Genomic DNA, 140,802 nt, shown 5'->3' with positions numbered 1-140,802 from the left:
GGAAGGAAAAGACTCCACTCTTCTCTCGACTCGCGACGGGTATGTCTTGGAGTCCACTGAGTGACCAAAAGGGAGTCAAGCCTACTGTGGAGTTTGGAGAGAGGACTCGGGATTGATCTCCAGGCCATGCTAGAAAAGAAGGCCGTCATGTCGCGAAAACGGGGGCGTCTCGTGGGTTTTCTCGAGCTGCGGCGCCAGTGTGGGGTTTCTCACGAGGTATGACGGGGAGTTCAGGGAGCCTCTCATGTGGCGCCAGGGAAGTCAGGGCTTCATGAGTGTAGCAGAGGGAGCGCGTCATTGCCCTCGAGTCATGGTAGGGGAATCAGGCCTCAAAATGCGTTGAAGAAGGACTCTTGAGTTCTTTCTATGGTGGCGGCAGTAAACCCTGGGTTCACACGAATTGTGCTGGTGACCTCAGGGAGCTTCTCAGGGTGCCTCTGAGAAGTCAACGATACTGTGGAGCTGGGACGCGTCTCTCGGGACTCCACTGGTTTTCGTGCAATGGAAGAGGTCCTAATCTCGAGTGGAGGCAGGAACCTCAGCGTTCTTCTCGTGACTTCACTGGCGCTGGTCTGATTCGGATCGCAAAGTCCCTGCAGAGTTGGGACAGGAGAGTCAGGCCTCGTCTTGTGTAGAGGAATGAAACCCCACTTGCCTCTCGAGTTCTTCAGGGGTGACAAGCCACTTGTTGAGCTGTATGTGGAACCTGCGGGTTTTTCCGGACGATGCACGAGGGTGTCAGTGCCCCTTTGTGTTGTGCCTTCATCCACAGGGTTGCCTTCGAAGAGGTGTCCAGGCATCGGGTTCTTATCAAGAGCGTACCGGGAAATCATAGTCTTTTGGCATGTGGCACCACCCGCGAGCTACGTCTCGAATTTCCTCGTGAGACCGGCCTCATCCTGAAGTGCCCCGTGAAGGTCGGGAACCCCTTACAAACAAAGCAGGGGAAGTGACCCTCCTATCACGAACAGGAGGGGAGAGGGGCTCAGATAAACTGGTGCCGGGAACCTCGGTGTTCACCTCGAGTGAGACCGATATTTCGGGGAACTTTTGGGGTCACATCAAGTATCGTTTTGCACTTCAAGACGGAACGTGGGACTTTTTTTGAGAAGCTGTAGCGGGCAAGGGCCTCATCTTGCGATGACGAGGGAACCAAGTGCTTTTTCTCGAGTTGCGGTGGGATTCTCGAGTTACGAAGGGGAATTCAGGCTTCCTCTTGTGTTGGCCCAGGGAAGTCCAATCTTCCATTCGAGTTGTCAGGGAGAGCGGGGGATTGCTCTCGAGTTACAGAAGGGCAAAAGAGACCTCATCTAGGCTTGTTTCCAGGACCTAATGTTCCTCTCCAGGGGAGACAGGGATCTCGGGGTTGCATTCCAGACCCACCTGGTGAGTCAGGCCTTGTCTCAAGGGGAAGCAAAGGACTCCATTCTCCTCTCGAGTCGCGACGGGTATCTCTTGGAGCCCACTAAGTGGCCTAAAGGGAGTCAAGCCTCCTGTGGAGTTTGAAAAGAGGATTCGGTATTCCTCTCCAGGCCATGCAGGAAAAGAAGGCCCTCATCTCGCGATGACAGGGGCGTATGGTGGGTTTTCTCAAGCTGCGACGTCAGTGTGGGGTTTCTCACGAGGTACAACAGGGAGCTCAGGGAGCCTCTCTTATGGCGCCAGGGAAGTCAGGTCTCCATGTGCGTGGTGAGGGGGTGCGTGTCATTTCTATAGAGCCATGGAAGCAGATTCGGGCTTCAAGACATGTTGAAGTAGGACTCTCGAGGTCTTTTTCGCATTGTGGCAGGAAACCCTGGGTTCCCTCGACATGTGCCGGTGACCTCATGGAGCTTCTCCGGGTGCCTCTGAGAAGTCAGGGGTACTGTGGAGTTGGGAGGAGCCTCTCTGGACTCCACTGGGTTTGGTGCAATGGATGAGAGCCTCATCTCGAGTGGAGGCAGGAACCTCATGTTTCCTCTCCTGGGTTTCCTTGCGCCGGTACTGACTCGGATCGCAGTTTCCCTGCAGAGTTGGTACAGAAAATCAGGTCTCGCCTTGTGTGGAGGAATGGAACTCCACTTGCCTCTCGAGTTGTTCATGGGGTGACAGACCACTTGTTGAACTGTGTTTGTAACCTGCGGGTTTTTCTGGATGATAAACGGGGGTGTCAGTGCCCCTTCGTGTTGTGCTTTCATCCACAGGTTTTCCTTCGTAAAGGTGTCAGGGCATCGCGTTCTTATCAAGAGTAGACCGGGAAATCGGGGTCTTTCGGCTTGTGGCACCACCCACGAGGCTATGTCTCGAATTTCCTCGTGAGACCTGCCTCATCCTTAGGCGCGCTGGAAAGGTCGGGAACGCCTTCCAGACATAGCAGAGTAATCGACACTCCTGTCGCGATCACGAGGGCAGAAGGAGCTCAAAGGAAGTGGTTCCGGGAACCTCGGTGTTCCTTTCGAGTGAGACCGGTATGTCGGGGAATTTTGAGATTGCATCAAGGGTGCCAAGTACCGTTTCGCACTTCAAGACAGAAAGTGGGACTTCTCTTGAGTCGCTGTAGCGGGCAAGGGCCTCATCTAGCGCTGATGGGGGAACCACGTGGATTTTCTCGAGTTTCGGCGGGATTCTCGAGTTACGATGTCGAATTCAGGCTTCCAATTGTATTGGCCCAGGGAAGTCCAATCTTCAATTCGATTTGCAAGGGAGAGCTGGCGATTGCTCTCTAGTAACTGCAGTGCAAAATAGACCTCATCTAGGCTTGTGTCCAGGACCGAGTTTTCCTCTCCAGGTGCGACAGGAACTCGGGGTTGCATTCCAGACTCACACGGGGAGTCAGGCCTCATCTCGAGGGGAAGCAAAGGACTCCTCTCTCCCTTCAAGTCCTGACAGGTATCTCTTGGAGCCAACTGAGAGGCCTAAAGAGAGTCAAGCCTCCTGTGGAGTCTGGAGAGAGGACTCGGTTTTGCTCTCCATGCCAGGCAGGAAAGAAGTCCCTCATCTCGTGATGACGGGGGCGTATCGTGGGTTTTCTCGAGCTGCGGTGCCTGAATGGGGTTTCCGAAGAGGTACGACGGGGAGCTCAGGGAGACTCTCTTCAGGCGTCAGGGAAGTCAGGTCTCCATGCGCATGGCGATGGGGAGCGGGTCTTTGCTCTCGAGTCATGGTAGGGGAATCGGGCCTCAAGACGCGCTGAAGGACTCTCAAGGTCTTTCTCGGGTCGCAGCAGGAAACCCTGGGTTCCCTTGACTTGTGCCGGTGACCTCAGGTAGATTCTCAAGGTGCCTCTGAGAATTCAGGGATACTGTGGAGTTGGGAGGGGCCTCTCGCGACTCATCTGGGTTTGGTGCAATGGAAGAGGGCCTCACCTCGAGTTGAGACAGGAACCTCAGGTTTCCTCTCCATTTCTAACTCGGATGGCAGGGTCCCTGAAGAGTTGGGACAGGAGAGTCAGGCCTCATCTTGTGTGGAGGAATCGAACTCCGCTTGCCTATAGAGTTGTTCACGGGGTGACATTCCACTTGTCGAGCTGTGTGTAGAACCTGTGGGTTTTTCTGGACGATGCACGGGAGTTTTAGTAACCCTTCTGTGGTGCCTTCATCCACAGGGTTGCCTTCGAAGTGGTGTCCGGGCATCGGGTTCTTATCCAGATTGGACCGCACCATCGGGGTCTTTCGGCATGTGGCACCACCCACGAGCTTACGTCTCGAATTTCCTCCTGAGAAAGGCCTCATCCTTAGGTGCGCCGGGATGGGCGGGAACTCCTTCCAGACAAAGCAGGGGAATATACCCTCCTGTCGTGATCAGGAGGGGAGAAAGTGATCAGATGAAGTGGTGCCGGGAACTTCAGTGTTCCCCTCAGTGAGAACGGTGTGTCGGGGAACTTTTGGGGTTACATCAAGGGTGAAAAGTAGCATTTCGCACTTCAAGACGGAACGTGGGACTTCACTTGAGACGCTGTAGCGGGCCAGGGCGTCATCTTGGGATGACGAGTGAACCACGTGCTTTTGCTCGCATTGCGGCGGGAGTCTCGAGTTTCGACGGGGAATTCAGATTTCCTCCTGTGTTGGCCCATGGAAGTCCAATTTTTCATTCGAGTTGCGAGGGTGAGCTGGGATCCCACTCAAGTCACTGCGGGGCAAAATAGACCATATCTAGGCTTGTGTCCAGGACCGAATATTCCTCTCCAGGGGTGACAGGGATCTCGGGGTGGCATTCCAGACTCACCCAGGAAGTCCGGCCTTGTTTCTAGGGGAAGCAAAGTATTCCGCTTTCCTCTGGAGTCGCGACGGGTACCTATTGAGCGCACTGGGTAGCCTTAGTGAGTCAAGCCTCCCGTGGAGTTTGGAGAGACGACTCGGGATTGCCCTCCAGGCCATGCAGTTAATGATGGCCCTCATCTCACGATAATGGGGGTGTCTCGTGGGTTTTCTCGAGCTGCGGCGCTAGTGTGGGGTTTCTCCCGAGGCACGACGGGGATCTCAGGTAGCCTCTTGTGCGGCGCCAGGGAAGTCAGGACTCCATGCGCGTGGCGAGGGGGAGCGCGTCATGGCTCTCGAGTCACGGGAGGGGACTAGGGCCTCGAGACGCGTTGAAGAAGGACTCTCGAGGTCTTTCTCGGGGGGCGGCGGGAAACCCTCGTTTCCCTCGCCTTCTGCCGGGGACCTTAGGGAACTTCCCAGGGTGCCTCTGAGAGGCTAGGGATCCTGAGGAATTGGCGGGGCCTCTCGGGACTGCACTGGGTCTGGCGCAACGGAAGAGGGCCTCACCTCGAGGGGAGGCAGGAGCCTCAGGCTTCCTCTCCGTTTCGGAGTCTGACCGCAGGGTCCCTGCAGAGTTGGGACAGGAGAGTCAGGCCTCGTCTTGTCTGAGGAAGGGAATCCCGCTGGCCTCTCGAGTTGCTCAGGGGGTCTCAGGTCCCTCGTCGAGCTGTGTGTGGAACCCGCGGGCCTCTGCAGACGATGCACGGGGGTGGCAGTGCACCTTCGTGTTGTGCCTTCACCCACAGGGTTGCCTTCGAAGAGGGGTCCGGGCCTCGGGTCCTTCTCAAGAGCGGACCCGGGAATTGGGGGCGTTCGGCATGTGGCACCACCCACGTAGCTCGTCTCGAATTTCCTCGTGAGGCCGGCCTCATCCTGAGGTGCGCCTGGAAGGCCGGGAACCCCTTCCAGACCACGCAGGGGAATCGACTCTCTTGTCGCGATCAGGAGGGGAGAAGGGGCTCAGAGGAAGCGGTGCCGGGACCCTCGGTGTTCCCCTCGAGGGAAACCGGCGTGTCGGGGAACTTTTGGGGGTCGCATGAAGGCTGGCAGGATCCTTTCCGCCCTTCAGGGCGGAAGAGGGGACTTCCCTTGAGACACCGTCGCGGGCAAGGGTCTCATCTTGCCAAGAGTTGGGAACCACGTGGTTTTTCTCGAGTTGCGGCGGGATTCTCGAGTTACAATAGGGATCTCAGCCTTCCTCTTGGGTTGGCCCTGGGAAGCCCAATCTTCCCCTCGAGTTGCAAGGGAAATCTGGGGGTTGCGCTCGAGTCACTGCAGGGCCAAAGAGACCTCACCTAGGCGTGTGTCCCGGACCTACTATTCTTCTCCAGGGAAAGCAGGCATCTCGGGGTTGCATTCCAGGCTCCCCCGGGGAGTCAGACCTCGTCTCGAGGGGAAGCCAAGGACTCCGCTGTCCTCTCGAGTCGCGACAAGGATCTGTTGGAGCCCCCTGAGCGGCCTCAACGGAGTCCAGCCTGCTCTTCAGTTTGGAGAGAGGACTCGTGATTGGTCTCCAGGCCATGCAGGAATATAAGGCCCTCATCTCGCGATGACCGGGGTGTCTCATGTGTTTCCTCGAGCTCCCGCGGCAGTGTGGGTTTCCTCACGAGGTACGATGAGGATCTCAGGGAGCCTCTCGTGCAGTGCCAGGTTAGTCAGGTCTCCATGCGCGGGAAGAGGGGGCGCGTGTCATGGCTCTCGAGTCATGGTAGGGGAATCGCGACTCAACACATTTTGAAGCACTCTCGAGGTCTTTCTCGAGTCATGGCAGAAAACCCAGGGTTCCCTCGACTTGTGCCTGTGACCTCAGGGAGCTTCTCATTGTGCCTCTGAGAACTCAGGGATACTGTGGAGTTGGTAGGGGCCTCTCGGGACTCCACTGGTTGTGGTGCAATGGAAGAGGGCCTCATCTCGAGTGGACGCAGGAACCTCAGGCTTCCTCTCCGTTTCTGACTCGGATCCCATGGTCCCTGCAGAGTAGGGACAAGAGAGTCACACCTAATCTTCTGTTGAGGAATGGACCTTCGTTTGCCTTTCGAGTTGTTTACAGGGTGACAGGCCACTTGTCGAAATGTCTGTGGGACCTGCGGGTTTTTCTGGATGATGCACGCGGGTGTCAGTGCCCCTTCGTGTTGTGCCTTCATCCACAGTTTTTCCTTCAAAGAGGTGTGCTGGCATCGGGTTCTTTTCAAGAGTGGACCGTGAAATTGGGGTCTTTCGGCATGTGGCACCACCCACGAGGCTACGTCTCGAACTTCCTCATGAGACCGGCCTCATCCTGAGGTGCGCCCGGAAGGTCGGGAAACCCTTGCAGACAGAGAAGGGGAGTCGACCCTCCTGTCGCAATCAGGAGAGGAGAAGGGGTCAGATGAAGTGGTGCCGGGAACCTCGGTGTTCCCCTTGAGTGAGTCTGGTATGTCGCGGAACTTTTGGGGTCGCATCAAGGGTGCCAAGTACCGTTTCGCACTTCAGGATGGAACGTGGGACTTCTCTTGAGATGCTGTAGCGGACAAAGGGCCTCATCTTGCGATGACGAGGGAAGCACGTGGATTTTCTCGAGTTGCGGTGGGATTCTCGAGTTACGACGGGGAATTCAGGCTTCCTCTTGTGTTGGCCCAGGAAGTCTAATCTTCCATTCGAGTTGCCAGGGAGAGCTCTGGATTGGGCTCCCTTCACTGAAGGGCAAACTAGACCTCATCTAGGCTTGTATCCAGGACTTAATGTTCCTCTCCATAGGCGACAGGGATTTGGGGTTGCATTCCATACTCACCCGGAGAGTCAGGCCTCATCTCGAGGGGAAGCAAAGGACTCCACTCTCTTCTCGAGCCGCGACAGGTATCTCTTGGAGCCCACTGAGTGGTCTTTGCTCTGTAGGAGAGCTCTAGTGTACATAAGCCTGTACATAAGTGAACACAGACATTCTGTGTGCATGTTGCTGCGTACCCAAAATAGGGCCACAAGGAGCCTCACGCTCTCCATGCAGCGCGGAAGCTGTGCAGCCACGCAGCAGCTGAAGAATCCAACCAATTGCTCTTTTCTTACCTCTGACAGAGCTCGCATTGCCGTAGCCCTTGGCAGTTTGGAAACACTGGACCCTAACCCCTCTCAAAGTAGGCCTGGGTTCTAGTTCGAATAGAAAGTCAATAGCGGAGCTGAGGACAGGAACGCGGCAGTCATTTATCACACGCTCCTGCAGCCTGCTACTACAGGGACACTAATGCTAGAAGCTAGGAATGTCTTTGCAAGGTGCGCAAAGGACAAGGGAGAACCTCGACCCTGACTCTAGTATTTCAGCACCCTGAGCAGATCTGAGGTTCTCCCGCTGTAGAAGCTAACCCATTCCTTTCAAATACAGGCTTCCTAACACAGGGCCAGTTGGCTGCTTGCTCTTCCACGAAGCAGGCTTCCTTAACTTGCAAACTGCGAATTCCGCTTAACAGCCTGGAGGAAAATCGCTTCTTGGAAGATTTTTTTCAGAGGCTGTATCCCCGGAGCTGGGGCCAAGCTAGGGGACCCATACTGGCAAGGGAAGGCAAAACCACATCCAATGTCTTTGCTCTGGAGGACAGCTTTGGTGAGCCTAAGTCTTTCAGGAATATTTCTGGATCCATCAGAGTCAAATTCTGTGTGTGAAGCTGCACAGCCAAAATAGGGGAACAGAGAGCCTGATTCTCTCTGTGTAGCTTTGAAGCTGTCATTCAAACAACAGCTTGAGAATCCATACAATGCTCTCCCTTACTGCTAAGAGAATTCTCATTGCTGTCGTCCTTGACAGTTTGTAGAAATCCGCACCCTAACCCTTCTCCAAGTAGGCCTGGGTCCTAGCTCGGAACAACAGGCAACGGCGGAGCTGAGGCCAGTAAGGCACAAGTGAGGTCTCACACACTCTTGCAGCCTGATCGTCCAGGAGCAGTAAGGCCTCTTTTTCCCTGCAGGAGGCTCGCTTGCCTTGCCTCCTGTGAACTGCGTTTCCCAGCCTGGGCGCAAAGCTGTTCCTGGAGACTTTTTCTCAGGGGCTGTTTCCCTGGAGCTGGGTCGGACCTCGGGGGCCCAACTCACAGGGGAAGACAAAACCACATGGACAGGTCTATGCTCTGTAGGAGAGCTCTAGTGAACCTCATCTCTCAGGAACATTCTTGGCTTCTACAGAGACACCTCTGTGCATGAAGCTACACACCCAACATAGTGGCAAAGGGAGTCTGATTCTCTCCGTGGGTGCTGATGCTTTGTGGCAAAGCACCTGCTAAGAATCCATCCGCATAGGCTTCCCTCACCTTGACAGAGGTCTCATTGCTGTAGTCCTTGGCAGTTTGGAAAGAAGCTGACCCTTACCCTTCACCAAGTAGGCCCTTGTCCTTGTTTGAATGGAAAGGCAGTAGCTGAGCTGAGGCCAGTAAGGCGCCAGTCAAGTCTGACATATTCCCGATGCCTGCTCCTTCATGGAAAATAACGTTAGAATCTGGGAATGTCTTTGCAAGGCTGGCAAAGGGCAGTCAGGAACCTCGACCCTGCCTCTGGAATTTCTATCTTCTCAGCACATCTGGCGGTCTCGGTCAGGAGAAACTAACCCATTCCTTGCAAATATAGGCTTCCAAACACAGGCCGGTTGGCTGTCTCTTCTTGACGAAGGAAGCTTGCTTATCCCACCTCCTGTGAACTCCACTTCCCAGCCTGGGGGATAAGAGGTTCTTGGAGATCTTTTCTCAGAGGCTGTTTCCACGGAGCAGGGGCTGATCCCAGAGACCCACACGCACAGGGGAAGGGAAAACCGCATGGATAAGTCTTTGCTCTCTAGGAGTGCTCTAGTGAACCTCAGTCTGTGGGGAATGTTCTTGGCTCCAACGGGGACATCTCTGTGTGGGAAGCTGCATTGCCAACATAGAGACACAGAGACCTGATTCTTTCTGTGCAGCTTTGACGCTGTCGTTCAAACAACAAATTGAGAATCCACACAATGCTCTCCCTTACCACTGAGAGAGTTATCATTGCTGTAGCCCTTCGCAGTTTCTGGAAATCGGCACACAAACACTTCTCCAAGTAGGCCTGGGTTCAAGTTCAGATGAACATGCAATAGCGGAGCTGAGGCCAGTAAGGCACCAGTCAGGTGTCACACACTCTGGCAGCCTGCTCCTCCAGGGACAGTAAGGCCTCTATTTCCCTTCAGGAGGCTCGCTTGCCTTACTTCCTGTGAACAGCGTTTCCCAGCCTGGGCGGAAAGCAGTTCCTGGAGATCTTTTCTCAGGGGCTGTTTCCCCGGAGTTGGGGCGGACCTCGGGGACCCAACTCACAGGGGAAGGCAAAACCAAATGGACAGGTCTATGCTCTGTAGGAGATCTCTAGTGAACTGCCGGGGTCCAGCCCCAGCTGATCCAGGGTATTCGAAGCAGAGACGGCGTAGGCGAGGGTCAGGGAACAACTGCTTAATTAAACGTTAATTAAGGATATAAAGAGTAATAAAATGAGGATAGCTCAGTAGGAAAATTCAGTGGAGAAAAGAGGCTGAGTAGCTTGGTTTACGCGGGGGACCAATAAAACTTCAAGACAAGAAGCTTGCACCACTTACGTAGGCCGCAGGCGTCCTTCCGTTCTCCCGAAGGAGAGGAGACACTGAGGCCTCCCCGGTCGGATCTTAGAAGCCCAGGCAAAATTAGTAAGCTTGGTGGGTTCCGCGCTCCAGATGGAGACTCAACCAGAGTGAGAGAGAGAGAGAGAGACATGGGGAGACCATTCTTTCGAGAAACTGATCCCAATTCTTTATTTCCCATGGTCTACTTTTATACACTGAGATGTTATGCAAAAGTCACGTGGGGTCAGCAGTCCTGACTTTTATCAAAGTCAGGTGCTTCATACAAAAGTATACAGAGGTCTTAGGGGTGTTACATCATCTTCTGGCCGGGGGGCCTGCTGACAATTTACGACCCTCTCCTTGTGACAGCGGTCAGTCAACCAGGACACTTATTTCTCCAGGGGTGATTATTCTTAAAACAGACGCCACCCAAATAAAGTTACATTCCTATAGGGTGAGGGTGTAGTGGGTTTTAGTTAAGGAAAGAATTTACTTAGCCTAAGGTCTAACGTGATTTATATCAAAGGTTAATACTTATTTCTTCTATATATTCATTAATGTGTATAAGGGCAGGGGATGTGGAGACTTAGCAGTAAACATCAGCTCAACAAATGAAAAACCCTTCACCAATATGATTTCTAATCAGCCCATTTTACTTATACTAATAATTTTCTAACTTTTCTAAGGAACCTGTTTTTAGAAGGTTTAAAGCATCTCGTGCCTCTCATGGTTGGGAGGCTGTGAGCAATCACATGTGGCCGGACAAGCCTGTCAGGCAGGCTAGAGAACCTTCAGAGGAGTTTGTAGGTTAAAACACTCTTGTCACACCCAGGGGTTTTTATCAACTTGAGCTCTAGGTTAACTCCTTCTCCGAAAGAGGTGGTGGGGGACAGCCCCCCGTAAAGTCAGAGGTGTAGGTGAGAGCACAAAATAGTAAGGTAGGCAGGCTCTGGTGATGGGGGTAGATGCTCGAGGATTTCCAGGGGGACTCCTGAGGCTCGATCCCTCCTTTGCGTATGTCGAGCCTCCTTCCTCATGACCTTTGCCATGGGCGGAGTGCCTCATTCTGGCCCCCAACAGTGAACCTCCTCTCTCAGGAACATTCTTGTCTCCTATCGAGACACCTCTGTGTGTGTAGCTACACACACAACGTAGGGGCAAAGGGAGCCAGATTCTTTCCGTGGGGTGCTGATGCTTTGTGGCAAAGCACCTGCTTGAGAATCCATCAGCTTACGCTTCCCTCGCCTTGACAGGGGTCTCATTGCTGTAGCCCTTGGCAGTTTGGAAAGAAGAGGACCCTTACCTTTCATAAAGTGGGCCCTTGTCCTAGTTTGAAAGGAAAGGCAAGAGCTGAGCTGAGGCCAATAAGGCGCCAGTCAAGTCTGACATATTCCCGAAGCCTGCTCCTTCATGGAAAATAACGCTGGAATCTAGGAATGTCTCTGCAAGGCTGGCAAAGGGCAGTCAGGAGCTTGCACCCTGCCTCTGGAATTACCGATTTCTGAGCAGATCTGGAGGTCTACTTTAGGAGAATCTAACTCATTCCTTCCATATGGAGACTTCCAAAAACAGGCCGGTCAGCTGCCTCTTCGTGCCCGAAGGAGGCTTGCTTTTCCTGCCTCCTATGAACCCAGCTTCCCAGGCTCTGGGAAAAGCGGATCTTGAAGATCTTTTCTCAGGGGTTGTTTCCACGGAGCTGGGGCTAAGCCTGGAGACCCAAACTCACAGGGGAAGAAAAACCACATGGACAAGTCTTTGCTCTCTAGGAGAGCTCTAGTGAACTTCACTCTGTCACGAACATTCTTGATTCATATGGAGACACCCCTATGTGCGAAGCTGCGTACCCAACATGGGGGCACAGAGAGCCTGATTCTCTCTGTGTAGCTTTAAAGATGTCGTTCAAAAAACACCTTGAAAATCCATACAATGCTCTTCCTTACCCGTGACAGAGTTCTCATTGCTGTAGCCCTTGGCAGTTTTTAGAAATCCGCACCCAAACCCTTCTCCAAGTAGTCCTGGGTCCTAGTTCGGAGGAACATGCAATGGCAGAGCTGAGGCCAGTAAGGCACCAGTCAGGTTTCACACACTCTGGCAGCCTGATCGTCCAGGGGCAGTAAGCCCTCTTTTTCCCTGCAGGAGGCTCACTTGACTTCCCTCCTGTGAGCTGCATTTCCCAGCCTGGGGGAAAAGGGGCCCCTGGAGATCTTTTCTCAGGGGCTCCTTCCCCGGAGCTGGGGAGGACCTCGAGGACCCAACTCACAGGGGAAGGCAAAAGCACATGGACAGGTCTATGCTCTGTAGGAGAGTTCTAGTGAATCTCATCTCTCAGGAACATTCTGGCCTCCTATAGAGACACCTCTCTGTGTGAAGCTACACACCCTACATAGGGGCAAATGGAGCCTGATTCTCTCCGTGGGGTGCTGATGCTTTGTGGCAAAGCACGTGCTTGAGAATCCATCCACTTAGGCTTCCCTCGCCTTGACAGAGGTCCCATTGCTGTAGCCCTTGGCAGTTTGGAAAGAAGAAGACCCTTACCCTTCATAAAGTAGGCCTTTGTCCTAGTTTGAATGGAAAGGTAATAGCTGAGCTGAGGCCAATAAGGTGCCTGCCAAGTCTGACATACTCCCGTAGCCTTCACCTTCATGGAAAATAACTCTAGAATCTGGGAATGTCTTTGCAAGGCTGGCAAAGGGCAGTCAGGAACCAGCACCCTGCCTCTGGAATTACCGACTTCTGAGCAGATCTGGAGGTCTCCTTTAGGAGAAGCTAACCCATTCTTTCCAAATAGAGGCTTCCAAACAGGCCGGTTGGCTGCCTCTTCGTGCCCGAAGGAGGCCTGCTTTTCTCGCATCCTATGAAGCCCTGTTCCCAGCCTCTGGGAAAAGCGGATCTTGAAGATATTTTCTCAGGGGTTGTTTCCATGGAGCTGGGGCCGAGACCAGAGACCCAATCGCACAGGGGAAGGAAAACCACATGGACAAGTCTTTGCTCTCCAGGAGACCTCTAAGTGAAACTTACTCTGTCAGGAACGTTCTTGACTCCTATGGAGACACCCCTGTGTGTGAAGCTGCGTACCCAACAAGGGGGCACAGAGAGACTGATTCTCTCTTTGCAGCTTTGAAGCTGTCGTTCAAACAAAAGCTTGAGAATCCATAGAATGCTCTCCCTTACCTCTGAGAGAGTTCTCATTGCTGTAGCCCTTGGCAGTTTTTTAGAAATCCGCACCCAAACCCTTCTCCTAGTAGGCCTGGGTCCTAGTTCGGAGGAACATGCAATGGCGGAGCTGAGGCCAGTAAGGCACCAGTCAGGTCTCACACACTCTTGCAGCCTGCTCCTCCAAGGGGCAGTAAGGCCTCTTTTTCTCTGCAGGAGGCTCGCTTGCCTTGCCTCCTGTGAACTGCGTTTCCCAGTCTGGACGAAAAGCAGTTCCTGGAGGTGTTTTCTCAGGGGTTTCTTCCTCGGAGCTGGGGCGAACATCGGGAACCCAACTCACAGGGGAAGGCAAAACCATATGGACAGGTCTATGCTCTGTAGCAGAGCTCTAGTGAACCTCATCTCCCAGGAACATTCTTTGCTCCTATAGAGACACCTCTGTGTTTGAAGCTACACACCCAACATAGGGGCAAATGCAGCCTGATTCTCTCCGTGGGGTGCAGATGCTTTGTGGCAAAGCACCTGTTTGAGAGTCCATCCGCTTCCACTTCCCTCTCTTTGACAGAGGTCTCTTTGCTGTAGCCTTTGGCAGTTTAGAAAGAAGCAGAGCCTTACCCTTCACCAAGTAGGCCCTTGTCCTAGTTTGAACGGAAAGGCGATAGCTGAGCTGAGGCCAGTAAGGCGCCAGTGAAGTCTGACATATTCCTGAAGCCTGCTCCTTCATGGAAAATAACGCTAGAATCTAGAAATGTCTTTGCAAGGCTGGCAAAGGACAGTCAGGAACCTCGATCCTGCCTCTGGAATTTCCGTCTTCTGAGCAGATGTGGAGGTCTTCTTTTGGAGAAGCTAACCATTCCTTCCAAAGAGAGGCTTCCAAACACAGGCTAGTTGGCTGCTTCTACTTGCCCGAAGGAGGCTTGCTTGTTCCGCTTCCTGTGAACTCCGTTTCCCGCCTGGGGGAAAAGTGGTTCTTGGAGATCTTTTTTCAGGGGCTATTTCAACGGAGTTGGAGCCGAGCCCGGAGACCCACATGCACAGAGGAAGGCAAAACCACATGGACAAGTCTTGCTCTGTAGGAGAACTTTAGTTAACCTCAGTATGTGAGGAAAGTCTTGGATTCTACGGGAATACCTCTGTGTGTGGAGCTGCGTACCCAACAAGGGGGCACACAGGGCCTGATTCTCTCTTTGCAGCTTTGAAGCTGTCGTTCAAACAACAGCTTGAGAATCCATACAATGCTCTCCCTTACCTCTGAGAGACTTCTCATTGCAGTAGCCCTTGGCAGTTTTTACAAATCCGCACCCAAACCCTTCTCCAAGTAGGCCTGGGTCCTGGTTTGGATGGCCATGCAATGGCGGAGCTGAGGTCAGTAAGGCACCAGTCAGGTGTCACACACTCTGGCAGCCTGCTCCTCCAGGGACAGTAAGGCCTATTTTTCCCTGCGGGAGGCTCGCTTGCCTTGCCTCCTGTGAACTGCGTTTCCCAGCCTGGGCAAAAAGCGGTTCCTGGAGATCTTTTCTCAGGGGCTCTATCCCCAGAGCTGGGGTGGACCTCGGGGACCCATCTCACAGGGGAAGGAAAAACCATATGGACAGGTCTATGCTCTGTAGGAGACGTTAGTGTGTCTCATCTCTTAGGAACATTCTTGGCTCGTACAGAGACACCTCTGTGTGTAAAGCTACACACCGAACATAGGGGCACAGGGAGCCTGATTCTCTCTGTGGGGTGCTGATGCTTTGTGGCAAAGCACTTGTTTGAGAATCCATCCGCTTACGCTTCCCTCGCCTTGACAGAGGTCTCATTGCTGTGTCTCTTGGCACTTTGGAAAGAAGCAGACCCTTACCCTTCACCAAGTAGGCCCTGATCCTAGTTTGAAAGGAAAGGCAATAGCTGAGCTGAGGCCAGTAAGGCACCTGTCAACTCTGACATATTCCCGATGCCTGCTCCTTCATGGAAAATATTGCTAGAATCTAGGAATGTCTTTGCAAGGCTGGCAAAGGGCAGTCAGGAACCTCGACCCTGCCTCTGGAATATCTATCTTCTGAGCAGATCTGGAGGTCTCCTTCTGGAGAAGCTAACCCATTCCTTGCAAATAGAGGCTTCCAAACACAGGCCGGTTGGCTGCCTCTTCTTGCCTGAAGGAGGCTTGCTTTTCCTGCCTCCTGTGATCCCTGGTTCCCAGCATGGGGGAAAAGCAGATTCTTGGAGATCTTTGCTCAGGGGTTGTTTCCACGGAGCTGGGGTTGTGCCCAGAGACCCACACATACAGGGGAAGGCAAAACCACATGAACAAGTCTTTGCTTTCTAATAGAGCTCTAGTGAACCTCAGTCTTTGACAAACGTTCTTGGCTCCTATGCGGACACCTCTGTGTGTGAAACTGCGTACCCAACATGGCGGCAGAGAGCCTGATTCTCTCTGTGCAGGTTTAATGCTGTCGTTCAGAAAACAGCTTGAGAATCCATACAATTCTCGCCCTTACCTCTGAGAGAGTTCTCATTGCAGTAGCCCTTGGAAGTTTGTAGAAATCTGCACCTAAACCCTTCTCCAAGTAGGCCTGAGTCCCAGTTCGGAGGAACAAGCAATGGCGGAGCTAAGACTAGTATGGCACCAGTCAGTTTTCACACACTCTGGCAGCCTGCTCCTCCAGGGACAGTAAGGCTTCTTTTTCTCTGCAGGAGGCTCACTTGCCTTACTTCCTGTGAACAGCTTTTCCCAGCCTGGGCGAAAAGCGGTTCCTGGAGATCTTTTCTCAGAGGCTGTTTTCTCGGAGCTGGGGCGGACCTCGGGGACCCAACTCACAGGGGAAGGCGAAACCACATGTACAGGTGAGCACTCTGTAGGAGAGCTCTTGTGAGCCTCATCTCTCAGGAACATTCTTGGCTCCTGTAGAGACACCACTGTGTGTGAATCTACACACCCCACATAGGGGCAAAGGGAGCCTGATTCTCTCCGTGGGGTGCTGATGCTTGGTGGCAAAGAACCTTCCTGATAATCCATCCGCTTATGCTTCCCTCGCATTTACGGAGGTCTCATTGCTGTAGCCCTCGGCAGTTTGGAAAGAAGAAGACCCTCACCCTTCATAAAGTAGGGACTTGTCCTACTTTGAATGGAAAGGCAATAGCTGAGCTGAGGCCAATAAGGCGCCAGTCAAGTCTGACATATTCCCAAAGCCTGCTTCTTCAGGAAGATAACTGTAGAATCTAGGAATGTCTTTGCAAGGCTGGCAAAGGGCAGTCAGGACCCTGCACACTGCCTCTGGAATTACCGACTTCTGAACAGATCTGGAGGTCTCCCTTAGGGGAAGCTAACCCATTCTTCCAAATAGAGGCTTCCAAACGCAGGCCGCTTGGCTGCCTCTTGCTCTCTGAAGGAGGCCTGCTTTTCCCGCCTCCTATGAACCCCACATCCCAGCCTCTGGGAAAAGCGGATCTTGAAGATCTTTTCTCAGGGGTTGTTTCCACGGAGCTGGGGCCGAGCCTGGAGCCCCAAACGCACAGGGGAAGAAAAACCACATGGACAAGTCTTTGCTCTCTAGGAGAGCTCTAGTGAACCTCACTCTGTCAGGAACGTTCTTGTTTCCTATGGAGACACCCCTGTCTGTGAAGCTGTGTACCGAACATGGAGACACAGAGTCTGATTCTCTCTGTGCAGCTTTGAAGCTGTCGTTCAAACAACAGCTTGAAAATCCATACAATGCTCTTCCTTACCCGTGACACAGTTCTCATTGCTATACCCCTTGGCAGTATTTAGAAATCCATACCCAAACCCTTCTCCTAGTAGGCCTGGGTCCTAGTTCGGAGGAACATGCAATGGCGGAGCTGAGGCCAGTAAGGCACCAGTCAGGTCTCACACACTCTGGCAGCCTGATAGTCCAGGGACACTAAGGCCTGTTGTGCCTTGCAGGAGGCTCGCTTGCGTTACCTCCTGTGAACTGCGTTTGCCAGCCTGCGGGAATAGCGGTCCCTGGAGATCTTTTCTCAGGGGCTCCTTCCCCTGAGCTGGGGCGGACCTCGGGGACCCAACTCACAGGGCAAGGCAAAACCATATGGACAGGTCTATGCTCTGTAGCAGACTTCTAGTGAACCTCATCTCTCAGGAACATTCTTGGCTCCTATAGAGACACTTCTGTGTGTGAAGCGGCGTACCTAACATAGGGGCACAGAGAGCCTGATTCTCTCAATTCATTTTGATGCTGTCGTTCAGATAACAGCTTGAGAATCCATAAAATGCTCTCCCTTACCGCTGAGAGAATTCTCACTGCTGTAGCCCTTGGCACTTTGTAGAAATCCGCACCCAAACGCTTCTCCAAATAGGCCTGGGTCCTAGTTCGGAGGAACAGGCAATGGTGGAACTGAGGCCAGCAAGGCAACAGTCAGGTTTCACACACTCTGGCAGCCTGCTCCTCCAGGGACAGTAAGGCCTCTTTTTCTCTGCAGGAGATTCGCTTGCCTTACTTCCTGTGAACAGCGTTTCCCAGCCTCAGCGAAGCAGTTCCTGGAGATCTTTTCTCAGGGACAGTTTCCCCGGAGGTGTGGCGGACTTTGGGGACCCAACTCACAGGGGAAGGAAAAACCACATGGACAGGTCTATGCTCTGTAGGAGAGGTTTAGTGAACCTAATCTCTCAGGAACATTCTTGGCTCCTATAGAGACAACTCTGTGTGTGAAGCTACACTCCCAACATTGGGGAACAGGGATCTTGGTTCTCTCCGTGGGGTGCTGATGCTTTGTAGTAAAGCACCTGCTTGAGAATCCGTCCTCTTAGGCTTCCCTCGCCTTGACAGAGGTCTCATTGCTGTAGCCCTTGGCAGTTTCAAAGAAGAAGACCCTTACCCTTCATAAAGTAGGCCCTTGTCCTAGTTTGGATGGAAAGGCAATAGCTGAGCTGAGGCCAATAAGGAGCCAGTCCCCTCTGACACATTCCCGAAGCCTGCTCCTTCATGGAATATAACTCTAGAATGTTGGAATGTCTTTGCAAGGCTGGCAAAGGGCAGTCAGGAATCAGCACCCTGCCTCTGGAATTACCGACTTCTGAGCAGATCTGGAGGTCTCCTTTAGGAGAAGCTAACCCATTCCTTCCAAATAGAGGCTTCAAAACACAGGCAGGTTGGCTGCATTTCGTGCCCGAAGGAGGCTTGCTTTTCTCTCCTCCTATGAACCCCAGTTCCCAGCCTCTGGGAAAAGCGTATCTTGAAGATATTTTCTCAGGGGTTGTTTCCACGGAGCTGGGGCCGAGCCCGGGGCCCAAAGGCACAGGGGAAGGCAAGACCACATGGACAGGTCTATGCTCTGTAGCAGACCTCTAGTGAACCTCATCTCTCAGGAGCATTCTTGGCTCCTATAGAGACACCTCTGTGTGTGAAGCTGCGTACCTAACATAGGGGCACAGAGAGCCTGATTCTCTCTGTTCATTTTGACGCTGTCATTCAGAAAACAGCTTGAGAATCCCTAAAATGCTCTCCCTTACCACTGAGAGAATTCTCACTGCTGTAGCCCTTGGCACTTTGTAGAAATCTGCACCCAAACGCTTTTCCAAGTAGGCCTGGGTGCTAGCTCGGATGAACAGGCAATGGCGGAGCTGAGGCCAGTAAGGCAACAGTCAGGTTTCACACACTCTGGCAGCCTGCTCCTCCAGGGACTGTAAGGCCTCTTTTACTCTGCAGGAGATTCGCTTGCCTTACTTCCTGTGAACAGCATTTCCCAGCCTCGGCGAAGCGGTTCCTGGAGATCTTTTCTCAGGGACAGTTTCCCTGGAGGTGTGGCGGACCTCGAGGACCCAACTCACAGGGGAAGGCAAAACCACATGGACAGGTCTATGCTCTGTAGGAGAGGTTTAGTGAACCTAATCTCTCAGGAACATTCTTGGCTCCTATAGAGACAACTCTGTGTGTGAAGCTACACTCCCAACATTGGTGCTCAGGGAGCTTGATTCTCTCCGTGGGGTGCTGATGATTTGTGGCAAAGCACCTGCTTGAGAATCCATCCTCTTAGGCTTCCCTCACCTTGACAGAGGTCTCATTGCTGTAGCCCTTGGCAGTTTGCAAAGAAGAAGACCCTTACCCTTCATAAAGTAGGGCCTTGCCCTAGTTTGAATGGAAAGGCAATAGCTGAACTGAGGTCAATAAGGAGCCAGTCCCGTTTGACACATTCCCGAAGCCTGCTCCTTCATGGAAAATAACTCTAGAATCTAGGAATATCTTTGCAAGGCTAGCAAAGGACAGTCAGGAACCAGTACCCTGCCTCTGGAATTACCGACTTCTGAGCAGATCTGGAGGCCTCCTTTAGGAGAAGCTAACCCATTCCTTCCAAATAGAGGCTTCAAAACACAGGCAGGTTGGCTGCCTTTTCGTTCCTGATGGAGGCGTGCTTTTCTCTCCTCCTACGAACCCCGGTTCCCAGACACTGGGAAAAGCGTATCTTGAAGATATTTTCTCAGGGGTTGTTTCCACGGAGCTGGGGCCAAGCCTGGAGACCCAAAGGCACAGGGGAAGGCAAGACCACATGGACAAGCCTTTGCTCTTTAGTATAGCTCTAATGAACCTCACTCTGTCAGGATCTTTCTTGATTCCTACGGTGACACACCTGTGTGTGAAGCTGCGGCCACAGATAGCCTGATTACCCCTGTGCAGCGCTGAGTCTGGGCGGCTAAACAACAGCTTGGGAATGCAGCCTGGGGCGCTTCCCTTCCCTCGGACAGAGCTCTCCTTTGGGCCCTAAGCCCTCTGCAAGGAGGCATGGATCATAGGTGCAAAAGGAAGGGAAGAGCGGAGCTGAGGCCAGTAAGGCGCCCGCCAGTCACGTCTCCCACACCTCCGCAGTCTGTTCCTTCCCCTGCGCGAAAGCTAGAAGCTGGGAAGGGCTTGGCGAGGCTCGCCCAGGCAGAGCAGCCTCTAGGCCGGGGCTCTGCGATATCGCGCCTGGGCGCAGATCTGGAGCTCCGCCGGAGTGGAAGCTCATTCGGTCCTTCCCAATACAGGCTTGCAAGCACCCGACGGCGGCCTGACTCTATTCTCCCGCGTGCTGGGAGTGGGCTTCCAATCCAGGGCACAGAGCACTGCCTGGAGCTCTCTGCTCAGGGGCTGGTTCCCCTGCGCTGGGACTGTGCTAGGGAGCCCAAAGGCACAGGGGAAGGCCCCAAACCACATGCACACGACTCTGCTCTGGAGCTGAGCTCCGGGGAAGCCCAGTCTGTAAGGCGGTTTCTGAACACAAACGGAGGAACACTCTGGCTGTGGAGCTCCCTCCCCATGACAGGGGCACTGGGACCCTGATTCCCTCCGTTCAGCGCTGAGTCTGGGCTACCAAGCAACAGCTTGGGAATGCAACCTGGGGCATTTCCCTTCCCTCAGACAGAGGTCTCCTTGCGGGAGGCTTTCGCAGTTTGCACACCCCCGTGCCCTAAGCCGTCTGCAAGGAGGCCTGGCTCCTAGGTCCAAAGGGAAGGCAAGAGCGGAGCTGAGGCCAGTCAGGAGCCAGTCATGTCGCCCACACTCCCGCAGCCTGCTCCTTTGCAGGCGCAAACGCTAGAAGCTGGGAAGGGCTTGGCGAGGCTCGCCCAGGCAGAGCAGCTTCTCGACAGGGGCTCTGTCCTATCGCACCTGGGCTCAGGTCTGCAGCTCCGCCGGTGTGGAAGCTCACTCGGTCCTTTCCAATACAGGCTTGCAAGGACCCGCCGGCAGCCTAACTCATCTCTCCCGCGTGCTGGGACTGGGCATCCAGGCCTGGGCACAAAGCACTGCCTGGAGCTCTTTGCTCAGGGGCTGGTTCCCCTACGCTGGGGCTGTGCTAGGGAGCCCAAACGCACATGTCAAGGCCCCAAAACACATCCACACGTCTCTGCTCTGCAACAGAGCTCCGGGGAAGCCCAGTCTGGCAGGCGCTTTCTGGGCACAAAGGGAGGAACACTCTGGCTGTGGAGCTTCCTCCCCAAGACAGGGGCACTAGGACCCTGATTCCCTCCATTTACCGCTGAGTCTGCATTGCCAAGCAACAGCTTGGGAACGCAGCCTGGGGCGCTTCCCTTCCCTCGGACAGAGCTCTCCTTGCGGTAGGCCTTGGTAGTTTGCATACAATGGGGCCCTAAGCCCTCTGCAAGTTGGCCTGGCTCCTAGGTCCAAAGGGCAGGCCAGAGCGGAGCTGAGGCTGTCAGGCTCCAGACACATCTCCCATACTCCTGCATCCTGATCCTACCCGGGCGTGAACGCTAGAAGCTGGGAAGGTACCTGGACCGTGCAGGGGCGGTGCGAACGCGGGCGGCGTGGGGCGGGGTTCGGCTTCTGGCGGGGGTGGGGGCGGGCTTCCCAGTTGTGCTCTCGGAGGTGGACACTGAGGCTGAAAACGCGCCGGGAGCGCACCTGGGACTGGGTAAACCCGGGCTGCGCGGGTCGAGATTCCGATGGCTTTAGGTGGGGGTCGGTCCCAATTGCGCTCTCGGGGGTTGCAACTGCGGCTGGGAACGCCCATTTCGTCCGCTCCTGGGTCCCCAAGGATCGCCATCCCGTGGGTGCAGCGGAGGGCTGCGGACCACAGGTAAGGGAACTGGGACTGCGTGGAGCAGGGAACCACGTATTCCGCCCTCTGTTGGCACATTCTCGGAGCTCCCCAACCTGGAGGGTGCAGAAAGGCCTCGCCCTTGGTGTCAAGGCCTTTACCGCTCCACCCCTTTGCTGAAGAATCTCAGTCTGCACGGTTTTCCCAAGCAGCCTAGTGTCCCCTGGAAGTCCAAGGGACAGAACCCTGAACTCTGGCCGGCTGGCCCAGCCCTGCTTCTGGCACTTTGTAGGCCAGCGGGCCCTGGAGCACCTGCTAGGATGAGAAAGGGAAGGGTCCGCGAATTGCACCCTAGAAAGTTAGTAGGGTGCATGGATTTCAAACCCTGGTGGCCGCCCAGGCAGCAAAGAAGGGGGGAGGGCACCTTGCTGCCCTTTCATGGCAGAATCTGTGGCTGTCCTGATGCGTGGGCCTTTTCATGGGGACCTTGTGCAATAAAAGTTTGGTGTTTTGGTACTGAATAATTAGAAATTGTAAAAAGTTTAAATTATGTGGTGGTGTAATTAAAAAACAAAACAAAACCAAGCCCCAAGTGTTTGGCACAGGGAGGTTTAAGTATTGAAGGCCTGTTTTCCTTGCACTGTGGCATTCTATCAAGAAGTGTGCAGGATTTTTTTTTTTTTTTAAGAAAAGTGTTCGAAGTGAGGGAAACAGGAAACCCAGAGGTGCCCCTGTATTTTGGGGAAGGCCTTAGGAGGTCACTTGGAAATGCTGCTGGCTGTGGGGGAGGGGGGCAGATGGGCTGTGCAGGCTTGTCCTTTGCATTCGTGTTCTTGTGTGTAGAAACCCAGCTCGGAGCCATCTCCTGATGTGTAAGAATTTCGCAGACAAACCTTGAGCTAAGCAATGCATTTGTTCCTGAGGAAATGTTTGTCTTAAGCGATGTAAATATCCTATGTATATCCGCTGGACTCTGGCTTCAGGTCGGTTCCCCCAGTAGGCTCAGAAGCGACTTGAACAAAACAGTATATTTTCCTCGTACCTTGTTCTCCTAATCTATGTTAAGGAAATGATATATTTGCCTGGAATACTGCCTTTCTTCCAGATTCATGTCAATCAGTTTTTGGCCCAGGAAGACTCACCTGCTGCCAATGTGACCTCAAGGCATGTCGTGGGGGAGGGGCCTGGTGCCATTCCCTGAGACAGTGCCTTTCTTTCCTTAGCTGACTGCTAGTGCCTGTAGAATATCTGGCTAGAGACCAGCAGGGCGCACACCCCGCCTCAAGTCTAAGTCAGCAGCTTTCTCTATCTCATTTATACTTTAATAACAATTGATGACACAAAAGCTCTGAGCAATCAAATCATATCAAATCTTCATTTCAGATTGAAGATGCATTCCATGGTATTGCCATCTTAAGTCTTTCCATTGTTATGGAATATCTGTCCATGTATTCAGGATAGTTTTCAGCCAGGGTGTATAATTTCCAGTGTGCCAGTCTTGTCATCCTCGTTACATCCATGGCAAAGTGTTGTATTCATGTTGACATTATTGAAAGGGAATTTTTTTAAATTCCTTTTCAGATTATTATCTGGTAATATATACAGAAAAAACTGTGTAATCTTTCGTTTTTATCAGTTTGGACAGCTTGATAATTGTCTTTAATTTCTTTCCTTTCTCATACTTTAAGATTTTCCGGGCACCGTACATGTACTGCCTCACCCCTAATCTCAGTCATGTGTTCAAAGAACTTCTGTCCTTTGTTTGTTTACTTATTTTTTGCAACATTGAATTCGTTTTGACTATGCTGGGTCTCTGCTGCAAGATGGAAGTTGCTAGGACCTCTGGACTGCAGTCCTCCATCTTTTATTGACCTCTTGTTGACCTCTGCAGAATCCTGGTTGGCGGGAGCTTGTTAGTTCCTTGTTCCTTACCAGGACCTCCTGTGGTAAGTGTTTTTCTCTTCTCTGTTGCCTGGTAAGGGTGGATGGTCATTGGCATCCCAAAGCTAGCGAGAAGGCAATGGCACCCCACTCCAGTACTCTTGCGTGGAAAATCCCATGGATGGAGGAGCCTGGTAGGCTGCAGTCCATGGGGTCGCTAAGACTCGGACACCACTGAGCGACTTCAAGTTCACTTTTCACTTTCATGCATGGGAGGAGGAAATGGCAACCCACTCCAGTGTTCTTGCCTAGAGAACCCCAGGGACTGCGGGGCCTGGTGGGCTGCCTTCTATGGGGTCGCACAGAGTCGGACACGACTGAAACGACTTAGCAGCAGCGGCAGCGGCAGCAGCAGCAGAAGCAGTGCATCGATATCAAAAGGGCTGCAAACAGTCAGGAAGGATCACATATGTCACCGTGAAACACTACTTCTCCACTTAGCCAAAGCTAACAAAAGATTTCTGTTCTAGGTCAACCTAGAAGAGATCACTTAAGAGGTAAAGAAACTTAAACTCCATTAGCAAAGGCAGTTCGACATCTCAAGAAAACTTGTGCTAGGCACAGAACTCTTTTCTGGGGGTCCACTTTCCCTACAACCTCCTTATCCCATTCTGTACCCATTCCCTTGCTTCTCCCATCCTGAAACGGCCACCTGTAAGACAGAACTACTTCGTTTTCCTTCCTCAAGTGCCATTGCATTCCACATACTTTCTTGTAATAACAAGTCATACATTTCCCTTCAGCAACCAAGAACTGACTTTTATATTGGCATTCGCTATAGCCCGCCCCCCTCCCCCACCCCCAAGAACAGAACAAAACAAAACAAAACAATTGCTTTCTTACATTTAACATGTCAGGATGGTGCCAGACACTATTCATGGAGAGTCAAAAATCTCTTTTGTTTCTGTGTAAAAGGGAGGTCCTTTCAAGTCGTGAATGTTTCAGAACTTTCATTTATTTGGAAATGACCTAGCTATTCAATACACTGTCGTCACAAGGATAGAAACTCGGGTAACCAAAACACCTGAAGAAACGTTTGTTAGTTCAGTTCAGTTCAGTTGCTCAGTCGTGTCTGACTCTTTGGGACCCCGTGGCCTGAAGGACGCCAGGCTTCCGTGTCCGTCACCAGCTCCAGGGGCTTACTCAAACTCATGTCCATCGAGTCAGTGATGCCATCCAACCATCTTATCCTCTGTCATCCCCTTCTCCTCTGCCTTCAATCAAGACTATGAGAGGCAGATATTTTAGAGTATAATTATTGTAAAGAGTTTGTCTAAAAGCTCATATCACATTTACATTTTTTACTTTAGTTGTTGTCGTTTCCAGGTAGTTTCTTGCTGACAAGCTTGTGACAGATATAACAATAGAGCAATTTTTACCTCAAAAGAAACCTAGGCACTATGAACATGTTCTGTTAGTGTTGTTGACTCTTAGACATGTCTATAATGGAGGAGCAAAACCAAAAATACTAGATATTTAATATTGACTAGTTCCCAGTTCACGGGACTCTGACATTCATTTAGGTCAATGTTTTCTTGTATTTCCAGCAGTTTGATTTGGAAGGGCTGCCTTGTCTTGAGACCACTGAAATCAGAACACAGAACTTGAGCAATATTATCAAAAAACACAAGGCTCACACTGACACATACCTTAATCCAAACAGACAGACAAGACATCTTCCAGGTTTCCGCCTGAGATTTAAAATATTCCTTGGAGCCAGTCTTCTGGGGAGTGGGGGGATGGGGGTGGCAGTGAGGCAGGCTTGGGTAACAAGCTAATTGTTGGTCATTGCATATGCAAAGAACCAGCTTTCCGGGTTCCAAGGAAAAAAGTTTCCTTGGTAACCAACTTTGTCTGGTTCTATAGAATATCATGGCCCTCCTAGGTCAGGTCATCTTGCCTTTCTGTAGTCCTCGTTTTATCCCTAAATCATAGACAGCTTGGATTGTCTCTGTGGGGTGTATGTATTGTCCTCATGTTTGACCTGGCGGCAGCAGCGAGGTCCGAGAGCCTCTCCTGGAACCGGGCGTGGGGACGGGGCTCACCGGGAGCCACTGGTGAAGGTGGGCAGCGCCCCTGGAGCGCGGCAGGGGCGGGGCGAACCCGGGCGGCGCAGGGCGGGTGTTGGCTCCTGGCGGGGGTGGGGGAGGGCTTCCCAGTTGTGCTCTCAGAGATGGCCACTGCAGCTGGAAACGCGCCGGGAGCGCACCCAGGGCGGGGTAAACCTGGACTGCACAGGTCGAGATTCCGCTCGCTGTGGGTGGGTGGTCGGTCCCTGTTGTGTTCCCGGGGGTCGCCAATGTGGCTGGGAACCCGCCGGGAGCCCGGCAGGGCCGGGGCGAAACCTGGCAGCGCGGGGCGGGGTGGGGGTCCGTTCGCAGCGGGGGTCGGCTCCTGGCGGGGGTGGGGGAGGGCTTTTCAGATGTGCTGTTGGGGGTCGCCATTGCGGCTGGGAATGCCCATTTCGTGAACTCCTGGATCCCCAAGGATCGGCATCCATTGGCCACAGCGGAGGGGTGCGGAACACAGGTAAGGGAACGGGGACTGCGTGGAGCAGGGAACCATGTATTCCGCCCTGTGTTGGCACAGTCTCAGAGCTCCCCAACCTGGTGGTCGCAGAAAGGCCTCGTCTTTGGGGTCAAGGCCTTTACCACTCCACCCCTCTGCTGAAAACCTCAGAGTTTGCGCGGTTTTCCCAAGCAGCCTAGTGTCCGCTGGAAGTCCAAGGGACAGAACCCTGAATTCTGGCCGGCTGGCCCAGCCCTGCTTCTGGCACTTTGTAGGCCAGCGGGCCCTGGAGCACCTGCTAAGATGGGAAAGGGAAGGGTACGCGAATTGCACCCTGGTGGCCGCCGAGGCAGCAAAGAAGGGGGGAGGGCACCTTACTGCCCTTTAATGGCAGACAGAATCTGTGGATGTCCTGCTGCGTGGGCCTTTTCATGGGGACCGTGTGCAATAAAAGTTTACCGGTGACCTTAGGGAACTTCCCAGTGTGCTTCTGACAGATGAGGGATGCCGAGGAGTTGGCGGGGCCTCTCAGGACTCCGCTGGGTTTGGCGCAATGGAAGAGGGCCTCATCTCCAGGGAAGGCAGGAACCTCAGGCTTCCTCTCCGTTTCGGACTCCGACAGCAGGGTCCATGCAGAGTTGGGACAGGAGAGTCAGGAATCGTCTTGTCTGAGGAAGGGAACTCCGCTTGCCTCTCGAGGTGCTCAGGGGGTCTCAGGCACCTCGTAGAGCTGTGTGTGGAAACCGCGGGGTATCCCGGATGATGCACGGGGGTGGCAGTGCCCCTTCGTGTTGTGCCTTCACCCACAGGGTTGCCTTCGAAGAGGGGTCCGGGCCTCGGGTCCTTCTAAAGAGCGGACCGGGGAATCAGGGGCGTTCGGCATGTGGCCCCACCCACGTGGCTCGCCTCGAATTTCATCGTGAGACCGGCCTCATCCTGAGGTGCGCCGGGAAGGCCGGGAACCCCTTCCAGACCACGCAGGGGAATCGCCTCTCCTGTCGCGATCAGGAGGGGAGAAGGGGCTCAGAGGAAGCGGTGCCGGGACCCTCGGTGTTCCCCTCGGGGGAACCCGGCGTGTCGGGGGACTTTTGGGGGTCGCAGGAAGGCTGTCAGGGACCGTTTCGCCCTTCAGGGCGGAACAGGGGACTTCCCTGAGACGCCGTGGCGGGCAAGGATCTCATCTTGCCAAGAAGTGGGAACCACGTGTTTTTTCTCGAGTTGCGGCGGGATTCTCGAGTTACGACGGGGATCTCAGCCTTCCCCTTGGGTTGGCCCTGGGAAGCCCAAACTTCCCCTCGGGTTGCGAGGGAAAGCTGGGGGTTGCGCTCGATTCACTGCAGGGCCGAAGAGACCTCACCTAGGCGTGTGTCCGGGACCTAATATTCCTCTCCAGAGAAGGCAGGGTTCTCGGGGTTGCATTCCAGGCTCCCCCGGGGAGTCAGGCCTCATCTCGAGGGGAAGCCAAGGACTCCGCTCTCCTCTCGAGTCGCGACGCGGTTCTCCTGGAGCCCCCTGAGCGGCCTCAAGGGAGTCCAGCCTCCTCTTCCGTTTGGAGAGAGGACCCGGGATTGCTCTCCAGGCCATGCAGGAAAAGAAGGCCCTCAGCTCGCGAGCACCGGTGCGTCTCTGGGGTTTCCTCGAGCTGCGGCGCCCGTGGGGGTTTTCTCCCGAGGCACGACGAGGATCTCAGGGAGCCTCTCGTGCGGCGCCAGGGAAGTCAGGTCTCCATGCGCGTGGCGAGGGGGAGCGCGTCCTGGCTCTCGAGTCACGGGAGGGAACTAGGGCCGCGAGACGCGTTGACGAAGGACTCTCGAGGTCTTTCTCGGGGGGCGGCGGGAAACCCTCGTTTCCCTCGCCTTCTGCCGGGGACCTTAGGGAACTTCCCAGGGTGCCTCTGAGAGGCGAGGGATCCTGTGGAGGTGGCAGGGCCCCTCGGGACTCCGCTGGGTCTGGTGCAACGGAAGAGGGCCTCACCTCGAGGGGAGGCAGGAACCTCAGGCTTCCTCTCCGTTTCGGACTCCGACCGCAGGGTCCCTGCAGAGTTGGGACAGGAGAGTCAGGCCTCGTCTTGTCTGAGGAAGGGAAACCTGCTGGCCTCTCGAGTTGCTCAGGGGATCTCAGGCCCCTCGTCGAGCTGTGTGTGGAACCCGCGGGTCTTTGGGGACGATGCACGGGGGTGGCAGTGCCCCTTCGTGTTGTGCCTTCACCCACAGGGTTGCCTTCGAAGAGGGGTCCGGAGCTCGGGTCCTTCTCAAGAGCGGACCGGGGAATCGGGGGCGTTCGGCATGTGGCACCACCCACGTGGCTCGTCTCGAATTTCCTCGTGAGACCGGCCTCATCCTGAGGTGCGCCGGGAAGGCCGGGAACCCCTTCCAGACCACGCAGGGGAATCACCTTTCCTGTCGCGATCAGGAGGGGAGAAGGGGCTCAGAGGAAGCGGTGCCGGGACTCTCGGTGTTCCCCTCGGGGGAACCCGGCGTATAGGGGGACTTTTGGGGGTCGCAGGAAGGCTGTCAGGGACCGTTTCGCCCTTCAGGGCGGAACAGGGGACTTCCCTTGAGACGCCTTCACGGGCAAGGGCCTCATCTTTCCAAGAGGTGGGAACCACGTGGTTTTTCTCGAGTTGCGGCGGCATTCTCGAGTTACGACGGGGATCTCATCCTTCCCCTTGGGTTGGCCCTGGGAAGCCCAATCTTCCCCTCGGGTTGAGAGGGGAAGCTGGGGGTTGCGCTCGAGTCACCGCAGGGCCGAAGAGACCTCACCTAGGCGTGTGTCCGGGACCTAATATTCCTCTCCAGGGAAGGCAGGGATCTCGGGGTTGCATTCCAGGCTCCCCCGGGGAGTCAGGCCTCGTCTCGAGGGGAAGCCAAGGACTCCGCTCTCCTCTCGAGTCGCGACGCGGGTCTCTTGGAGCCCCCTGAGCGGCCTCAAGGGAGTCCAGCCTCCTCTTGCGTTTGGAGAGAGGACCCGGGATTGCTCTCCAGGCCATGCAGGAAAAGAAGGCCCTCAGCTCGCGAGGACGGGGGCGTCTCAGGGGTTTCCTCGAGCTGCGGCGCCCGTGGGGGTTTTCTCCCGAGGCACGACGAGGATCTCAGGGAGCCTCTCGTGCGGCGCCAGGGAAGTCAGGTCTCCATGCGCGTGGCGAGGGGGAGCGCGTCCTGGCTCTCGAGTCACGGGAGGGGACTAGGGCCTCGAGACGCGTTGAAGAAGGACTCTCGAGGTCTTTGTCGGGGGGCGGCGGGAAACCCTCGTTTCCCTCGCCTTCTGCCGGGGACCTTAGGGAACTTCCCAGGGTGCCTCTGAGAGGCGAGGGATCCTGTGGAGTTGGCGGGGCCCCTCGGGACTCCGCTGGGTCTGGCACAACAGAAGAGGTCCTCATCTCATGGGGAGGCAAGAACCTCAGGCTTCCTCTTCGTTTCGGACACTGACCGCAGGGTCCCTGCAGAGTTGGGACAGGAGAGTCAGGCCTCGTCTTGTCTGAGGAAGGGAACCCCGCTTGACTCTCGAGTTGTTCAGGGGGCCACAGGCCCCTTCTCGAGCTGTGTGTGGAACCCGCGGGTCTTTCTGGACGATGCACGGGGATGTCAGTGCCGCTTAGGTCTGTGCCTTCTCCCACAGGGTTGCCTTCGAAGAGGGGTACGTCATCGGGTTCTTCTCAAGAGCGGACCGGGGAATCGGGGTCGTTCGACATGTGGCACCGCCCACGTGGCTCATTTCAAATGTCCTCGTGAGACCGGCCTCCTCCTGAGGTGCGCCTGGAAGGCCGGGAACCCCTTCCAGACCACGCAATGGAATCGACTCTCCTGTCGCGATCAGGAGGGGAGAAGGGGCTCAGAGGAAGCGGTGCCGGGACCCTAGTTTTTCCCCTCGAGGGAACCAGGCGTGTCGGGGAACTTTTGGGGTCGCATGAAGGCTGTCAGGTCCCGTTTCGCCCTTCAGGGCGGAACAGGGGACTTCCCTTGAGACGCCGTCTCAGGCAAGGGCCTCATCTTGCGAAGAGGTGGGAACCACGTGGTTTTTCTCGAGTTGCGGCGGGATTCTCGTGTTACGACGGGGGATTACAGGCTTCCTCTTGTGTAGGCCCTGGGTAGCCCAATCTTCTATTCTAGTGTTGAGGGAAAGCTGGGGGTTGCGCTCGAGTCACTGCAGGGCCAAAGAGACCTCATCTAGGCGTGTGTCCAGGACCTAATGCTCCTCTCCAGGGAAGACAAGGATCTCGGGGTTGCATCCCATGCTCCCCCGGGGAGTCAGGCCTCGCCTCGAGGGGAAGCAAAGGACTCCGCTCTCCTCCCGAATCGCGACGCGGATATCTTGGTGCCCCCTGAGTGGCCTCAAGGGAGTCCAGCCTCCTCTTCACTTTTGAGAGAGGACTCGTGATTACTCTCCAGGCCAGGCAGGAAAAGAAGGCCCTCACCTCGCGAGGACGGGGGCATCTCAGGGGTTTCCTCGAGCTGCGGCACCCGTGGGGGTTTTCTCCCGAGGCACGACGAGGATCTCAGGGAGCCTCTCGTGCGGCGCCAGGGAAGTCATGTCTCCATGCACGTGGTGAGAAGTAGCGCGTCATTGTTCTCGAGTCATGGGAGGGGACTAGGGCCTCAAGACGCATTGAAGAAGGACTCCCGATGTCTTTCTCGGGTTGCAGCGGGAAACCCTCGTTTCCCCCGACTTCTGCCGGGGACCTGAGGAAACTTCCCAGGGTGCCTCTGAGAGGTGAGCGACGCTGTGGATTTGGCGGGGCCTCTCGGGACTCCACTGGGTTTGTCGCAATGGAAGAGGGCCTCATCTGGAGTGGAGGCAGAAACCTCAGGCTTCCTCTCCAATTCTGACTCTGATCGTAGTGTCCCTGCAGAGTTGGGACAGAAGAGTCAGGCTATGTCTTTTCTGAGGAATGGAACTCCGCTTGCCTCTCGAGTTGTTCATGGGGTTTCAGGCCCCTTGTCAAACTGTGTGTGGAATCTGCAGGTTTTTCCAGACGATGCATGGGGGTGTCAGTGACCCTTCGTTTTGTGTCTTCATCCACAGGGCTGCCTTCGAAGAGTTGTCCGGGCATCGTGTTCTTATGAAGAGCGGACTGGGAAATCGGGGTCGTTCAGCATTTGGCACCACCCACGTGGCTAGTCTCGAATTTCCTCACGAAACCGGCCTCATCCTGAGGTGTGCCGCGAAGGTCATGAAACCCTTCCAGACAAAGCAGAGGATTCGACCCTCCTGTAGCGATCAGGAGGGGAGAAGTGGCTCAGATGAAGTGCTGCTGGGAACCTCGGTGTTTCCCTCAAGTGAGACAGGTATGTCGGGTAACTTTTGGGGTCGCATAACGCGTTCCAAGTACCGTTTCGCTCTTCAAATTGGAACGTGGGACTTCTCTTGGGGTGCTCCAGTGGGCAAGGGCCTCATCTTGGAATGACTGGGGAACCACTTGGTTTTTCTCTAGTTGCGGTGGGATATTTGAGTTACCACAGGGAATTCATGCTTCCTCTTGTGTTGGCCCACAAAAGTCTTATCTTCCATTCGAGATTCGAGGAAGAGCTGGAGGTGCGCTCTAGTCACTGAAGGCAAAAGAGACCCCACCAAGGCTTGTGTGCAGGACCTAATGTTCATGTCAAGGGGCGACAGGAATCTCGGGGTTGCATTCCAGACTCACCCTGGAGTCAGGCCTCGTCTCGAGGGGAAGCAAAGGACTCTGCTCTCCTCTCGAGTCTGATGGGTATGTCTTGGAGCCCACTGAGTGGCTTAAAGGGAGTCAAACCTCCTCTGGTGTTTGTAGGGAGGACACGGGATTGCTCTCCAGGCAATGCAGGAAATGAAGGCCCTCATCTCCCGATGACTGGGGCGTCTCGTAGGTTTTCTCGAGCTGTGGCGCTAGTGTGGGGTTTCTCACGAAGTAAGACTGGGAGCTCAGTGAGCCTCTCATGTGGTGCCAGGGCAGTCAGGTCTCTATGCACGTGGTGAGAGGGAGCCCGTCATTGTTCTCGAGTCATGGTAGGGGAATTGGGCCTGAAGACGGGTTAAAGAAGGACTCTCGAGGTCTTTCTTGGGTTGCAGCAGGAAACCCTGGGTTCCATCGACTTGTGCCAGTGACCTCAGGAAGCTTCTCAGCGTGCCTCTGAGAAGTCAGGGTCACTGTGGAGTTGGGAGGGGCCTCTCAGAACTCCACTGGGTTTGGTGCAATGGAAGAGGGCCTCATGACAAGTTGAGGCAGGAACCACAGGGTTCCTCTCCTGGCTTCGAATGCGCCGGATCTGACTCGGATCCCAGAGTCCCTGCAGAGTTGGGACAGGAGAGTCAGGCCTCGTCTTGTGTGGAGGAATGGAACTCCGCTTGACTCTCGCGTTGTTCATGGGGTGACAGGCCACTTGTCGATTTGTATGTGGAACTTGCGGGTTTTTCTGGACGATGCACTGGGGTGTCACTGTCCCTTCGTCTTGTGCCTTGTTCCACAGGATTGCCTTCGAGTTGGATTCTGCCATCGGGTTCTTATCAAGAGCGGACCAGGGAATCGGGGTCTTTTGGCATGCCACACCACCCACGAGGCTATGTCTCGAATTTCCTCGTGAGACTGGCCTCATCTTGATGTGCGCCAGGAAGGTCGGGAACGCCTTCCAGACAAAGCAGGGGTATCGAACCTCCTGTCGCGATCAAGAGGGGACAAGATTCTCAGATGAAGTGGTGCCGGGAACCTCGGTGTTCTCCTCAAGTGAGACTGGTATGTCGGGAACTTTTGGGGTCGCATCAAGGGTTCCAAGTAACTTTTCGCTCTTCAATACGGAACGTGGGACTTCTCTTGAGACGCTGTAGCGGGCAAGGGCCTCATCTTTCGATGACGGGGGAACCACGTGGTTTTTCTTGAGTTGGGGCGGGATTCTCGAGTTACAACTGGGAATTCAGGCTTCCTGTTCAACTGGCCCAGGGAAGTCCAGTTTTCATTCGAATTGTGAGTTAGAACTGGGGATTGCTCTCGAGACACTGCAGGGCCAAATAGACCTCATCTAGGCTTGTGTCCAGGACCTAATGTTCCTCTGCTGGGGCGAAAGCGATCTCAGCATTGCATTCTCGACTCACCCGGGGAGTCAGGCCTCGTCTCGAGGGGAAGCCAAGGACACCGCTCTCCTGTCAAGTCGCGACGGGTATATCTTGGAGCTCACTGTGTGGCCTAAAATGAGTCAAGCCTCCTGTGGAGTTTGGAGAGAGGACTCAGGATTGCTCTCCAGGCCATACAGCAAAAGAAGGCCCTCATCTCGTGAGGACTGGGGCGTCTCGTGGGTATTCTCGAGCTGTGGCTCCAGTGTGCTGTTGCTCACGAGGTATAATGGGGAGCTCAGGGAGCCTCTCCTGTGGCGCCAGGGAAGTCAGGTTTCTATGCGCGTGGCTAGGGGGAGCGCGTCATTGCTCTCGAGTCATGGTAGGGGAATCGCACCTCAAGACGCGTTGAAGAAGGACTCTCGAGGTCTTTTACGGGTTGGGGCAGGAAACCCTTGGTTCCCTCGACTTGTGCCGGCGATCTCAGGAAGGTCTAAGGGTGCCTCTGAGAAGTCAGGGATACTGTGCAGTTGGGAGGGGTCTCTCGGGACTCCACTGGGTTCGGTGCAATGGAAGAGGGCCTCATCTCGAGTGGAGGCAGGAAACTCATGTTTCCTCTCCTGACTTCCCCTGGGCCAGATCTGACTCGGATCGCAGTTTCGCTGCAGAGTTCGAACAGGAGAGTCAGGCCTCGTCTTGTGTGGAGGAATGGAACTCTGCTTGCCTCTCCAGTTGTTCACGGGGTGACAGGTCACTTCTCGAGCTGTGTGTGGTACCTGCGGGTTTCTCCGGACGATACCCAGGGGTGTCAGTGCCCCTAAGTGTTGTGCCTTCATCAAAAGGGTTATCTTCAAAGAGGTGTCCAGGCATCAGGATCTTATCAAGAGCGGACCAGGAAATCGGGGTCTTTCGGCATGTGTCACCATCCACGTGGCTATGTCTCGAATATCCTCGTGAGACCGGCCTCATCCTGAGATGCACCGGGAAAGGAGGGAACCCCTTCAAGACAAAACAGGGGAATCGACCCTCCTGTCGCGATCAGGAGGGGAGAAGGGGCCCAGATGTAGTGGTGCCAGGAACCTCGGTGTTCTCCTCGAGTCAGACCGGTGTGTCAAGGAACATTTGAGGTCGCATCAAGGGTGCCAATACCGTTTCGCACTTCAAGACGGAACGTGGGACTTCTCTTGAGACGCTGTAGGGGGCAAAGGCCTCATCTTGGGATGACGGGGGAACCACGTGGCGTTTCTCGAGTTGTGGCGGGATTCTCAAGTTTCGACGGGGAATACAGTCTTCCTCATGTGTTGGGCCAGGGAAGTCCTATCTTCCATTCGAGTTTAAAGGGAGAGCTGGGGATTGCTCTCGAGTCACTGCAGGGCAAAATAGACCTCATCTAGGCTTGTGTCCAGGACTTAATGCTCGTCCCTAGGGGCGACAGGGATCTTGAGGTTGCATACCAGACTCACCCGGGGAATCAGGCCTCGTCTCGAGGGGAAGCAAAGAACTCCGCTGTCCTTTTGAGTCGCGATGGGTATCTCTTGGAGCCCACTGTGTGCCCTAAAGGGAGTCAAGCCTCCTGTGGTGTTTGGATAGAGGACTCGGGATTCCTCTCCAGGCCATGCAGGAAAAGAAGGCCCTCATCTCGCGATGATGGCGGCGTCTCGTGGGTTTTCTAGACTGCCGCGCTAGTGCCGGGTTTCTGACGAGGTACGAGAGGGAGCTCAGGGAGCCTCTCGTGTGGCGCCAGGGAAGTCAGGTCCCCATGAGATGGCTAGGGGGAGCTCGTCATTGCTCTCGAGTCATGGTAGGGTAATCGGGCCTCAAGACGGGTTGAAGAAGGACTCTCGAGGTCTTTCTCGGGTCACTGCATAAAACCCAGGGTTCCCTTGACTTGTGCCTGCGACCTCAGGGAGCTTCTCAGAGTGCCTCTGAGAAGTCAGGGATACTGTGCAGTTTGGAGGGGCCTCTCGAGACTCCTCTGCATTTGGTGGAATGTAAGAGGGACTCATCTCGAGTTGAAGCAGGAACCTCAGTGTTCCTCTCCATTTCTGACTCAGATCGCAAGGTCCCTGCATGTTGGTACAGGAGAGTCAGGCCTCGTCTTTTCTGGAGGATGGGACTCCTCTTGCCTCTCGAGTTGTTCTCGAGGTGACAGGCCACTTGTCGAGCTGTGTGTGTAACCTGCCCGTTTTTCCGGATGATGCACAGGTGTGTTAGTGCCCCTTCGTGTTGTACCTTCATACTCAAGGCTGCCTTCCAAGAGGTGTCCGAGCATCGGATTCTTATCAAGAGCGGACCGGGAAATTGGAGTCTTTCAGCAAGTGGCACCACCCACAAAGCTACGTATCGAATTTCCCCATGAGACCGGCCTCATCCTGAGTTGTGCAGGGAAGGTCGGGCCCCCTTGCAGACAAAGCAGGGGAATCGACCCACCGGTCACGATCAGGAGGGGAGAAGGGGCTTAAATGAAGTGGTGCCGGGAACCTCGGTGTTCCCCTTGAGTGAGACCGGCGTGTTGGGGGACTTTTGGGGTCGCATCAAGGGTGCCAAGTACCGTTTCGCATTTCAAGACGGAACCTGGGACATCTTTTGAAACGCTGTAGCGGGCAAGGGCCTCATCTTGCGATGACGGGAGAACCACGTGGTTTTGCTCGAGTTGCGGCGGGATTCTCGAGTTATGACCGGGAATTTAGGCTTCCTCTTGTTGGCCTTGAAATCCAATCTTCCATTCGGGTTGCGAGGGGGAGCTGGGGATTGCTCTAGAGTCACTGCAGGGCAAAAGAGACCTAATCTAGGCTTGTGTCCAGGATCTAACGTTGCTCTCCAGGGGCGACAGGGATCTCGGGTTTGCATTCCAGACTCATCCGGGGAGTCAGTTCTCACCTCGAGGGTAAGCAAAGAATTCCGCTCTCGTCTCGAGTCGCGATGGGTATCTCTTGGAGCCCACTGTGTGTACTAAAGGGAGTCAAGCCTCCTGTGGAGTTTGGAGAGAGGACTCGGGATTGGACTCCAGGCCATGCAGGAAAAGAAGGCCCTCATCTCGAGATGACGGTGGCGTCTCGTGGGTTTTCTCGAGCTGCGGCGCCAGTGTGGGGTGTTTCATGAAGTACCACGGGGATCTCAGGGAGCCTCTTGTATGGCGCCAGGAAAATCCAGTATTCCATTCGAGTGCAAGTTAGAACTGGGGATTGCTCTCCAGTCACTGCAGGGCAAAATAGACCTCATCTACGCTTGTGTCCAGGACCTAGTGTTCCACTACTGGGCCAACAGGGATCTCAGGGTTGCATTCTCGACTCACCCGGAGAGTCAGGCCTCGTCTTGAGGGGAAAAAAAGGACTCCGCTCTCCTGTCGAGTCGCGACGGGTATCTCTTGGAGCCCACTGCGTGGCGTAAAGGGAGTGAAGCCTCCTATGGAGTTTGGAGAGATGACTCGGGATTGTTTTCCTGGCCATGCAGGAAAAAATGCCCTCATCTCGCGATGATGGGGGCATCTCGTGGGTTTTCTCCAGCTGCGGCACCAGTATCAGATTTCTCACGAGGTACAACGGGGAGCTCAGAGAGCCTCTCGTGTGGTGCTAGGGACGTCAGGTCTCCGTGCGTGTGGTGAAGGGGTGTGCGTGATTGCTCTCGAGTCATAGTAGGTGAATCGGGCCTCAAGACGCATTGAAGAAGGACTCTTGAGGTCTTTCTCGGGTTGCGGCAGGGAACCCTGGGTTCCCTTGATTTGTGTCGGTGACCTCAGGCAACTTCTAAGGGTGCCTCTGAGAAGTCAGGGACACTGTGGATTTGGGAGGGGCCTTTCATTACTCAACTGGGTTTGGTGCAATCGAAGAGGGCCTCATCTCGAATGGAGGCAGGAACCTCAGGGGTCCTCTCCATATCTGACTCGGGTCGCAGGGTACCTGCAGAGTATGGACAAGAGAGTCACGCCTCGTCTTCTGTGGAGGAATGGATTTCCCCTTGCCTTTCGAGTTGTTCACGGAGTGACAGGCCACTTGTTGAGCTGAGTGTGGAACCTGCGGGTTTTTCCGGACGATGCACGGGGGTGTCAGTGCCCCTTCGTGTTGTGCCTTCATCCACAGGGTTGCCTTCAAAGAGGTTTCCGGGCATCGGGTTCTTTTCAAGAGCGTACCGGAAAATTGTGGTCTTTCAGCATGTGGTACCACCCACGAGGCTACGTCTCGAATTTCCTCGGGAGACTGGCCTCATCCTGAGGTGCGCCGGGAAGCTCGGGAACCCCTTGCAGACAAAGCAGGGGAATCGACCCACCGGTCGCGATCAGAAGGGGAGAAGGGGCTTAGATGAAGTGGTGCCGGGAACCTCGGTGGTCCCCTCGAGTAAGACCGGTATGTCACGGCACTTTTGAGGTCGCATCAAGGGTGCCAATACAGTTTCGCACTTCAAGACGGAACGTGGGAATTCTCTGGAGATGCTGTAGCGGGCAAGGGCCTCATATTGCGATGACGAGGGAAACACGTGGTTTTTCTCGAGTTGAGGCGGGATTCTCGAGTTACAACGGGGAATTCAGGCTTCCTCTTGTGTTGGCCCAGGAAGTCCAATCTTCCATTCAACTTGTCAGAGAGAGCTGGGGGTTGCTCTCGAGTCACTTCAGGGCAAAGAGTCCTCATCTAGGCTTGGGTCCAGGACGTAATGTTCCTCTCCAGGGCCGACAGGGATATCGGGGTTGCATTCCAGTCTCACCCGGTGGGTCATGCCTCGTCTCGAGTGGAAGCAAAGGACTCCACTATCCTCTCGAGTCGGGACGGGTAACTCTTGGAGCCCAATGAGTGGCCTAAAGGGAGTCAAGCGTCCTGTGTAGCTTGGACAGAAGGTTCACGCTTGATCTGCATACAATGCAGTTAAAGATGGCCCTCCTCTCGTGATGACGGGGGCGTCTCATGGGTTTTCTCGAGCTGCGGCGCCAGTGTGGGGTTTCTCAGAGATATGATGGGGAGTTCAGGGAGCCTCTCGTGCGGCGCCAGAGAAGCCTGACTCCATGCGTGTGGCCAGGCAGATCGCGTCATTGCTCTCGAGTCATGGGAGGGACTAGGGACTCAAGACGCATTTAAGAAGGACTCTCAAGGTCTTTCTTGGGTTGGGGCGGGAAACACTCGTTTCCATCGACCTCTACAGGGGACCTTAGGGAACTTCCCAGGTGCCTCTGAGAGGTGAGGAATACTGAGGAGTTAGAGGGGCCTCTCGGGACTCCACTAGGTGTGACGAAATGAAAGAGGGCCTCATCTCGATTGGAGGCAGGAACCTCAGGCTTCCTCTCCATTTCTGACTCTGACCGCAGGGTCCCTGCAGAGTTGGGACAGGAGAGTCAGGCCTCGTCTTGTCTGAGTAACGGAACTCTGCTTGCCTCTCGAGTCGTTCAGGGGGTCTCAGGGCCCTTGACAAGCTGTGTGTGGAACCTGCGGGTGTTTCCAGAAGATGCATGGGGGTGTCAGTGCCCCTTCGTTTTGTTCCTTCCCCCACAGGGTTTCCTTCAAAGAGGTGTCCGGGCATCGGGTTCATTTGAAGAGCGGACCGGGAAATCGGGGTCATTCGGCATGTGGCACCACCCACGTGGCTCATCTCGAATTTCCTCGTGAGACCAGCATCATCCTGAGGTGCGCCGGGAAGGCCGGGAACACCTTCCACACAAAGTAGGGGAATCGATTCTCCTGTCGCGATCAGGAGGGGAGATGGGGCTCAGATGAAGTGGTGCCGGGACCCTCGGTGTTCCACTCGAGGGAACCCGGCGTTTCAGGGAACTTTAGGGGTCGCATCAAGGGAGCCAAGTACCGTTTCCCACTTCAGGACGGAACATGGGACTTCCCTGGAGACGCTGTAGCGGGCAAGGGCCTCATCCTGTGAAGACGTTGGAACCACGTCGTTTTTCTCGAGTTGCATCGGGATTCTCGAAAACGACAGGAATTTCAGGCTTCCTCTTGGGTTGGCCCTGGGAAGCCCAATCTTCAATTCGAGTTGCGATGGAAAGCTGGGGGTTCTGCTCGAGTCACTACAGGGCCAAAGAGACCTCATCGAGGCGTGTGTCCAGGACCTAATATTCCTCTCAAGGGAAGACAGGGATCACGGGTTTCCATTCCAGACTCCCCCGGGGGGTCAGGACTCGCCTGGAGGGGAAGCAAAGGACTCCGCTTTCCTCTCAAGTCGCGACACGGATCTCTTGGAGCCCACTGAGTGGACTCAAGGGTGTCGAGCCTCCTCTTCAGTTTGGAGAGAGGACCCGGGATTGCTCTCCAGGCCAGGCAGGAAAAGAAGGCCCTCATCTCGCGATGACGGGGGCGTCTCATGGGTTTCCTCAGGCTGCTACGCCCGTGGGGGTTTTCTCCCGAGGCACGACGAGGATCTCAGGGAGCCTCTCGTGCGGCGCCAGGGAAGTCAGGTCTCCATGCGCGTGGCGAGGGGGAGCGCGTCCTGGCTCTCGAGTCACGGGAGGGGCCTAGGGCCTCGAGACGCGTTGAAGAAGGACTCTCGAGGTCTTTGTCGGGGGGCGGCGGGAAACCCTCGTTTCCCTCGCCTTCTGCCGGGGACCTTAGGGAACTTCCCAGGGTGCCTCTGAGAGGCGAGGGATCCTGTGGAGGTGGCGGGGCCCCTCGGGACTCCGCTGGGTCTGGCGCAACGGAAGAGGGCCTCACCTCGAGGGGAGGCAGGAACCTCAGGCTTCCTCTCCGTTTCGGACTCCGACCGCAGGGTCCCTGCAGAGTTGGGACAGGAGAGTCAGGCCTCGTCTTGTCTGAGGAAGGGAACCCCGCTTGCCTCTCGAGTTGCTCAGGGGTCTCAGGCCCCTCGTCGAGCTGTGTGTGGAACCCGCGGGTCTTTGCGGACGATGCACGGGGGTGGCAGTGCCCCTTCGTGTTGTGCCTTCACTCACAGGTTTGCCTTCGAAGAGGGGTCTGGGCCTCGGGTCCTTCTCAAGAGTGGACCGGGTAATCGGGGGCGTTCGGCATGTGTCACCACCCACGTGGCTGGTCTCGAATTTCCTCGTGAGACCGGCCTCATCCTGAGGTGCGCCGGGAAGGCCGGGAACCCCATCCAGACCACGCAGGGGAATCGACTCTCCTGTCGCGATCAGGAGGGGAGAAGGGGCTCAGAGGAAGCGGTGCCGGGACCCTCGGTGTTCCCCTCGAGGGAACCCGGCGTGTCGGGGAACTTTTGGGGGTCGCATGAAGGCTGGCAGGATCCTTTCCGCCCTTCAGGGCGGAAGAGGGGACTTCCCTTGAGACGCCGTCGCGGGCAAGGGTCTCATCTTGCCAAGAGGTGGGAACCACGTGGTTTTTCTCGAGTTGCGGCGGGATTCTCGAGTTTCGACGGGGATCTCAGCCTTCCTCTTGGGTTGGCCCTGGGAAGCCCAAACTTCCCCTCGAGTTGCGAGGGAAAGCTGGGGGTTGCGCTCGAGTCACTGCAGGGGCCAAGAGACCTCACCTAGGCGTGTGTCCGGGACCTAATATTCCTCTCCAGGGAAGGCGGGGATCTCGGGGTTCCATTCCAGGCTCCCCCGGGGAGTCAGGCCTCGTCTCGAGGGGAAGCCAAGGACTCCGCTCTCCTCTCGAGTCGCGACGCGGATCTCTTGGAGCCCCCTGAGCGGCTTCAAGGGAGTCCAGCCTCCTCTTCAGTTTGGAGAGAGGACTCGTGATTGGTCTCCAGACCATGCAGGAAAATCAGGCCCTCATCTCGCGATGACCGGGGTGTCTCATGTGTTTCCTCGAGCTGCCGCGCCAGTGTGGGTTTCCTCACGAGGTACGATGAGGATCTCAGGGAGCCTCTCGTGCAGTGCCAGGTTAGTCAGGTCTCCATGCGCGTGGCGAGGGGGAGCGTGTCATGGCTCTCGAGTCATGGTAGGGGAATCGCGACTCAACACATTTTGAAGCACTCTCGAGGTCTTTCTCGAGTCACGGTAGAAAACCCAGGGTTCCCTCGACTTGTGCCTGTGACCTCAGGGAGCTTCTCATTGTGCCTCTGAGAACTCAGGGATACTGTGGAGTTGGTAGGTGCCTCTCGGGACTCCACTGGTTGTGATGCAATGGAAGAGGGCTTCATCTCGAGTGGACGCAGGAACCTCAGGCTTCCTCTCCGTTTCTGACTCGGATCCCATGGTCCCTGCAGAGTAGGGACAAGAGAGTCACACCTAGTCTTCTGTTGAGGAATGGACCTTCGTTTGCCTTTCGAGTTGTTTACAGGGTGACAGGCCACTTGTCGAAATGTCTGTGGGACCTGCGGGTTTTTCTGGACGATGCACGCGGGTGTCAGTGCCCCTTCGTGTTGTGCCTTCATCCACAGTTTTTCCTTCAAAGAGGTGTGCTGGCATCGGGTTCTTTTCAAGAGTGGACCGTGAAATTGGGGTCTTTCGGCATGTGGCACCACCCACGAGGCTACGTCTCGAACTTCCTCATGAGACCGGCCTCATCCTGAGGTGCGCCCGGAAGGTCGGGAACCCCTTGCAGACAGAGAAGGGGAGTCGACCCTCCTGTCGCAATCAGGAGAGGAGAAGGGGCTCAGATGAAGTGGTGCCGGGAACCTCGGTGTTCCCCTTGAGTGAGTCTGGTATGTCGTGGAACTTTTGGGGTCGCATCAAGGGTGCCAAGTACCGTTTCGCACTTCAGGATGGAACGTGGGACTTCTCTTGAGATGCTGTAGCGGACAAAGGGCCTCATCTTGCGATGACGAGGGAAGCACGTGGTTTTTCTCGAGTTGCGGTGGGATTCTCGAGTTACGACGGGGAATTCAGGCTTCCTCTTGTGTTGGCCCAGGAAGTCTAATCTTCCATTCGAGTTGCCAGGGAGAGCTGGGGATTGGGCTCCATTCACTGAATGGCAAACTAGACCTCATCTAGGCTTGTATCCAGGACTTAATGTTCCTCTCCATAGGCGACAGGGATTTGGGGTTGCATTCCATACTCACCCGGGGAGTCAGGCCTCATCTCGAGGGGAAGCAAAGGACTCCACTCTCTTCTCGAGTCGCGACAGGTATCTCTTGGAGCCCACTGAGTGGTCTTCGCTCTGTAGGAGAGCTCTAGTGTTCATAAGCCTGTACATAAGTGAACACAGACACTCTGTGTGCATGTTGCTGCATACCCAAAATAGGGCCACAAGGAGCCTCATGCTCTCCATGCGGCGCGGAAGCTGTGCAGCCACGCAGCAGCTGAAGAATCCAACCAATTGCTCTTTTCTTACCTCTGACAGAGCTCGCATTGCCGTAGCCCTTGGCAGTTTGAAAACACTGGACCCTAACCCCTCTCAAAGTAGGCCTGGGTTCTAGTTCGAATAGAAAGTCAATAGCGGAGCTGAGGACAGGAACGCGGCAGTCATTTATCACACGCTCCTGCAGCCTGCTACTACAGGGACACTAACGCTAGAAGCTAGGAATGTCTTTGCAAGGTGCGCAAAGGACAAGGGAGAACCTCGACCCTGACTCTAGTATTTCAGTCCCCTGAGCAGATCTGAGGTTCTCCCGCTGTAGAAGCTAACCCATTCCTTTCAAATACAGGCTTCCTAACACAGGGCCAGTTGGCTGCTTGCTCTTCCACGAAGCAGGCTTCCTTAACTTGCAAACTGCGAATTCCGCTTAACAGCCTGGAGGAAAATCGCTTCTTGGAAGATTTTTTTCAGAGGCTGTATCCCCGGAGCTGGGGCCAAGCTAGGGGACCCATACTGACAAGGGAAGGCAAAACCACATCCAATGTCTTTGCTCTGGAGGACAGCTTTGGTGAGCCTAAGTCTTTCAGGAATATTTCTGGCTCCAACAGAGTCAAATTCTGTGTGTGAAGCTGCACAGCCAAAATAGGGGAACAGAGAGCCTGATTCTCTCTGTGTAGCTTTGAAGCTGTCATTCAAACAACAGCTTGAGAATCCATACAATGCTCTCCCTTACTGCTAAGAGAATTCTCATTGCTGTCGTCCTTGACAGTTTGTAGAAATCCGCACCCTAACCCTTCTCCAAGTAGGCCTGGGTCCTAGCTCGGAACAACAGGCAACGGCGGAGCTGAGGCCAGTAAGGCACAAGTGAGGTCTCACACACTCTTGCAGCCTGATCGTCCAGGAGCAGTAAGGCCTCTTTTTCCCTGCAGGAGGCTCGCTTGCCTTGCCTCCTGTGAACTGCATTTCCCAGCCTGGGCGCAAAGCTGTTCCTGGAGATTTTTTCTCAGGGGCTGTTTCCCTGGAGCTGGGTCGGACCTCGGGGGCCCAACTCACAGGGGAAGACAAAACCACATGGACAGGTCTATGCTCTGTAGGAGAGCTCTAGTGAACCTCATCTCTCAGGAACATTCTTGGCTTCTACAGAGACACCTCTGTGCATGAAGCTACACACCCAACATAGTGGCAAAGGGAGTCTGATTCTCTCCGTGGGTGCTGATGCTTTGTGGCAAAGCACCTGCTAAGAATCCATCCGCATAGGCTTCCCTCACCTTGACAGAGGTCTCATTGCTGTAGTCCTTGGCAGTTTGGAAAGAAGCAGACCCTTACCCTTCACCAAGTAGGCCCTTGTCCTTGATGAATGGAAAGGCAGTAGCTGAGCTGAGGCCAGTAAGGCGCCAGTCAAGTCTGACATATTCCCGATGCCTGCTCCTTCATGGAAAATAACGTTAGAATCTGGGAATGTCTTTGCAAGGCTGGCAAAGGGCAGTCAGGAACCTCGACCCTGCCTCTGGAATTTCTATCTTCTCAGCACATCTGGCGGTCTCGGTCAGGAGAAACTAACCCATTCCTTGCAAATATAGGCTTCCAAACACAGGCCGGTTGGCTGTCTCTTCTTGCCGAAGGAAGCTTGCTTATCCCACCTCCTGCGAACTCCGCTTCCCAGCCTGGGGGATAAGAGGTTCTTGGAGATCTTTTCTCAGAGGCTGTTTCCACGGAGCAGGGGCCGATCCCGGAGACCCACATGCACAGGGGAAGGGAAAACCGCATGGATAAGTCTTTGCTCTCTAGGAGTGCTCTAGTGAGCCTCACTCTATGGGGAATGTTCTTGGCTCCAATGGGGACATCTCTGTGTGGGAAGCTGCATAGCCATCATAGAGACACAGATACCTGATTCTCTCTGTGCAGCTTTGATGCTGTCGTTCAAACAACAAATTGAGAATCCACACAATGCTCTCCCTTACCACTGAGAGAGTTATCATTGCTGTAGCCCTTCGCAGTTTCTGGAAATCGGCACACAAACACTTCTCCAAGTAGGCCTGGGTTCAAGTTCAGATGAACATGCAATAGCGGAGCTGAGGCCAGTAAGGCACCAGTCAGGTGTCACACACTCTGGCAGCCTGCTCCTCCAGGGACAGTAAGGCCTCTATTTCCCTTCAGGAGGCTCGCTTGCCTTACTTCCTGTGAACAGCGTTTCCCAGCCTGGGCGGAAAGCAGTTCCTGGAGATCTTTTCTCAGGGGCTGTTTCCCCGGAGTTGGGGCGGACCTCGGGGACCCAACTCACAGGGGAAGGCAAAACCAAATGGACAGGTCTATGCTCTGTAGGAGATCTCTAGTGAACTGCCGGGGTCCAGCCCCAGCTGATCCAGGGTATTCGAAGCAGAGACGGCATAGGCGAGGGTCAGGGAACAACTGCTTAATTAAACGTTAATTAAGGATATAAAGAGTAATAAAATGAGGATAGCTCAGTAGGAAAATTCAGTGGAGAAAAGAGGCTGAGTAGCTTGGTTTACGCGGGGGACCAATAAAACTTCAAGACAAGAAGCTTGCACCACTTACGTAGGCCGCAGGCGTCCTTCCGTTCTCCCGAAGGAGAGGAGACACTGAGGCCTCCCCGGTCGGATCTTAGAAGCCCAGGCAAAATTAGTAAGCTTGGTGGGTTCCGCGCTCCAGATGGAGACTCAACCAGAGTGAGAGAGAGAGAGAGAGACATGGGGAGACCAGTCTTTCGAGAAACTGATCCCAATTCTTTATTTCCCATGGTCTAATTTTATACACTGAGATGTTATGCAAAAGTCACGTGGGGTCAGCAGTCCTGACTTTTATCAAAGTCAGGTGCTTCATACAAAAGTATACAGAGGTCTTAGGGGTGTTACATCATCTTCTGGCCGGGGGGCCTGCTGACAATTTACGACCCTCTCCTTGTGACAGCGGTCAGTCAACCAGGACACTTATTTCTCCAGGGGTGATTTTTCTTAAAAGAGACGCCACCCAAATAAAGTTACATTCCTATAGGGTGAGGGTGTAGTGGGTTTTAGTTAAGGAAAGAATTTACTTAGCCTAAGGTCTAACGTGATTTATATCAAAGGTTAATACTTATTTCTTCTATATATTCATTAATGTGTATAAGGGCAGGGGATGTGGAGACTTAGCAGTAAACATCAGCTCAACAAATGAAAAACCCTTCACCAAAATGATTTCTAATCAGCCCATTATACTTATACTAATAATTTTCTAACTTTTCTAAGGAACCTGTTTTTAGAAGGTTTAAAGCATCTCGTGCCTCTCATGGTTGAGAGGCTGTGAGCAATCACATGTGGCCGGAGAAGCCTGTCAGGCAGGCTAGAGAACCTTCAGAGGAGTTTGTAGGTTAAAACACTCTTGTCACACCCAGGGGTTTTTATCAACTGGAGCTCTAGGTTAACTCCTTCTCCGAAAGAGGTGGTGGGGGACAGCCCCCCGTAAAGTCAGAGGTGTAGGTGAGAGCACAAAGTAGTAAGGTAGGCAGGCTCTGGTTATGGGGGTAGATGCTCGAGGATTTCCAGGGGGACTCCTGAGGCTCGATCCCACCTTTGCGTATGTCGAGCCTCCTTCCTCATGACCTTTGCCATGGGCGGAGTGCCTCACTCTGGCCCCCAACAGTGAACCTCCTCTCTCAGGAACATTCTTGGCTCCTATCGAGACACTTCTGTGCGTGTAGCTACACATGCAACGTAGGGGCAAAGGGAGCCAGATTCTTTCCGTGGGGTGCTGATGCTTTGTGGCAAAGCACCTGCTTGAGAATCCATCAGCTTACGCTTCCCTCGCCTTGACAGAGGTCTCATTGCTGTAGCCCTTGGCAGTTTGGAAAGAAGAGGACCGTTACCTTTCATAAAGTGGGCCCTTGTCCTAGTTTGAAAGGAAAGGCAAGAGCTGAGCTGAGGCCAATAAGGCGCCAGTCAAGTCTGATATATTCCCGAAGCCTGCTCCTTCATGGAAAATAACGCTGTAATCTAGGAATGTCTATGCAATGCTGGCAAAGGACAGTCAGCACCCTGCACACTGCCTCTGGAATTACCGACTTCTGAACAGATCTGGAGGTCTCCCTTAGGGGAAGCTAACCCATTCTTCCAAACAGAGGCTTCCAAACGCAGGCCGCTTGGCTGCCTCTTGCTCTCTGAAGGAGGCCTGCTTTTCCCGCCTCCTATGAACCCCACATCCCAGCCTCTGGGAAAAGCGGATCTTGAAGATCTTTTCTCAGGGTTTGTTTCCACGGAGCTGGGGCCGAGCCTGGAGCCCCAAACGCACAGGGCAAGAAAAACCACATGGACAAGTCTTTGCTCTCTAGGAGAGCTCTAGTGAACTTCACTCTGTCACGAACATTCTTGATTCATATGGAGACACCCCTATGTGTGAAGCTGCGTACCCAACATGGGGGCACAGAGAGCCTGATTCTCTCTGTGCAGCTTTAAAGATGTCGTTCAAAAAACACCTTGAAAATCCATACAATGCTCTTCCTTACCCGTGACAGAGTTCTCATTGCTGTAGCCCTTGGCAGTTTTTAGAAATCCGCACCCAAACCCTTCTCCAAGTAGTCCTGGGTCCTAGTTCGGAGGAACATGCAATGGCGGAGCTGAGGCCAGTAAGGCACCAGTCAGGTCTCACACACTCTGGCAGCCTGCTCCTCCAGGGGCAGTAAGGCCTCTTTTTCTCTGCAGGAGGCTCGCTTGCCTTGCCTTCTGTGAACTGCGTTTCCCAGTCTGGACGAAAAGCAGTTCCTGGAGGTGTTTTCTCAGGGGTTTCTTCCTCGGAGCTGGGGCGAACATCGGGAACCCAACTCACAGGGGAAGGCAAAACCATATGGACAGGTCTATGCTCCATAGCAGAGCTCTAGTGAACCTCATCTCCCAGGAACATTCTTGGCTCCTATAGAGACACCTCTGTGTTTGAAGCTACGCACCCAACATAGGGGCAAATGCAGCCTGATTCTCTCCGTGGGGTGCAGATGCTTTGTGGCAAAGCACATGATTGAGAATCCATCCGCTTCCACTTCCCTCTCTTTGACAGAGGTGTCTTTGCTGTAGCATTTGGCAGTTTGGAAAGAAGAGGACCCTTGCCCTTCACCAAGTAGGCCCTTGTCCTAGTTTGAACGGAAAGGCGATAGCTGAGCTGAGGCCAGTAAGGCACCAGTCAAGTCTGACATATTCCTGAAGCCTGCTCCTTCATGGAAAATAATGCTAGAATCTAGAAATGTCTTTGCAAGGCTGGCAAAGGACAGTCAGGAACCTCGACCCTGCCTCTGGAATTTCCATCTTCTGAGCAGATCTGGAGGTCTTCTTTTGGAGAAGCTAACCATTCCTTCCAAAGAGAGGCTTCCAAACACAGGCTAGTTGGCTGCCTCTACTTGCCCGAAGGAGGCTTGCTTGTTCCGCTTCCTGTGAACTCTGCTTCCCGCCTGGGGTAAAAGTGGTTCTTGGAGATCTTTTTTCAGGGGCTATTTCAACGGAGTTGGAGCTGAGCCCGGAGACCCACACGCACAGAGGAAGGCAAAACCACATGGACAAGTCTTTGCTCTGTAGGAGAACTCTAGTTAACCTCAGTATGTGAGGAAAGTCTTGGATTCTACGGGGATACCTCTGTGTGTGGAGCTGCATACCCAACAAGGGGGCACACAGGGCCTGATTCTCTCTTTGCAGCTTTGAAGCTGTCGTTCAAACAACAGCTTGAGAATCCATACAATGCTCTCCCTTACCTCTGAGAGACTTCTCATTGCAGTAGCCCTTGGCAGTTTTTACAAATCCGCACCCAAACCCTTCTCCAAGTAGGCCTGGGTCCTAGTTTGGATGGCCATGCAATGGCGGAGCTGAGGTCAGTAAGGCACCAGTCAGGTGCCACACACTCTGGCAGCCTGCTCCTCCAGGGACAGTAAGGCCTATTTTTCCCTGCGGGAGGCTCGCTTGCCTTGCCTCCTGTGAACTGCGTTTCCCAGCCTGGGCAAAAAGCGGTTCCTGGAGATCTTTTCTCAGGGGCTCTATCCCCAGAGCTGGGGTGGACCTCGGGGACCCATCTCACAGGGGAAGGAAAAACCACATGGACAGGTCTATGCACTGTAGGAGACGTTAGTGTGTCTCATCTCTTAGGAACATTCTTGGCTCGTACAGAGACACCTCTGTGTGTAAAGCTACACACCGAACATAGGGGCACAGGGAGCCTGATTCTCTCTGTGGGGTGCTGATGCTTTGTGGCAAAGCACCTGTTTGAGAATCCATCCGCTTACGCTTCCCTCGCCTTGACAGAGGTCTCATTGCTGTGTCTCTTGGCACTTTGGAAAGAAGCAGACCCTTACCCTTCACCAAGTAGGCCCTGATCCTAGTTTGAAAGGAAAGGGAATAGCTGAGCTGAGGCCAGTAAGGCACCTGTCAACTCTGACATATTCCCGATGCCTGCTCCTTCATGGAAAATATTGCTAGAATCTAGGAATGTCTTTGCAAGGCTGGCAAAGGGCAGTCAGGAACCTCGACCCTGCCTCTGGAATATCTATCTTCTGAGCAGATCTGGATGTCTCCTTCTGGAGAAGCTAACCCATTCCTTGCAAATAGAGGCTTCCAAACACAGGCCGGTTGGCTGCCTCTTCTTGCCTGAAGGAGGCTTGCTTTTCCTGCCTCCTATGATCCCAGGTTCCCAGCTTGGGGGAAAAGCAGATTCTTGGAGATCTTTGCTCAGGGGTTGTTTCCACGGAGCTGGGGTTGTGCCCAGAGACCCACACATACAGGGGAAGGCAAAACCACATGAACAAGTCTTTGCTTTCTAAGAGAGCTCTAGTGAACCTCAGTCTTTGACGAACGTTCTTGGCTCCTATGCGGACACCTCTGTGTGTGAAACTGCGTACCCAACATGGCGGCAGAGAGCCTGATTCTCTCTGTGCAGGTTTAATGCTGTCGTTCAGAAAACAGCTTGAGAATCCATACAATTCTCGCCCTTACCTATGAGAGAGTTCTCATTGCAGTAGCCCTTGGCAGTTTGTAGAAATCTGCACCTAAACCCTTCTCCAAGTAGGCCTGAGTCCCAGTTCGGAGGAACAAGCAATGGCGGAGCTAAGACCAGTATGGCACCAGTCAGTTTTCACACACTCTGGCAGCCTGCTCCTCCAGGGACAGTAAGGCTTCTTTTTCTCTGCAGGAGGCTCACTTGCCTTACTTCCTGTGAACAGCTTTTCCCAGCCTGGGCGAAAAGCGGTTCCTGGAGATCTTTTCTCAGAGGCTGTTTTCTCGGAGCTGGGGCGGACCTCGGGGACCCAACTCACAGGGGAAGGCGAAACCACATGTACAGGTGAGCACTCTGTAGGAGAGCTCTTGTGAGCCTCATCTCTCAGGAACATTCTTGGCTCCTGTAGAGACACCACTGTGTGTGAATCTACACACCCCACATAGGGGCAAAGGGAGCCTGATTCCCTCCGTGGGGTGCTGATGCTTGGTGGCAAAGAACCTTCCTGATAATCCATCCGCTTATGCTTCCCTCGCATTTACGGAGGTCTCATTGCTGTAGCCCTCGGCAGTTTGGAAAGAAGAAGACCCTTACCCTTCATAAAGTAGGGCATTGTCCTACTTTGAATGGAAAGGCAATAGCTGAGCTGAGGCCAATAAGGCGCCAGTCAAGTCTGACATATTCCCAAAGCCTGCTTCTTCAGGAAGGTAACTGTAGAATCTAGGAATGTCTTTGCAAGGCTGGCAAAGGACAGTCAGCACCCTGCACACTGCCTCTGGAATTACTGACTTCTGAACAGATCTGGAGGTCTCCCTTAGGGGAAGCTAACCCATTCTTCCAAATTGAGGCTTTCAAACGCAGGCCGCTTGGCTGCCTCTTGCTCTCTGAAGGAGGCCTGCTTTTCCCGCCTCCTATGAACCCCACATCCCAGCCTCTGGGAAAAGCGGATCTTGAAGATCTTTTCTCAGGGGTTGTTTCCACGGAGCTGGGGCCGAGCCTGGAGCCCCAAACGCACAGGGCAAAAAAACCACATGGACAAGTCTTTGCTCTCTAGGAGAGCTCTAGTGAACCTCACTCTGTCAGGAACGTTCTTGCTTCCTATGGAGACAGCCCTGTCTGTGAAGCTGTGTACCGAACATGGAGACACAGAGTCTGATTCTCTCTGTGCAGCTTTGAAGCTGTCGTTCAAACAACAGCTTGAAAATCCATACAATGCTCTTCCTTACCCGTGACACAGTTCTCATTGCTATACCCCTTGGCAGTATTTAGAAATCCATACCCAAACCCTTCTCCTAGTAGGCCTGGGTCCTAGTTCGGAGGAACATGCAATGGCGGAGCTGAGGCCAGTAAGGCACCAGTCAGGTCTCACACACTCTGGCAGCCTGATCGTCCAGGGACACTAAGGCCTGTTGTGCCTTGCAGGAGGCTGGCTTGCGTTACCTCCTGTGAACTGCGTTTTCCAGCCTGGGGGAATAGCGGTCCCTGGAGATCTTTTCTCAGGGGCTCCTTCCCCTGAGCTGGGGCGGGCCTCAGGGACCCAACTCACAGGGCAAGGCAAAACCATATGGACAGGTCTATGCTCTGTAGCAGACTTCTAGTGAACCTCATCTCTCAGGAACATTCTTGGCTCCTATAGAGACACTTCTGTGTGTGAAGCTGCGTACCTAACATAGGGGCACAGAGAGCCTGATTCTCTCAGTTCATTTTGACGCAGTCGTTCAGAAAACAGCTTGAGAATCCATAAAATGCTCTCCCTTACCGCTGAGAGAATTCTCACTGCTGTAGCCCTTGGCACTTTGTAGAAATCCACAGCCAAACGCTTCTCCAAATAGGCCTGGGTCCTAGTTCGGAGGAACAGGCAATGGTGGAACTGAGACCAGTAAGGCAACAGTCAGGTTTCACACACTCTGGCAGCCTGCTCCTCCAGGGACAGTAAGGCCTCTTTTTCTCTGCAGGAGATTCGCTTGCCTTACTTCCTGTGAACAGCGTTTCCCAGCCTCAGCGAAGTGGTTCCTGGAGATCTTTTCTCAGGGACAGTTTCCCCGGAGGTGTGGCGGACCTCGGGGACCCAACTCACAGGGGAAGGAAAAACCACATGGACAGGTCTATGCTCTGTAGGAGAGGTTTAGTGAACCTAATCTCTCAGGAACATTCTTGGCTCCTATAGAGACAACTCTGTGTGTAAAGCTACACTCCCAACATTGGGGAACAGAGATCTTGGTTCTCTCCGTGGGGTGCTGATGCTTTGTAGTAAAGCACCTGCTTGAGAATCCGTCCTCTTAGGCTTCCCTCGCCTTGACAGAGGTCTCATTGCTGTAGCCCTTGGCAGTTTCAAAGAAGAAGACCCTTACCCTTCATAAAGTAGGCCCTTGTCCTAGTTTGAATGGAAAGGCAATAGCTGAGCTGAGGCCAATAAGGAGCCAGTCCCCTCTGACACATTCCCGAAGCCTGCTCCTTCATGGAATATAACTCTAGAATCTTGGAATGTCTTTGCAAGGCTGGCAAAGGGCAGTAAGAAACCAGCACCCTGCCTCTGGAATTACCGACTTCTGAGCAGATCTGGAGGTCTCCTTTAGGAGAAGCTAACCCATTCCTTCGAAATAGAGGCTTCAAAACACAGGCAGGTTGGCTGCCTTTCGTGCCCGAAGGAGGCTTGCTTTTCTCTCCTCCTATGAACCCCAGTTCCCAGCCTCTGGGAAAAGCGTATCTTGAAGATATTTTCTCAGGGGTTGTTTCCACGGAGCTGGGGCCGAGCCCGGGGCCCAAAGGCACAGGGGAAGGCAAGACCACATGGACAGGTCTATGCTCTGTAGCAGACCTCTAGTGAACCTCATCTCTCAGGAGCATTCTTGGCTCCTATAGAGACACCTCTGTGTGTGAAGCTGCGTACCTAACATAGGGGCACAGAGAGCCTGATTCTCTCTGTTCATTTTGACGCTGTCGTTCAGAAAACAGCTTGAGAATCCATAAAATGCTCTCCCTTACCACTGAGAGAATTCTCACTGCTGTAGCCCTTGGCACTTTGTAGAAATCTGCACCCAAACGCTTTTCCAAGTAGGCCTGGGTGCTAGCTCGGATGAACAGGCAATGGCGGAGCTGAGGCCAGTAAGGCAACAGTCAGGTTTCACACACTCTGGCAGCCTGCTCCTCCAGGGACTGTAAGGCCTCTTTTACTCTGCAGGAGATTCGCTTGCCTTACTTCATGTGAACAGCATTTCCCAGCCTCGGCGAAGCGGTTCCTGGAGATCTTTTCTCAGGGACAGTTTCCCCGGAGGTGTGGTGGACCTCGAGGACCCAACTCACAGGGGAAGGCAAAACCACATGGACAGGTCTATGCTCTGTAGGAGAGGTTTAGTGAACCTAATCTCTCAGGAACATTCTTGGCTCCTATAGAGACAACTCTGTGTGTGAAGCTACACTCCCAACATTGGTGCACAGGGAGCTTGATTCTCTCTGTGGGGTGCTGATGCTTTGTGGCAAAGCACCTGCTTGAGAATCCATCCTCTTAGGCTTCCCTCACCTTGACAGAGGTCTCATTGCTGTAGCCCTTGGCAGTTTGCAAAGAAGAAGACCCTTAACCTTCATAAAGTAGGGCCTTGTCCTAGTTTGAATGGAAAGGCAATAGCTGAGCTGAGGTCAATAAGGAGCCAGTCCCGTCTGACACATTCCCGAAGCCTGCTCCTTCATGGAAAATAACTCTAGAATCTAGGAATATCTTTCAAGGCTAGCAAAGGACAGTCAGGAACCAGTACCCTGCCTCTGGAATTACCGACTTCTGAGCAGATCTGGAGGTCTACTTTAGGAGAAGCTAACCCATTCCTTCCAAATAGAGGCTTCAAAACACAGGCAGGTTGGCTGCCTTTCATGCCCGAAGGAGGCTTGCTTTTCTCTCCTCCTATGAACCCCAGTTCCCAGCCTCTGGGAAAATCGTATCTTGAAGATATTTTCTCAGGGGTTGTTCCACGGAGCTGGGGCCGAGCCTGGAGACCCAAAGGCACAGAGGAAGGCAAGACCACATGGACAAGCCTTTGCTCTTTAGTATAGCTCTAATGAACCTCACTCTGTCAGGATCTTTCTTGATTCCTACGGAGATACACCTGTGTGTGAAGCTGCGGCCACAGAGAGCCTGATTACCCCTGTGCAGCGCTGAGTCTGGGCGGCTAAACAACAGCTTGGGAATGCAGCCTGGGGCGCTTCCCTTCCCTCTGACAGAGCTCTCCTTCGGTCCCTAAGCCCTCTGCAAGTAGGCATGGATCATAGGTGCAAAGGGAAGGGAAGAGCGGAGCTGAGGCCAGTAAGGCGCCCGCCAGTCACGTCTCCCCCACTTCCGCAGTCTGTTCCTTCCCCTGCGCGAAAGCTAGAAGCTGGGAAGTGCTTGGCGAGGCTCGCCCAGGCAGAGCAGCCTCTAGGCCGGGGCTCTGCGATATCGCGCCTGGGCGCAGATCTGGAGCTCCGCCGGAGTGGAAGCTCATTCGGTCCTTCCCAATACAGGCTTGCAAGCACCCGACAGCGGCCTGACTCTATTCTCCCGCGTGCTGGGAGTGGGCTTCCAATCCAGGGCACAGAGCACTGCCTGGAGCTCTCTGCTCAGGGGCTGGTTCCCCTGCACTGGGACTGTGCTAGGGAGCCCAAAGGCACAGGGGAAGGCCCCAAACCACATGCACACGACTCTGCTCTGGAGCTGAGCTCCGGAGAAGCCCAGTCTGTAAGGCGGTTTCTGAACACAAACGGAGGAACACTCTGGCTGTGGAGCTCCCTCCCCATGACAGGGGCACTGGGACCCTGATTCCCTCCGTTCAGCGCTGAGTCTGGGCTACCAAGCAACAGCTTGGGAATGCAACCTGGGGCATTTCCCTTCCCTCAGACAGAGGTCTCCTTGCGGGAGGCTTTCGCAGTTTACACACCCCCGTGCCCTAAGCCGTCTGCAAGGAGGCCTGGCTCCTAGGTCCAAAGGGAAGGCAAGAGCGGAGCTGAGGCCAGTCAGGAGCCAGTCATGTCGCCCACACTCCCGCAGCCTGCTCCTTTGCAGGTGCAAACGCTAGAAGCTGGGAAGGGCTTGGCGAGGCTCGCCCAGGCAGAGCAGCTTCTCAACAGGGGCTCTGTCCTATCGCGCCTGGGCGCAGGTCTGCAGCTCCGCCGGTGTGGAAGCTCACTCGGTCCTTTCCAATACAGGCTTGCAAGGACCCGCCGGCAGCCTAACTCATCTCTCCCGCGTGCTGGGACTGGGCATCCAGGCCTGGGCACAAAGCACTGCCTGGAGCTCTTTGCTCAGGGGCTGGTTCCCCTACACTGGGGCTGTGCTAGGGAGCCCAAACGCACATGTCAAGGCCCCAAAACACATCCACACGTCTCTGCTCTGCAACAGAGCTCCGGGGAAGCCCAGTCTGGCAGGCGCTTTCTGGGCACAAAGGGAGGAACACTCTGGCTGTGGAGCTTCCTCCCCAAGACAGGGGCACTAGGACCCTGATTCCCTCCGTTTACCGCTGAGTCTGCATTGCCAAGCAACAGCTTGGGAACGCAGCCTGGGGCGCTTCCCTTCCCTCGGACAGAGCTCTCCTTGCGGTAGGCCTTGGTAGTTTGCATACAATGGAGCCCTAAGCCCTCTGCAAGTTGGCCTGGCTCCTAGGTCCAAAGGGCAGGCCAGAGCGGAGCTGAGGCTGTCAGGCTCCAGACACATCTCCCATACTCCTACATCCTGCTCCTACCCGGGCGTGAACGCTAGAACCTGGGAAGGTACCTGGACCGTGCAGGGGCGGGGCGAACGCGGGCGGCGTGGGGCGGGGTTCGGCTTCTGGCGGGGGTGGGGGCGGGCTTCCCAGTTGTGCTCTCGGAGGTGGACACTGAGGCTGAAAACGCCCCGGGAGCGCACCCGGGACTGGGTAAACCCGGGCTGCGCGGGTCGAGATTCCGATGGCTTTAGGTGGGGGTCGGTCCCAGTTGTGCTCCCGGGGGTCGCCACTGCGGCTGGGAACGCGCAGGGAGCGCGGCAGGGGCGGGGCTAACACTGGCGGCACGGGGCGGGGGTCGGCTCATGGGGGGGATGGGGAGGGGTTCCCAGTTGTGCTCTAGGGGGTTGCAACTGCGGCTGGGAACGCCCATTTCGTCCGCTCCTGGGTCCCCAAGGATCGCCATCCCGTGGGTGCAGCGGAGGGCTGCGGACCACAGGTAAGGGAACTGGGACTGCGTGGAGCAGGGAACCAAGTATTCCGCCGTCTGTTGGCACATTCTCGGAGCTCCCCAACCTGGCGGTCGCAGAAAAGCCTTGCCTTTGGGGTCAAGGCCTTTACCGCTCCACCCCTCTGCTGAAAAATCTCAGAGTCTGCGCGCTTCTTCCAAGCAGCCTAGTGTCCGCTGGAAGTCCAAGGGACAGAACACTGAACTCTGGCCGGCTGGCCCAGCCCTGCTTCTGGCACTTTGTAAGCCAGCGGGCCCTTGAGCACCTGCTGGGATGGGAAAGGGAAGGGTCCACGGATTGCACCCTAGAAACTTAGTAGGGTGCATGGATTTCAAACCCTGGTGGCCGCCCAGGCAGCAAAGAAGGGGGTGGGCACCTTGCTGTCCTTTCATGGCAGAATCTGTGGTTGTCCAGCTGCTTGGGCCTTTTCATGAGGACCCTGTGCAATAAAAGTTTGGTGTTTTGGAACTGAATAATTAGAACGTGTAAAAGCTTTAAATTATGTGGTGGTGTAATTAAAAAACAAAACAAAACAAAACCAAGCTCCAAGTGTTTTGAAAATGGAGGTTTAAATATTGAAGGACTGTATTCCTTGCACTGTGGCATTCTATCAAGAAGTGTGCAGGATTTTTTTTTTTTTAAGAAAAGTGTTCGAAGTGAGGGAAACAGGAAACCCAGAGGTGCCCCTGTATTTTGGGGAAGGCCTTAGGAGGTCACTTGGAAATGCTGCTGGCTGTGCGGGAGCAGGGCAGATGGGCTGTGCAGGCTTGTCCTTTGCATGGATGTTCTTGTGTGTGGAAACCCAGCTCGGAGCCATCTCCTGATGTGTAAGAATTTCGCAGACAAACCTTGAGCTAAGCAATGCATTTTTTCCTAAGAAAATGTTTGTCTTAAGCGATGTAAATATCCTATGTATTTCCGCTAGACTCTGGCTTCAGGTCGGTTCCCCCAAAAGGCTCAGAAGTGATTTGAACAAAACAGCATGTTTTCCTCCTAGCTTGTTCTCCTTATATATGTTAAGGAAATGATATATTTGCCTGCAATGCTGCCTTTCTTCAAGATTCATGTCAATCAAGTTTTGGCCCGGGATGACTCACCTGCTGCCAATATTATCTCAATGCATGTCGTGGGGGAGGGGCCTGGTGCCATTCCCTGAAACAGTTCCTTTCTTTCCTTAGCTGACTGCTAGTGCCTGTAGAATATCTGGCTAAAGACCAGCAGGGGGTACTCTTACTACCCCCCCCACCCCGCCTCGAGTCTAAGTCAGCAGCTTTCTCTATCTCTTTAATACTTTAATAACACTTGATGACACAAAAGCTCTGAGCGATCAAATCATATCAAATCTTCATTTCAGATTGAAGATGCATTCCATGGTATTGCCATCTTAAGTCTTTCCATCGTTATGGAATATCTGTCCATGTATTCAGGATAGTTTCAGCCAGGGTGTATAATTTCCAGTGTGCCAGTCTTGTCATCCTCGTTACATCCATGGCAAAGTGTTTTATTCATGTTGATATTATTGAAAGGGAATTTTTTAAAATTCCTTTTCAGATTATTATCTGCTAATGTATACAGATAAAACTGTGTAATCATTCATTTTTATCAGTTTGGACAGCTTGATAGTTGTCTTTAATTTCTTTACTTTCTGACACTTTAAGATTATCCTGGGACACATATGTAATGCCTCACCCCTAAATTCAGACATGTGTTCAAAGAACTTCTGTCCTTTTATTTATTTATTTATTCTTTAACATTGAAATCGTTTTGACTATGCTGGGTGTTTGTTGCTAGATGGAAGTAGCTAGGACCTCTGGACTGCAGTCTCTCATCTCTTGCTGACCTCTTGTTGACCTCTGCAGATTCCTGGTAGGTGGGAGCTTGTTAGTTCCTTGTTCCTTATCAGAACCTCCTGTGGTAAGTGTTTTTCTCTTCTCTGTTGCCTGGTAAGGGTGGGTGGTCATGGGCATCCCAAAGTTGGCTAGAAGTCAATTATTTAGGCAGGCTTGTGCATAGATATGGGAGAAGGCAATGGCACCCCACTCCTGGAAAATCCCAAGGACGGAGGAGCCTGGTAGGCTGCAGTCCATGGGGTGGCTAAGAGTCGGACACCACTGAGCGACTTCATTTTCACTTTTCACTTTCATGCATAGGAGGAGGAAATGGCAACCCACTCCAGTGTTCTTGCCTAGAGAACCCCAGGGACTGCGGGGCCTGGTGGGCTGCCATCTATGGCGTGGCACAGGGTCGGCCTCAACTGAACCACTTAGCAGCTGCAGCAGCAGCAGCAGCAGTGCATAGATATCAAAGGGGATGAGAACAGTCAGGTAGGATCACATATGTCACCGTGAAACAATACTTCTCCTCTTAGCCAAAGCTAACAAAAGATTTCTGTTCTAGGTCAACCTAGAAGAGATCACTTAAGAGGTAAAGAAACTTAAACTCCATTAGCAAAGGCAGTTCAACATCTCAAGAAAACTTGTGCTAGGCACAAAACTCTTTTCTGGGGGCCTACTTTCCCTACAACCTCCTTATCCCATTCTGTACCCATTCCTTTGCTTCTCCCATCCTGAAAATGCCACCTCTAAGACAGAACTACTTCGTTTTCCTTCTTAAAGTGTGATTGCATTCCATACATTCTTGTAATAACAAGTCATACATTTCCCTTCAGCAACCAAGAACTCACTCTTATATTGGCATTTGATAGATTGGTGAGCATACCTATCAGTGATAATAGCGCCCACCCCGCTTCCTGCAAGAACAGAACAAAACAAAACAAAACAAAAAAATTGCTTTCTTACATTTAATATGTTCGGATGGTGCCAGTCACTATTCATGCAGAGTCAAAAATCTCTTTTGTTTCTGTGTAAAAGGGAGGTCCTTTCAAGTCGTGAATGTTTAAGAAGTTTCATTTATTTGGAAGTGACCTAGCTATTCAATACACTGTCGTCACTTAGTTTAGCACCAGGATAGAAACTCAGGTAACCAAAACACCTGGAGGAACGATTGTAAGTTCAGTTCAGTTCAGTTGCTCAGTCGAGTCTGACTCTTTGTGACCCCGTGGCCTGCAGGACGCCAGGCTTCCGTGTCCATCACCAACTCCAGGGGCTTGCTCAAACTTATGTCCATCGAGTCACTGATGCCATCCAACCATCTTATCCTCTGTCATCCCCTTCTCCTCTGCCTTCAATCAAGACTACGAGAGGCGGATATTTTAGAGTATAATTATTGTTAAGAGTTTATCTAAAAGCTCATATCACATTTACATTTTTTACATTGGTTGTTGCTGTTTCCAGGTACTTTCTTGCTGACAAGCTTGTGACACATATAACAATAGAGCAATTTTTACCTTAGAATAAACCTAGGCACTATGAACATGTTGTGCTTAATGTTGTTGACTCTTAGACATGTCGATAATGGAGGAGCAAAACCAAAAATACTAGATATTTAATATTGACTAGTTCCCAGTTCACGGGACTCTGACATTCATTTAGGTCAATGTTTTCTTGTATTTCCAGCACTTTGATTTGGAAGGACTGACTTGTCTTGAGACCATTGATATCAGAACACAGAACTTTAGCAATATTATCAAAAAACACAAGGCTCACACTGACACATACCTTAATCCAAAGAGACAGACAAGACATCTTCCAGTTTTCCGCCTGAGATTTAAAATATTTCTTTGAGCCAGGCTTCTGGTGAGTGGGGGAATGGGGGTGGCAGTGAGGCAGGCTTGGGTAACAAGCTAATTGTTGGTCATTGCATATGCAAAGAACCAGCATTCCGGGTTCCAAGGAAAAAAGTTTCCTTGGTAACCAACTTTGTCTGGTTCTATAGAATATGATGGCCCTCCTAGGTCAGGTCATCTTGCCTTTCTGTAGTCCTCGTTTTATCCCTAAATCATAGACAGCTTGGATTGTCTCTGTGGGGTGTATGTATTGTCCTCATGTTTGACCTGGCGGCAGCAGCGAGGTCCGAGAGCCTCTCCTGGAACCGGGCGTGGGGACGGGGCTCACCAGGAGCCACTGGTGAAGTTGGGCAGCGGTCCTGGAGCGCGGCAGGGGCGGGGCGAACCCGGGCGGCGCAGGGCGGGTGTCGGCTCCTGGCGGGGGTGGGGGAGGGCTTCCCAGTTGTGCTCTCGGAGATGGCCACTGCGGCTGGAAACGCTCCGGGAGCGCACCCAGGGCGGGGTAAACCTGGGCTGCACAGGTCGAGATACCGCTCGCTGTGGGTGGGTGGTCGGTCCCTGTTGTGCTCCCGGGGGTCGCCAATGTGGCTGGGAACCCGCCGGTAGCCCCGCAGGGCCGGGGCGAAACCTGGCGGCGCGGGACGGGGTGGGGGGTCCGTTCGCAGCGGGGGTCGGCTCCTGGCGGAGGTGAGGGAGGGCTTTCCAGATGTGCTGTTGGGGGTCGCCATTGCGGCTGGGAATGCCCATTTCGTGAACTCCTGGATCCCCAAGGATGGGCATCCATTGGCCACAGCGCAGGGGTGCGGAACACAGGTAAGGGAATGGGGACTGTGTAGAGCAGGGAACCATGTATTCCGCCCTGTGTTGGCACAGTCTCAGAGCTCCCCAACCTGACGGTCGCAGAAAGGCCTCGTCTTTGGGGTCAAGGCCTTTACCGCTCCACCCCTCTGCTGAAAAACCTCAGAGTCTGCGCGGTTTTCCCAAGCAGCCTAGTGTCCGCTGGAAGTCCAAGGGACAGAACCCTGAATTCTGGCCGGCTGGCCCAGCCCTGCTTCTGGCACTTTGTAGGCCAGTGGGCCCTGGAGCACCTGCTAGGATGGGAAAGGGAAGGGTACGCGAATTGCACCCTGGTGGCCGCCGAGGCAGCAAAGAAGTGGGGAGGGCACCTTACTGCCCTTTAATGGCAGACAGAATCTGTGGATGTCCTGCTGCGTGGGCCTTTTCATGGGGACCTTGTGCAATAACAGTTTACCGGTGACTTTAGGGAACTTCCCAGGGTGCCTCTGAGAGGCGAGGGATCCTGTGGAGGTGGCGGGGCCCCTCGGGACTCCGCTGGGTCTGGCGCAACGGAAGAGGGCCTCACCTCGAGGGGACGCAGGAACCTCAGGCTTCCTCTCTGTTTCGGACTCCGACCGCAGGGTCCCTGCAGAGTTGGGACAGGAGAGTCAGGCCTCGTCTTGTCTGAGGAAGGGAACCCCGCTGGCCTCTCGAGTTGCTCAGGGGGTCTCAGGCCCCTCGTCGAGCTGTTTGTGGAACCCGCGGGTCTTTGCGGACGATGAACGGGGGTGGCAGTGCCCCTTCGTGTTGTGCCTTCACACACAGGGTTGCCTTCGAAGAGGGGTCCGGGCCTCGGGTCCTTCTCAAGAGTGGAACGGGGAATCGGGGCGTTCGGCCTGTGGCACCACCCACGTGGCTCGTCTCGAATTTCCTCGTGAGACCGGCCTCATCCTGAGGTGCGCCGGGAAGGCCGGGAACCCCTTCCAGACCACGCAGGGGAATCGCCTCTCCTGTCGCGATCAGGAGGGGAGAAGGGGCTCAGAGGAAGCGGTGCCGGGACCCTCGGTGTTCCCCTCGAGGGAAACCCGGCATGTCGGGGGACTTTTGGGGGTCGCAGGAAGGCTGTCAGGGACCGTTTCGCCCTTCAGGGCGGAACAGGGGACTTCCCTTGAGACGCCGTCGCGGGCAAGGGCCTCATATTGGCAAGAGGTGGGAACCACGTGGTTTTTCTCGAGTTGCGGCGGCATTCTCGAGTTACGACGGGGATCTCAGCCTTCCCCTGGGGTTGGCCCTGGGAAGCCCAATCTTCCCCTCGGGTTGCGAGGGAAAGCTGGGGGTTGTGCTCGAGTCACTGCAGGGCCGAAGAGACCTCACCTAGGCGTGTGTCCGGGACCTAATATTCCTCTCCAGGGAAGGCAGGGATCTCGGGGTTGCATTCCAGGCTCCCCCGAGGAGTCAGGCCTCGTCTCGAGGGGAAGCCAAGGACTCTGCTCTCCTCTCGAGTCGCGACGCGGGTCTCTTGGAGCCCCCTGAGCGGCCTCAAGGGAGTCCAGCCTCCTCTTCCGTTTGGAGAGAGGACCCGGGATTGCTCTCCAGGCCATGCAGGAAAAGAAGGCCCTCAGCTCGCGAGGATGGGGGCGTCTCAGGGGTTTCCTCGAGCTGCGGCGCCCGTGGGGGTTTTCTCCCGAGGCACGACGAGGATCTCAGGGAGCCTCTCGTGCGGCGCCAGGGAAGTCAGGTCTCCATGCGCGTGGCGAGGGGGAGCGCGTCCTGGCTCTCGAGTCACGGGAGGGGACTAGGGCCTCGAGACGCGTTGAAGAAGGACTCTCGAGGTCTTTGTCGGGGGGCGGCGGGAAACCCTCGTTTCCCTCGCCTTCTGCCGGGGACCTTAGGGAACTTCCCAGGGTGCTTCTGAGAGGTGAGGGATCCTCTGGAGGTGGCGGGGCCCCACGGGACTCCGCTGGGTCTGGCGCAACGGAAGAGGGCCTCACCTCGAGGGCAGGCAGGAACCTCAGGCTTCCTCTCCGTTTCGGACTCCGACCGCAGGGTCCCTGCAGAGTTGGGACAGGAGGGTTAGGCCTTGTGTTGTCTGAGGAAGGGAACCCCGCTTGCCTCTCGAGTTGCTCAGGGGGTCTCAGGCCCCTCGTCGAGCTGTGTGTCGAACCCGCGGGTCTTTGCGGACGATGCACGGGGGTGGCAGTGCCCCTTCGTGTTGTGCCTTCACCCACAGGGTTGCCTTCGAAGAGGGGTCCGGGCCTCAGGTCCTTCTCAAGAGCGGACCGGGGAATCGGGGGCGTTCGGCATGTGTCACCACCCACGTGGCTGGTCTCGAATTTCCTCGTGAGGACGGCCTCATCCTGAGGTGCGCCGGGAAGGCCGGGAACCCCTTCCAGACCAGGCAGGGGATTCGACTCTCCTGTCGCGTTCCGGAGGTGAGAAGGTTCTCAGATGAAGCAGTGCCGGGACACTCGGTGTTCCCCTCGAGGGAAGACGGCGTATCGGGGAACTTTTGGGGGTCTCAGGTAGGCTGTCAAAGACCGTCGCCATTCAGGGCGGAACAGGGGACTTCCCTTGAGATCCCGTCCCGGGCCAGGGCCTCATCTTGCCAATAGGTGGGAACCACGTGGTTTTTCTCGAGTTGCGGCGGGATTCTCGAGTTTCGACGGGGATCTCAGCCTTCCTCTTGGGTTGGCCCTGGGAAGCCCAATCTTCCCCTCGAGTTGCGAGGGAAAGCTGGGGTTTGCGCTCGAGTCACTGCAGGGGCCAAGAGACCTCACCTAGGCGTGTGTCCGGGACCTAATATTCCTCTCCAGGGAAGGCGGGGATATCGGGGTTCCATTCCAGGCTCCCCCGGGGAGTCAGGCCTTGTCTCAAGGGGAAGCCAAGGACTCCGCTCTCCTCTCGAGTCGCGACGCGGATCTCTTGGAGCCCCCTGAGCGGCTTCAAGGGAGTCCAGCCTCCCTTCAGTTTGGAGAGAGGACTCGTGATTGGTCTCCAGACCATGCAGGAAAATCATGCCCTCATCTCGCGATGACCGGGGTGTCTCATGTGTTTCCTCGAGCTGCCGCGCCAGTGTGGGTTTCCTCACAAGGTACGATGAGGAGCTCATGGAGCCTCTCGTGCAGTGCCAGGTTAGTCAGGTCTCCATGCGCATGGCGAGGGGGAGTGTGTCATGGCTCTCGAGTCATTGTAGGGGAATCGCGACTCAACACATTTTGAAGCCCTCTCGAGGTCTTTCTCGAGTCACGGTAGAAAACCCAGGGTTCCCTCGACTTGTGCCTGTGACCTCAGGGAGCTTCTCATTGTGCCTCTGAGAACTCAGGGATACTGTGGAGTTGGTAGGGGCCTCTCGGGACTCCACTGGTTGTGGTGCAATGGAAGAGGGCTTCATCTCGAGTGGACGCAGGAACCTCAGGCTTCCTCTCCGTTTCTGACTCGGATCCCATGGTCCCTGCAGAGTAGGGACAAGAGAGTCACACCTAGTCTTCTGTTGAGGAATGGACCTTCGTTTGCCTTTCGAGTTGTTTACAGGGCGACAGGCCACTTGTCGAAATGTCTGTGGGACCTGCGGGTTTTTCTGGACGATGCACGCGGGTGTCAGTGCCCCTTCGTGTTGTGCCTTCATCCACAGGTTTTCCTTCAAAGAGGTGTGCTGGCATCGGGTTCTTTTCAAGAGTGGACCGTGAAATTGGGGTCTTTTGACATGTGGCACCACCCACGAGGCTACGTCTCGAACTTCCTCATGAGACCGGCCTCATCCTGAGGTGCGCCCGGAAGGTCGGGAACCCCTTGCAGACAGAGAAGGGGAGTCGACCCTCCTGTCGCAATCAGGAGAGGAGAAGGGGCTCAGATGAAGTGGTGCCGGGAACCTCGGTGTTCCCCTTGAGTGAGTCTGGTATGTCACGGAACTTTTGGGGTCGCATCAAGGGTGCCAAGTACCGTTTCGCACTTCAGGATGGAACGTGGGACTTCTCTTGACATGCTGTTGCGGACAAAGGGCCTCATCTTGCGATGACGAGGGAAGCACGTGGTTTTCCTCGAGTTGCGGTGGGATTCTCGAGTTACGACGGGGAATTCAGGCTTCCTCTTGTGTTGGCCCAGGAAGTCTAATCTTCCATTCGAGTTGCCAGGGAGAGCTGGGGATTGGGCTCCATTCACTGAAGGGCAAACTAGACCTCATCTAGGCTTGTATCCAGGACTTAATGTTCCTCTCCATAGGCGACAGGGATTTGGGGTTGCATTCCATACTCACCCGGGGAGTCAGGCCTCATCTCGAGGGGAAGCAAAGGACTCCACTCTCTTCTCGAGTCGCGACAGGTATCTCTTGGAGCCCACTGAGTGGTCTTTGCTCTGTAGGAGAGCTCTAGTGTTCATAAGCCTGTATATAAGTGAACACAGACATTCTGTGTGCATGTTGCTGCATACCCAAAATAGGGCCACAAGGAGCCTCATGCTCTCCATGCGGCGCAGAAGCTGTGCAGCCACGCAGCAGCTGAAGAATCCAACCAATTGCTCTTTTCTTACCTCTGACAGAGCTCGCATTGCCGTAGCCCTTGGCAGTTTGAAAACACTGGACCCTAACCCCTCTCAAAGTAGGCCTGGGTTCTAGTTCGAATAGAAAGTCAATAGCGGAGCTGAGGACAGGAACGCGGCAGTCATTTATCACACGCTCCTGCAGCCTGCTACTACAGGGACACTAACGCTAGAAGCTAGGAATGTCTTTGCAAGGTGCGCAAAGGACAAGGGAGAACCTCGACCCTGACTCTAGTATTTCAGTCCCCTGAGCAGATCTGAGGTTCTCCCGCTGTAGAAGCTAACCCATTCCTTTCAAATACAGGCTTCCTAACACAGGGCCAGTTGGCTGCTTGCTCTTCCACGAAGCAGGCTTCCTTAACTTGCAAACTGCGAATTCCGCTTAACAGCCTGGAGGAAAATCGCTTCTTGGAAGATTTTTTTCAGAGGCTGTATCCCCGGAGCTGGGGCCAAGCTAGGGGACCCATACTGACACGGGAAGGCAAAACCACATCCAATGTCTTTGCTCTGGAGGACAGCTTTGGTGAGCCTAAGTCTTTCAGGAATATTTCTGGCTCCAACAGAGTCAAATTCTGTGTGTGAAGCTGCACAGCCAAAATAGGGGAACAGAGAGCCTGATTCTCTCTGTGTAGCTTTGAAGCTGTCATTCAAACAACAGCTTGAGAATCCATACAATGCTCTCCCTTTCTGCTAAGAGAATTCTCATTGCTGTCGTCCTTGACAGTTTGTAGAAATCCGCACCCTAACCCTTCTCCAAGTAGGCCTGGGTCCTAGCTCGGAACAACAGGCAACGGCGGAGCTGAGGCCAGTAAGGCACAAGTGAGGTCTCACACACTCTTGCAGCCTGATCGTCCAGGAGCAGTAAGGCCTCTTTTTCCCTGCAGGAGGCTCGCTTGCCTTGCCTCCTGTGAACTGCATTTCCCAGCCTGGGCGCAAAGCTGTTCCTGGAGATTTTTTCTCAGGGGCTGTTTCCCTGGAGCTGGGTCGGACCTCGGGGGCCCAACTCACAGGGGAAGACAAAACCACATGGACAGGTCTATGCTCTGTAGGAGAGCTCTAGTGAACCTCATCTCTCAGGAACATTCTTGGCTTCTACAGAGACACCTCTGTGCATGAAGCTACACACCCAACATAGTGGCAAAGGGAGTCTGATTCTCTCCGTGGGTGCTGATGCTTTGTGGCAAAGCACCTGCTAAGAATCCGTCCGCATAGGCTTCCCTCACCTTGACAGAGGTCTCATTGCTGTAGTCCTTGGCAGTTTGGAAAGAAGCAGACCCTTACCCTTCACCAAGTAGGCCCTTGTCCTTGTTTGAATGGAAAGGCAGTAGCTGAGCTGAGGCCAGTAAAGCGCCAGTCAAGTCTGACATATTCCCGATGCCTGCTCCTTCATGGAAAATAACGTTAGAATCTGGGAATGTCTTTGCAAGGCTGGCAAAGGGCAGTCAGGAACCTCGACCCTGCCTCTGGAATTTCTATCTTCTCAGCACATCTGGCGGTCTTGGTCAGGAGAAACTAACCCATTCCTTGCAAATATAGGCTTCCAAACACAGGCCGGTTGGCTGTCTCTTCTTGCCGAAGGAAGCTTGCTTATCCCACCTCCTGTGCACTCCACTTCCCAGCCTGGGTGATAAGAGGTTCTTGGAGATCTTTTCTCAGAGGCTGTTTCCAAGGAGCAGGGGCTGATCCCAGAGACCCACACGCACAGGGGAAGGGAAAACCGCATGGATAAGTCTTTGCTCTCTAGGAGTGCTCTAGTGAACCTCAGTCTATGGGGAATGTTCTTGGCTCCAACGGGGACATCTCTGTGTGGGAAGCTGCATTGCCAACATAGAGACACAGAGACCTGATTCTCTCTGTGCAGCTTTGACGCTGTCGTTCAAACAACAAATTGAGAATCCACACAATGCTCTCCCTTACCACTGAGAGAGTTATCATTGCTGTAGCCCTTCGCAGTTTCTGGAAATCGGCACACAAACACTTCTCCAAGTAGGCCTGGGTTCAAGTTCAGATGAACATGCAATAGCGGAGCTGAGGCCAGTAAGGCACCAGTCAGGTGTCACACACTCTGGCAGCCTGCTCCTCCAGGGACAGTAAGGCCTCTAGTTCCCTTCAGGAGGCTCGCTTGCCTTACTTCCTGTGAACAGCGTTTCCCAGCCTGGGCGGAAAGCAGTTCCTGGAGATCTTTTCTCAGGGGCTGTTTCCCCGGAGTTGGGGCGGACCTCGGGGACCCAACTCACAGGGGAAGGCAAAACCAAATGGACAGGTCTATGCTCTGTAGGAGATCTCTAGTGAACTGCCGGGGTCCAGCCCCAGCTGATCCAGGGTATTCGAAGCAGAGACGGCGTAGGCGAGGGTCAGGGAACAACTGCTTAATTAAACGTTAATTAAGGATATAAAGAGTAATAAAATGAGGATAGCTCAGTAGGAAAATTCAGTGGAGAAAAGAGGCTGAGTAGCTTGGTTTACGCGGGGGACTAATAAAACTTCAAGACAAGAAGCTTGCACCACTTACGTAGGCCGCAGGCGTCCTTCCGTTCTCCCGAAGGAGAGGAGACACTGAGGCCTCCCCGGTCGGATCTTAGAAGCCCAGGCAAAATTAGTAAGCTTGGTGGGTTCCGCGCTCCAGATGGAGACTCAACCAGAGTGAGAGAGAGAGAGAGACATGGGGAGACCAGTCTTTCGAGAAACTGATCCCAATTCTTTATTTTCCATGGTCTACTTTTATACACTGAGATGTTATGCAAAAGTCACGTGGGGTCAGCAGTCCTGACTTTTATCAAAGTCAGGTGCTTCATACAAAAGTATACAGAGGTCTTAGGGGTGTTACATCATCTTCTGGCCGGGGGGCCTGCTGACAATTTACGACCCTCTCCTTGTGACAGCGGTCAGTCAACCAGGACACTTATTTCTCCAGGGGTGATTATTCTTAAAACAGACGCCACCCAAATAAAGTTACATTCCTATAGGGTGAGGGTGTAGTGGGTTTTAGTTAAGGAAAGAATTTACTTAGCCTAAGGTCTAACGTGATTTATATCAAAGGTTAATACTTATTTCTTCTATATATTCATTAATGTGTATAAGGGCAGGGGATGTGGAGACTTAGCAGTAAACATCAGCTCAACAAATGAAAAACCCTTCACCAATATGATTTCTAATCAGCCCATTATACTTATACTAATAATTTTCTAACTTTTCTAAGGAACCTGTTTTTAGAAGGTTTAAAGCATCTCGTGCCTCTCATGGTTGGGAGGCTGTGAGCAATCACATGTGGCCGGACAAGCCTGTCAGGCAGGCTAGAGAACCTTCAGAGGAGTTTGTAGGTTAAAACACTCTTGTCACACCCAGGGGTTTTTATCAACTGGAGCTCTAGGTTAACTCCTTCTCCGAAAGAGGTGGTGGGGGACAGCCCCCCATAAAGTCAGAGGTGTAGGTGAGAGCACAAAGTAGTAAGGTAGGCAGGCTCTGGTTATGGGGGTAGATGCTCGAGGATTTCCAGGGGGACTCCTGAGGCTCCACCCGCCTTTGCATATGTCGAGCCTCCTTCCTCATGACCTTTGCCATGGGCGGAGTGCCTCACTCTGGCCCCCAACAGTGAACCTCCTCTCTCAGGAACATTCTTGGCTCCTATCGAGACACCTCTGTGCGTGTAGCTACACACGCAACGTAGGGGCAAAGGGAGCCAGATTCTTTCCGTGGGGTGCTGATGCTTTGTGGCAAAGCACCTGCTTGAGAATCCATCAGCTTACGCTTCCCTCGCCTTGACAGAGGTCTCATTGAAGTAGCCCTTGGCAGTTTGGAAAGAAGAGGACCCTTACCTTTCATAAAGTGGGCCCTTGTCCTAGTTTGAAAGGAAAGGCAAGAGCTGAGCTGAGGCCAATAAGGCGCCAGTCAAGTCTGACATATTCCCGAAGCCTGCTCCTTCATGGAAAATAACGCTGTAATCTAGGAATGTCTCTGCAAGGCTGGCAAAGGGCAGTCAGGATCCTGCACCCTGCCTCTGGAATTACCGACTTCTGAACAGATCTGGAGGTCTCCCTTAGGGGAAGCTAACCCATTCTTCCAAATAGAGGCTTCCAAACGCAGGCCGCTTGGCTGCCTCTTGCTCTCTGAAGGAGGCCTGCTTTTCCCGCCTCCTATGAACCCCACATCCCAGCCTCTGGGAAAAGCGGATCTTGAAGATCTTTTCTCAGGGGTTGTTTCCACGGAGCTGGGGCCGAGCCTGGAGCCCCAAACGCACAGGGGAAGAAAAACCACATGGACAAGTCTTTGCTCTCTAGGAGAGCTCTAGTGAACCTCACTCTGTCAGGAACGTTCTTGTTTCCTATGGAGACACCCCTATCTGTGAAGCTGTGTACCAAACATGGAGACACAGAGTCTGATTCTCTCTGTGCAGCTTTGAAGCTGTCGTTCAAACAACAGCTTGAAAATCCATTCAATGCTCTTCCTTACCCGTGACACAGTTCTCATTGCTATACCCCTTGGCAGTATTTAGAAATCCATACCCAAACACTTCTCCTAGTAGGCCTGGGTCCTAGTTTGGAGAAACACGCAATGGCGGAGCTGAGGCCAGTAAGGCACCAGTCAGGTCTCACACACTCTGGCAGCCTGATCGTCCAGGGAGACTAAGGCCTGTTGTGCCTTGCAGGAGGCTCGCTTGTGTTACCTCCTGTGAACTGCGTTTGCCAGCCTGGGGGAATAGCGGTCCCTGGAGATCTATTCTCAGTGGCTCCTTCCCCTGAGCTGGGGCGGACCTCAGGGACCCAACTCACAGGGCAAGGCAAAACCATATGGACAGGTCTATGCTCTGTAGCAGACTTCTAGTGAACCTCATCTCTCAGGAACATTCTTGGCTCCTATAGAGACACTTCTGTGTGTGAAGCTGCGTACCTAACATAGGGGCAGAGAGAGCCTGATTCTCTCAGTTCATTTTGACCCTGTCGTTCAGAAAACAGCTTGAGAATCCATAAAATGCTCTCCCTTACCGCTGAGAGAATTCTCACTGCTGTAGCCCTTGGCACTTTGTAGAAATCCGCAGCCAAACGCTTCTCCAAATAGGCCTGGGTCCTAGTTCAGAGGAACAGGCAATGGTGGAACTGAGACCAGTAAGGTAACAGTCAGGTTTCACACACTCTGGCAGCCTGCTCCTCCAGGGATAGTAAGGCCTCTTTTTGTCTGCAGGGGATTCGCTTGCCTTACTTCCTGTGAACAGCGTTTCCCAGCCTCAGCGAAGCGGTTCCTGGAGATCTTTTCTCAGGGACAGTTTCCCCGGAGGTGTGGTGGACCTCGGGGACCCAACTCACAGGGGAAGGAAAAACCACATGGACAGGTCTATGCTCTGTAGGAGAGGTTTAGTGAACCTAATCTCTCAGGAACATTCTTGGCTCCTATAGAGACAACTCTGTGTGTGAAGCTACACTCCAAACATTGGGAAACAGAGATCTTGGTTCTCTCCGTGGGGTGCTGATGCTTTGTAGTAAAGCACCTGCTTGAGAATCCATCCTCTTAGGCTTCCCTCGCCTTGACAGAGGTCTCATTGCTGTAGCCCTTGGCAGTTTCAAAGAAGAAGACCCTTACCCTTCATAAAGTAGGCCCTTGTCCTAGTTTGGATGGAAAGGCAATAGCTGAGCTGAGGCCAATAAGGAGCCAGTCCCCTCTGACACATTCCCGAAGCCTGCTCCTTCATGGAATATAACTCTAGAATCTTGGAATGTCTTTGCAAGGCTGGCAAAGGGCAGTCAGGAACCAGCACCCTGCCTCTGGAATTACCGACTTCTGAGCAGATCTGGAGGTCTCCTTTAGGAGAAGCTAACCCATTCCTTCCAAATAGAGGCTTCAAAACACAGGCAGGTTGGCTGCCTTTCGTGCCCGAAGGAGGCTTGCTTTTCTCTCCTCCTATGAACCCCAGTTCCCAGCCTCTGGGAAAAGCGTATCTTGAAGATATTTTCTCAGGGGTTGTTTCCACGGAGCTGGGGCCGAGCCCGGGGCCCAAAGGCACAGGGGAAGGCAAGACCACATGGACAGGTCTATGCTCTGTAGCAGACCTCTAGTGAACCTCATCTCTCAGGAGCATTCTTGGCTCCTATAGAGACACCTCTGTGTGTGAAGCTGCGTACCTAACATAGGGGCACAGAGAGCCTGATTCTCTCTGTTCATTTTGACGCTGTCGTTCAGAAAACAGCTTGAGAATCCATAAAATGCTCTCCCTTACCACTGAGAGAATTCTCACTGCTGTAGCCCTTGGCACTTTGTAGAAATCTGCACCCAAACGCTTTTCCAAGTAGGCCTGGGTGCTAGCTCGGATGAACAGGCAATGGCGGAGCTGAGGCCAGTAAGGCAACAGTCAGGTTTCACACATTCTGGCAGCCTGCTCCTCCAGGGACTGTAAGGCCTCTTTTTCTCTGCAGGGGGTTCGCTTGCCTTACTTCATGTGAACAGCATTTCCCAGCCTTGGCGAAGCGGTTCCTGGAGATCTTTTCTCAGGGATAGTTTCCCCGGAGGTGTGGCGGACCTTGAGGACCCAACTCACAGGGGAAGGCAAAACCACATGGACAGGTCTATGCTCTGTAGGAGAGGTTTAGTGAACCTAATCTCTCAGGAACATTCTTGGCTCCTATAGAGACAACTCTGTGTGTGAAGCTACACTCCCAACATTGGTGCACAGGGAGCTTGATTCTCTCCGTGGGGTGCTGATGCTTTGTGGCAAAGCACCTGCTTGAGAATCCATCCTCTTAGGCTTCCCTCACCTTGACAGAGGTCTCATTGCTGTAGCCCTTGGCAGTTTGCAAAGAAGAAGACCCTTAACCTTCATAAAGTAGGGCCTTGTCCTAGTTTGAATGGAAAGGCAATAGCTGAGCTGAGGTCAATAAGGAGCCAGTCCCGTCTGACACATTCCCAAAGCCTGCTCCTTCATGGAAAATAACTCTAGAATCTAGGAATATCTTTGCAAGGCTAGCAAAGGGCAGTCAGGAACCAGTACCCTGCCTCTGGAATTACCGACTTCTGAGCAGATCTGGAGGTCTCCTTTAGGACAAGCTAACCCATTCCTTCCAAATAGAGGCTTCAAAACACAGGCAGGTGGGCTGCCTTTTCGTTCCCTATGGAGGCGTGCTTTTCTCTCCTCCTACGAACCCCGGTTCCCAGACACTGGGAAAAGTGGATCTTGAAGGTATTTTCTCAGGGGTTTTTTCACGGAGCTGGGGCCGAGCCTGGAGACCCAAAGGCACAGGGGAAGGCAAGACCACATGGACAAGCCTTTGCTCTTTAGTATAGCTCTAATGAACCTCACTCTGTCAGGATCTTTCTTGATTCCTACGGAGACACACCTGTGTGTGAAGCTGCGGCCACAGAGATCCTGATTACCCCTGTGCAGCGCTGAGTCTGGGCGGCTAAACAACAGCTTGGGAATGCAGCCTGGGGCTCTTCCCTTCCTTCGGACAGAGCTCTCCTTGCTGTAGGCCTTGGTAGTTTGCATACAATGGGGCCCTAAGCCCTCTGCAAGTTGGCCTGGCTCCTAGGTCCAAAGGGCAGGCCAGAGCGGAGCTGAGGCTGTCAGGCTCCAGACACATCTCCCATACTCCTACATCCTGCTCCTACCCGGGCGTGAACGCTAGAAGCTGGGAAGGTACCTGGACCCTGCAGGGGCGGGGCGAACGCGGGCGGCGTGGGGCGGGGGTCGGCTTCTGGCGGGGGTGGGGGCGGGCTTCCCAGTTGTGCTCCCGGGGGTCGCCACTGCGGCTGGGAACGCGCCGGGAGCGAGGCAGGGGCGGGGCTAACCCTGGGGGCCCGGGGCGGGGGTCGGCTCATGGGGGGGATGGGGAGGGGTTCCCAGTTGCGCTCTCGGGGGTTGCAACTGCGGCTGGGAATGCCCATTTCGTCCGCTCCTGGGTCCCCAAGGATCGCCATCCCGTGGGTGCAGTGGAGGGCTGCGGACCACAGGTAAGGGAACTGGGACTGCGTGGAGCAGGGAACCAAGTATTCCGCCGTCTGTTGGCACATTCTCGGAGCTCCCCAACCTGGCGGTCGCAGAAAGGCCTTGCATTTGGGATCAAGGCCTTTACCGCTCCACCCCTCTGCTGAAAAATCTCAGAGTCTGCGCGGTTCTTCCAAGCAGCCTAGTGTCCGCTGGAAGTCCAAGGGACAGAACACTGAACTCTGGCCGGCTGGCCCAGCCCTGCTTCTGGCACTTTGTAAGCCAGCGGGCCCTTGAGCACCTGCTGGGATGGGAAAGGGAAGGGTCCACGGATTGCACCCTAGAAACTTAGTAGGGTGCATGGATTTCAAACCCTGGTGGCCGCCCAGGCAGCAAAGAAGGGGGGAGGGCACCTTGCTGCCCTTTCATGGCAGAATCTGTGGTTGTCCAGCTGCGTGGGCCTTTTCATGAGGACCCTGTGCAATAAAAGTTTGGTGTTTTGGAACTGAATAATTAGAACGTGTAAAAGCTTTAAATTATGTGGTGGTGTAATTAAAAAACAAAACAAAACAAAACCAAGCTCCAAGTGTTTTGCAAATGGAGGTTTAAATATTGAAGGACTGTATTCCTTGCACTGTGGCATTCTATCAAGAAGTGTGCAGAATTTTTTTTTTTTTTTAAGAAAAGTGTTCGAAGTGAGGGAAACAGGAAACCCAGAGGTGCCCCTGTATTTTGGGGAAGGCCTTAGGAGGTCACTTGGAAATGCTGCTGGCTGTGCGGGAGGGCGGCAGATGGGCTGTGCAGGCTTGTCCTTTGCATGGATGTTCTTGTGTGTGGAAACCCAGCTCAGAGCCATCTCCTGATGTGTAAGAATTTCGCAGACAAACCTTGAGCTAAGCAATGCATTTTTTTCCTAAGAAAATGTTTGTCTTAAGCGATGTAAATATCCTATGTATTTCCGCTAGACTCTGGCTTCAGGTCGGTTCCCCCAAAAGGCTCAGAAGCGATTTGAACAAAACAGCATATTTTCCTCCTAGCTTGTTCTCCTTATCTATGTTAAGGAAATGATATATTTGCCTGCAATACTGCCTTTCTTCAAGATTCATGTCAATCAAGTTTTGGCCCGGGATGACTCACCTGCTGCCAATATTATCTCAATGCATGTCGTGGGGGAAGGGCCTGGTGCCATTCCCTGAAACAGTTCCTTTCTTTCCTTAGCTGACTGCTAGTGCCTGTAGAATATCTGGCTAAAGACCAGCAGGGGGTACTCTTACTACCCCCCCACCCCGCCTCAAGTCTAAGTCAGCAGCTTTCTCTATCTCTTTAATACTTTAATAACACTTGATGACACAAAAGCTCTGAGCGATCAAATCATATCAAATCTTCATTTCAGATTGAAGATGCATTCCATGGTATTGCCATCTTAAGTCTTTCCATCGTTATGGAATATCTGTCCATGTATTCAGGATAGTTTTCAGCCAGGGTGTATAATTTCCAGTGTGCCAGTCTTGTCATCCTCGTTACATCCATGGCAAAGTGTTTTATTCATGTTGATATTATTGAAAGGGAATTTTTTAAAATTCCTTTTCAGATTATTATCTGCTAATGTATACAGATAAAACTGTGTAATCATTCATTTTTATCAGTTTGGACAGCTTGATAGTTGTCTTTAATTTCTTTACTTTCTGACACTTTAAGATTATCCTGGGACACATATGTAATGCCTCACCCCTAAATTCAGACATGTTTTCAAAGAACTTCTGTCCTTTTATTTATTTATTTATTTATTCTTTAACATTGAAATCGTTTTGACTATGCTGGGTGTTTGTTGCTAGATGGAAGTAGCTAGGACCTCTGGACTGCAGTCTCTCATCTCTTGCTGACCTCTTGTTGACCTCTGCAGATTCCTGGTAGGTGGGAGCTTGTTAGTTCCTTGTTCCTTATCAGAACCTCCTGTGGTAAGTGTTTTTCTCTTCTCTGTTGCCTGGTAAGGGTGGGTGGTCATGGGCATCCCAAAGTTGGCTAGAAGTCAATTATTTAGGCAGGCTTGTGCATAGATATGGGAGAAGGCAATGGCACCCCACTCCTGGAAAATCCCAAGGACGGAGGAGCCTGGTAGGCTGCAGTCCATGGGGTGGCTAAGAGTCGGACACCACTGAGCGACTTCATTTTCACTTTTCACTTTCATGCATAGGAGGAGGAAATGGCAACCCACTCCAGTGTTCTTGCCTAGAGAACCCCAGGGACTGCGGGGCCTGGTGGGCTGCCATCTATGGCGTGGCACAGGGTCGGCCTCAACTGAACCACTTAGCAGCTGCAGCAGCAGCAGCAGCAGTGCATAGATATCAAAGGGGATGAGAACAGTCAGGTAGGATCACATATGTCACCGTGAAACAATACTTCTCCTCTTAGCCAAAGCTAACAAAAGATTTCTGTTCTAGGTCAACCTAGAAGAGATCACTTAAGAGGTAAAGAAACTTAAACTCCATTAGCAAAGGCAGTTCAACATCTCAAGAAAACTTGTGCTAGGCACAAAACTCTTTTCTGGGGGCCTACTTTCCCTACAACCTCCTTATCCCATTCTGTACCCATTCCTTTGCTTCTCCCGTCCTGAAAATGCCACCTCTAAGACAGAACTACTTCGTTTTCCTTCTTAAAGTGTGATTGCATTCCATACATTCTTGTAATAACAAGTCATACATTTCCCTTCAGCAACCAAGAACTCACTCTTATATTGGCATTTGATAGATTGGTGAGCATACCTATCAGTGATAATAGCACCCACCCCGCTTCCTGCAAGAACAGAACAAAACAAAACAAAACAAAAAAATTGCTTTCTTACATTTAATGTGTTCGGATGGTGCCAGTCACTATTCATGCAGAGTCAAAAATCTCTTTTGTTTCTGTGTAAAAGGGAGGTCCTTTCAAGTCGTGAATGTTTAAGAAGTTTCATTTATTTGGAAGTGACCTAGCTATTCAATACACTGTCGTCACTTAGTTTAGCACCAGGATAGAAACTCAGGTAACCAAAACACCTGGAGGAACGATTGTAAGTTCAGTTCAGTTCAGTTGCTCAGTCGAGTCTGACTCTTTGTGACCCCGTGGCCTGCAGGACGCCAGGCTTCCGTGTCCATCACCAACTCCAGGGGCTTGCTCAAACTTATGTCCATCGAGTCAGTGATGCCATCCAACCATCTTATCCTCTGTCATCCCCTTCTCCTCTGCCTTCAATCAAGACTATGAGAGGCGGATATTTTAGAGTATAATTATTGTTAAGAGTTTATCTAAAAGCTCATATCACATTTACATTTTTTACATTGGTTGTTGCTGTTTCCAGGTACTTTCTTGCTGACAAGCTTGTGACACATATAACAATAGAGCAATTTTTACCTCAAAAGAAACCTAGGCACTATGAACATGTTGTGCTTAATGTTGTTGACTCTTAGACATGTCTATAGTGGAGGAGCAAAACCAAAAATACTAGATATTTAATATTGACTAGTTCCCAGTTCACGGGACTCTGACATTCATTTAGGTCAATGTTTTCTTGTATTTCCAGCAGTTTGATTTGGAAGGGCTGCCTTGTCTTGAGACCATTGAAATCAGAACTCAGAACTTGAGCAATATTATCAAAAAACACAAGGCTCACACTGACACATACCTTAATCCAGACAGACAGACAAGACATCTTCCAGTTTTCCGCCTGAGATTTAAAATATTTCTTTGAGCCGTTTTCCTGGGGAGTGGGGGGGGGGAGTGGGGGTGGCAGCGAGGCAGGCTTGGGTAACAAGCTAATTGTTGGTCATTGCATATGCAAAGAACCAGCTTTCCGGGTTCCAAGGAAAAAAGTTTCCTTGGTACCCAATTTTGTTTGGATCTATAGACTCTCATGGCCCTCCTAGGTCAGGACATCTTTCCTTTCTGTAGTCCTCGTTTTATCCCTAAATCATAGACAGCTTGGATTGTCTCTGTGGGGTGGATGTATTGTCCTCGTGTTTGACCTGGCGGCAGTAGCGAGGTCCGAGAGCCTCTCCTGGAACCGGGCGTGGGGACGGGGCTCACCAGGAGCCCCTGGTGGAAGTGGGCAACGCCCTGGGAGTGCGCCAGGTGCGGGGCGATCCCGGGCGGCGCAGGTCGGGGTTCCGGTCGGGAGGGGGTGGGGGGCGGTAACAGTTGTGCTCTCGGGGGTCCCCACTGCAGCTGGAAACGCGCTGGGAGTTCGGCAGGGGCGGGGTGAACCCGGTAGGCGCGGGGCGGGGTTCGGCTCCTGGCGGGGGTGGGGGAGGGCTTCCCAGTTGTGCTCTCGGTGGTGGCCACTGAGGCTGGAAACGCGCCGGGAGCGCACCCGGGGCAGGGTAAACCTGGGCTGCGCGGGTCGAGATTTAGATGGCTGTGGGTGGGGGTTCGGTCCCAGTTGTGCTCTCGGGGGTCGCCACTGCGGCTAGGAACGCCCATTTCCTACGCTCCTGTGTCCCCAAGGATCCACATCTAGTGGGTGCAGCGGAGGGCTGCGGGCCACAGGTCAGGGAACTGGGACTGCTTGGAGCAGGGAACCAAGTATTCCGCCCTCTGTTGGCACATTCTCGGAGCTCCCCAACCTGGCGGTTGCAGAAAGGCCTCGCCCTTGGTGTCAAGGCCTTTACCGCTCCACCCCTTTGCTGAAAAATCTCAGTCTGCACGGTTTTCCCAAGCAGCCTAGTGTCCCCTGGAAGTCCAAGGGACAGAACACTGAACTCTGGCCGGCTGGCCCAGCCCTGCTTCTGGCACTTTGTAAGCCAGCGGGCCCTTGAGCACCTGCTGGGATGGGAAAGGGAAGGGTCCACGGATTGCACCCTAGAAACTTAGTAGGGTGCATGGATTTCAAACCCTGGTGGCCGCCCAGGCAGCAAAGAAGGGGGGAGAGCACCTTGCTGCCCTTTCATGGCAGAATCTGTGGCTGTCCTGATGCGTGGGCCTTTTCATGGGGACCTTGTGCAATAAAAGTTTGGTGTTTTGGTACTGAATAATTAGAAATTGTAAAAAGTTTAAATTATGCGGTGGTGTAATTAAAAAACAAAACAAAACCAAGCCCCAAGTGTTTGGCACAGGGAGGTTTAAGTATTGAAGGCCTGTTTTCCTTGCACTGTGGCATTCTATCAAGAAGTGTGCAGGATTTTTTTTTTTTTTAAGAAAAGTGTTCGAAGTGAGGGAAACAGGAAACCCAGAGGTGCCCCTGTATTTTGGGGAAGGCCTTAGGAGGTCACTTGGAAATGCTGCTGGCTGTGGGGGAGGGGGGCAGATGGGCTGTGCAGGCTTGTCCTTTGCATTCATGTTCTTGTGTGTAGAAACCCAGCTCGGAGCCATCTCCTGATGTGTAAGAATTTCGCAGACAAACCTTGAGCTAAGCAATGCATTTGTTCCTGAGGAAATGTTTGTCTTAAGCGATGTAAATATCCTATGTATATCTGCTGGACTCTGGCTTCAGGTCGGTTCCCCCAATAGGCTCAGAAGCGACTTGAACAAAACAGTATGTTTTCCTCGTACCTTGTTCTCCTCATCTATGTTAAGGAAATGATATATTTGCCTGGAATACTGCCTTTCTTCAAGATTCATGTCAATCAGTTTTTGGCCCAGGATGACTCACCTGCTGCCAATGTGACCTCAAGGCATGTCGTGGGGGAGGGGCCTGGTGCCATTCCCTGAGACAGTGCCTTTCTTTCCTTAGCTGACTGCTAGTGCCTGTAGAATATCTGGCTAGAGACCAGCAGGGCGTACACCCCGCCTCAAGTCTAAGTCAGCAGCTTTCTCTATCTCATTTATACTTTAATAACAATTGATGACACAAAAGCTCTGAGCGATCAAATCATATCAAATCTTCATTTCAGATTGAAGATGCATTCCATGGTATTGCCATCTTAAGTCTTTCCATTGTTATGGAATACCTGTCCATGTATTCAGGATAGTTTTCAGCCAGGGTGTATAAGTTCCAGTGTGCCAGTCTTGTCATCCTCGTTACATCCATGGCAAAGTGTTGTATTCATGTTGACATTATTGAAAGGGAATTTTTTTTAATTCCTTTTCAGATTATTATCTGGTAATATATACAGGAAAAACTGTGTAATCTTTCGTTTTTATCAGTTTGGACAGCTTGATAGTTGTCTTTAATTTCTTTCCTTTCTCATACTTTAAGATTTTCCGGGCACCGTACATGTACTGCCTCACCCCTAATCTCAGTCATGTGTTCAAAGAACTTCTGTCCTTTATTTGTTTACTTATTTTTTGCAACATTGAATTCGTTTTGACTATGCTGGGTCTCTGCTGCAAGATGGAAGTTGCTAGGACCTCTGGACTGCAGTCTTCCATCTCTTACTGACCTCTTGTTGACCTCTGCAGAATCCTGGTTGGCGGGAACTTGTTAGTTCCTCGTCCCTTACCAGGACCTCCTGTGGTAAGTGTTTTTCTCTTCTCTGTTGCCTTGTAAGGGTGGATGGTCATTGGCATCCCAAAGCTAGCTAGAAGTCAATTATTTAGGCAGGCTTGTGCATAGATATGGGAGAAGGCAATGCCACCCCACTCCAGTACTCTTGCATGGAAAATCCCATGGATGGAGGAGCCTGGCAGGCTGCAGTCCATGGGGTCGCTAAGAGTCGGACACCACTGAGCGACTTCACGTTCACTTTTCACTTTCATGCATGGGAGGAGGAAATGGCAACCCACTCCAGTGTTCTTGCCTAGAGAACCCCAGGGACTGCGGGGCCTCGTGGGCTGCCGTCTATGGGGTCGCACAGAGTCGGACACGACTGAAACGACTTAGCAGCAGCAGCAGCGGCGGCAGCAGCAGCAGAAGCAGTGCATCGATATCAAAAGGGCTGCAAACAGTCAGGAAGGATCACATATGTCACCGTGAAACACTACTTCTCCACTTAGCCAAAGCTAACAAAAGATTTCTGTTCTAGGTCAACCTAGAAGAGATCACTTAAGAGGTAAAGAAACTTAAACTCCATTAGCAAAGGCAGTTCGACATCTCAAGAAAACTTGTGCTAGGCACAGAACTCTTTTCTGGGGGTCCACTTTCCCTACAACCTCCTTATCCCATTCTGTACCCATTCCTTTGCTTCTCCCATCCTGAAACGGCCACCTGTAAGACAGAACTACTTTGTTTTCCTTCCTCAAGTGCCATTGCATTCCACATACTTTCTTGTAATAACAAGTCATACATTTCCCTTCAGCAACCAAGAACTGACTTTTATATTGGCATTCGCTATAGCCCGACCCCTCCCCCCACCCCCAAGAACAGAACAAAACAAAACAAAACAATTGCTTTCGTACATTTAACATGTCAGGATGGTGCCAGACACTATTCATGGAGAGTCAAAAATCTCTTTTTTTTCTGTGTAAAAGGGAGGTCCTTTCAAGTCGTGAATGTTTCAGAACTTGCATTTATTTGGAAATGACCTAGCTATTCAATACACTGTCGTCACAAGGATAGAAACTCGGGTAACCAAAACTCCTCGAGAAACGTTTGTTAGTTCAGTTCAGTTCAGTTGCTCAGTCGTGTCTGACTCTTTGGGACCCCGTGGCCTGAAGGACGCCAGGCTTCCGTGTCCGTCACCAGCTCCAGGGGCTTGCTCAAACTCATGTCCATCGAGTCAGTGATGCCATCCAACCATCTTATCCTCTGTCATCCCCTTCTCCTCTGCCTTCAATCAAGACTATGAGAGGCAGATATTTTAGAGTATAATTATTGTAAAGAGTTTGTCTAAAAGCTCATATCACATTTACATTTTTTACTTTTGTTGTTGTCGTTTCCAGGTAGTTTCTTGCTGACAAGCTTGTGACAGATATAACAATAGAGCAATTTTTACCTCAAAAGAAACCTAGGCACTATGAACATGTTGTGCTTAATATTGTTGACTCTTAGACATGTCTATAATGGAGGAGCAAAACCAAAAATACTAGATATTTAATATTGACCAGTTCCCAGTTCACGGGACTCTGACATTCATTTAGGTCAATGTTTTCTTGTATTTCCAGCAGTTTGATTTGGAAGGGCTGCCTTGTCTTGAGACCATTGAAATCAGAACACAGAACTTGAGCAATATTATCAAAAAACACAGGGCTCACACTGACACATACCTTAATCCAAACAGACAGACCAGACATCTTCCAGGTTTCCGCCTGAGATTTAAAATATTTCTTTGAGCCAGTCTTCTGGGGAGTTGGGGGATGGGGGTGGCAGTAAGGCAGGCTTGGGTAACAAGCTAATTGTTGGTCATTGCATATGCAAAGAACCAGCTTTCCGGGTTCCAAGGAAAAAAGTTTCCTTGGTAACCAACTTTGTCTGGTTCTATAGAATATCATGGCCCTCCTAGGTCAGGTCATCTTGCCTTTCTGTAGTCCTCGTTTTATCCCTAAATCATAGACAGCTTGGATTGTCTCTGTGGGGTGTATGTATTGTCCTCATGTTTGACCTGGCGGCAGCAGCGAGGTCCGAGAGCCTCTCCTGGAACCGGGCGTGGGGACGGGGCTCACCGAGAGCCACTGGTGAAGGTGGGCAGCGCCCCTGGAGCGCGGCAGGGGCGGGGCGAACCCGGGCGGCGCAGGGCAGGTGTCGGCTCCTGGCGGGGGTAGGGGAGGGCTTCCCAGTTGTGCTCTCGGAGATGGCCACTGCAGCTGGAAACGCGCCTGGAGCGCAGCCAGGGTGGGGTAAACCTGGGCTGCACAGGTCGAGATTCCGCTCGCTGTGGGTGGGCGGTCGGTCCCTGTTGTGCTCCCGGGGGTCGCCAATATGGCTGGGAACCCGCCGGGAGCCCGGCAGGGCCGGGCCGAAACCTGGCGGCGCGGGGCGGGGTGGGGTTCCGTTCGCAGTGGGGGTCGGCTCCTGGCGGGGGTGGGGGAGGGCTTTCCAGATGTGCTGTTGGGGGTCGCCATTGCGGCTGGGAATGCCCATTTCGTGAACTACTGGATCCCCAAGGATCGGCATCCATTGTCCACAGCGGAGGTGTGCGGAACACAGGTAAGGGAACGGGGACTGCGTGGAGCAGGGAACCATGTATTCCGCCCTGTGTTGGCACAGTCTCAGAGCTCCCCAACCTGGCGGTCGCAGAAAGGCCTCGTCTTTTGGGTCAAGGCCTTTACCGCTCCACCCCTCTGCTGAAAAACCTCAGAGTCTGCGCGGTTTTCCCAAGCAGCCTAGTGTCCGCTGGAAGTCCAAGGGACAGAACCCTGAATTCTGGCCGGCTGGCCCAGCCCTGCTTCTGGCACTTTGTAGGCCAGCGGGCCCTGGAGCACCTGCTAGGATGGGAAAGGGAAGGGTACGCGAATTGCCCCCTGGTGCCCGCCGAGGCAGCAAAGAAGTGGGGAGGGCACCTTACTGCCCTTTAATGGCAGACAGAATCTGTGGCTGTCCTGCTGCATGGGCCTTTTCATGGGGACCTTGTGCAATAAAAGTTTACCGGTGACCTTAGGGAACTTCCCAGTGTGCTTCTGACAGATGAGGGATGCTGTGGAGTTGGTGGGGCCTCTCAGGACTCCGCTGGGTTTGGCGCAATGGAAGAGGGCCTCATCTCCAGGGAAGGCAGGAACCTCAGGCTTCCTCTCCGTTTCGGACTCCGACCGCAGGGTCCCTGCAGAGTTGGGACAGGAGAGTCAGGAATCGTCTTGTGTGAGGAAGGGAACTCCGCTTGCCTCTCGAGGTGTTCAGGGGGTCTCAGGCCCCTTGTTGAGCTGTGTGTGGAACCTGCGGGTGTTTCCGGAAATGCACGACGGTGACAGTGCCCCTTCGTGTTGTGCCTTCACCCACTGGGTTGCCTTCGAAGAGGTGTCCGGGCCTCGGGTTCTTTTCAAGAGCGGGCAGGGAAATCGGGGTCTTTCGGCATGTGGGACCACCCACGGGGCTAGTCTCAAATTTCCTAGTGAGGCCGGCTTCATCCTGAGGTGTGCTGGGAAGGCCGGGGACCCTTCCAGACAACGCAGGGGGATCGACTCTCCTGTCGCCATCAGGAGGGGAGAAGGGGCTCAGATGAAGTGGGGACGGAACCCTCGGTGTTACCCTCGAGGGAAACCGGCGTGTGGGGGACTTTTGGGGGTTGCATGAAAGGAGTCAGGTACCGTTTCGCACTTCAGGACAGAACCTGGGACTTCCCTTGAGACGCCGTAGCGGGCAAGGGCCTCATCTTGCGAAGACGTTGGGACCATGTGGATTTTCTCGAGTTGCGGCGGGATTCTAGAGTTACGACGGGGATTTCAGGCTTCCTCTTGTGTTGGCCCCGGGAAGCCTAATCTTCCATTTGAGTTGCGAGGGAAAGCTGAGGGTTGCACTCGAGTCACTGCAGGGCCAAAGAGACCTCATCTAGGCCTGTGTCCGGGACTTAACGTTCCTCTCAAGGGAAGACAGGGATCTCAGGGTGGCGTTCCAGACTCCCCCGGGGAGTCAGGCCTCGCCTCGAGGGCAAGCCAAGGATGCTGCTCTCCTCTCAAGTCGCGACGCAGATCTCTTGGAGCCCACTGAGTGGCCTCAAGGGAGTCAGGCCTTCTCTTCAGTTTGGAGAGAGGACTCGGGATTGTGCTCTGGGTCAGGCAGGAAAAGAAGGCCCTCACCTCGTGAGGATGGGGGCTTCTCAGGGGTTTCCTCGAGCTGCGGCGCCCGTGGGGGTTTTCTCACGAGGCAAGACGAGGATCTCAGGGAGCCTCTCGTGCGGTGCCAGGGAAGTCAGGTCTCTGTGCACGTGGTGAGGGGGAGCGCGTCATGGCTCTCCAGTCATGGGAGAGGACTAGGGCCTCCAGACGCATTGAAGAAGGACACTCGAGGTCTTTCTGGGGTTGCGGCGGGAAAGCTTCGTTTCCCTCGACTTCTGCCGGGGACCTGAGGGAACTTCCCATGGTGCCTCTGATAGGTGAGGGATGCTGTGGAGTTGGCGGGGCCTCTCGGGACTCCGCTGGGCTTGGCGCAATGGAAGAGGGCCTCATCTCGAGGGGAGACAGGAAACTTAGGCTTCCTCTCCTTTTCGGACTCCAGCCACAGGGTCCCTGCAGAGTTGGGACAGGAGAGTCAGGCCTCGTCTTGTCTGAGGAAGGGAACTCCGCTTGCCTCTCGAATTGCTCAGGGTGTCTCACGCACCTCGTCGAGCTGTGTGTGGAAACCGCGGGTTTTTCCGGACGACGCACGGGGGTGTCAGTGCCCCTTCGAATGGTAACTTCACCCACAGGGTTGCCTTCAAAGAGGTGTCTGGGCATCGGGTTCTTATCCAGAGCGGACTGGGAAATCGGGGTCGTTCGGCATGTGGCACAACCCACGGGGCTCGTCTCGAATTTCCTCGGGAGGCCGGCCTCATCCTGAGGTGTGCCGGGAAAGCCGGGAACCCCTTCCAGAATACGCAGGGGAATCGACTCTCCTGTCGTGATGAGGAGGGGAGAAGGGGCTCAGATGAAGGGGTGCCAGGACCCTCGGTGTTCCCCTCGAGGGAACCCGGCGTGTCTGGGAAATTTTGGAGGTCACATGAAGGGTGTCAGGTACCGTTTCGCAACTCAGGACGGAACTTGAGACTTCCCTTGAGACGCCCTAGCGGGCAAGGGCCCCATCTTGAGAAGACGTTGGGACCACGTGGTTTTTCTCGAGTTGCGGCGGGATTCTCGAGTTACGACGGGGATTTCAGGCTTCCTCTTGGGTTGGCCCTGGGAAGCCCCATCTTCCATTCGAGTTGCGAGGGAAAGCTGGGGGTTGCGCTCGAGTCACTGCAGGGCCCAAGAGACCTCATCTAGGCGTGTGTCCAGGACCTAGTAGTACTCTCAAGGGAAGAGAGGGATCCCGGGGTTGCACTCCAGAGTCCCCCGTGGAGTCAGGCCTCGCCTCGAGGGGAAGCAAAGGACTCCGCTCTTCTCTTGAGCCACGACGCGGATCTCTTGGAGCCCTCTGACTGGCCTCAAGGGAGTCAAGCTTAATCTTCAGTTTGGAGAGAGGACTCGGGATTGCTCTCCAGGAAAGGCAGGAAAAGAAGGCCCTCACCTCGCGAGGACGGGGGCGTCTCAGGGGTTTCCTCGAGCTGCGGCGTCCGTGGGGCTTTTCTCACGAGGCACGACGAGGTTCTCACGGAGCCTCTCATGCGGCGCCAGGGAAGTCAGGTCTCCATGAGCGTGGCGAGGGGGAGCGCGTCATTGTTCTCGAGTCCTGGGAGGGGAGTAGGGCATCAAGGCGTGTAGAAGAAGGACTCTTGAGGTCTTTCTCGGCTTGCGGCGGGAAACCCTCGTTTCCCTCGACTTCTCCCGGTGACCTGAGGGAACTTCCCAGGGTTCCTCTTAGAGGTGAGGGATGCTGTGGAGTTGGTGGGCCATCTCGGGACTCCTCTGGGTTTGGTGCAATCGAAGAGGGCCTCATCTCGAGGGGAGACAGGACCTCAGGCTTCCTCTCCGTTTCGTACTCCGACAGCAGTGTCCCTGCAGCGTTGGGGCAGGAGAGTCAGGCCTCGTCTTGTCTGAGGAAGGGAACCCCGCTGGCCTCTCGAGTTGCTCAGGGGGTCTCAGGCCCCTCGTCGAGCTGTTTGTGGAACCCGCGGGTCTTTGCGGACGATGAACGGGGGTGTCAGTGCCCCTTCGTGTTGTTCCTTCACTCACAGGGTGGCCTTCGAAGAGGTGTCCGGGCATTGGGTTCTCCTCAACTGCGGACCGGGAAATCAGGGTCGTTCAACATGGGGCACCAGCCACGGGGCTTGTCTCCAATTTCCTCGCGAGGCCGGCCTCATCCTGAGGGGCGCCGTGCAGGCCGGGAACCCCTTCCAGACCACGCAGGGGAATCAACTCTCCTGTCGCGAACAGGAGAGGAGTAGGAGCTCAGAGGAAGTGGTTCCGGGTCGCTCGGTGTTCCCCTCAAGGGAACCCGGCATGTTGGGGAACTTTTGGATGTCGCATGAAGGGTGTCAGGTACCGTGTCTCACTTCACGACGGAACATGGGACTTCCCTTGAGACGCCGTACCGGGCAAGGGCCTCATCTTGCGAAGACGTTGAAACCACGTGGTTTTTCTCGAGTTGCGGCAGGATTCTCGAGTTTCGACGAGGATTTCAGGCTTCATCTTGGGTTGGCCTTGGGAAGCCCCATCTCCCATTCAAGTAGCGAGGGAAATCTGGGGGTAGCGCTCGAGTCACTGCAGGGCCAAAGAGACCTCACCAAGGCGTGTGTCCGGGAACTAATATTCCTCTCCAGGGAAGGCAGGGATCTCGGGGTTGCATTTCAGGCTCCCTCGGGGAGTCAGGCCTCGTCTCGAGGGGAAGCCAAGGACTCCGCTCTCCTCTCGAGTGGCGACACGGATCTCTTGGAGCCCACTGAGTGGCCTCAAGGGAGTCCAGCCTCCTCTTCAGTTTGGAGAGAGGACCCGGGATTGCTCTCCAGGCCATGCAGGAATAGAAGGCCCTCAGCTCGCCAGGACGGGGGCGTCTCAGGGGTTTCCTCGAGCTGCGGCGCCCTTGGGGGTTTTCTCCCGAGGCACGACGAGGATCTCAGGGAGCCTCTCGTGCGGCGCCAGGGAAGTCAGGTCTCCATGCGCATGGCGAGGGGGAGCGCGTCATGGCTCTCGAGTCACGGGAGGGGAATAGGGCCTCGACACGCATTGAAGAAGGACTCTCGAGGTCTTTCTCGGGGGGCGGCGGGAAACCCTCGTTTCCCTCGCCTTCTGACGGGGATCTTAGGGAACTTCCCAGGGTGCCTCTGAGAGGCGAGGGATCCTGTGGAGTTGGCGGGGCCTCTCGGGACTCCGCTGGGTCTGGCGCAAGGGAAGAGGGCCTCACCTCGAGGGGAGGCAGGAACCTCAGGCTTCCTCTCCGTTTCGGCTCCGACACAGGGTCCCTGCAGAGTTGGGACAGGAGAGTCATGCCTCGTCTTGTCTGAGGAAGGGAACCCCGCTTGCCTCTCGAGTTGTCAGGGGTTTTCAGGCCCCTGGTCGAGCTGTGTGTGGAACCCGCGGGTCTTTCTGGATGATGCACGAGGGTGTCAGTGCCCCTTCGTGTTGTGCTTTAACCCACAGGGTTGCCTTCGAAGAGGGGTCCGGGCCTCGGGTCCTTCTCAAAAGCGGACCGGGGAATCGGGGGCATTTGGCATGTGGCACCACACACGTGGCTCGTCTCGAATTTCCCTGTGAGACCGTCCTCATCCTGAGGTGCACCGGGAAGGCTGGGAACCCCTTCTGAACCACGCAGGGGAATCGACTCTCCTGTCGTGATCAGGAGGGGAGAACGGGCTCAGATGAAGCTGTGCCGGGACTCTCGGTGTTCCCTCGAGGGAACCCGATGTGTGGGGGAGCTTTTGGGGGTCGCACGAAGGGTGTCAGGTACTGTTTCGCACTTCAGGGCGGAACATGGGACTTCCCCTGAGACGCTGTAGTGGGCAAGGGCCTAATCTTGCGAAGACGTTGGAACCACGTGTTTTTTCTCGAGTTGCGGCGGGATTCTCGAGTGACGATGGGGATTACAGGCTTCCTTCTCTGTTGGCCCTGGGAAGCCCAGTCTTCCATTCGATTGGCGAGGGAAAGCTGGGGGTTGCGCTCGAGTCACTGCAGGGCCAAAGAGACCTCATCTAGGCTTGTGTCCAGGACCTAATGTTCCTCTCCAGGGAAGGCAGGGATCTCGGGGTTGCATTCCAGGATCCCCCTGGGTCTCAGGCCTCGTCTCGAGGGGAAGCAAAGGACTCCGCTGTCCTCCCGAGTGGCGACGCGGATCTCTTGGAGCCCCCTAGTGGCGTCAATGGAGTCAAGCCTCCTCCTCATTTTGGAGAGAGGGCTAGGGATTGTTCTCCAGGCCATGCAGGAAAAGAAGGCCCTCAGCTCGCGAGGACGGGGGCGTCTCAGGGGTTTCCTCGAGCTGCGGCGCCCGTGGGGGTTTTCTCGCGAGGCACGGCGAGGATCTCAGGGAGCCTCTCGTGCGGCGCCAGGGAAGTCAGGTCTCCCTGCGCGTAGCGAGGAGGAGCGTGTTGTGGCTCTCGAGTAATGGGAGGGGACTAGGGTCTCAAGACGCGTTGAAGAGGGACTCTCGAGGTCTTTCTCGGGTTGTGGCGGGAAAAAGTCGTTTCCCTCGACTTCTGCCGGGGACCTTAGGGAACTTCCCAGGGTGTCTCTGAGAGTTGAGGGATACTGTGGAGTTGGCGGTGCCTCTCGGGGCTCCGCTGCGTTTGTCGCAATGGAAGAGGGGCTCATCTCCAGGGGAGGCAGGAACCTCAGACTTCCTCTCTGTTTTGGACTCCGACATCAGGGTCCCTGCAGAGTTGGGACAGGAGAGTCAGGCTACGTCTTTTCTGAGGAATGGAACTCCGCTTGCCTCTCGAGTTGTTCATGGGGTTTCAGGCCCCTTGTCAAACTGTGTGTGGAATCTGCAGGTTTTTCCAGACGATGCTCGGGGGTGTCAGTGACCCTTCGTTTTTTGTCTTCATCCACAGGGTTGCCTTCGAAGAGGTGTCCGGGCATCGGGTTCTTATGAAGAGCGTACCGGGATATCGGGGTCGTTCATCATTTGGCACCACCCACGTGGGTTGTCTCGAATTTCCTCATGAAACCGGCCTCATCCTGAGGTGTGCCGCGAAGGTCATGAAACTCTTCCAGAGAAAGCAGAGGAATCGACCCTCCTGTGGCGATCAGGAGGGGAGAAGTGGCTCAGATGAAGTGCTGCTGGGAACCTCGGTGTTTCCCTCAAGTGAGACAGGTATGTCGGGTAACTTTTGGGGTCACATAACGCGTTCCAAGTACCTTTTCGCTCTTCAAAATGGAAGGTTGGACTTCTCTTGGGGTGCTCCAGCGGGCATGGGCCTCATCTTGGAATGACTGCGGAACCACTTGGTTTTTCTCGAGTTGCGGTGGGATATTTGAGTTACCACAGGGAATTCATGCTTCCTCTTGTGTTGGCCCACAAAAGTCTTATCTTCCATTCGAGATTCGAGGAAGAGCTGGAGGTGCGCTCTAGTCACTGAAGGCAAAAGAGACCCCACCAAGGCTTGTGTGCAGGACCTAATGTTCATGTCAAGGCTCGACAGAAATCTCGGGGTTGCATTCCAGACTCACCTTGGAGTCAGGCCTCGTCTCGAGGGGAAGCAAAGGACTCTGCTCTCCTCTCGAGTCGGACGGGTATGTCTTGGAGCCCACTGAGTGGCTTAAAGGGAGTCAAACCTCCTCTGGTGTTTGGAGGGAGGACACGGGATTGCTCTCCAGGCAATGCAGGAAATGAAGGCCCTCATCTCCCAATGACTGGGGCGTTTCGTAGGTTTTCTCGAGCTGTGGCGCTAGTGTGGGGTTTCTCACGAAGTAAGACTGGGAGCTCAGTGAGCCTCTCACGTGGTGCCAGGGCAGTCAGGTCTCTATGCACGTGGTGAGAGGGAGCCCGTCATTGTTCTCGAGTCATGGTAGGGGAATTGGGCCTGAAGACGTGTTAAAGAAGGACTCTCGAGGTCTTTCCTGGGTTGCAGCAGGAAACCCTGGGTTCCATCGACTTGTGCCAGTGACCTCAGGAAGCTTCTCAGCGTGCCTCTGAGAAGTCAGGGTCACTGTGGAGTTGGGAGGGGCCTCTCGGAACTCCACTGGGTTCGGTGCAATGGAAGAGGGCCTGACAAGTTGAGGCAGGAACCTCAGGGTTCCTCTCCTGGCTTCGAATGCGCCGGATCTGACTCGGATCGCAGAGTCCCTGCAGAGTTGGGACAGGAGAGTCAGGCCTCGTCTTGTAGGGAGGAATGGAACTCTGCTTGACTCTCGCGTTGTTCATGGGGTGACAGGCCACTTGTCGATTTGTATGTGGAACTTGCGGGTTTTTCTGGACGATGCACCGGGGTGTCACTGCCCCTTCGTGTTGTGCCTTGATCCACAGGATTGCCTTCGAGTTGGGTTCTGCCATCGGGTTCTTATCAAGAGCGGACCAGGGGATTGGGGTCTTTTGGCATGCCGCACCACCCACGAGGCTATGTCTCAAATTTCCTCGTGAGACTGGCCTCATCTTGATGTGCGCCAGGAAGGTCGGGAATGCCTTCCAGACAAAGCAGGGGAATCGAACCTCCTGTCGCGATCAAGAGGGGAGAAGAGTCTCAGATGAAGTGGTGCCGGGAACCTCGGTGTTCTCCTCAAGTGAGACTGGTATGTCGGGGAACTTTTGGGGTCGCAACAAGGGTTCCAAGTAACTTTTCGCTCTTCAATACGGAACGTGGGACTTCTCTTGAGACGCTGTAGCGGGCAAGGGCCTCATCTTTCGATGACGGGGGAACCACGTGGTTTTTCTTGAGTTGCGGCGGGATTCTCGAGTTACAACCGGGAATTCAGGCTTCCTCTTCAACTGGCCAAGGGAAGTCCAGTTTTCATTCGAATTGCGAGTTAGAACTGGGGATTGCTCTCGAGACACTGCAGGGCCAAATAGACCTCATCTAGGCTTGTGTCCAGGACCTAATGTTCCTCTGCTGGGGCGACAGCGATCTCGGCATTGCATTCTCGACTCACCCGGGGAGTCAGGCCTCGTCTCGAGGGGAAGCCAAGGACACCGCTCTCCTGTCAAGTCGCGACGGGTATATCTTGGAGCTCACTGTGTGGCCTAAAATGAGTCAAGCCTCCTGTGGAGTTTGGAGAGAGGACTCAGGATTGCTCTCCAGGCCATACAGCAAAAGAAGGCCCTCATCTCGTGAGGACTGGAGCGTCTCGTGGGTATTCTCGAGCTGCGGCTCCAGTGTGGTGTTGCTCACGAGGTATAATGGGGAGCTCAGGGAGCCTCTCCTGTGGCGCCAGGGAAGTCAGGTTTCTATGCGCCTGGCTAGGGGGAGCGCGTCATTGCTCTCGAGTCATGGTAGGGGAATCGCACCTCAAGACGCGTTGAAGAAGGACTCTCGAGGTCTTTTACGGGTTGGGGCAGGAAACCCTTGGTTCCCTCGACTTGTGCCAGTGATCTCAGGAAGGTCTAAGGGTGCCTCTGAGAAGTCAGGGATACTGTGCAGTTGGGAGGGGCCTCTCGGGACTCCACTGGGTTCGGTGCAATGGAAGAGGGCCTCATCTCGAGTGGAGGCAGGAAACTCATGTTTCCTCTCCTGACTTCCCCTGGGCCAGATCTGACTCGGATCGCAGTTTCGCTGCAGAGTTCGAACAGGAGAGTCAGGCCTCGTCTTGTGTGGAGGAATGGAACTCTGCTTGCCTCTCCAGTTGTTCACGGGGTGACAGGTCACTTCTCGAGCTGTGTGTGGTACCTGCGGGTTTCTCCGGACGATACCCGGGGGTGTCAGTGCCCCTTCGTGTTGTGCCTTCATCAAAAGGGTTATCTTCAAAGAGGTGTCCGGGCATTGGGATCTTATCAAGAGCAAACCGGGAAATCGGGGTCTTTCGGCATGTGTTACCATCCACGAGGCTATGTCTCGAATATCCTCGTGAGACCGGCCTCATCCTGAGATGCACCAGGAAAGGCGGGAACCCCTTCAAGACAAAACAGGGGAATCGACCCTCCTGTCGCGATCAGGAGTGGAGAAGGGGCCCAGATGTAGTGGTGCCGGGAACCTCGGTGTTCTCCTCGAGTCAGACCAGTGTGTCGAGGAACTTTTGAGGTCGCATCAAGGGTGCCAATACCGTTTCGCACTTCAAGACGGAACGTGGGACTTCTCTTGAGACGCTGTAGGGGGCAAGGGCCTCATCTTGCGATGACGGGGGAACCACGTAGCGTTTCTCGAGTTGTGGCGGGATTCTCGAGTTTCGACGGGGAATACAGTCTTCCTCATGTGTTGGCCCAGGGAAGTCCTATCTTCCATTCGAGTTTCAAGGGAGAGCTGGGGATTGCCCTCGAGTCACTGCAGGGCAAAATAGACCTCATCTAGGCTTGTGTCCAGGACTTAATGTTCATCCCTAGGGGCGACAGGGATCTCGGGCTTGCATACCAGACTCACCCGGGGAATCAGGCCTCGTCTCGAGGGGAAGCAAAGAACTCAGCTGTCCTTTTGAGTCGCGATGGGTATCTCTTGGAGCCCACTGTGTGCCCTCAAGGGAGTCAAGCCTCCTGTGCTGTTTGGATAGAGGACTCGGGATTCCTCTCCAGGCCATGCAGGAAAAGAAGGCCCTCATCTCGCGATGACGGCGGCGTCTTGTGGGTTTTCTAGACTGCCGCGCTAGTGCCGGGTTTCTGACGAGGTACGAGAGGGAGCTCAGGGAGCCTCTCGTGTGGCGCCAGGGAAGTCAGGTCCCCATGAGATGGCTAGGGGGAGCTCGTCATTGCTCTCAAGTCATGGTAGGGTAATCGGGCCTCAAGACGGGTTGAAGAAGGACTCTCGAGGTCTTTCTCGGGTCACTGCATAAAACCCAGGGTTCCCTTGACTTGTGCCTGCGACCTCAGGGAGCTTCTCAGAGTGCCTCTGAGAAGTCAGGGATACTGTGCAGTTTGGAGGGGCCTCTCGAGACTCCTCTGCATTTGGTGGAATGTAAGAGGGACTCATCTCGAGTTGAAGCAGGAACCTCAGTGTTCCTCTCCATTTCTGACTCAGATCGCAAGGTCCCTGCATGTTGGTACAGGAGAGTCAGGCCTCGTCTTTTCTGGAGGATGGGACTCCTCTTGCCTCTCGAGTTGTTCTCGAGGTGACAGGCCACTTGTCGAGCTGTGTATGTAACCTGCCCGTTTTTCCGGATGATGCACAGGTGTGTTAGTGCCCCTTCGTGTTGTACCTTCATACTCAAGGCTGCCTTCCAAGAGGTGTCCGAGCATCGGACTCTTATCAAGAGCGGACCGGGAAATTGGAGTCTTTCAGCAAGTGGCACCACCCACAAAGCTACGTATCGAATTTCCCCATGAGACCGGCCTCATCCTGAGTTGTGCAGGGAAGGTCAGGCCCCCTTGCAGACAAAGCAGGGGAATCGACCCACCGGTCACGATCAGGAGGGGAGAAGGGGCTTAAATGAAGTGGTGCCGGGAACCTCGGTGTTCCCCTTGAGTGAGACCGGCGTGTTGGGGGACTTTTGGGGTCGCATCAAGGGTGCCAAGTACCGTTTCGCATTTCAAGACGGAACCTGGGACATCTTTTGAAACGCTGTAGCGGGCAAGGGCCTCATCTTGCGATGACGGGAGAACCACGTGGTTTTGCTCGAATTGCGGCGGGATTCTCGAGTTATGACCGGGAATTTAGGCTTCCTCTTGTTGGTCTTGAAATCCAATCTTCCATTCGGGTTGCGAGGGGGAGCTGGGGATTGCGCTAGAGTCACTGCAGGGCAAAAGAGACCTAATCTAGGCTTGTGTCCAGGATCTAATGTTGCTCTCCAGGGGCGACAGGGATCTCGGGTTTGCATTCCAGACTCATCCGGGGAGTCAGTTCTCACCTCGAGGGTAAGCAAAGAATTCCGCTCTCGTCTCGAGTCGCGATGGGTATCTCTTGGAGCCCACTGTGTGTACTAAAGGGAGTCAAGCCTCCTGTGGAGTTTGGAGAGAGGACTCAGGATTGGACTCCAGGCCATGCAGGAAAAGAAGGCCCTCATCTCGAGATGACGGTGGCGTCTCGTGAGTTTTCTCGAGCTGCGGCGCCAGTGTGGGGTGTCTCATGAAGTACCACGGGGATTTCAGGGAGCCTCTTGTGTGGCGTCAGGAAAATCCAGTATTCCATTCGAGTTGCAAGTTAGAACTGGGGATTGCTCTCCAGTCACTGCAGGGCAAAATAGACCTCATCTACGCTTGTGTCCAGGACCTAGTGTTCCACTACTGGGCCGACAGGGATCTCAGGGTTGCATTCTCGACTCACCCGGAGAGTCAGGCCTCGTCTTGAGGGGAAAAAAAGGACTCCGCTCTCCTGTCGAGTCGCGACGGGTATCTCTTGGAGCCCACTGTGTGGCGTAAAGGGAGTGAAGCCTCCTATGGAGTTTGGAGAGATGACTCGGGATTGTTTTCCTGGCCATGCAGGAAAAAAGGCCCTCATCTCGCGATGACGGGGGCGTCTCGTGGGTTTTCTCCAGCTGCGGCGCCAGTATCAGATTTCTCACGAGGTATGACGGGGAGCTCAGAGAGCCTCTCGTGTTGTGCTAGGGACGTCACGTCTCCGTGCGTGTGGTGAAGGGGAGTGCGTGATTGCTCTCGAGTCATAGTAGGCGAATTGGGCCTCAAGACGCATTGAAGAAGGACTCTCGAGGTCTTTCTCGGGTTGCGGCAGGGAACCCTGGGTTCCCTCGACTTGTGTCGGTGACCTCAGGCAACTTCTCAGGGTGCCTCTGAGAAGTCAGGGACACTGTGGATTTGGGAGGGGCCCTTCGTTACTCAACTGGGTTTGGTGCAATCGAAGAGGGCCTCATCTTGAATGGAGGCAGGAACCTCAGGGGTCCTCTCCATTTCTGACTCGGGTCGCAGAGTACCTGCCGAGTATGGACAAGAGAGTCACGCCTCGTCTTCCGTGGAGGAATGGATCTCCGCTTGCCTTTCGAGTTGTCCACGGAGTGACAGGCCACTTGTTGAGCTGTGTGTGGAACCTGCGGGTTTTTCCGGACGATGCACGGGGGTGTCAGTGCCCCTTCGTGTTGTGCCTTCATCCACAGGGTTGCCTTCAAAGAGGTGTCCGGGCATCGGGTTCTTTTCAAGAGCGTACCAGAAAATTGGGGTCTTTCAGCATGTGGTACCACCCACGAGGCTACGTCTCGAATTTCCTCGGGAGACCGGCCTCATCCTGAGGTTCGCCGGGAAGGTAGGGAACCCTTGCAGACAAAGCAGGGGAATCGACGCACCGGTCGCGATCAGAAGGGGAGAAGGGGCTCAGATGAAGTGGTGCCGGGAACCTCGGTGGTCCCCTCGAGTGAGACCGGTATGTCACGGCACTTTTGAGGTCGCATCAAGGGTGCCAAGTACAGTTTCGCACTTCAAGACGGAACGTGGGACTTCTCTGGAGATGCTCTAGCGGGCAAGGGCCTCATATTGCGATGACGAGGGAAACACGGGGTTTTTCTCGAATTGCGGCGGGATTCTCGAGTTACGACGGGGAATTCAGGCTTCCTCTTGTGTTGGCCCAGGAAGTCCAATCTTCCATTCAACTTGTCAGAGAGAGCTGGGGGTTGCTCTCGAGTCACTTCAGGGCAAAGTGTCCTCATCTAGGCTTCGGTCCAGGACGTAGTGTTCCTCTACAGGGGCGACAGGGATATCGGGGTCGCATTCCAGTCTCACCCGGTGGGTCACGCCTCGTCTCGAGTGGAAGCAAAGGACTCCACTATCCTCTCGAGTCGCGACGTGTAACTCTTGGAGCCCAATGAGTGGTCTAAAGGGAGTCAAGCGTCCTGTGTAGCTTGGACAGAAGGTTCACGCTTGATCTGCATACCATTCAGTTAAAGATGGCCCTCCTCTCGTGATGACGGGAGCGTCTCATGGGTTTTCTCGAGCTGCGGCGCCAGTGTGGGGTTTCTCACGAGATATGATGGGGAGCTCAGGGAGCCTCTTGTGCGGCGCCAGAGAAGTCCGGCCTCCATGCGTGTGGCCAGGCAGATCGCGTCATTGCTCTGGAGTCATGGGAAGGACTAGGGCCTCAAGACGCATTTAAGAAGGACTCTCGAGGTCTTTCTTGGTTTGGGGCGGGAAACACTCGTTTCCCTCGACCTCTACCGGGGACCTTAGGGAACTTCCCAGGTGCCTCTGAGAGGTGAGGGATACTGAGGAGTTAGAGGGGCCTCTCGGGACTCCACTAGGTTTGACGAAATGAAAGAGGGCCTCATCTCGATTGGAGGCAGGAACCTCAGGCTTCCTCTCCATTTCTGACTCCGACCGCAGGGTAACTGCAGGGTTGGGACAGGAGAGTCAGGCCTCGTCTTGTCTGAATAATGGAACTCTGCTTGCCTCTCGAGTCGTTCAGTGGGTCTCAGGCCCCTTGTCGAGCTGTGTGTGGAACCTGCGGGTGTTTCCAGAAGATGCACGGGGGTGTCATTGCCCCTTCATTTGGTGCCTTCCCCCACAGGGTTGCCTTCAAAGAGGTGTCTGGGCATCAGGTTCATTTCAAGATCGGACCGGGAAATCGGGGTCGTTCGACATGTGGCACCACCCACGTGGCTCATCTCGAATTTCCTCGTGAGACCAGCATCATCCTGAGGTGCGCCGGGAAGGCCGGGAACACCTTCCACACAAAGAAGGGGAATCGACTCTCCTGTCGCGATCAGGAGGGGAGATGGGGCTCAGATGAAGTGGGGCCGGGACTCTAGGTGTTCCACTCGAGGGAACCCGGCGTTTCAGGGAACTTTAGGGGTCGCATCAAGGGAGCCAATTACCGTTTCCCACTTCAGGACGGAACATGGGACTTCCCTGGAGACGCTGTAGCGGGCAAGGGCCTCATCCTGTGAAGACGTTGGAACCACGTCGTTTTTCTCGAGTTGCGTCTGGATTCTCGAAAACGACGGGGATTTCAGGCTTCCTCTTGGGTTGGCCCTGGGAAGTCCAATCTTCCCCTGGAGTTGCGAGGGAAAGCTGGGGGTTCTGCTCGAGTCACTACAGGGCCAAAGAGACCTCATCGAGGCGTGTGTCCAGGACCTAATATTCCTCTCAAGGGAAGACAGAGATCTCGGGTTTCCATTCCAGACTCCCCCGGGGAGTCAGGCGTCGCCTCGAGGGGAAGCAGAGGACTCCACTTTCCTCTCAAGTCGCGACACGGATCTCTTGGAGCCCTATGAGTGGACTCAAGGGTGTCGAGCCTCCTCTTCAGTTTGGAGAGAGGACTCGGGATTGCTCTCCAGGCCAGGCAGGAAAAGAAGGCCCTCATCTCGCGATGATGGGGGCATCTCATGGGTTTCCTCAGGCTGCGGCGCCCGTGGGGGTTTTCTCACGAGGCACGACGAGGATCTCAGGGAGCCTTTCGTGCGGCGCCAGGGAACTCATGTCTCCATGCGCATGGCGAGGAGGAGCTGGTCATCACTCTCGAGTCATGGGAAGTGACTAGGGCCTCAAGACGCGTTGAAGAAGGACTCTCGAGGTCTTTCTCGGGTGGCGGCGGGAAACCCTCGTTTCCCTCGACTTCTGCAGGGGACTATAGGGAACTTCCCAGGGTGCCTCTGAGAGGTGAGGGATACTGTGGAGTTGGCAGGGCCTCTCGGGACTCTGCTGGGTTCAGCGCAATGCAAGAGTGCCTCATCTCGAGGGGAGGCAGGAACCTCAGGTTTCCTCTCCGATTCTGACTCCGACTGCACGGTCCGTTCAGTGTTGGGACAGGAGAGTCATGCCACGTCTTGTCTGAGGAATGGAATTCTGGTTGCCTCTCGAGTTGTTCCGGGAGTCTCAGGCCCCTTGTCGAGCTGTGTGTAGACCCTGCGGGTTTTTCTGGATGATGCACGAGGGTGTCAGTGCCCCTTCGTGTTGTGCCTTCACTCACAGGGTTGCCTTTGAAGAGGTGTCCGGGCATCGGGTTCTTATCAAGAGCGGACCGGAAAATCAGGGTCGTTCGGCACGTGGCACCTCACACATGGCTAGTCAAGAATTTCCTCCTGAGACCGGCCTCATCCTGAGGTGCACCAGGAAGGCCGGGAACCCCTTCCAGAGAAAGCAGGGGAATCGACTCTGCTGTCACGATCAGGAAGGGAGAAGGGGCTCAGATGAAGTGGTGCCTGGACCCTCGGTGTTCCCCTCGAGGGAACCCAGCGTGTCGGGGAACTTTTGCGGTCGCATCAAGGGTGTCAAGTACCGTTTCGCACTTAAGGACGGAACATGGGACTTCCCTGGAGACGCCCGGAACTTCGGTGTTCCCCTGGAGTGAGACCGGTATGTTGGGGAACTTTGGGGTCGCATCAAGGGTGCCAAGTAGCATTTCGAACTTTAAGATGGAATGTGGGACTTCTGTTGAGACTCTAGCTGGCAAGGGCCTCATATTGCGATGAAGGGGGAACCACATGGTTTTTAAGACTTGAGGCTGAATTCTCGAATTACGATGGGAAATTCAGACTTCCTCTTGTGTTGACCGTGGGAAGACCAATCTTCCATTCAAATTGTGAGGGAGAGATGGAGGTTGCTCTCGAGTCACTGTAGGGCAAAATAGACCTCATCTAGGCTTGTGTCTAGGACATAATGTTCCACTCCAGGGGCGACAGGGATCTCGGGGTTGCATTCCAAACTCACCCGGGGAGTCAGGCCTCGTCTCCAGGGAAGCAAAGGACTCCGCTCTCCTCTCGAGTCGCACCGGGTATTTCTTGGACCCAACTGAGTGGCCTAAAGGGAGTCAATACTCCTGTGAAGTTTGGAGAGAGGACCAGGGATTGCTCTCCAGGTCAGGCAGGAAAAGAAGGCCCCCATCTCTCCTTGACGGGGGCATCTTGTGGCTTTTCTCGAACTGCGGCGCCACTGTGGGTTTTCTCACGAGGTATGATGGGGTACTCAGGGAGCCTCTTGTGTGGTACTAAGGAAGTCAGTTTTCCTGCTTGTGGCGAGGGGAGCGTGTCCTTGCTCTGGAGTCATGGTAGGGGAATCGGGCATCAAGAAACATTGAAAAAGGACTCTCCAAGTCTTTCTCGGGTTACTTCAGGAAACTCTGGGTTCCCTCGACTTGTGCCAGTGACCTCAGGTAGCTTCTCAGGGAGCCTCTGAGAATTCAGGGATACTGTGGTGTTGGGAGGGGCCTCTCGGGACACCACTGAGTTTGGTTCAATGGAAGAGAGCCTCTTCTCTAGTTGAGGCAGGAACCTCAGGGTTCCTCTCCATTTCTGACTCCGATCGCAGGGTCCCTGAAGAGTTGGGACAGGAGAGTAAGGCCTCGTCTTGTGTGAAGGAATGCAACTTCACTTGCCTCTCGAGTTGTTCACGGGGTGACAGTCCACATTTGGAGCTGTGAGTGGAATCGGCGGGTTTTTCCAGACGATGCATGGGGATGTCAATGTCCCTTCCTGTTGTGCCTTCATCCAAAGGGTTGCCTTCGAAGAGATGTCCGGGCGTCAGGTTCTTATCTAGAGTGGACCGGGAATTCGGGATCTTTCAACATGTGGCACCAACCATGAGGCTACTTTTCGAATTTCCTCATGAGACCGGCCTCATCCGGAGGTTCATGGGGAACGTCGGGAACCCTTGCAGAAAAAGCATGGGAATCGACCCTCCTGTCGCGATCAGGAGGGGTGAAGGGGCTCACAGGAAGTGGTGCCGTGAACTTTGGTGTTTCCCTCGAGTGAGACCGGTATGTCAGGGAACTTTGGGGGTCGCATCAAGGGTGCCAAGTACCGTTTTGTACTTCAGGATGGAACGTGGGACTTCTCTTGATACGCTGTAGTGGCCAAGGGCCTCATCTTGTGATGACGGGGGAGCCACGTGGTTTTTCTCAAGCTGCGGCGGGATTCTCGAGTTACAACGGGGAATTCAGGCTTCCTCTTGTGTTGGCCCAGGGAAGTCCAATCTTCCATTCGATTTGCAAGGGAGAGCTGGCGATTGCTCTCTAGTAACTGCAGTGCAAAATAGACCTCATCTAGGCTTGTGTCCAGGACCGAGTTTTCCTCTCCAGGTGCGACAGGAACTCGGGGTTGCATTCCAGACTCACACGGGGAGTCAGGCCTCGTCTCGAGGGGAAGCAAAGGACTCCGCTCTCCCTTCAAGTCCTGACAGGTATCTCTTGGAGCCAACTGAGAGGCCTAAAGAGAGTCAAGCCTCCTGTGGAGTCTGGAGAGAGGACTCGGTTTTGCTATCCATGCCAGGCAGGAAAGAAGTCCCTCATCTCGTGATGACGGGGGCGTATCGTGGGTTTTCTCGAGCTGCGGTGCCTGAATGGGGTTTCCAAAGACGTACGACGGGGAGCTCAGGGAGACTCTCTTCAGGCGTCAGGGAAGTCAGGTCTCCATGCGCATGGCGATGGGGAGCGGGTCTTTGCTCTCGAGTCATGGTAGGGGAATCGGGCCTCAAGACGCGCCGAAGGACTCTCAAGGTCTTTCTCGGGTCGCAGCAGGAAACCCTAGGTTCCCTCGACTTGTGCCGGTGACCTCAGGTAGATTCTCAAGGTGCCTCTGAGAATTCAGGGATACTGTGGAGTTGGGAGGGGCCTCTCGCGACTCATCTGGGTTTGGTGCAATGCAAGAGGGCCTCATCTCGAGTTGAGGCAGGAACCTCAGGTTTCCTCTCCATTTCTGACTCGGATGGCAGGGTCCCTGAAGAGTTGGGACAGGAGAGTCAGGCCTCGTCTTGTGTGGAGGAAACGAACTCTGCTTGCCTATCGAGTTGTTCACGGGGTGACATTCCACTTGTCGAGCTGTGTGTAGAACCTGTGGGTTTTTCTGGACGATGCACGGGAGTTTTAGTAACCCTTCTGTTGTGCCTTCATCCACAGGGTTGCCTTCGAAGTGGTGTCCGGGCATCGGGTTCTTATATAGAGCGGACCACACAATCGGGGTCTTTCGGCATGTGGCACCACCCACGAGGCTACGTCTCGAATTTCCTCCTGAGAAAGGCCTCATCCTTAGGTGCGCCGGGATGGGCGGGAACTCCTTCCAGACAAAGCAGGGGAATTTACCCTCCTGTCGTTATCAGGAGGGGAGAAAGTGATCAGATGAAGTGGTGCCGGGAACTTCGGTGTTCCCCTCGGTGAGAACGGTGTGTCGGGGAACTTTTGGGGTTACATCAAGGGTGAAAAGTAGCATTTCGCACTTCAAGACGGAACGTGGGACTTCACTTGAGACGCTGTAGCGGGCCAGGGCCTCATCTTGGGATGACGAGTGAACCACGTGGTTTTTCTCGCATTGCGGCGGGAGTCTCGAGTTTCGACGGGGAATTCAGATTTCCTCCTGTGTTGGCCCATGGAAGTCCAATCTTTCATTCGAGTTGCGAGGGTGAGCTGGGATCCCACTCGAGTCACTGCAGGGCAAAATAGACCATATCTAGGCTTGTGTCCAGGACCGAATATTCCTCTCCATGGGTGACAGGGATCTCGGGGTGGCATTCCAGACTCACCCGGGAAGTCCGGCCTTGTTTCTAGAGGAAGCAAAGTACTCCGCTTTCCTCTCGAGTCGCGACGGGTACCTATTGAGCGCACTGGGTAGCCTTAGTGAGTCAAGCCTCCCGTGGAGTTTGGAGAGACGACTCGGGATTGCCCTCCAGGCCATGCAGTTAATGATGGCCCTCATCTCACGATAACGGGGGCGTCTCGTGGGTTTTCTCGAGCTGCGGCGCCAGTGTGGGGTTTCTCACGAGGTACGACGGGGACCTCAGGGAGCCTCTCGTGAGGTGCCAGGGAAGTTAAGCCTCCATGCGCATGGGTACTGGGAGTGCTTCATTGCTCTTGAGACATGGTAGGGGAATCGGGCCTCAAGACGCATCAAAGAAGGACTGTCCAATCTTTCTCGGGTTGCGGCAGGAAACCCTGGGTTCCATCGACTTGTGCCGGAGATCTCAGGGAGCTTGTCAGGGTGCCTCTGAGAAGTCAGGGACACTGTGGGTTGGAGGGACCTCTCGGGACTCCAGTGGTTTTGGTGCTATGGAAGAGGGCCTCATCTTGAGTTGAGGCAGGAACCTCAGGGTTCCTCTCCATTTCTGATTCGGATTGCAGGGTCCCAGCAGATTTGGGACAGGAGAGTCAGGCCTCGTCCTGTGTGGAGAATGGAACTCAGCTTGCCTCTCGAGTTGTGCACGGGTTGACAGACCACGTGTCGAGCTGTGTGTGGAACCTGTAGGTTTTTCCAGACGATGCACGGGTGTGTCTGTGCCCCTTCGTGTTGTGCCTTCATCCACAGGGTTGCCTTCTAAGGGGTGTCCAGGCATCAGGTTCTTATCAAGAGCGGACCGGGCAATCGGAGTCTTTCGGCATGTGGCACCACCCACGAGGCTACGTCTCGAACTTCCTCGTGAGACCGGCATCATCCTGAGGTGCGCAGTTAAGGTCGGGAAACCCTTGCAGACAAAGCAGGGGAATCGACCCTCCTGTCGTGATCAGGAGGGGAGAAGGCGCTCAAAAGAAATGGTGCCGGGAACTTCGGTGTTCCCCTCAAGTGAGACCGGTATGTTGGGGAACTTTTGGGGTCGCATCAAGGGTGCCAAGTACTGTTTCGCACTTCAAGATGGAACGTGGGACTACTCTTGAGACGCTGTAGCGGGAAAGTGCCTCATATTGCGATGATGGGGCAATCACTTGGTTTTTCTCCAGTTACGGCGGGATTCTCGAGTTACGACGGGGATTTCAGGCTTCCTCTTGTGTTGGCCCAGGGAAGTCCAATCTTCAATTCGAGTTGCGAGGGAGAGCTGGGGATTGCGCACAAGTCACTGTAGGGAAAAAGAGACCTCATCTTGGCTTGTGTCCAGGATCTAATGTTCCTCTCCAGGGGCGACAGGGATCTCGGGGTTGCATTCCAGACTCACCCGGGGAGTCAGGCCTCGTCTCGAGGGGAAGCAAATGACTCCACTCTCCTCTCGAGTCGCGACGGATATCTCTTGGAGCCCACTGAGTGGCCTACAGGGAGCCAAGCTTCCTGTGGATTTTGGAGAGAGGACTCGGTATTGCTCTCCAGGCCATGCAGAAAAAGAAGGCCCTCATCTCGCGATGACAGGGGCATCTCGTTGGTTTTCTCGAGCTGAGGCACAAGTGTGGTGTTTCCCTCGTGGTAAGGCTGGGAGCTCAGGGAGCATCTTGTGCGGTGCCAGGGAAGTCAGGTCTCCATGCGCGTGGCGAGGGGGAGTGCGTCATTGCTCTCTTGTCATGATAGGGGATTTTGACCTCAAGACGCATTGAAGAAGGACTCTCAAGGTCTTTCTCAGGTTGTGGCAGGAAACCATGGGTTCCCTCGACTCATGCATGTTACGTCAGGGAGCTTCTCAGGTGCCTATGTGAAATCAGGGATACTGTGGAGTTGGGAGTGACCTCTCGGAACTCCACTGGGTTTGGTGAAATGGAAAAAGGCATCATCTTTAGATAAAGCAGGAACATCAGGTTTCCTCTTCATTTCTGCCTTGGATCGCGTGTTCCTGCAGAGTTGGGAGAGGAGAGTCAGGACTCATCTTGTGTGGAGGAATGGAAATCCGCTTGCATCTCGAGTTGTTCACGGGGTGACAGGCCTCTTGTAGAGCTGTATGTGGAACCTGCGGGTTTTTCCAGACGATGCACAGGGGTGTCAGTGCCCCTTTTGTTGTACCTTCATCCACAGGGTTGTCTTCAAAGAGGTGTCTGGTCATCGGGTTCTTCTCAAGAGTGTACTGGGAAATCGGGGTCTTTCGGCATGTGGCACCCCCCCACGAGGCCACGTCTCGAAATTTCCCATGAGTCCGGCTTCATCCTGAGGTGCGCCGTGAATGTCGGGAACTCCTTTAAGTCAAAGGAGGGGAATCGACCCTCTTGTCGCTATCAGGAGGGGAGAAGGGGCTCAAAAGAAGTGGTGCCGGGAACCTCGGTGTTCCCCTCAAATGAAACCGGTGTGTCGGGGAACATTTGGGGTCGCATTAAGGGTGCCAAGTAACGTTTTGCACTTCAACACAGAATGTGGGACTTCTCTTGAGACACCGTAGTGAGCACGGGCCCCATCTTGTGATGACGGGGGAACCACGTGGTTTTTCTCGAGTTGCAGCAGGGAATTCAGGCTTCCTCTTGTGTTGGCCCAGGGAAGTCCAAATTTCCATACGAGTTGAGAGCTAGAGCTGGGGGTTGGCTCGAGTTATTGCAGGGCAAAAGAGACCTCATCTAGGCTTGTGTCTAGGACCTAATGTTCCTTTCAAGGGGCAACAGGGATCTCGGAGTTGCATTCCAGATCCTCCCGAGGAGTCAGGCCTCTTCAAGAGGGTAATGAATGGACTCCCCTCTCCTCTTGAGTCGCGACGGGTATCTCTTAGAGCCCATTGTGTGGCCTAAAGGGAGTCAAGCCTCCTGTGGAGATTGGAGAGAGGACTCGGGATTGCTCTCCAGGCCATGCAGGAAAAGAAGGCCCTCATAACGTGATGACGGGGGCGTCTTGTGCATTTTCTCGAGGTGCGGTGCAAGGATGGGGTTTCTCACAAGATACGATGGGGAGCTCAGGGAGTCTCTCGTATGGTGACAGGAAAGACAGGTCTCCATGCACGTGTGGAGGGGGAGCGCGTCATTGCTCTCGAGTCATGGTAGGGGAATCGGGCCTCAAGAGGCGTTGAAGAACGACTCTCAAGGTCTTTTTCCGGTTGCGGCAGGAAACCCTGGTTTTTCTCGACTTGTGCTGGTGACCTCAGGGAGCTTAACATGGTGCCTCTGAGAAGTCAGGGATTCTGTGGAGTTGGGAGGGGCCACTCGGGACACCACTGGGTGTGGTATAATGCAAGAGGGCCTCATCTCGTGTTGAGGAAGGAACCTCAGGGTTCCTCTCCATTTCAGACTCCGATCTCAGGATTCCTGCAGAGTTGGGACAGGAGAGTCAGGCCTCGTATTCTGTGGAGAAATGAAACTTAGCTTGCCTCTCGAGTTGTTCACGAGGTAACAGGTCACTTGTCGAGCTGTATGTGGAACCTGCAGAATTTTCCAAAAGATGCACGGGTGTGCAGGGCCCCTCCTTGTTGTGCCTTCATCCAACGGGATGCATTCGAAGAAGTGTACGGGCATCGGGTTCTTATTAATAGCGGACCAGGAAATGGGGTCTTTCCGTATGTGGCACCACCCACGAGGCTACATCTCCAATTTCCTCGTGAGACCGGCCTCATCCTGAGGTGCGCTGGGAAGATTGGTAACGCCTTCCAGACAAAGCAGGAGAATCGACACTCCTGTTGCAATCAGGAGGGGAGAAGGGGCTCAAATGATGTGGTGTGGGGAACATGGGTGTTCCCCTCGAGTGAGGCATGTAAGTTGGGGAACTTTGGGGGTGCCATCATGGGTGCCAAGTACTGTTTTGCACTTCAGTGGGAACGTGGACATCTTTTGAGACGCTGTGGAGGGCAAGGGGCTCATGCTGCGAAGACGATGGAACCACGTGGTTTTTCTCGAGTTGTGGCGGGATTCTCGAGTTATGATGGGGATTTCAGGCTTCCTCTTGTGTTGGCCCTGGGAAGCGCAAACTTCCCTTCGAGTTGTGAGCGAAAGCTGGGGGTTGTGCTCGAGTCACTGCAGGGCCAAAGAGACCTCATCTAGGCATGTGTCCAGGACCTAATAGTCCTCTCATGGAAAGACAAGGATCTCGGGATCGCACTCCAGACTCCCCCGGGGAGTCAGGCCTCGCCTCGAAGGGAAGCAAAGGACTGGGCTCTCCTCTCGAGCCACGACGCGGATCTCTTGGAGCCCACTGAGTGGCCTCAAGGGAGTCAAGCCTCCTCTTCAGTTTGGAGAGAGGACTCGGAATTGCTCTCCAGGCCAGACAGGAAAAGAAGGCCCTCACCTCGAGAGGACGGGTGCGTCTCAGGGGTTTCCTCGATCTGCGGCGCACGTGGGGGTTTTCTCACAAGGCACGACGAGGATCTCAGGAGCCTCTCGTGCGGCGCTAGGGAAGCCAGGTCTCCATGGGGGAGGCGAGGGGGAGCGCGTCTTTGCTTTCTACTCCAGGGAGGGGACTAGGGCCTCAAGACACGTTGAAGAAGGACTCTCGAGGTCTTTCTCGGGTGGCGACGGGAAACCCTCGATTCCCTCGACTTCTGCCGGAGACCTGAGGGAACTTCCCAGGGAGCCTCTGAGAGGTGAGGGATGCTGTGGAGTTGGCGGGGCCTCTGGGGACTAAGCTGGGTTTGGCGCACTGGAAGAGGGCCTCATCTCGAGGGGAGGCAGGAACCTCAGGCTTCCTCTCCGTTACGGACTCCAACTTCAGGGTCCCTGCAGAGTTGGGACAGGAGAGTCAGGCCTCGTCTTGTCTGAGGAAGGGAACCCCGCTTGCCTCTCGAGTTGCTCAGGGGGTCTCAGGCCGCTCGTCGAGCTGTGTGTGGAACCGCGGGTGATTGCCGACGATGCACGGGGTTGGCAGTGCCCCTACGTGTTGTGCCTTCACCCACAGGGTTGCCTTCGAAGAGGGGTCCGGGCCTCGGGTCCTTCTCAAGAGCGGACCGGGGAATCGGGGGCGTTCAGCATGTGGCCCCACCCACGTGGCTCGTCTCGAATTTCCTCGTGAGACCGGCCTCATCCTGAGGTGCGCCGGGAAGGCCGGGAACCCCTTCCAGACCACGCAGGGGAATCGCCTCTCCTGTCGCGATCAGGAGGGGAGAAGGGGCTTAGAGGAAGCGGTGCCGGGAACCTCGGTGTTCCGCTCGGGGGACCCCGGCGGGTTGGGGGACTTTTGGGGGTCGCAGGAAGGCTGTCAGGGACCGTTTCGCCCTTCAGGGCGGAACAGGGGACTTCCCTTGAGACGCCGTCGCGGGCAAGGGGCTCATCTTGCCAAGAGGTGGGAACCACGTGGTTTTTCTCGAGTTGCGGCGGCATTCTCGAGTTACGACGGGGATCTCAGCCTTCCCCTTGGGTTGGCCCTGGGAAGCCCAATCTTCCCCTCGGGTTGCGAGGGAAAGCTGGGGATTGCGCTCGAGTCACTGCAGGGCCGAAGAGACCTCACCTAGGCGTGTGTCCGGGACCTAATATTCCTCTCCAGAGAATGCAGGGATCTCGGGGTTGCATTCCAGGCTCCCCCGGGGAGTCAGGCCTCGTCTCGAGGGGAAGCCAAGGACACCGCTCTCCTCTCGAGTCGCGACGCGGGTCTCTTGGAGCCCCCTGAGCGGCCTCAAGGGAGTCCAGCCTCCTCTTCCGTTTGGAGAGAGGACCCGGGATTGCTCTCCAGGCCATGCAGGAAAAGAAGGCCCTCAGCTCGCGAGGACGGGGGCGTCTCAGGGGTTTCCTCGAGCTGCGGCGCCCGTGGGGGTTTTCTACCGAGGCACGACGAGGATCTCAGGGAGCTTCTCGTGCGGCGCCAGGGAAGTCAGGTCTCCATGCACGTGGCGAGGGGGAGCGCGTCCTGGCTCTCGAGTCACGGGAGGGGACTAGGGCCTCGAGACGCGTTGAAGAAGGACTCTCGAGGTCTTTCTCGGGGGGCGGCGGGAAACCCTCGTTTCCCTCGCCTTCTGCCGGGGACCTTAGGGAACTTCCCAGGGTGCCTCTGAGAGGCGAGGGATCCTGTGGAGGTGGCGGGGCCCCTCGGGACTCCGCTGGGTCTGGCGCAACGGAAGAGGGCCTCACCTCGAGGGGAGGCAGGAACCTCAGGCTTCGTCTCCGTTTCGGACTCCGACCGCAGGGTCCCTGCAGAGTTGGGACAGGAGAGTCAGGCCTCGTCTTGTCTGAGGAAGGGAACCCCGCTGGCCTCTCGAGTTGCTCAGGAGGTCTCAGTCCCCTCGTCGAGCTGTGTGTGGAACCCGCGGGATATTGCGTACGATGCCCGGGGGTGGCAGTGCCCCTTCGTGTTGTGCCTTCACCCACAGGGTTGCCTTCGAAGAGGGGTCCGGGCCTCGGGTCCTTCTCAAGAGCGGACCGGGGAATCGGGGGCGTTCGGCATGTGGCCCCACCCACGTGGCTCGTCTCGAATTTCCTCGTGAGACCGGCCTCATCCTGAGGTGCGCCTGGAAGGCCGGGAACGCCTTCCAGACCACGCAGGGGAATCGCCTCTCCTGTCGCGATCAGGAGGGGAGAAGGGGCTCAGAGGAAGCGGTGCCGGGACCCTCGGTGTTCCCCTCGGGGGACCCCGGCGTGTCGGGGGACTTTTGGGGGTCGCAGGAAGGCTGTCAGGGACCGTCTCGCCCTTCAGGGCGGAACAGGGGACTTCCCTTGAGACGCCGTCGCGGGCAAGGGCCTCATCTTGCCAAGCGGTGGGAACCACGTGGTTTTTCTCGAGTTGCGGCGGCATTCTCGAGCTATGACGGGGATCTCAGCCTTCCCCTTGGGTTGGCCCTGGGAAGCCCAATCTTTCCCTCGGGTTGCGAGGGAAAGCTGGGGGTTGCGCTCGAGTCACTGCAGGGCCGAAGAGACCTCACCTAAGCGTGTGTCCGGGACCTAATGTTCCTCTCCAGGGAAGGCAGGGATCTCGGGGTTGCATTCCAGGCTCCCCCGGGGAGTCAGGCCTCGTCTCGAGGGGAAGCCAAGGACTCCGCTCTCCTCTCGAGTCGCAACGCGGGTCTCTTGGAGCCCCCTGAGCGGCCTCAAGGGAGTTCAGCCTCCTCTTCCGTTTGGAGAGAGGACCCGGGATTGCTCTCCAGGCCATGCAGGAAAAGAAGGCCCTCAGCTCGCGAGGACGGGGGCGTCTCAGGGGTTTCCTCGAGCTGTGGCGCCCGTGGGGGTTTTCTCCCGAGGCACGACGAGGATCTCAGGGAGCCTCTCGTGCGGCGCCAGGGAAGTCAGGTCTCCATGCGCGTGGCGAGGGGGAGCGCGTCCTGGCTCTCGAGTCAAGGGAGGGGACTAGGGCCTCGAGACACGTTGAAGAAGGACTCTCGAGGTCTTTGTCGGGGGGCGGCGGGAAACCCTCATTTCCCTCGCCTTCTGCCGGGGATCATAGGGAACTTCCCAGGGTGCCTCTGAGAGGCGAGGGATCCTGTGGAGTTGGCGGGGCCCCTCGGGACTCCGCTGGGTCTGGCGCAACGGAAGACGGCCTCACCTCGAGGGGAGGCAGGAACCTCGGGCTTCCTCTCCGTTTCGGACTCCGACCGCAGGGTCCCTGCAGAGTTGGGACAGGAGAGTCAGGCCTCGTCTTGTCTGAGGAAGGGAACCCCGCTGGCCTCTCGAGTTGCTCAGGGGGTCTCAGGCCCCTCATCGAGCTGTGTGTGGAACTCTCGGGTCTTTGCGGACGATGCACGGGGGTGGCAGTGCCCCTTCGTGTTGTGCCTTCACCCACAGGGTTGCCTTCGAAGAGGGGTCCGGGCCTCGGGTCCTTTTCAAGAGCGGACCGGGGAATCGGGGGCGTTCGGCATGTGGCCTCACCCACGTGTCTCGTCTCGAATTTCCTCGTGAGACCGGCCTCATCCTGAGGTGCGCCGGGAAGGCCGGGAATCCCTTCCAGACCACGCAGGGGAATCGCAATCCTGTCGCGATCAGGAGGGGAGAAGGGGCTCAGAGGAAGCGGTGCCGGGGCCCTCGGTGTTCCCCTCGGGGGACCCCGGCGTGTCGGGGGACTTTTGGGGGTCGCAGAAAGGCTGTCAGGGACCGTCTCGCCCTGCAGGGCGGAACAGGGGACTTCCCTTGAGACGCTGTCGCGGGCAAGGGCCTCATCTTGCCAAGCGGTGGGAACCACGTGGTTTTTCTCGAGTTGCGGCGGCATTCTCGAGTTACGACGGGGATCTCAGCCTTCCCCTTGGGTTGGCCCTGGGAAGCCCAATCTTCCCCTCGGGTTGCGAGGGAAAGATGGGGGTTGCGCTCGAGTCACTGTGGGGCCGAAGAGACCTCACCTAAGCGTGTGTCCGGGACCTAATGTTCCTCTCCAGGGAAGGCAGGGATCTCGGGGTTGCATTCCAGGCTCCCCCGGGGAGTCAGGCCTCGTCTCGAGGGGAAGCCAAGGACTCCGCTCTCCTCTCGAGTCGCGACGCGGGTCCCTTGGAGCCCCCTGAGCGGCCTCAAGGGAGTCCAGCCTCCTCTTCCGTTTGGAGAGAGGACCCGGGATTGCTCTCCAGGCCATGCAGGAAAAGAAGGCCCTCAGCTCGCGAGGACGGGGGCGTCTCAGGGGTTTCCTCGAGCTGCGGCGCCCGTGGGGGTTTTCTCCCGAGGCACGACGAGGATCTCAGGGAGCCTCTCGTGCGGCGCCAGGGAAGTCAGGTCTCCATGCGCGTGGCGAGGGGGATCGCGTCCGGGCTCTCGAGTCACGGGAGGGGACTAGGGCCTCGAGACGCGTTGAAGAAGGACTCTCGAGGTCTTTCTCGGGGGGCGGCGGGAAACCCTCGTTTCCCTCGCCTTCTGCCGGGGACCTTAGGGAACTTCCCAGGGTGCCTCTGAGAGGCGAGGGATCCTGTGGAGGTGGCGGGGCCCCTCGGGACTCCGCTGGGTCTGGCGCAACGGAAGAGGGCCTCACCTCGATGGGAGGCAGGAACCTCAGGCTTCCTCTCCGTTTCGGACTCCGACCGCAGGGTCCCTGCAGAGTTGGGACAGGAGAGTCAGGCCTCGTCTTGTCTGAGGAAGGGAACCCCGCTGGCCTCTCGAGTTGCTCAGGGGGTCTCAGGCCCCTCGTCGAGCTGTGTGTGAAACCCGCGGGTCTTTGCGGACGATGCACGTGGGTGGCAGTGCCCCTTCGTGTTGTGCCTTCACCCACAGGGTTGCCTTCGAAGAGGGGTCCGGGCCTCGGGTCCTTCTCAAGAGCGGACCGGGGAATCGGGGGCGTTCGGCATGTGGCCCCACCCACGTGGCTCGTCTCGAATTTCCTCGTGAGACCGGCCTCATCCTGAGGTGCGCCCGGAAGGCCGGGAACCCCTTCCAGACCACGCAGGGGAATCGCCTCTCCTGTCGCGATCAGGAGGGGAGAAGGGGCTCAGAGAAAGCGGTGCCGGGACCCTCGGTGTTCCCCTCGGGGGACCCCGGCGTGTCGGGGGACTTTTGGGGGTCGCAGGAAGGCTGTCAGGGACCCTCTCGCCCTGCAGGGCGGAACAGGGGACTTCCCTTGAGACGCCGTCGCGGGCAAGGGCCTCATCTTGCCAAGCGGTGGGAACCACGTGGTTTTTCTCGAGTTGCGGCGGCATTCTCGAGTTCCGACGGGGATCTCAGCCTTCCCCTTGGGTTGGCCCTGGGAAGCCCAATCTTCCCCTCGGGTTGCGATGGAAAGCTGGGGGTTGCGCTCGAGTCACTGCAGGTCCGAAGAGACCTCACCTAAGCGTGTGTCCGGGACCTAATGTTCCTGTCCAGGGAAGGCAGGGATCTCGGGGTTGCATTCCAGGCTCCCCCGGGGAGTCAGGCCTCGTCTCGAGGGGAAGCCAAGGACTCCGCTCTCCTCTCGAGTCGCGACGCGGGTCTCTTGGAGCCCCCTGAGCGGCCTCAAGGGAGTCCAGCCTCCTCTTCCGTTTGGAGAGAGGACCCGGGATTGCTCTCCAGGCCATGCAGGAAAAGAAGGCCCTCAGCTCGCGAGGACGGGGGCGTCTCAGGGGTTTCCTCGAGCTGCGGCGCCCGTGGGGGTTTTCTCCCGAGGCACGACGAGGATCTCAGGGAGCCTCTCGTGCGGCGCCAGGGAAGTCAGGTCTCCATGCGCGTGGCGAGGGGGATCGCGTCCGGGCTCTCGAGTCACGGGAGGGGACTAGGGCCTCGAGACGCGTTGAAGAAGGACTCTCGAGGTCTTTGTCGGGGGGCGGCGGGAAACCCTCGTTTCCCTCGCCTTCTGCCGGGGACCTTAGGGAACTTCCCAGGGTGCCTCTGAGAGGCGAGGGATCCAGTGGAGGTGGCGGGGCCCCTCGGGACTCCGCTGGGTCTGGCGCAACGGAAGAGGGCCTCACCTCGAGGGGAGGCAGGAACCTCAGGCTTCCTCTCCGTTTCGGACTCCGACCGCAGGGTCCCTGCAGAGTTGGGACAGGAGAGTCAGGCCTCGTCTTGTCTGAGGAAGGGAACCCCGCTGGCCTCTCGAGTTGCTCAGGGGGTCTCAGGCCCCTCGTCGAGCTGTGTGTGGAACCCGCGGGTCTTTGCGGACGATGCACGGGGGTGGCAGTGCCCCTTCGTGTTGTGCCTTCACCCACAGGGTTGCCTTCGAAGAGGGGTCTGGGCCTCGGGTCCTTCTCAAGAGCGGACCGGGGAATCGGGGGCGTTCGGCATGTGGCCCCACCCACGTGGCTCGTCTCGAATTTCCTCGTGAGACCGGCCTCATCCTGAGGTGCGCCGGGAAGGCCGGGAACACCTTCCAGACCACGCAGGGGAATCACCTCTCCTGTCGCGATCAGGAGGGGAGAAGGGGCTCAGAGGAAGCGGTGCCGGGACCCTCGGTGTTCCCCTCGGGGGAACCCGGCGTGTCGGGGGACTTTTGGGGGTCGCAGGAAGGCTGTCAGGGACCATCTCGCCCTTCAGGGCGGAACAGGGGACTTCCCTTGAGACGCCGTCGCGGGCAAGGGCCTCATCTTGCCAAGAGGTGGGAACCACGTGGTTTTTCTCGAGTTGCGGCGGCATTCTCGAGTTGCGACGGGGATCTCAGCCTTCCCCTTGGGTTGGCCCTGGGAAGCCCAATCTTCCCCTCGGGTTGCGAGGGAAAGCTGGGGGTTGCGCTCGAGTCACTGCGGGGCCGAAAAGACCTCACCTAAGCGTGTGTCCGGGACCTAATGTTCCTCTCCAGGGAAGGCAGGGATCTCGGGGTTGCATTCCAGGCTCCCCCGGCGAGTCAGGCCTCGTCTCGAGGGGAAGCCAAGGACTCCGCTCTCCTCTCGAGTCGCGACGCGGGTCTCTTGGAGCCCCCTGAGCGGCCTCAAGGGAGTCCAGCCTCCTCTTCCGTTTGGAGAGAGGAGCCGGGATTGCTCTCCATGCCATGCAGGAAAAGAAGGCCCTCAGCTCGCGAGGACGGGGGCGTCTCAGGGGTTTCCTCGAGCTGCGGCGCCCGTGGGGGTTTTCTCCCGAGGCACGACGAGGATCTCAGGGAGCCTCTCGTGCGGCGCCAGGGAAGTCAGGTCTCCATGCGCGTGGCGAGGGGGAGCGCGTCCTGGCTCTCGAGTCACGGGAGGGGACTAGGGCCTCGAGACGCGTTGAAGAAGGACTCTCGAGGTCTTCTCGGGGGGCGGCGGGAAACCCTCGTTTCCCTCGCCTTCTGCCGGGGACCTTAGGGAACTTCCCAGGGTGCCTCTGAGAGGCGAGGGATCCTGTGGAGGTGGCGGGGCCCCTCGGGACTCCGCTGGGTCTGGCGCAACGGAAGAGGGCCTCACCTCGAGGGGAGGCAGGAACCTCAGGCTTCCTCTCCGTTTCGGACTCCGACCGCAGGGTCCCTGCAGAGTTGGGACAGGAGAGTCAGGCCTCGTCTTGTCTGAGGAAGGGAACCCCGCTGGCCTCTCGAGTTGCTCAGGGGGTCTCAGGCCCCTCGTCGAGCTGTGTGTGGAACCCGCGGGCCGTTGCGTACGATGCACGGGGGTGGCAGTGCCCCTTCGTGTTGTGCTTTCACCCACAGGGTTGCCTTCGAAGAGGGGTCCGGGCCTCGGGTCCTTCTCAAGAGTGGACCGGGGAATCGGGGGCGTTCGGCATGTGGCCCCACCCACGTGGCTCGTCTCGAATTTCCTCGTGAGACCGGCCTCATCCTGAGGTGCGCCGGGAAGGCCGGGAACACCTTCCACACAAATTAGGGGAATCGATTCTCCTGTCTCGATCAGGAGGGGAGATGGGGCTCAGATGATGTGGTGCCGGGACACTCGGTGTTCCACTCGAGGGAACCCGGCGTTTCAGGGAACTTTAGGGGTGGCACCAAGGGAGCCAAGTACCGTTTCCCACTTCAGGACGCAACATGGGACTTCCCTGGAGACGCTGTAGCGGGCAAGGGCCTCATCCTTTGAAGACGTTGGAACCACGTCGTTTTTCTCCAGTTGCATCGGGATTCTCGAAAACGACAGGAATTTCAGGCTTCCTCTTGGGTTGGCCCTGGGAAGCCCAATCTTCAATTCGGGTTGCGATGGAAAGCTGGGGGTTCTGCTCGAGTCACTACAGGGCCAAAGAGACCTCATCGAGGCCTGTGTCCAGGACCTAATATTCCTCTCAAGGGAAGACAGGGATCACGGGTTTCCATTCCAGACTCCCCCGGTGGGTCAGGACTCGCCTGGAGGGGAAGCAAAGGACTCCGCTTTCCTCTCAAGTCGCGACACGGATCTCTTGGAGCCCACTGAGTGGACTCAAGGGTGTCGAGCCTCCTCTTCAGTTTGGAGAGAGGACTAGGGATTGCTCTCCAGGCCAGGCAGGAAAGAAGGCCCTCATCTCGCGATGAAGGGGGCGTCTCATGGGTTTCCTCAGGCTGCTGCGCCCATGGGGGTTTTCTCACGAGGCACGACGAGGACCTCAGGGAGCCTCTCGTGCGGCGCCAGGGAAGTCAGGTCTCCATGCGCATGGCGAGGGGGAGCTGGTCATCACTCTCGAGTCATGGGAAACGGCTAGGTCCTCAAGAGGCGTTGAAGAAGGACTCTCGAGGTCTTTCTCGGGTTGCGGCGGGAAACCCTCGTTTCACTCGACTTTTGCAGGGGACCTTAGGGAACTTCCCAAGGTGCCTCTGAGAGGCGAGGGATGCTGTGTAGTTGGCAGGGCCTCTCGGGACTCTGCTGGGTTCGGTGCAATGGAAGAGGGCCTCATCTCGAGGGGAGGCAGGAACCTCAGGCTTCCTCTCGGTTTCAGACTCCGACTGCACGGTCCCTGCAGTGTTGGGACAGGAGCGTCATGCCTCGTCTTGTCTGAGGAATGGAATTCTGGTTGCCTCTCGAGTTGTTCCGGGAGTCTCAGGCCCCTTGTCGAGCTGTGTGTAGACCCTGCGGGTTTTTCCGGATGATGCACAGGGGTGTCAGTGCCCCTTCGTGTTGTGCCTTCACCCACAGGGTTGCCTTCGAAGAGGTGTCCGGGCATCGGGTTCTTATCAAGAGCGGACCGGAAAATCGGAGTCGTTCGGCACGTGGCACCTCACATGTGGCTAGTCTTGAATTTCCTCCTGAGACCGGCCTCATCCTGAGGTGCGCCAGGAAGCCCGGGAACCCCTTCCAGACAAAGCAGGGGAATCAACTCTCCTGTCGCGATCAGGAGGGGAGAAGGGGCTCAGATGAAGTGGTGCCGGGACCCTCGGTGTTCCCCTCGAGGGAACCCAGCATGTCAGGGAACTTTTGCGGTCGCATCAAGGGTGTCAAGTACCGTTTCGCCCTTCAGGGCGGAACATGGGACTTCCCTGGAGACACCGGGAACTTCGGTGTTCCCCTGCAGTGAGACCGGTATGTTGGGGAACTTTGGGGTCGCATCAAGGGTGCCAAGTAGCATTTCGAACTTTAAGATGGAACGTGGGACTTCTCTTGAGACTCTAGGTGGCAAGGGCCTCATATTGCGATGAAGGGGGAACCACATGGTTTTTAAGACTTGAGGCTGAATTCTCGAATTACGATGGGAAATTTAGACTTCCTCTTGTGTTGACCGTGGGAAGACCAATCTTCCATTCAAATTGTGAGGGAGAGATGGAGGTTGCTCTCGAGTCACTGCAGGGCAAAATAGACCTCATCTAGGCTTGTGTCTAGGACATAATGTTCCACTCCAGGGGCGACAGGAATCTCGGGATTGCATTCCAAACTCACCCGGGGAGTCAGGCCTCGTCTCCAGGGAAGCAAAGGACTCCGCTCTCCTCTCGAGTCGCACCGGGTATTTCTTGGACCCAACTGAGTGGCCTAAAGGGAGTCAATACTCCTGTGAAGTTTGGAGAGAGGACCAGGAATTGCTCTCCAGGTCAGGCAGGAAAAGAAGGCCCCCATCTCTCCTTGACGGGGGCATCTTGTGGTTTTTCTCGAACTGCGGCGCCAGTGTGGGTTTTCTCACGAGGTACGATGGGGTACTCAGGGAGCCTCTTGTATGGTACTAGGGAAGTCAGTTTTCCTGCTTGTGGCGAGGGGAGCGTGTCCTTGCTCTGGAGTCATGGTAGGGGAGTCGGGCATCAAGAGACGTTGAAAAAGGACTCTCCAAGTCTTTCTCGGGTTACTTCAGAAAACTCTGGGTTCCCTCGACTTGTGCCAGTGACCTCAGGTAGCTTCTCAGGGAGCCTCTGAGAATTCAGGGATACTGTGGTGTTGGGAGGGGCCTCTCGGGACACCACTGAGTTTGGTTCAATGGAAGAGGGCCTCTTCTCTAGTTGAGGCAGGAACCTCAAGGTTCCTCTCCATTTCTGACTCCAATTGCAGGGTCCCTGAAGAGTTGGGACAGGAGAGTAAGGCCTCGTCTTGTGTGAAGGAATGCAACTTCACTTGCCTCTCGAGTTGTTCATGAGGTGACAGTCCACATTTGGAGCTGTGAGTGGAATCTGCAGGTTTTTCCAGACGATGCATGGGGATGTCAGTGTCCCTTCGTGTTGTGTCTTCATCCACAGGGTTGCCTTCGAAGAGATGTCCGGGCGTCAGGTTCTTATCTAGAGTGGACCGGGAATTCGGGATCTTTCAGCATATGGCACCAACCATGAGGCTACTTTTCGAATTTCCTCATGAGACCGGCCTCATCCGGAGGTTCGCGGGGAACGTCGGGAACCCCTTGCAGACAAAACATGGGAATCGACCCTTCTGTCGCGATCAGGAGGGGTGAAGGGGCTCACAGGAAGTGGTGCCGTGAACTTTGGTGTTTCCCTCGAGTGAGACCGGTATGTCAGGGAACTTTGGGGGTCGCATCCAGGGTGCCAAGTACCGTTTTGTACTTCAGGATGGAACGTGGGACTTCTCTTGATACACTGTAGCGGCCAAGGGTCTCATCTTGCGATGACGGGGGAGCCACGTGGTTTTTCTCGAGTTGCGGCGGGATTCTCGAGTTACGACGGGGATTTCAGGCTTCCTCTTGTGTTGGGCCAGGGAAGTCCAATCATCCATTCGAGTTGCGAGGGAGAGCTGGGGGTTGCGCTCGAGTCACTGCAGGGCAAAGGAGACCTCATCTAGGCTTGTGTCCAGGACCTAATGTTCCTCTCCAAGGGCCACAGGGATCTCAGGTTTGCATTCCAGACTCACCCAGGGAGTCAGGCCTCATGTCAAAGGGAAGCAAAGGACTCCGCTCTCCTTTCGAGTCACGACGGGCACCTCTTGGAGCCCACTTTGTGGCCTAAAGGGAGTCAAGCCTCCTGTGAAGTTTGGAGAGAGGACTTGGGACTGCTCTCCAGGCCATGCAGGAAAAGATGGCCCTCATCTCGCGATGACGGAGGGATCTTGTGTGTTTTCTCGAGCTGCGGCACCAGTGTGGGGTTTCACACGAGGTACGACGGGGAGCTCAGGGAGCCTCTCGTGTGGCTCCAGGGAAGTCAGGTCTCAATGTGCGTGGCGAGTGGGAGCGCATTATTGCTCTCGAGCTATGGTAGGGGAATCTGACCTCAAGACACATTGAAGAAGGACTCTCGAGGTCTTTCTTCGGTTGTGGCAGGAAACCCTTATTTCCCTCGACTTTTGCCGGTGGCCTCAAGGAGCTTCTCAGAATGCCTATGAGAAGTCAGGGATACTGTGGAGATGGGAGGGGCCTCTCGGGACTCCACTGGGTTTGTTTTAATGGAAGAGGGCCTCATCTCGGGTTGAGGCAGGAACCTCAGGTTTCCTCTCCATTTCTGACTCAGATCGAAGCGTGCCTGCAGAGTTGGGATTGGATACTCAGGCCTTGTCTTGTCTGAGGAAGGGAACTCCGCTTTCCTCTCTCATTGTTTAAGGGGTGACAGGCCAGTTGTGGAGCTGTATGTGGATCCTGCGGGGTTTTCCGGACGATGAACAGGGTTGCCAGTGCCCCCTCGTGTAGTGCCTTCATCCACAGGGTTGCCTTAGAAGAGGTGTCCGGGCATCGGGTTCTTATCAAGAGCAAGACCGAGAAATCGGGGTCTTTTGGCACGTGGCACCAACACGAGGCTACGTCTCGAATTTCTTCGTGAGACTGGCCTCATCCTGAGGTGCGCCATGAAGGTCGGGAACCCCTTCTAGACAAAGCAGGGGGATCGACCTTCCTGCCGTGATCAGGAGCGGAGAAGGGGCTCAAATGAAGTGGTGCCAGGAACTTCGGTGTTCCCTTGGAGTGAGACTGGTATATTGGGGAACTTTTGGGGTCGCATCAAGGGTGCCAAGTAGCATTTCGAACTTTATGACGAAACATGGGACTTCTCTTGAGACTCTGTAGCGGGCAAAGGCCTCATATTGCGATGAATGGGGAACCACGTGGTTTTTAAGAGTTGTGGTGGGATTCTCGAGTTCCAACGGGAAATTCAGACTTCCTCTTGTGTTGGCCCAATGAAGACCAATCTTCCATTCAAATTGCGAGGGAGAGATGGGTGTTGTTCTCGAGTCACTGTAGGGCAAAATAGACCTCATCTAGGCTTTTGTCCAGGACATAATGTTCCTCTCCAGGGGCAACAGGGATCTCGGGGTTGCATTCCAGACTCACCCGAGGTAAGGCCTTGTCTCGAGGGGAAACAAAGTACTCTGCTCTCCTCTCAAGTCGCGACAGGTATCTCTTGGAGCCCATTGAGTGGCCTAAAGGGAGTAAAGCCTCCTGTGAAGTTTGGAGAAAAGACCAGGGATTGCTCTCCAAGTCAGGCAGGAAAAGAAGTCCCCAATCTCGCGATGACGGTGGGTTTTCCCGAGCTGCGGCGCCAGTGTGGGGTTTCTCACGAGGTATGACGGGGAGCTCAGGGAGCCTCTCATGTGGCGCCAGGGAAGTCAGGTGTCCATGCGCATGGCGAGGGGGAGCGTGTCATTGCTCTCGAGTCATGGTAGGGGAATCCGTCCTCAAGACGCGTTGAAGACGGACTCTTGAGGTCTTTCTCGGGTTGCGGCAGGATACCCTGTGTTCCCTCGACTTGTGCCGGTGGCCTCAGGGAGTTGCTCAGGGTGCCTCTGAGAAGACACTGATACTGTGGAGTTGGGAGGGGCCTCTAGGGACTCCACTGGGTGTGGTATAATACAAGAGGGCCTCATCTCGTGTTGAGGAAGGAACCTCAGGGTTCCTCTCCATTTCAGACTCCGATCTCAGGATTCCTGCAGAGTTGGGACAGGAGAGTCAGGCCTCGTATTCTGTGGAGAAATGAAACTTAGCTTGCCTCTCGAGTTGTTCACGAGGTAACAGGTCACTTGTCGAGCTGTATGTGGAACCTGCAGAATTTTCCAAAAGATGCACGGGTGTTCAGGGTCCCTCCTTGTTGTGCCTTCATCCTACGGGATGCATTCCAAGAAGTGTACGGGCATCGGGTTCTTATTAATAGCTGACCGGGAAATGGGGTCTTTCCGCATGTGGCACCACCCACGAGGCTACATCTCCAATTTCCTCGTGAGACAGGCCTCATCCTGATGTGCGCTCGGAAGATCGGTAACCCCTTCCACACAAAGCAGGAGAAAAGACACTCCTGTTGCAATCAGGAGGGGAGAAGGGGCTCAAATGATGTGGTGCGGGGAACATGGGTGTTACCCTCGAGTGAGGCCTGTATGTTGGGGAACTTTGGGGGTGCCATCACGGGTGCCAAGTACCGTTTTGCACTTCAGTAGGAATGTGGGACTTCTTTTGAGACGCTGTGGCGGGCAAGGGCCTCATGCTGCGAAGACGATGGAACCACGTGGTTTTTTTCGAGTTGCGGCGGGATTCTCGAGTTACGACGGGGATTTCAGGCTTCCTCTTGTGTTAGCCCTGGGAAGCCCAAACTTCCCTTCGAGTTGCGAGGGAAAGCTGGATGTTGTGCTCGAATCACTGCAAGGCCAAAGAGACCTCACCTAGGCGTGTGTCCAGGACCTAATAGTCCTCTCAAGGGAAGACAAGGATCCCGGGATTGCACTCCACACTCCCCCGGGGAGTCAGGCCTCGCCTCGAGGGGAAGCAAAGGACTGCGCTCTCCTCTCGAGCCGCGACCCGGATCTCTTGGAGCCCACTGAATCGCCTCAAGGGAATCCATCCTACTCTTCAGTTTGGAGAGAGGACTCGGGATTGCTCTCCAGGCCAGGCAGGAAAAGAAGGCCCTCAGCTCGCGAGGACGGGGGCGTCTCAGGGGTTTCCTCGAGCTGCGGCGCCCGTGGGGGTTTTCTCCCGAGGCACGACGAGGATCTCAGGGAGCCTCTCGTGCGGCGCCAGGGAAGTCAGGTCTCCATGCGCGTGGCGAGGGGGAGCGCGTCCTGGCTCTCGAGTCACGGGAGGGGACTAGGGCCTCGAGACGCGTTGAAGAAGGACTCTCGAGTTCTTTCTCGGGGGGCGGCGGGAAACCCTCGTGTCCCTCGCCTTCTGCCGGGGACCTTAGGGAACTTCCCAGGGTGCCTCTGAGAGGCGAGGGATCCTGTGGAAGTGGCGGGGCCCCTCGGGACTCTGCTGGGTCTGGCGCAACGGAAGAGGGCCTCACCTCGAGGGGAGGCAGGAACCTCAGGCTTCCTCTCCGTTTCGGACTCCGACCGCAGGGTCCCTGCAGAGTTGGGACAGGAGAGTCAGGCCTCGTCTTGTCAGAGGAAGGGAACCCTGCTGGACTCTCGAGTTGCTCAGGGGGTCTCAGGCCCCTCGTCGACCTGTGTGTGCAACCCGCGGGTCTTTGTGGACGATGCACAGGGGTGGCAGTGCCCCTTCGTGTTGTGCCTTCACCCACAGGGTTGCCTTCGAAGAGGGGTCCGGGCCTCGGGCCTTCTCAAGAGCGGACCTGGGGAATCGGTGCCATTCGGCATGTGGCCCCACCCACGTGGCTCGTCTCGAATTTCCTCGTGAGACGGGCCTCATACTGAGGTGCGCCGGGAAGGCCGGGAACCCCTTCCAGACCACGCAGGGGAATCGCCTCTCCTGTCGCGATCAGGAGGGGAGAAGGGGCTCAGAGGATGCGGTGCCGGGACCCTCAGTGTTCCCCTCGGGGGATCCCGCCATGTGGGGGATTTTTGGGGGTCGCAAGAAGGCTGTCAGGGACCGTTTCGCCCTTCAGGGAGGAACAGGGGACTTCCCTTGAGACGCCGTGGCGGGCAAGGGCCTCATTTTGCCAAGAGGTCGTACCACGTGGTTTTTCTCGAGTTGCGGCGGGATTCTCGAGTTACGACGGGGATCTCAGCCTTCCCCTTGGGTTGGTCCTGGGAAGCCCAAACTTCCCCTCGGGTTGGGAGGGAAAGCTGGGGGTTGCGCTCGAGTCACTGCAGGGCAGAAGAGACCTCACCTAGGCGTGTGTCCGGGACCTAATATTCCTCTCCAGGCAAGGCAGGGATCTCGGGGTTGCATTCCAGGCTCCCCCGGGGAGTCAGGCCTCGTCTCGAGGGGAAGCCAAGGACTCCGCTCTCCTCTCGAGTCGCGACGCGGGACTCTTGGAGCCCCCTGAGCGGCCTCAAGGGAGTCCAGCCTCTTCTTCCGTTTGGAGAGAGGACCCGGGATTGCTCTCCAGGCCATGCAGGAAAAGAAGGCCCTCAGCTCGCGAGGACGGGGGCGTCTCATGGGTTTCCTCGAGCTGCGGCGCCCGTGGGGGTTTTCTCCCGAGGCACGACGAGGATCTCAGGGAGCCTCTCGTGCGGCGCCAGGGAAGTCAGGTCTCCATGCGCGTGGCGAGGGGGAGCGTGTCATGGCTCTCGAGTCATGGTAAGGGAATCGCGACTCAACACATTTTGAAGCACTCTCGAGGTCTTTCTTGAGTCACGGCAGAAAACCCAGGGTTCCCTCGTCTTGTGCCTGTGACCTCAGGGAGCTTCTCATTGTGCCTCTGAGAACTCAGGGATACTGTGGAGTTGGTAGGGGCCTCTCGGGACTCCACTGGTTGTGGTGCAATGGAAGACGGCTTCATCTCGAGTGGACGCAGGAACCTCAGGCTTCCTCTCCGTTTCTGACTCGGATCCCATGGTCCCTGCAGAGTAGGGACAAGAGAGTCACACCTAATCTTCTGTTGAGGAATGGACCTTCGTTTGCCTTTCGAGTTGTTTACAGGGTGACAGGCCACTTGTCGAAATGTCTGTGGGACCTGCGGGTTTTTCTGGACGATGCACGCGGGTGTCAGTGCCCCTTCGTGTTGTGCCTTCATCCACAGGTTTTCCTTCAAAGAGGTGTGCTGGCATCGGGTTCTTTTCAAGAGTGGACCGTGAAATTGGGGTCTTTCGACATGTGGCACCACCCACGAGGCTACGTCTCGAACTTCCTCATGAAACCGGCCTCATCCTGAGGTGCGCCCGGAAGGTCGGGAACCCCTTGCAGACAGAGAAGGGGAGTCGACCCTGCTGTCGCAATCAGGAGAGGAGAAGGGGCTCAGATGAAGTGGTGCTGGGAACCTCGGTGTTCCCCTTGAGTGAGTCTGGTATGTCGCGGAACTTTTGGGGTCGCATCAAGGGTGCCAAGTACCGTTTCGCACTTCAGGATGGAACGTGGGACTTCTCTTGAGATGCTGTAGCGGACAAAGGGCCTCATCTTGCGATGACGAGGGAAGCACGTGGTTTTTCTCGAGTTGCGGTGGGATTCTCGAGTTACGACGGGGAATTCAGGCTTCCTCTTGTGTTGGCCCAGGAAGTCTAATCTTCCATTCGAGTTGCCAGGGAGAGCTGGGGATTGGGCTCCATTCACTGAAGGGCAAGCTAGACCTCATCTAGGCTTGTATCCAGGACTTAATGTTCCTCTCCATAGGCGACAGGGATTTGGGGTTGCATTCCATACTCACCCGGGGAGTCAGGCCTCATCTCGAGGGGAAGCAAAGGACTCCACTCTCTTCTCGAGTCGCGACAGGTATCTCTTGGAGCCCACTGAGTGGTCTTTGCTCTGTAGGAGAGCTCTAGTGTTCATAAGCCTGTACATAAGTGAACACAGACATTCTGTGTGCATGTTGCTGCATACCCAAAATAGGGCCACAAGGAGCCTCATGCTCTCCATGCGGCACGGAAGCTGTGCAGCCACGCAGCAGCTGAAGAATCCAACCAATTGCTCTTTTCTTACCTCTGACAGAGCTCGCATTGCCGTAGCCCTTGGCAGTTTGAAAACACTGGACCCTAACCCCTCTCAAAGTAGGCCTGGGTTCTAGTTCGAATAGAAAGTCAATAGCGGAGCTGAGGACAGGAACGCGGCAGTCATTTATCACACGCTCCGGAAGCCTGCTACTACAGGGACACTAACGCTAGAAGCTAGGAATGTCTTTGCAAGGTGCGCAAAGGACAAGGGAGAACCTCGACCCTGACTCTAGTATTTCAGTCCCCTGAGCAGATCTGAGGTTCTCCCGCTGTAGAAGCTAACCCATTCCTTTCAAATACAGGCTTCCTAACACAGGGCCAGTTGGCTGCTTGCTCTTCCACGAAGCAGGCTTCCTTAACTTGCAAGCTGCGAATTCCGCTTAACAGCCTGGAGGAAAATTGCTTCTTGGAAGATTTTTTTCAGAGGCTGTATCCCCGGAGCTGGGGCCAAGCTAGGGGACCCATACTGACAAGGGAAGGCAAAACCACATCCAATGTCTTTGCTCTGGAGGACAGCTTTGGTGAGCCTAAGTCTTTCAGGAATATTTCTGGCTCCAACAGAGTCAAATTCTGTGTGTGAAGCTGCACAGCCAAAATAGGGGAACAGAGAGCCTGATTCTCTCTGTGTAGCTTTGAAGCTGTCATTCAAACAACAGCTTGAGAATCCATACAATGCTCTCCCTTACTGCTAAGAGAATTCTCATTGCTGTCGTCCTTGACAGTTTGTAGAAATCCGCACCCTAACCCTTCTCCAAGTAGGCCTGGGTCCTAGCTCGGAACAACAGGCAACGGCGGAGCTGAGGCCAGTAAGGCACAAGTGAGGTCTCACACACTCTTGCAGCCTGATCGTCCAGGAGCAGTAAGGCCTCTTTTTCCCTGCAGGAGGCTCGCTTGCCTTGCCTCCTGTGAACTGCATTTCCCAGCCTGGGCGCAAAGCTGTTCCTGGAGATTTTTTCTCAGGGGCTGTTTCCCTGGAGCTGGGTCGGACCTCGGGGGCCCAACTCACAGGGGAAGACAAAACCACATGGACAGGTCTATGCTCTGTAGGAGAGCTCTAGTGAACCTCATCTCTCAGGAACATTCTTGGCTTCTACAGAGACACCTCTGTGCATGAAGCTACACACCCAACATAGTGGCAAAGGGAGTCTGATTCTCTCCGTGGGTGCTGATGCTTTGTGGCAAAGCACCTGCTAAGAATCCATCCGCATAGGCTTCCCTCACCTTGACAGAGGTCTCATTGCTGTAGTCCTTGGCAGTTTGGAAAGAAGCAGACCCTTACCCTTCACCAAGTAGGCCCTTGTCCTTGATGAATGGAAAGGCAGTAGCTGAGCTGAGGCCAGTAAGGCGCCAGTCAAGTCTGACATATTCCCGATGTCTGCTCCTTCATGGAAAATAACGTTAGAATCTGGGAATGTCTTTGCAAGGCTGGCAAAGGGCAGTCAGGAACCTCGACCCTGCCTCTGGAATTTCTATCTTCTCAGCACATCTGGCGGTCTCGGTCAGGAGAAACTAACCCATTCCTTGCAAATATAGGCTTCCAAACACAGGCCGGTTGGCTGTCTCTTCTTGCCGAAGGAAGCTTGCTTATCCCACCTCCTGTGAACTCCGCTTCCCAGCCTGGGTGATAAGAGGTTCTTGGAGATCTTTTCTCAGAGGCTGTTTCCAAGGAGCAGGGGCTGATCCCAGAGACCCACACGCACAGGGGAAGGGAAAACCGCATGGATAAGTCTTTGCTCTCTAGGAGTGCTCTAGTGAACCTCAGTCTATGGGGAATATTCTTGGCTCCAACGGGGACATCTCTGTGTGGGAAGCTGCATTGCCAACATAGAGACACAGAGACCTGATTCTCTCTGTGCAGCTTTGACGCTGTCGTTCAAACAACAAATTGAGAATCCACACAATGCTCTCCCTTACCACTGAGAGAGTTATCATTGCTGTAGCCCTTCGCAGTTTCTGGAAATCGGCACACAAACACTTCTCCAAGTAGGCCTGGGTTCAAGTTCAGATGAACATGCAATAGCGGAGCTGAGGCCAGTAAGGCACCAGTCAGGTGTCACACACTCTGGCAGCCTGCTCCTCCAGGGACAGTAAGGCCTCTAGTTCCCTTCAGGAGGCTCGCTTGCCTTACTTCCTGTGAACAGCGTTTCCCAGCCTGGGCGGAAAGCAGTTCCTGGAGATCTTTTCTCAGGGGCTGTTTCCCCGGAGTTGGGGCGGACCTCGGGGACCCAACTCACAGGGGAAGGCAAAACCACATGGACAGGTCTATGCTCTGTAGGAGATCTCTAGTGAACTGCCGGGGTCCAGCCCCAGCTGATCCAGGGTATTCGAAGCAGAGACGCCGTAGGCGAGGGTCAGGGAACAACTGCTTAATTAAACGTTAATTAAGGATATAAAGAGTAATAAAATGAGGATAGCTCAGTAGGAAAATTCAGTGGAGAAAAGAGGCTGAGTAGCTTGGTTTACGCGGGGGACCAATAAAACTTCAAGACAAGAAGCTTGCACCACTTACGTAGGCCGCAGGCGTCCTTCCGTTCTCCCGAAGGAGAGGAGACACTGAGGCCTCCCCGGTCGGATCTTAGAAGCCCAGGCAAAATTAGTAAGCTTGGTGGGTTCCGCGCTCCAGATGGAGACTCAACCAGAGTGAGAGAGAGACAGAGACATGAGGAGACCAGTATTTCGAGAAACTGATCCCAATTCTTTATTTTCCATGGTCTACTTTTATACACTGAGATGTTATGCCAAAGTCACGTGGGGTCAGCAGTCCTGACTTTTATCAAAGTCAGGTGCTTCATACAAAAGTATACAGAGGTCTTAGGGGTGTTACATCATCTTCTGGCCGGGGGGCCTGCTGACAATTTACGACCCTCTCCTTGTGACAGCGGTCAGTCAACCAGGACACTTATTTCTCCAGGGGTGATTATTCTTAAAACAGACGCCACCCAAATAAAGTTACATTCCTATAGGGTGAGGGTGTAGTGGGTTTTAGTTAAGGAAAGAATTTACTTAGCCTAAGGTCTAACGTGATTTATATCAAAGGTTAATACTTATTTCTTCTATATATTCATTAATGTGTATAAGGGCAGGGGATGTGGAGACTTAGCAGTAAACATCAGCTCAACAAATGAAAAACCCTTCACCAATATGATTTCTAATCAGCCCATTATACTTATACTAATAATTTTCTAACTTTTCTAAGGAACCTGTTTTTAGAAGGTTTAAAGCATCTCGTGCCTCTCATGGTTGGGAGGCTGTGAGCAATCACATGTGGCCGGACAAGCCTGTCAGGCAGGCTAGAGAACCTTCAGAGGAGTTTGTAGGTTAAAACACTCTTGTCACACCCAGGGGTTTTTATCAACTGGAGCTCTAGGTTAACTCCTTCTCCGAAAGAGGTGGTGGGGGACAGCCCCCCGTAAAGTCAGAGGTGTAGGTGAGAGCACAAAGTAGTAAGGTAGGCAGGCTCTGGTTATGGGGGTAGATGCTCGAGGATTTCCAGGGGGACTCCTGAGGCTCGATCCCGCCTTTGCGTATGTCGAGCCTCCTTCCTCATGACCTTTGCCATGGGCGGAGTGCCTCACTCTGGCCCCCAACAGTGAACCTCCTCTCTCAGGAACATTCTTGGCTCCTATCGAGACACCTCTGTGCGTGTAGCTACACACGCAACGTAGGGGCAAAGGGAGCCAGATTCTTTCCGTGGGGTGCTGATGCCTTGTGGCAAAGCACCTGCTTGAGAATCCATCAGCTTACGCTTCCCTCGCCTTGACAGAGGTCTCATTGCTGTAGCCCTTGGCAGTTTGGAAAGAAGAGGAACCTTACCTTTCATAAAGTGGGCCCTTGTCCTAGTTTGAAAGGAAAGGCAAGAGCTGAGCTGAGGCCAATTAGGCGCCAGTCAAGTCTGACATATTCCCGAAGCCTGCTCCTTCATGGAAAATAACGCTGTAATCTAGGAATGTCTCTGCAAGGCTGGCAAAGGGCAGTCAGGACCCTGCACCCTGCCTCTGGAATTACCGACTTCTGAACAGATCTGGAGGTCTCCCTTAGGGGAAGCTAACCCATTCTTCCAAATAGAGGCTTCCAAACGCAGGCCGCTTGGCTGCCTCTTGCTCTCTGAAGGAGGCCTGCTTTTCCCGCCTCCTATGAACCCCACATCCCAGCCTCTGGGAGAAGCGGATCTTGAAGATCTTTTTTCAGGGGTTGTTTCCACGGAGCTGGGGCCGAGCCTGGAGCCCCAAACGCACAGGGGAAGAAAAACCACATGGACAAGTCTTTGCTCTCTAGGAGAGCTCTAGTGAACCTCACTCTGTCAGGAACGTTCTTGTTTCCTATGGAGACACCCCTGTCTGTGAAGCTGTGTACCGAACATGGAGACACAGAGTCTGATTCTCTCTGTGCAGCTTTGAAGCTGTCGTTCAAACAACAGCTTGAAAATCCATACAATGCTCTTCCTTACCCGTGACACAGTTCTCATTGCTATACCCCTTGGCAGTATTTAGAAATCCATACCCAAACCCTTCTCCTAGTAGGCCTGGGTCCTAGTTCAGAGGAACACGCAATGTCGGAGCTGAGGCCAGTAAGGCACCAGTCAGGTCTCACACACTCTGGCAGCCTGATCGTCCAGGGAGACTAAGGCCTGTTGTGCCTTGCAGGAGGCTCGCTTGTGTTACCTCCTGTGAACTGCGTTTGCCAGCCTGGGGGAATAGCGGTCCCTGGAGATCTTTTCTCAGGGGCTCCTTCCCCTGAGCTGGGGCTTACCTCAGGGACCCAACTCACAGGGCAAGGCAAAACCATATGGACAGGTCTATGCTCTGTAGCAGACTTCTAGTGAACCTCATCTCTCAGGAACATTCTTGGCTCCTATAGAGACACTTCTGTGTGTGAAGCTGCGTACCTAACATAGGGGCACAGAGAGCCTGATTCTCTCAGTTCATTTTGACCCTGTCGTTCAGAAAACAGCTTGAGAATCCATAAAATGCTCTCCCTTACCGCTGAGAGAATTCTCACTCTGTAGCCTTTGGCACTTTGTAGAAATCCGCACCCAAACGCTTCTCCAAATAGGCCTGGGTCCTAGTTCGGAGGAACAGGCAATGGTTTAACTGAGGCCAGTAAGGCAACAGTCAGGTTTCACACACTCTGGCAGCCTGCTCCTCCAGGGACAGTAAGGCCTCTTTTTCTCTGCAGGAGATTCGCTTGCCTTACTTCCTGTGAACAGCGTTTCCCAGCCTCAGCGAAGCGGTTCCTGGAGATCTTTTCTCAGGGACAGTTTCCCCGGAGGTGTGGCGGACCTCGGGGACCCAACTCACAGGGGAAGGAAAAACCACATGGACAGGTCTATGCTCTGTAGGAGAGGTTTAGTGAACCTAATCTCTCAGGAACATTCTTGGCTCCTATAGAGACAACTCTGTGTGTGAAGCTACACTCCCAACATTGGGGAACAGGGATCTTGGTTCTCTCCGTGGGGTGCTGATGCTTTGTAGTAAAGCACCTGCTTGAGAATCCATCCTCTTAGGCTTCCCTCGCCTTGACAGAGGTCTCATTGCTGTAGCCCTTGGCAGTTTCAAAGAAGAAGACCCTTACCCTTCATAAAGTAGGCCCTTGTCCTAGTTTGAATGGAAAGGCAATAGCTGAGCTGAGGCCAATAAGGAGCCAGTCCCCTCTGACACATTCCCGAAGCCTGCTCCTTCATGGACTATAACTCTAGAATGTTGGAATGTCTTTGCAAGGCTGGCAAAGGGCAGTCAGGAACCAGCACCCTGCCTCTGGAATTACCGACTTCTGAGCAGATCTGGAGGTCTCCTTTAGGAGAAGCTAACCCATTCCTTCCAAATAGAGGCTTCAAAACACAGGCAGGTTGGCTGCCTTTCGTGCCCGAAGGAGGCTTGCTTTTCTCTCCTCCTATGAACCCCAGTTCCCAGCCTCTGGGAAAAGCGTATCTTGAAGATATTTTCTCAGGGGTTGTTTCCACGGAGCTGGGGACGAGCCCGGGGCCCAAAGGCACAGGGGAAGGCAAGACCACATGGACAGGTCTATGCTCTGTAGCAGATCTCTAGTGAACCTCATCTCTCAGGAGCATTCTTGGCTCCTACAGAGACACCTCTGTGTGTGAAGCTGCGTACCTAACATAGGGGCAGAGAGAGCCTGATTCTCTCTGTTCATTTTGACGCTGTCATTCAGAAAACAGCTTGAGAATCCATAAAATGCTCTCCCTTACCACCGAGAGAATGCTCACTGCTGTAGCCCTTGGCACTTTGTAGAAATCTGCACCCAAACGCTATTCCAAGTAGGCCTGGGTGCTAGCTCGGATGAACAGGCAATGGTGGAGCTGAGGCCACTAAGGCAACCGTCAGGTTTCACACATTCTGGCAGCCTGCTCCTCCAGGGACTGTAAGGCCTCTTTTACTCTGCAGGAGATTCGCTTGCCTTACTTCATGTGAACAGCATTTCCCAGCCTCGGCGAAGCGGTTCCTGGAGATCTTTTCTCAGGGACAGTTTCCCCGGAGGTGTGGCGGACCTCGAGGACCCAAATCACAGGGGAAGGCAAAACCACATGGACAGGTCTATGCTCTGTAGGAGAGGTTTAGTGAACCTAATCTCTCAGGAACATTCTTGGCTCCTATAGAGACAACTCTGTGTGTGAAGCTACACTCCCAACATTGGTGCACAGGGAGCTTGATTCTCTCCGTGGGGTGCTGATGCTTTGTGGCAAAGCACCTGCTTGAGAATCCATCCTCTTAGGCTTCCCTCACCTTGACAGAGGTCTCATTGCTGTAGCCCTTGGCAGTTTGCAAAGAAGAAGACCCTTACCCTTCATAAAGTAGGGCCTTGTCCTAGTTTGAATGGAAAGGCAATAGCTGAGCTGAGGTCAATAAGGAGCCAGTCCCGTCTGACACATTCCCGAAGCCTGCTCCTTCATGGAAAATAACTCTAGAATCTAGGAATATCTTTGCAAGGCTAGCAAAGGGCAGTCAGGAACCAGTACCCTGCCTCTGGAATTACCGACTTCTGAGCAGATCTGGAGGTCTCCTTTAGGAGAAGCTAACCCATTCCTTCCAAATAGAGGCTTCAAAACACAGGCAGGTGGGCTGCCTTTTCGTTCCCTATGGAGGCGTGCTTTTCTCTCCTCCTACGAACCCCGGTTCCCAGACACTGGGAAAAGTGGATCTTGAAGATATTTTCTCAGGGGTTGTTTCCAAGGAGCTGGGGCCGAGCCTGGAGACCCAAAGGCACAGGGGAAGGCAAGACCACATGGACAAGCCTTTGCTCTTTAGTATAGCTCTAATGAACCTCACTCTGTCAGGATCTTTCTTGATTCCTACGGAGACACACCTGTGTGTGAAGCTGCGGGCACAGAGAGCCTGATTACCCCTGTGCAGCGCTGAGTCTGGGCGGCTAAACAACAGCTTGGGAATGCAGCCTGGGGCGCTTCCCTTCCCTCGGACAGAGCTCTCCTTGCGGTAGGCCTTGGTAGTTTGCATACAATGGGGCCCTAAGCCCTCTGCAAGTTGGCCTGGCTCCTAGGTCCAAAGGGCAGGCCAGAGCGGAGCTGAGGCTGTCAGGCTCCAGACACATCTCCCATACTCCTACATCCTGCTCCTACCCGGGCGTGAACGCTAGAAGCTGGGAAGGTACCTGGACCGTGCAGGGGCGGGGCGAACGCGGGCGGCGTGGGGCGGGGGTCGGCTTCTGGCGGGGGTGGGGGCGGGCTTCCCAGTTGTGCTCTGGGAGGTGGACACTGAGGCTGAAAACGCGCCGGGAGCGCACCCGGGACTGGGTAAACCCGGGCTGCGCGGGTCGAGATTCCGATGGCTTTGGGTGGGGGTCGGTCCCAGTTGTGCTCCCGGGGGTCGCCACTGCGGCTGGGAACGCGCCGGGAGCGCGGCAGGGGCGGGGCTAAACCTGGGGGCGCAGGGCGGGGGTCGGCTCATGGGGGGGATGGGGAGGGGTTCCCAGTTGTGCTCTCGGGGGTTGCAACTGCGGCTGGGAACGCCCATTTCGTCCGCTCCTGGGTCCCCAAGGATCGCCATCCCGTGGGTGCAGTGGAGGGCTGCGGACCACAGGTAAGGGAACTGGGACTGCGTGGAGCAGGGAACCAAGTATTCCGCCGTCTGTTGGCACATTCTCGGAGCTCCCCAAACTGGCGGTCGCAGAAAGGCCTTGCCTTTGGGGTCAAGGCCTTTACCACTCCACCCCTCTGCTGAAAAATCTCAGAGTCTGCGCGGTTCTTCCAAGCAGCCTAGTGTCCGCTGGAAGTCCAAGGAACAGAACACTGAACTCTGGCCGGCTGGCCCAGCCCTGCTTCTGGCACTTTGTAAGCCAGCGGGCCCTTGAGCACCTGCTGGGATGGGAAAGGGAAGGGTCCACGGACTGCACCCTAGAAACTTAGTAGGGTGCATGGATTTCAAACCCTGGTGGCCGCCCAGGCAGCAAAGAAGGGGGGAGGGCACCTTGCTGCCCTTTCATGGCAGAATCTGTGGTTGTCCAGCTGCGTGGGCCTTTTCATGAGGACCCTGTGCAATAAAAGTTTGGTGTTTTGGAACTGAATAATTAGAACGTGTAAAAGCTTTAAATTATGTAGTGGTGTAATTAAAAAACAAAACAAAACAAAACCAAGCCCCAAGTGTTTTGCAAATGGAGGTTTAAATATTGAAGGACTGTATTCCTTGCACTGTGGCATTCTATCAAGAAGTGTGCAGGATTTTTTTTTTTTTTTAAGAAAAGTGTTCGAAGTGAGGGAAACAGGAAACCCAGAGGTGCCCCTGTATTTTGGGGAAGGCCTTAGGAGGTCACTTGGAAATGCTGCTGGCTGTGCGGGAGGGGGGCAGATGGGCTGTGCAGGCTTGTCCTTTGCATGGATGTTCTTGTGTGTGGAAACCCAGCTCGGAGCCATCTCCTGATGTGTAAGAATTTCGCAGACAAACCTTGAGTAAGCAATGCATTTTTTCCTAAGAAAATGTTTGTCTTAAGCGATGTAAATATCCTATGTATTTCCGCTAGACTCTGGCTTCAGGTCGGTTCCCCCAAAAGGCTCAGAAGCGATTTGAACAAAACAGCATATTTTCCTCCTAGCTTGTTGTCCTTATCTATGTTAAGGAAATGATATATTTGCCTGCAATACTGCCTTTCTTCAAGATTCATGTCAATCAAGTTTTGGCCCGGCATGACTCACCTGCTGCCAATATTATCTCAATGCATGTCGTGGGGGAAGGGCCTGGTGCCATTCCCTGAAACAGTTCCTTTCTTTCCTTAGCTGACTGCTAGTGCCTGTAGAATATCTGGCTAAAGACCAGCAGGGGGTACTCTTACTACCCCCCCCACCCCGCCTCAAGTCTAAGTCAGCAGCTTTCTCTCTCTCTTTAATACTTTAATAACACTTGATGACACAAAAGCTCTGAGCGATCAAATCATATCAAATCTTCATTTCAGATTGAAGATGCATTCCATGGTATTGCCATCTTAAGTCTTTCCATCGTTATGGAATATCTGTCCATGTATTCAGGATAGTTTTCAGCCAGGGTGTATAATTTCCAGTGTGCCAGTCTTGTCATCCTCGTTACATCCATGGCAAAGTGTTTTATTCATGTTGACATTATTGAAAGGGAATTTTTTTTTAATTCCTTTTCAGATTATTATCTGGTAATATATACAGAAAAAACTGTGTAATCTTTCGTTTTTATCAGTTTGGACAGCTTGATAGTTGTCTTTAATTTCTTTACTTTCTGACACTTTAAGATTATCCTGGGACACATATGTAATACCTCACCCCTAAATTCAGACATGTGTTCAAAGAACTTCTGTCCTTTTATTTATTTATTCTTTAACATTGAAATCGTTTTGACTATGCTGGGTGTTCGTTGCTAGATGGAAGTAGCTAGGACCTCTGGACTGCAGTCTCTCATCTCTTGCTGACCTCTTGTTGACCTCTGCAGATTCCTGGTAGGTGGGAGCTTGTTAGTTCCTTGTTCCTTATCAGAACCTCCTGTGGTAAGTGTTTTTCTCTTCTCTGTTGCCTGGTAAGGGTGGGTGGTCATGGGCATCCCAAAGTTGGCTAGAAGTCAATTATTTAGGCAGGCTTGTGCATAGATATGGGAGAAGGCAATGGCACCCCACTCCTGGAAAATCCCAAGGACGGAGGGGCCTGGTAGGCTGCAGTCCATGGGGTGGCTAAGAGTCGGACACCACTGAGCGACTTCATTTTCACTTTTCACTTTCATGCATAGGAGGAGGAAATGGCAACCCACTCCATTGTTCTTGCCTAGAGAACCCCAGGGACTGCGGGGCCTGGTGGGCTGCCATCTATGGCGTGGCACAGGGTCGGCCTCAACTGAACCACTTAGCAGCTGCAGCAGCAGCAGCAGCAGTGCATAGATATCAAAGAGGATGAGAACAGTCAGGTAGGATCACATATGTCACCGTGAAACAATACTTCTCCTCTTAGCCAAAGCTAACAAAAGATTTCTGTTCTAGGTCAACCTAGAAGAGATCACTTAAGAGGTAAAGAAACTTAAACTCCATTAGCAAAGGCAGTTCAACATCTCAAGAAAACTTGTGCTAGGCACAAAACTCTTTTCTGGGGGCCTACTTTCCCTACAACCTCCTTATCCCATTCTGTACCCATTCCTTTGCTTCTCCCGTCCTGAAAATGCCACCTGTAAGACAGAACTACTTCGTTTTCCTTCTTAAAGTGTGATTGCATTCCATACATTCTTGTAATAACAAGTCATACATTTCCCTTCAGCAACCAAGAACTGACTCTTATATTGGCATTTGATAGATTGGTGAGCATACCTATCAGTGATAATAGCGCCCACCCCGCTTCCTGCAAGAACAGAACAAAACAAAACAAAACAAAAAAATTGCTTTCTTACATTTAATATGCTCGGATGGTGCCAGTCACTATTCATGCAGAGTCAAAAATCTCTTTTGTTTCTGTGTAAAAGGGAGGTCCTTTCAAGTCGTGAATGTTTAAGAAGTTTCATTTATTTGGAAGTGACCTAGCTATTCAATACACTGTCGTCACTTAGTTTAGCACCAGGATAGAAACTCAGGTAACCAAAAAACCTGGAGGAACGATTGTAAGTTCAGTTCAGTTCAGTTGCTCAGTCGAGTCTGACTCTTTGGGACCCCGTGGCCTGCAGGACGCCAGGCTTCCGTGTCCATCACCAACTCCAGGGGCTTGCTCAAACTCATGTCCATCGAGTCAGTGATGCCATCCAACCATCTTATCCTCTGTCATCCCCTTCTCCTCTGCCTTCAATCAAGACTATGAGAGGCAGATATTTTAGAGTATAATTATTGTTAAGAGTTTATCTAAAAGCTCATATCACATTTACATTTTTTACATTGGTTGTTGCTGTTTCCAGGTACTTTCTTGCTGACAAGCTTGTGACACATATAACAATAGAGCAATTTTTACCTCAAAAGAAACCTAGGCACTATGAACATGTTGTGCTTAATGTTGTTGACTCTTAGACATGTCTATAGTGGAGGAGCAAAACCAAAAATACTAGATATTTAATATTGACTAGTTCCCAGTTCACGGGACTCTGACATTCATTTAGGTCAATGTTTTCTTGTATTTCCAGCAGTTTGATTTGGAAGGGCTGCCTTGTCTTGAGACCATTGAAATCAGAACTCAGAACTTGAGCAATATTATCAAAAAACACAAGGCTCACACTGACACATACCTTAATCCAGAGAGACAGACAAGACATCTTCCAGTTTTCCGCCTGAGATTTAAAATATTTCTTTGAGCCGTTTTCCTGGGGAGTGGGGGGGAGGAGTGGGGGTGGCAGCGAGGCAGGCTTGGGTAACAAGCTAATTGTTGGTCATTGCATATGCAAAGAACCAGCTTTCCGGGTTCCAAGGAAAAAAGTTTCCTTGGTACCCAATTTTGTTTGGATCTATAGACTCTCATGGCCCTCCTAGGTCAGGACATCTTTCCTTTCTGTAGTCCTCGTTTTCTCCCTAAATCATAGACAGCTTGGATTGTCTCTGTGGGGTGGATGTATTGTCCTCGTGTTTCACCTGGCGGCAGTAGCGAGGTCCGAGAGCCTCTCCTGGAACCGGGCGTGGGGACGGGGCTCACCAGGAGCCCCTGGTGGAAGTGGGCAACGCCCCGGGAGCGCGCCAGGGGCGGGGCGATCCCGGGCGGCGCGGGTCGGGGTTCTGGTCGGGAGGGGGTGGGGGGCGGTAACAGTTGTGCTCTCGGGGGTCCCCACTGCAGCTGGAAACGCGCTGGGAGTGCGGCAGGGGCGGGGTGAACCCGGGTGGCGCGGGGCGGGGTTCGGCTCCTGGCGGGGGTGGGGGAGGGCTTCCCAGTTGTGCTCTCGGTGGTGGCCCCTGCGGCTGGAAACGCGCCAGGAGCGCACCCGGGGCGGGGTAAACCTGGGCTGCGCGGGTCGAGATTTAGATGGCTGCGGGTGGGGGTTCGGTCCCAGTTGTGCTCTCGGGGGTCGCCACTGCGGCTAGGAACGCCCATTTCCTATGGTCCTGTGTCCCCAAGGATCCACATCTAGTGGGTGCAGCGGAGGGCTGCGGGCCACAGGTCAGGGAACTGGGACTGCTTGGAGCAGGGAACCAAGTATTCCGCCCTCTGTTGGCACATTCTCGGAGCTCCCCAACCTGGCGGTCGCAGAAAGGCCTCGCCCTTGGTGTCAAGGCCTTTACCGCTCCACCCCTCTGCTGAAAAATCTCAGTCTGCACGGTTTTCCCAAGCAGCCTAGTGTCCCCTGGAAGTCCAAGGGACAGAACACTGAACTCTGGCCGGCTGGCCCAGCCCTGCTTCTGGCACTTTGTAAGCCAGCGGGCCCTTGAGCACCTGCTGGGATGGGAAAGGGAAGGGTCCACGGATTGCACCCTAGAAACTTAGTAGGGTGCATGGATTTCAAACCCTGGTGGCCGCCCAGGCAGCAAAGAAGGGGGGAGGGCACCTTGCTGCCCTTTCATGGCAGAATCTGTGGCTGTCCTGATGCGTGGGCCTTTTCATGGGGACCTTGTGCAATAAAAGTTTGGTGTTTTGGTACTGAATAATTAGAAATTGTAAAAAGTTTAAATTATGTGGTGGTGTAATTAAAAAACAAAACAAAACAGAACCAAGCCCCAAGTGTTTGGCACAGGGAGGTTTAAGTATCGAAGGCCTGTTTTCCTTGCACTGTGGCATTCTATCAAGAAGTGTGCAGGATTTTTTTTTTTTTTTAAGAAAAGTGTTCGAAGTGAGGGAAACAGGAAACCCAGAGGTGCCCCTGTATTTTGGGGAAGGCCTTAGGAGGTCACTTGGAAATGCTGCTGGCTGTGGGGGAGGGGGGCAGATGGGCTGTGCAGGCTTGTCCTTTGCATTCATGTTCTTGTGTGTAGAAACCCAGCTCGGAGCCATCTCCTGATGTGTAAGAATTTCGCAGACAAACCTTGAGCTAAGCAATGCATTTGTTCCTGAGGAAATGTTTGTCTTAAGCGATGTAAATATGCTATGTATATGTGCTGGACTCTGGCTTCAGGTCGGTTCCCCCAATAGGCTCAGAAGCGACTTGAACAAAACAGTATGTTTTCCTCGTACCTTGTTCTCCTCATCTATGTTAAGGAAATGATATATTTGCCTGGAATACTGCCTTTCTTCAAGATTCATGTCAATCAGTTTTTGGCCCAGGATGACTCACCTGCTGCCAATGTGACCTCAAGGCATGTCGTGGGGGAGGGGCCTGGTGCCATTCCCTGAGACAGTGCCTTTCTTTCCTTAGCTGACTGCTAGTGCCTGTAGAATATCTGGCTAGAGACCAGCAGGGCGTACACCCCGCCTCAAGTCTAAGTCAGCAGCTTTCTCTATCTCATTTATACTTTAATAACAATTGATGACACAAAAGCTCTGAGCGATCAAATCATATCAAATCTTCATTTCAGATTGAAGATGCATTCCATGGTATTGCCATCTTAAGTCTTTCCATTGTTATGGAATACCTGTCCATGTATTCAGGATAGTTTTCAGCCAGGGTGTATAAGTTCCAGTGTGCCAGTCTTGTCATCCTCGTTACATCCATGGCAAAGTGTTGTATTCATGTTGACATTATTGAAAGGGAATTTTTTTTAATTCCTTTTCAGATTATTATCTGGTAATATATATAGAAAAAACTGTGTAATCTTTCGTTTTTATCAGTTTGGACAGCTTGATAGTTGTCTTTAATTTCTTTCCTTTCTCATACTTTAAGATTTTCCGGGCACCGTACATGTACTGCCTCACCCCTAATCTCAGTCATGTGTTCAAAGAACTTCTGTCCTTTATTTGTTTACTTATTTTTTGCAACATTGAATTCGTTTTGACTATGCTGGGTCTCTGCTGCAAGATGGAAGTTGCTAGGACCTCTGGACTGCAGTCTTCCATCTCTTACTGACCTCTTGTTGACCTCTGCAGAATCCTGGTTGGCGGGAGCTTGTTAGTTCCTCGTTCCTTACCAGGACCTCCTGTGGTAAGTGTTTTTCTCTTCTCTGTTGCCTTGTAAGGGTGGATGGTCATTGGCATCCCAAAGCTAGCTAGAAGTCAATGATTTAGGCAGGCTTGTGCATAGATATGGGAGAAGGCAATGGCACACCACTCCAGTACTCTTGCATGGAAAATCCCATGGATGGAGGAGCCTGGTAGGCTGCAGTCCATGGGGTCGCTAAGAGTCGGACACCACTGAGCGACTTCACGTTCACTTTTCACTTTCATGCATGGGAGGAGGAAATGGCAACCCACTCCAGTGTTCTTGCCTAGAGAACCCCAGGGACTGCGGGGCCTCGTGGGCTGCCGTCTATGGGGTCGCACAGAGTCGGACACGACTGAAACGACTTAGCAGCAGCAGCGGCGGCAGCAGCAGCAGAAGCAGTGCATCGATATCAAAAGGGCTGCAAACAGTCAGGAAGGATCACATATGTCACCGTGAAACACTACTTCTCCACTTAGCCAAAGCTAACAAAAGATTTCTGTTCTAGGTCAACCTAGAAGAGATCACTTAAGAGGTAAAGAAACTTAAACTCCATTAGCAAAGGCAGTTCGACATCTCAAGAAAACTTGTGCTAGGCACAGAACGCTTTTCTGGGGGTCCACTTTCCCTACAACCTCCTTATCCCATTCTGTACCCATTCCTTTGCTTCTCCCATCCTGAAACGGCCACCTGTAAGACAGAACTACTTTGTTTTCCTTCCTCAAGTGCCATTGCATTCCACATACTTTCTTGTAATAACAAGTCATACATTTCCCTTCAGCAACCAAGAACTGACTTTTATATTGGCATTCGCTATAGCCCGCCCCCCTCCCCCCACCCCCAAGAACAGAACAAAACAAAACAAAACAATTGCTTTCTTACATTTAACATGTCAGGATGGTGCCAGACACTATTCATGGAGAGTCAAAAATCTCTTTTGTTTCTGTGTAAAAGGGAGGTCCTTTCAAGTCGTGAATGTTTCAGAACTTGCATTTATTTGGAAATGACCTAGCTATTCAATACACTGTCGTCACAAGGATAGAAACTCGGGTAACCAAAACACCTGGAGAAACGTTTGTTAGTTCAGTTCAGTTCAGTTGCTCAGTCGTGTCTGACTCTTTGGGACCCCGTGGCCTGAAGGACGCCAGGCTTCCGTGTCCGTCACCAGCTCCAGGGGCTTGCTCAAACTCATGTCCATCGAGTCAGTGATGCCATCCAACCATCTTATCCTCTGTCATCCCCTTCTCCTCTGCCTTCAATCAAGACTATGAGAGGCAGATATTTTAGAGTATAATTATTGTAAAGAGTTTGTCTAAAAGCTCATATCACATTTACATTTTTTACTTTTGTTGTTGTCGTTTCCAGGTAGTTTCTTGCTGACAAGCTTGTGACAGATATAACAATAGAGCAATTTTTACCTCAAAAGGAACCTAGGCACTATGAACATGTTGTGCTTAATGTTGTTGACTCTTAGACATGTCTATAATGGAGGAGCAAAACCAAAAATACTAGATATTTAATATCGACTAGTTCCCAGTTCACGGGACTCTGACATTCATTTAGGTCAAAGTTTTCTTGTATTTCCAGCAGTTTGATTTGGAAGGGCTGCCTTGTCTTGAGACCATTGAAATCAGAACTCAGAACTTGAGCAATATTATCAAAAAACACAGGGCTCACACTGACACATACCTTAATCCAAACAGACCGACAAGACATCTTCCAGGTTTCGGCCTGAGATTTAAAATATTTCTTTGAGCCAGTCTTCTGGGGAGTGGGGGGAGTGGGGGTGGCAGCGAGGCAGGCTTGGGTAACAAGCTAATTGTTGGTCATTGCATATGCAAAGAACCAGCTTTCCGGGTTCCAAGGAAAAAAGTTTCCTTGGTAACCAACTTTGTCTGGTTCTATAGAATATCATGGCCCTCCTAGGTCAGGTCATCTTGCCTTTCTGTAGTCCTCGTTTTATCCCTAAATCATAGACAGCTTGGATTGTCTCTGTGGGGTGTATGTATTGTCCTCATGTTTGACCTGGCGGCAGCAGCGAGGTCCGAGAGCCTCTCCTGGAACTGGGAGTGGGGACGGGGCTCACCGAGAGCCACTGGTGAAGGTGGGCAGCGCCCCTGGAGCGCGGCAGGGGCGGGGCGAACCCGGGCGGCGCAGGGCGGGTGTCGGCTCCTGGCGGGGGTAGGGGAGGGCTTCCCAGTTGTGCTCTCGGAGATGGCCACTGCAGCTGGAAACGCGCCGGGAGCGCAGCCAGGGTGGGGTAAACCTGGGCTGCACAGGTCGAGATTCCGCTCACTGTGGGTGGGGGGTCGGTCCCTGTTGTGCTTCCGGGGGTCGCCAATATTGCTGGGATCCCACCGGGAGCCCGGCAGGGCCGGGGCGAAACCTGGCGTCGCGGGGCGGGGTGGGGTTCCGTTCGCAGTGGGGGTCGGCTCCTGGCGGGGGTGGGGGAGGGCTTTCCAGATGTGCTGTTGGGGGTCGCCATTGCGGCTGGGAATGCCCATTTCGTGAACTCCTGGATCCCCAAGGATCGGCATCCATTGGCCACAGCGGAGGGGTGCGGAACACAGGTAAGGGAACGGGGACTGCGTGGAGCAGGGAACCATGTATTCCGCCCTGTGTTGGCACAGTCTCAGAGCTCCCCAACCTGGCAGTCGCAGAAAGGCCTCGTCTTTGGGGTCAAGGCCTTTACCGCTCCACCCCTCTGCTGAAAAACCTCAGAGTCTGCGCGGTTTTCCCAAGCAGCCTAGTGTCCGCTGGAAGTCCAAGGGACATAACCCTGAATTCTGGCCGGCTGGCCCAGCCCTGCTTCTGGCACTTTGTAGGCCAGCGGGCCCTGGAGCACCTGCTAGGATGGGAAAGGGAAGGGTACGCTAATTGCACCCTGGTGGCCGCCGAGGCAGCAAAGAAGTGGGGAGGGCACCTTACTGCCCTTTAATGGCAGACAGAATCTGTGGCTGTCCTGCTGCGTGGGCCTTTTCATGGGGACCTTGTGCAATAAAAGTTTACCGGTGACCTTAGGGAACTTCCCAGTGTGCTTCTGACAGATGAGGGATGCTGTGGAGTTGGCGGGGCCTCTCAGGACTCCGCTGGGTTTGGCGCAATGGAAGAGGGCCTCATCTCCAGGGAAGGCAGGAACCTCAGGCTTCCTCTCCGTTTCAGACTCCGACCGCAGGGTCCCTGCAGAGTTGGGACAGGAGAGTCAGGAATCGTCTTGTCTGAGGAAGGGAACTCCGCTTGCCTCTCGAGGAGCTCAGGGGGTCTCAGGCCCCTTGTTAAGCTGTGTGTGGAACCTGCGGGTGTTTCCGGAAATGCACGACGGTGACAGTGCCCCTTCGTGTTGTGCCTTCACCCACTGGGTTGCCTTCGAAGAGGTGTCCGGGCCTCGGGTTCTTTTCAAGAGCGGACAGGGAAATCGGGGTCTTTCGGCATGAGGGACCACCCACGGGGCTAGTCTCAAATTTCCTAGTGAGGCCAGCTTCATCCTGAGTTGTGCTGGGAAGGCCGGGGACACTTCCAGACAATGCAGGGGGATCGACTCTCCTGTCGCCATCAGGAGGGGAGAAGGGGCTCAGATGAAGTGGGGATGGAACCCTCGGTGTTACCCTCGAGGGAAACCGGCGTGTGGGGGACTTTTGGGGGTTGCATGAAAGGAGTCAGGTACCGTTTCGCACTTCAGGACAGAACCTGGGACTTCCCTTGAGACGCCGTAGCGGGCAAGGGCCTCATCTTGCGAAGACGTTGGGACCATGTGGATTTTCTCGAGTTGCGGCGGGATTCTAGAGTTACGAAGTGGATTTCAGGCTTCCTCTTGTGTTGGCCCCGGGAAGCCTAATCTTCCATTCGAGTTGCGAGGGAAAGCTGAGGGTTGCACTCGAGTCACTGCAGGGCCAAAGAGACCTCATCTAGGCCTGTGTCCAGGACTTAACGTTACTCTCAAGGGAAGACAGGGATCTAAGGGTGGCGTTCCAGACTCCCCCGGGGAGTCAGGCCTCGCCTCGAGGGCAAGCCAAGGATGCCGCTCTCCTCTCAAGTCGCGACGCAGATCTCTTGGAGCCCACTGAGTGGCCTCAAGGGAGTCAGGCCTTCTCTTCAGTTTGGAGAGAGGACTCGGGATTGTGCTCTGGGTCAGGCAGGAAAAGAAGGCCCTCACCTCGCGAGGATGGGGGCTTCTCAGGGGTTTCCTCGAGCTGCGGCGCCCGTGGGGGTTTTCTCACGAGGCAAGACGAGGATCTCAGGGAGCCTCTCGTGCAGTGCCAGGGAAGTCAGGTCTCTGTGCACGTGGCGAGGGGGAGCGCGTCATGGCTCTCCAGTCATGGGAGAGGACTAGGGCCTCCAGAGGCGTTGAAGAAGGACACTCGAGGTCTTTCTGTGGTTGCGGCGGGAAAGCCTCATTTCCCTCGACTTCTGCCGGGGACCTGAGGGAACTTCCCATGGTGCCTCTGATAGGTGAGGGGTGCTGTGGAGTTGGCGGGGCCTCTCGGGACTCCGCTGGGCTTGGCGCAATGGAAGAGGGCCTCATCTCGAGGGGAGACAGGAAACTTAGGCTTACTCTCCTTTTCGGACTCCAACCACAGGGTCCCTGCAGAGTTGGGACAGGAGAGTCAGGCCTCGTCTTGTCTGAGGAAGGGAACTCCGCTTGCCTCTCGAATTGCTCAGGGTGTCTCACGCACCTCGTCAAGCTGTGTGTGGAAACCGCGGGTTTTTCCGGACGACGCACGGGGGTGTCAGTGCCCCTTCGAATGGTAACTTCACACACAGGGTTGCCTTCGAAGAGGTGTCCGGGCATCGGGTTCTTATCCAGAGCGGACTGGGAAATCGGGGTCGTTCGGCATGTGGCACAACCCACGGGGCTCGTCTCGAATTTCCTCGGGAGGCCGGCCTCATCCTGAGGTGTGCCGGGAAAGCCGGGAACCCCTTCCAGAATACGCAGAGGAATCGACTCTCCTGTCGTGATGAGGAGGGGAGAAGGGGCTCAGATGAAGGGGTGCCAGGACCCTCGGTGTTCCCCTCGAGGGAACCCGGCGTG

This window comes from Bubalus kerabau, chromosome 21 (assembly GCF_029407905.1).
Source record: "Bubalus kerabau isolate K-KA32 ecotype Philippines breed swamp buffalo chromosome 21, PCC_UOA_SB_1v2, whole genome shotgun sequence".
Classification (NCBI taxonomy): Eukaryota; Metazoa; Chordata; class Mammalia; order Artiodactyla; family Bovidae; genus Bubalus; species Bubalus kerabau.
The sequence above is the reverse complement of the archived record's forward strand: the minus strand, read 5'-3'. Positions refer to the sequence as shown.